Here is a 136,564-nt window from a genome sequence, read left to right as displayed (position 1 = left end):
AATCTATGCCCAGAGAATCCTTCTGCACCAAGAAAAAAGAAAGAAATTCTGCAACCCTCTTTAAATCATATAACAATTAAAAATTGTCTCTTGGAGGACCCAGTTATCTATTCTGTACAACTTTACTTCTGCTAGTCATGGCAGGGGTAATAATAATAATAATAATTTATTATTTATACCCCGCCCATCTGGCTGGGTTTCCCCAGCCACTCTGGGCAGCTTCCAACCGAATATTAAAAACAATACAGCGTCAGACATTAAAAACTTCCCTAAACAGGGCTGCCTTCAGTTGTCTTTTAAAAGTAAAATAGTTGTTTATTGCCTTGACATCTGCTGGGAGGGCGTTCCACAGGGCGGGCGCCACTACCAAGAAGGCCCTCTGCCTCACTTCCTGTAACCTCACTTCTTGCCGTGAAGGAACCGCCAGAAGGCCCCCAGAGCTGGACCTCAGTGTCCGGGCTGAACGATGGGGGTGGAGATGCTTCTTCAGGTATACAGGGCCAAGGCCATTTAGGGCTTTAAAGGTCAGCACCAACACTTTGAATTGTGCTCAGAAACGTACTGGGAGCCAATGAAGATCTTTCAGGACTGGTGTTATATGGTCCCTCCCCAGCTTGACCCTTCCAGGGAGGAGGAAGAGCAGGACAGTTAAGATTTACAACAGGGGTTTGAGGGAGGTCACAGCTCAGGGGCAGATGAGGGGAAAAGTTGGGAAATAATGGGAGAAGAGGAAGCACAACAACTGAGGGACACAGTGTCTTTAGAAAGCATTCCAGAAACTCCACCCTGAACCCGGCGAGCCTTGAAAGTAGGAGAGCAAAGAGATCAAAGACAGAGGGCAGATAGCAGCACCTGTAGAGAGGAGGCGATAAGGATGACAAATGAGGAAATGGGAGAGACGGAGGGGTGGAGATGCCATCATCCAAGAGGCTGGGTTCTATAGCCTCTCTCTGTAAATAACTGAATAAAAAGTGGATGGTAAGAAACTGTTCCTTGTCTTTTACGTTCCTGGGCAACCAGCCGGGAGTCGCTGGCAGCAGCCCGACACCCTGCATGCGAAGACAGGCTGTGGCAAATTGAGTAGACGAGACCCAATAGTGGGTCCAACAGTCAAGGTGGCAGTTTCTGCATGTACTGTAGAGGGAAGAGAGGAGCAGGTAGGGATCATCCACCTGGGAAGGTAGCCCATCTAGGAGAAGGAGTACTCTGAACCTAAACCTCTGCTGAATTGTGGGATACCTTCAGGAGAAGAAAAAGCTAAGGAGTAAACCCTACACAAATCCAGAGTAGAGCACGGTTTGATGGCGCAATGTACACTTCCTTCCCGCAACTCCTGCAGCTAAGATGGTGCAAAGCGTATTGTTCTGCTTTCCTTTGGACCACATAAGCTAGGCTGAAAGAGAGGCCTCGCCGTCTGGGCAGCCCAGGACCTCCAAACACACTGCCCAGGCCTGCACCCCAGGGAGGTCACTTTGGTGCTGCTAACACAGCGGTTTGACCACCCTCAGAAGTGCACTCCATTGTCTATCTACACACGCAAGATGCCAACAACAACAAGGATAAACTCTGGCCCTCGGTGAGCTCCCATCTTTCTGTTGGGATACTGCCAGGGAGATAAAGTCCATCTTGACTCCACGTCGTCTCCGGACGTTCATTGATCTCCCGTAGATACGCAGTATCAGCAATTAGCGACAGGAGCTCTAGAAATAGCTTCCCAAAGATCCAGAGCTCTTGCACACTCTATCAGCAGATATGCACAACGAAAGATGCACACAGGAGAGCATTACTTAGAGGTTTATTCAGTGTTGATCAGAACAAAGAAAAACCATGACTGCCTGCTAGAGAGAGTTCCGGCAGTGAGAGAGAATCGAAAGCAAAAGACACAACAGAAACATCCTGTGAAAACAGGAAATACGCAGGCTGTGACACAAACATCCTGCTCCCTTTTAAGGTGGAACGGAAATATTCTAACACTTTCCTGGCCATCAACCATGCTGGTTAGGGCTTATGGAAGATGGAATCCAGTAGCCTCTAGCTGGTGTGAAACTAGGCTTTATTTCACCCAGGTCAAAGACCCATTTTGACACACATAACACATGCCCTTGTGCACTTGAGTACACACACAGAGAGACCGAGAGCCTCAATGGCATGCCTTTGGAGGCTTCACTGGGGGGAAACACCAGGCTAGACCCCCTCGTGGCTATGGCTCTGGCCTCTAGAGGACTGCAGCTTCCCCAGCCCTGATTTACTGTCTGGCATTGTGCTGGAATGCCTCTACTTTCACGTACTGAAATTCTATAGGTACCAAAAAAGTATTACCATAACTAGGACAGTGCTCTGGCACGGCATCCCTGTAATGATGGCTGTTGATGAAGAGATGGGGAGGGAAACTCCTCTTCTGACCTGCCTCTGCAAAGTTTCCAGCCTACAAAGGTACAGCTTCCTCTACCTTACAATATGAATTTGGTTGCAAGAAAGAGGTCTTGGATGCAGCGCAGCAAGGGGTGAAGTGCTGCTTGAGGCGGCCACCAGGGGGTAGCATAGTCTAAAACGCGGAGCTTTCTGAAAAGTCAGCACAACACATGGGGAAATGGAGAAATCACTGACAGCTCTGGAATGGTGCATAATCGCTCAGGTTTGGGCATCGTTTCACACATTACACAGCAACAAGCATGGGATTGCCACTGAGCATACACTTGACGGGCAGCTGCAATACAAAATATTATATAAAGAAAATAAACCAAACTTGGCGCACCGTATAAGAGGCATATTTCAAAGCACTGCTTGACACGTTCCATTTTGGGGTGTACACTTGGACAGTGTGTTGTCTGAAGCAGCCCCTAAGCACCCAAGTCAAGTCATCAGCCCCTAAAGGCACCCTGATCTGTGCCTCTAGGTTTGCTGCATCCCCACATTTTGAGTAAGACCAATGCTGACATTTAGATATTAATACAGAAGACATTTTTAGAACCAGAGAAGTCAAACAGGGACACCTAGGGCAGGCATGCCCAAGAGGTAGATCAGGGTGTTCCTGGTTGATCTCTGGCCCCGCAGCGACCTCCTTACAAAGAAGCAAAAACAAAACAAAAAACCAACTTCGGCTCACTAAAAAAAAAGCTCAAGCTCCACAACTCTGGCTTCCTAAAAAAAAGCTCCACAGCTTTGGGTAGATCACTGTCAGTCTTATTATGACAATGAGTAGACCACTGCCACTTTTTTATACTGGGAGTAGATCGCAGTCTATTGGGAGTTGGACGCCCCTGATCTAGAGGAAAGGTGGTTTGTGTCTTGGGTTCCCTCATGACGTTGTTGTCGTCGTCACATTCCCACTTGTTACTTGGGGGTTTTGCTATAATTAATTAAACATAACAATAGCTTTTCTAGATTAGGAACTTTCACAAAGCAGAGAGAGGAGGGGGCAGCAAAAGGGGAGAAATATTGTTCCTTTGGTTCTGTTGCCCCTCCCTTTAAAGCAAAAGCAAATAAACAAAAAAATACTTGATACAAACGCTGTTCCTTTCAGGACGGTATCAACTTAACAGCGAGTAAGTGAGCAGCCAATTCTGGCAAAGAAAAACCATTTGAAAGGGATACAGTTCAATGCAACATGGCATTTTTCAAATGATCCAGACCCAGGTTTGCTGGTGTCAGGTTTGGGACATCTCCCAAGGACTTTGTAACGATCTCAACAAGCAAGTCTCTCTGAACTGCTGGACACATCTGGGGATTGGGAAGGTGGGAGGAAAACTGGACCCTGGAATTATGCCCCACAGATTTCAGCACATGGTATTTAATTTGCAGTGAGTGCCCAGAACCGAAGTCTCTTCTCCAATTGCATTTCTAGTTACTGGGTTGTTATGTACTGAGTTGAATAGGATCCAAATTGCAGCAGTCTGATTGGTCCTAGAACAATAGGATTCAGAATGCAGCAGTCTGATTGGTTCTAGAACAATGCAGCAGTATGATTGGTTGGCAGGAACCACCCAATCATGCTCCAGATAGAAGTGAATCCACAACCTGATTGGCTTACAGTAGAATTCCGGAATTAGCCAATCATGTGCAGCCCATTGTGTAAATAATGTATATAAAGCAGATACCTTGAGGGGACTTTCATTCATTCCTCCTCACCACTATGAGCTGAATAAAGAGCATGAAATCACTTTGCGACTCTGAGTATATTTCAAGGATCTTTCTTCTTCTTCTGTCATACAGGTAGCTCAAGTGGTAAAGCATGAGACCCCTTAATCTCAGGGCCGTGGGTTCTTGCCCCACATCGGGAGAGGGGCAAGATGACCCTTGTGGCCTCCTCAGATAAATTATTCGAGGGACCCCCCAAGTTAATGGACATTGCCATTCAATGGGGGGGGGGATGTACCAGGCCATGTGATTGATTATGCAGGGCGGGGCTTACCTGTCCACTCCCACCAATATCTTATTCAAGTTGGACCCCTGGTCTGCAGTCTCATCTTCCAAGCCAGAGGCTTAATGGGCTTCGAAATGACACTTTCAACCCGCAGGACTGAGGATTGGGGGCCCTAGAGCTGGACCACAAAGAAGGCTGATCGCAGAAGAATTGATGCTTTTGAATTATGGTGCTGGAGGAGACTCTGGAGAGTCCCATGGACTGCAAGAAGATCAAACCTCTCCATTCTGAAGGAAATCAGCCCTGAGTGCTCACTGGAAGGACAGATCCTGAAGCTGAGGCTCCAATACTTTGGCCACCTCATGAGAAGAGAAGACCCCCTGGAAAAGACCCTGATGTTGGGAAAGATGGAGGGCACAAGGAGAAGGGGAGGACAGAGGACGAGATGGTTGGCTAGTGTTCTTGAAGCTACCAACATGAGTTTGATCCAACTGCGGGAGTCAGTGGAAGACAGGAGGGCCTGGCGTGCTCTGGTCCAGGGGGTCACGAAGGGTCGGACACGACTAAACGACTAAACAACAACACTACGCCCACTCGGCACGTCGAGCCCATTTCTTTGTTTTTATTATACTGTCAACAATCGATTGAGTGATTGATTGATTGATGTCCCCACCCGTCAGGGCGCAGAACTTGGGAACGGGAATAAAATAATAGAGGCGCTAGACGATGCCTCTCGAGGGCGCGCCACCTGGCCCGTCGCTCCCCGCCTTCTCGACGTCCTTGGCTCTCTGGACTTCACCACGGAAGCGACTCGGCTTCTGCCTCAAATCCTTGAATGCGGAGCAAGATCGAGGGAAAGCGCATTAGGAGCGACGGGGCGCGCAGGGAAGACGAAGGCAAGCGCAAGAACCCTCCGAGCTTGCTTGCCAGAAGTGAAATGAGGTGGGGAGGGGGGCAAGCTCCCTCCCCCCCCCCCAGCTGCTCTCAGTTCCCCGAGACTTTTCCTCCCCGCTGTTTTTAGCTTGCTCGGATGCAAAGCAGAAAGGAAACGAGCGCGCGCACAGAGGTTCTCCCCCCCCCCCCTTCTCTAAGGCAGGTTATTTCTTTGGAGGGCAGCCACCAAATCCATTGTCTGCAAAGGATGCTTGATGGGTTGGGGAGTGGGAGAGAGAGGCGGGGGGGGCATCACTTTGAAGTCCCCCCCCCCACAACTGTTGCAGCTCCAGTTCTTTCCCCACCCGGCTTGGGTCTCCAGATGCACGGAGAGAGATCGCTGCTTTGATCTCGGAAAGCAGCAATTCATTCATTCGTTTCATTTCATTGGGGGGGGGGGGGAGAAACGTGGTTGCGTAACTGAGAGCATAATAGCAACCATGCAGGGGGATGAGGTCATTGTGGGGGGGGGGCAGAGAGCTGGGAGCGGAGGGGAGCCCAGCATGGGCGTAGCCCCAAAATCAAGTAAATCAATAAAAATACTTAACTGAGATTTTGCCCCCCCCCCCAACATGAAGCCTGTCTCCCCCAACATAAATCCTGGCCACGACCATGGAGCCAGAGGGGGAGCTCTGTGGAGGGTGGGGTGGACTGGACAGGTCGGGGTGCAGCAGGAATTTTACCTAGTTCATTAGGGTTCTAGCCTGCTGTCACCCAGCCCCAGTGGCGTAGCGTGGGTTGTCAGCACCCGGGGCAAGGCAAGTAATTTGCGCCCCCTAACCCGCGGATTTGCGCCCGCCACTGCCCAGCCCACCCCGAGCAGGAGACCCAAAGCCTTGAAACTCAGATGCAAGTGATGGGCAGAAGCGTGGGGAGAAAAGAATCTAAGCGAGGAGTTTTGGATTGAGCAAATCTTCTCCTAAGGAAGAACCCCGAACGACGTTTCCTGCTCCTCGCTGCCTTTTCTGCCTGCTCTGACCTCTGGCTTCTGCTGGAGGCTGGAGCAGATTCTTCTGCCTGCCTGGAAAGGAAGAAAAACAGTACAATGGCCAGCTTCTCCGCGTCCACTCTTGCCCGAACTGTGAAAAAAATCATTTTTGCTGGAGTTAAAATCAATCAATCAATCAATCTGTGTATATCGTAATCGAGATTTTTTAAAATAGGAATAGAAACTTCATAAAAGAAAGCAGGAATTTCCCCTGCTCTAGTCTCCTGCCAATAGAGCTTGCCAAAGGTCGTTTTGTGATTTAACTGGTGAGAGTGGGTACTGTACAGTATTCCCAAGCGCAGCTAGGAGGCGCTCAAGAGCAACTTGTTCCGGCGGAAGTGGCGCCATTTCCGGATGGAGTCTTTCATTGATTTATTTGGTTTGTTTTAATTTGAATAGCTAATAGGGAGAGTTCCGAGTTATCTCGATTAAAACTTCTTTATTTCTTACAACGTTTAGGAAAGTTATTTGAGGACACCAAGCAAAATTCATTGGAGCACATTGGATATTATAAATCCTTAACCACAAGTGTGATAAGTTAAATAACAAGTTCAGTTTAAAATGCCAGCCACGAATGCCGGCTAAAAAATAAATTGCACATGCGAACTAATAAAGAAAAACGCTCAGCTGTCATGAGGATCTGCACGTCTGAATCGAATTATCGTATTTCATGGTTATATTTCAATGCCCATCTTTAACCCAGTGTCCTAAGTAACTAAACCTTGGATCACTTCCATGAGCTCGGCGTGCTTAGACTGCTATATGAGTATACAAACTTTCGCCTTAACAAATGGAAAACTCAGCTCTGCAGATACCGACGTCACAGTACCAACCTCTGTCTGTGGGGGAGAAAACCCCACGGAGTCCCTAAGCCATGCACAGGATGGGGCAAGCGAACTCATCTCAAGCGAGAGCCAGTGAAAGGGCCGGCCCACCCATGAGGCCAAGTGGGGAGACTGTCTCAGGCGGCAGAATCCACAGATCTCAGTGTAGATCTTCACTCACCTCTTCTCCCCTAGTGGAGAGGGGGAGGGGGTGCCGTTTTGTGGTTCCCTTCAGGAGCCAAAATGTCTTGGGCGGCCCTGATGAACAGACATTCCCAGCCAGGAAGGGCTTTCATATCGCATCCCTGAGGTACCCTCAAGGCAGATGCCCAAGCAGAACCCTGCACGTCAGAATGGGAAGCAGACGTGCACACCACCACCGCAGCCAAGTCGAACCCCCAATTTTGAATCTGAAGCACTATTTACCATCTCAAGGGCGGGGGCTCCATTAAGTCCTGAGTCTAAAATTATCTACTCCCATTGCAACTCTCTCCCCCCCCCCTCCCCAGGATTTTCACCATCAAAGGCGGAGGAACCGAACCTTTATACCGTGCTCGCCGTGCGGCAGAGCTTGGTTTGATCGCTTTAACCGCAGCGCGCCTTCGGGGCTGCAGCGAAGTTGTCCTGCGCGCCCCGGGCGCCTCCCGGTGGGATCTGCGGCGCTGGCGGGTTAAACGCGGCAGACAAAGCAAGTCGAGGCAATTGCCTGAGCTCTGGGCTTCGGAGAAAGCTGCAGCCCAGGCCTCGGTTTGCAGGGGAAAGGTTCCTTCAGTTTATCACACAAACGTATTATTCCGCCCTTTCTCCCAGGGGTTTAGGGCCACATACTCTTATTTTCTCTCTTCCACCACCCAGGTTTCTCCGCAGTCAGCCTCCTCGGCAATTCTAGCAGGGCTCTCCACAACCCAATTCTAGCCGCTGCTTCCATTTCCCATTTTTATTCTCTCTTCCTGCGCAATTGCATATTGACTGAACTTTTTTTATATATATACTTCGACACTAAGATGGGCTTTGCACTCCTTCCTGTAGGTCCGAAATGATCCGATCCTGGAATCACCAGCTCTTAAATTTGTGCCACTCCGGCTTTTTCTTAATGAAAATGGCTGGGGGGGGGGCACCTCGAGGGTGTTACCAGCTACGTGCGCCAGGGAAATGTAGGGGGCGATGCAAGATTCCACCAAACCAGAAAAGTAAGTTTTTCACTTACGCAGTGTCTCTGAGATATACAAGGGAAACAGACAGACACAGACCATCTAAAGGGGGGGGGGGGGGAGAGTCCCGTTTCAGGCATACACACAGGGATCCAGAAAACCCACTCTACAGAAGAAAAACCTTGTTTTGTTCTAGACAGCCTTTCCTAACACCACAATCCGTACGACTAGTCGCTGTTTCTCGCCACTAAAAGCGTGGATTTGTGTTGTTGGAGTGAATGAATCTCCCGTTCTTTCGCCTGCAATGCGCTCTGCGGGGCGCGGATTGGGTTTAAAGGATGGGGACTTTAGGTTTACTGGCAACACGGGCTGTCATAAACTCAGTTACCCCGCAACGATCCTGTTCACGCTCGAGACCAAACACGCAATCCTAGTCTCAGGGACACCGCGCATCTTAGAGTAAGGCGGCAACAAACAAACCTGCAGTTTGCGTCTCGTTGAACTTCGTGGCGCACTGAAGACTTCCTAAATTTAAGTGGCCTGGAAGTAAGAGGATTAAAGCGAGCGTGCTTAGTTCGTACTACACACGGTTCCAAATCTAAAAACTTCGAGTGAACTGGATGAGGCTCAAAACTAGCCGGAACCTCGCCTGATTCTTTCACTGGCCGTTTAAAGGACTGTTACTTTAAAGAGTGTGATAAATTGCTAGACTGTAGGCAAACCCAGGGATTAGGTTTCAAGCGCTTTTAAATCCCATTGTTTCATTGAAATCAACTTTAGATCGCGAGTAACGTAAGCATCGGTTTATTTATTTTTTAATCCAATTTTGGTTGCTCGGCACAGATTAAGGAATCTAGGCGCTGAGGTATATTTTGATCCCGCTGCCTTGAAGCAATGTGCCGAAGACAGGACAAAGACACGCGTCTTTCTGCCGCACGCGCTTTGGTCTCGGAAAGAACCAGCACTTACAGGTAGACACAGGCTCCTTAGGGAAGCCCTATGAAAATGGGTGGGAACGGAGCAAAAGAAGCAGCGACTCCCGGGCACTTCGGGGAGCCTGCGCAGGAGAACCTCCTACCGGATGGTCTCCCCAGTCTGTGCATTTACTTAGGCAAGGAAGGGGCAAAATTAGCTGCGCAATTCTACTCTAGAATTGTACCCTAGTCCATTGGGACTGATTTCAGAGTAATTGCGCGTAGCATTGCGCTTTGAGGGGACCATGGCTGTGCTCATAATACACCTCTAAAGCACATCCCGAAGCGCTTTCTTCCCCTCAAAGAATTCTGGGCATTGTCGTCCCCCCGTTACATTTCGCAGCAACCCTGAACAAACTACAGAACCCAGAATTCTTTGAGGGGAAGAATGTGCTTCAAAGATAGTGCATGGATGGAGAGATGGCTAAAAGAGGGTGAAAGGGAAGCACCGAAAGAAAAGACACAAGTGTGGCACAAGCGTCCTTAGAGGAGCGCATCAAAGGCCAGCGGCAGCCAAAGCCCCTGGAGAAACTCTTTCACTGCGATGCCTCGACAGGCGAAGGAGTGTTTCGGGGGAAGCAGCCCAGAAGCGAGACATTCCCTGGAAGTTGTTGCGCGCCCGCGGCCAAACAGGGCTGCGCGGACGCGGCCACCAGCTGCCGCTTTCTCTCGTCGGGGCGGCCTCCTTGCTGGGCGCCCGGCTCCATTTCTGCCCCCGCGCACGCAGGCATCCTTCTTCTGCAGTGGCGGAACAGGCGCGGACGCGGAGGGCAAGGCAGCGCCCTTTTGCGCGCCCTAGGACGCAAAGGGGGAAAGCAATTTCTCCAGCAGCTGGGAGGCGGCGGAGCTCTGCGCCTCTTGCTCCTCCAGCGCAGCGCGCGGAGAGCTCACAGGGAGATGGCGAGGCTGATCTCCCTGGCAAGGGTGCCAACTTGAATAAAATATGGGGGGGGGGAGGTAGGCCCCACCCCGACCTCGATCACAAGAGGAGGCACACACACACCACTTGAATGGCAATGCCCATCAACTGGGGAGGGGCTGGCCCCCTCAAATATTTTATTGGCCGGGGGGCGAAGGGACCTCTGCCCCTGGGAGTCCTGGCAAGCTAGCTGCTCCCGCAGCCAATCGGAGTAGGTGGCATTTATTAACTTACTGGGTAGGGGAGATCAAAGGGTCGGAGCTTAAGTCTATTAATTGAGCCTGTAGGGCTGGTCCAATGTTTTTTGCTGCCTGAGGCAGAACAAGTAGGGCGCGCGCACACACACTCACACTCGATCCTATCCTCTAGGAACGCAATACCTGCAGTAAAACGCACGCACACACCTTTTCACCTCTCTGGCTGCTATATAAAAATAAAATAAAAGCGCAACGATAACAAAATAACAGTTCCGCGATCATTTTATGACATCCCAAGCCAGCTGCCTAAGGCCCCTTCCTAATGGGAGGGCCGGCTCTGTGGTGCGGCGTGGCCATGCTTTAGAGAAGACGGCCCTCTGTTGTTGCGACAGGCTTTTCAGTAGTGCAACCCTCTCTTTTGAGGGTGCCTTATTTTGAGGGCTACCCAGCCCAAACCGTTCTTGGCATCCTTCTTTCTCCGGAGACAACGGAATGCGCCTCCAAGACTTCAAGAAGAACTGCTGGAGAATCACAGCGCCTGTTGTGGCTGCAGAGACCAAGATGCAACTGCTGCCTCCCCCGTTTGCTTGCACCGAAGTGACCTGGAGCAAGCCTGAGTGGTGTGTATAGTGTGTATCCTGGGCTGCCCAGAAGACAATTCAGCCTCTCCGATGGGGGTCCAAAGGAAAGCAGAGCAACTACCTTTGGCACCAGCTTGGCTGCAGGAGTTGCTGGAAGGCGGCGTCTCCAAGGGGCCTTTGGGACTCCAGCCCCAACACAAGGAACCAGTCAAGGGGAGCGCCAGAGCCTTGAAGCTGCCCGTGGGCACTTAGCCGCATTCAGACGTTTCCCATTGCATTTCTATATTATAGCCGCTATTTCTACACTTGCACCTTTGCCTAGACATCGCCAGGTGCGATTTTAATGGAGGATGCCAAGGGTGTTTGTCTAAGAACGTAGCACATTATGATGTAAATAATGGTATTTTTTGTCAGGAATCCATCTACAGTAGTGACTCCTAGCTCACCCCTCCAGTAGCGTTCCCTTGCTGAATGAAGAGATTTAAATAAACCTTCATAAATGCTGAAATTTGCTGGTCTCTGTGTGTTTTCTGGGTGGTGGGAAAGCCAATGCCAGAAACCACCAAGTGGATATCCAGGTTATGCTTTCCTTCCTTGCTCCTACCAGCCAGAAACAAAGGCTGTGCAAGGACCTCCACGCTCCCAGATGTCTGGGTCACTTGGCAAGATATTCTTCTCCCCCTCAGACGTCCATATCACCCCTTTCCCGTCAAGATTATTTCAGTCGGAAGCAGCACCTCCATAATGGAAGATGCGCCCACGGCCCTTTCTAAAAAATGATGCCAATCCAAGAGATGTAGGACATATTATAATGTTTGAGGACTGGGAAAGATTGTGGAAGAAAGGGGTCAAGTTCACCGCATGTACTTTGTTAAAGGAAAATATAATGAAAATGATGTATAGATGGTATTTGACTCCTGTAAAATTAGCAAAGATATATCATAATTGTGACAATATATGTTGGAAATGTAAAGAAAAGGAAGGAACCTTTCATCATATGTGGTGGACCTGTCCCAAGGTGAAAGACTTCTGGGAAAAGAAGTTAATAAGTGTCATTTTCAAAAAGGCTATGATTTATGTTTGTTTGTCTTGTGGGTTTGTTTGTTTATAATATTCTGAAAACTAATATAATTCTTTTGGGGGGGGGGGGATGATGCCAATCCTGGGCCGCCGGGTCCGTGAGCCAACCAGCCAGGCAGAAGAAAATGGCTCCGTGAGCGAGTCTAGAGGCCGGATACCTCGGCGACGCAGCCGAATAGGGCGCCTGACTCCGGCGGCCCCTCAGTCCCCACCATCCCCGGTGGCCTCGGCCGAGAGTCCGCCAAGAGCCGCCGGCCTAGCAAGGCGGGAAAGGCCGGGAGCAGAGGCCGCGCGGCCCCTTCTTCCTCGCCCGCGCCGCCATTTTGCCTGCTCCCCGCATTCTCCTCAGGCCTCCCCCATTTCCAGCGCGCCCTCCTCGGAGGCCTCTTCCTTGCCGCTTTGGCGCCTCAGGCCTCCTCCACCGCCTGGAGGTTTCCGGGCCTCTCCGAGGAGCAGACACAACAAGCCGCCTCTCGGGAACCCCAGGCCTCCCGGGGACCGGGCTGCTGCTGCCTGACGGGAGGCCGGGTCAGAGAGGGGCCGGGTCGGCCTTGGTTTGGCAAAGGGCCGCGGCGCCAATCTCGGGGCGGCCTGCGGGCGCTCGCTCGCTGCCGGGGAAAGGCGGCCTTCAGGGCCTTCCTGGGCGGCGGCGGCGACTGCAATTGAGCCCCGGGAGTGTCCGGCTCGGGAGGCCGGAAAAGTTTCCTCGGCGCGCTGCGGAGCTCGGAGGAAAGCGGTGCTGGAAATGATCCGTTTTTTGTGGACGGGACGTGGAAACGGCGAGAGGAGACGGATTCATATCCAGGGTGGCAATTTGAAAGCGCCATATTGGGGATGTTTTGCCATTTAAAGCGCTTAGTGGAAGGGAGACAAGGAAGAGGCCAATTGCTTTTTCCCCTTTTCTGCCCTGCATCTCTATGAAGTTTGTTATGGTGACACTCGGAATCCGCTTTTCCTTCCTTTTTTTTTTATCAGAACCGAAAACTTGCACCGATATGTATGCACATCTTTCCTTTCTTAAAAAATATATACCGTATTTTTTGCACCGTAACACTCACTTTTTTCCTCCTACAAAGTAAGGGGAAATGCCTGTGCGTGTTATAGAGGAAATGCCTACCGGTGGCATGCCTGCGGATTTTCCTCCTCTAAAAACTATGTGCGTGTTATGGTCAGGTGCGTGTTATAGAGCGAAAAATACGGTATATCCCCTTTTCTAGATTCACATTCACCCAAATGGTATCACAGACAGCATGTGCAAGTCTGAGATTTAAATTGGTTTCCCCGCCTAAAAACCAATTGATATTGCAAAGGTAAAAAGCAAACACTGGTCAGAAGACTGAATTTTGAGTTTCTCTTCCTTGGCTTTCCATCTCACATTTTCATAACTGGCGAAACTAGAGGGAGAGAAACGCTCTTCAAGGGTCTTGTGTGAAAATGAGTTACAGCATGATTCTTTGTGAACTTACTCAGAGGTAAGTCTTAAGTTCAACAGGGTCCCCCCCCCCCCTTTAAAAAAAATGTGTTGAAGTTTGCAGTTCTGAAGATGCCCAACTTTTGCAGGTGATGATGCATTCCAGGTGAAATATATACGGTACTTTATTGACATTACAGGGAAACAAGCATTTAAGGGAATGGCTAGAATCTCGTCACAGCTCTCCATAGGCTCAAAGGGGTCAACTCTCCTCTGCCATCCTATATTCTGCACAACTCTAGGAAATTTTAAGTGGGAGAGCTGCAAGGAGGGTAGACCGTGGAGGAAAACATGTCATTTAGGCCTTTTGATTTCAACATCGATAACTTTTGTTTATACACTTACTCTGAAGCTGTCAATTATAATTGCGTGCTCTCCTCTAGCTCCGCTGCATGGCAGTCCAACAGATCTGGACAGGATACCACCTGATTTGACTAATCATACACTAGAGAAATATAGGTCTTTTCCATCTTTTGGTCTATAGCAGGTATAGAGTGGTGAGAGTGGAAATGTAGTCTAACTTCAGGGAGGTCAGAAGAGCTAAAAAATTAAGTGAAGAAGAGGAGTGGAGCCGGAATTCCAACAGTGCAAACCTAAGTGTTTTAACTCAGACGTAAATCCCACTATACTCAGCGGGATTTGCTTGCTAGTAAAAATGCTTCGTGTTACAGCCCCAATCTTTTATTAAAGGAGTTTAATTACTAAAGTGAGCATCTGAATCTGATCTTTAAAATCACTTGCGGTGGAGAGAAAGAGTGTGCTTCCTCACAAATTTCTACAGCTTCTCACAAGGATAATAGCTTCATGATAACAAACTGGGCCCTACACTATTTGACCCACATCAGTTGATTTCATTTGCTATTCACAAAATTACTACTTTTATGCTGGCAGGCTTTTCAGAATAGGATTAATTTTCATGATTCCAATGAATGGTTACTCAGGATGGGAATGGTCTGAATCTTCAGAAGCTCTACAGCGTGGACCATTTTCAGAGCCTGGAAACTTGTGCAAAATGTGCAAAGGCTTGCAATGTGACACCATCATGCATGTTTTGCATAGGTCTCTGCCTATGCAGCAGGGCTTGTAGGTCATTGGACGGAGGTCAGTTATAACTGCCTTGGGAAGATCATTCATCCTGATAGGTGGCTTTAAAGAAATGCATTTAGAAATAGTTTTTCAATGGACTTAACAGTAACAACTGTACCTCACTGTTAGTCGCCTGGCCCTGTCAAAGCAAAAATGTTAAATATATTTTAGAAAATGGCCTGCTGTGTCACTCTGGTCTGTTGACATACAGTGCTGCTGTTTACGTGGAATGGTGAGGTTTCTTATTTCAGGACAAAAGTGCCCAAATCAGCTACAGCATTTGCTTAATCTGAACTATGGAATGAAATCTCAAACTCGGATTAAAAACAGAAATGAAATAGTACTTTCAGAATTTGAAATAATCTTTTGACAGCAACAAATTAAGGGCAGCAGTCTTATGCATGCCAACTCAAAAATAAGCCCCATTTTGTGCATGGGAGTGCAATTCCTATAAGCATGCATAGAATCCAGCTGATAGGCCCCTTTTGCTCTCATGATGTCACATAATGAAATGAATGTGGGAATGTCTGTATATTGAGTATTTCAAGAAACTGGATACCACTTAGAATTAGTTGACTGAATAGCATAGCAGGAGCCTTAGAATTTCTGGGGGCCAAATTGCAGGTGATACTCATTTGACTTTTGTGACTCCTGAATCCCACAACAGTAAAGGGGATTTTTGGGTGGCCCATAAACTTGGCCAAAGAACAAAAACAAAAAAACTTTTTCTCATGCCTACTTAACCAGGATCCTTCAAAGACAGATTACCCCAAAAAGCATGATGGCATTCAGCCTCAAGCTTTGACAGCAGGTGCTTTGGAAGCCAGTCTAACTAAAAATAAAAAGTGTGTTGAAAAAAATAGAAGAATAAACAAAACAAAACGGCAATGCGGTTGCGGATCGTCCACTGAAAAACGCAGTGAGCGCATCTTTGCTACACGCGTAAGGGTGCTGCTGCTATCCAGACGGTGTCAGAAGTTAATGGTTATTTTAATAAAACCGAAATGTGCAGAGCCCAAGCCGTTGAAGGTGGAGAGGGAGCCGGGGCAATGCGGGGTGCAGGGGAGAGAATGCACGGAAGAGGGATCTCTCTGCCAAGAGATTTTGTGCAAATTCTGCGCTGTGCTTCCCGCCATGGAGCAGCATTCGTCAGCTGCAACATTCTCAGAAACACTCGGTCATAACGGGCCCACTTGGGCGGTTCTTCCGCGCAAAAGCAAGGAAAGGCAGTGAATGTCTGGATCTAATGGTTTACCCAGAAGAAAATCCCACTGGTTTTAGCAGGGCTTCCTGGGATCGTAGCCTTTATCTGGACACACTAGGGAAAGAAGGACGTGGGAGAATTGAGAGATCCAGCATCTGCGTTTGTGAAATCAACGTGATCACCACCAGAAAGGCGAAGAAGACCGTCGCAACCTTTGAAACCAATGATGAAATTATGCATTGCTGTCCCCGCCCCTTACATGAGCTTTCTTCGCTCTCCAAAAAGCAAGGAGGACATCATCATTTGTTTTAAAACAACGGAAAAGAAACCAGTTCCACATCTGCCCTTTCCCTTTATTCTTAAGAATGCAGCGCTTTGTCTAAGAGAGAAATTATTTCCCGCAAAAATTCAGCCCCAGGGTCCTGGATGCCGCAAAGGCGTTGCAGGCGCCAGCCTCTGGGAAGTTCTCCTGCGCCAGCCCCATAGAAACGAACGTCGGTTACCCAAAGGCACCGAGGAGCAAGGGTGCTTCTGCCACTTTCTCTTGTACGCAACTTAATTTGTTCTTGAAGATCCCCTAAACAAGAGTTCAGCTCCCCGCTGGCCTTTCTCGCTCTGCGCGACGCTGGCCTGGTCTCTCCTCTCCCCAACACCCATTTCCATAAAAGACGCCAGGGAGACTCCACTTAGTGAGATTTCTCACTAAGGCAGCCTGAAGCAGAGGGAGCCCTCGTTGCATTTGATCTGGTCTATAACGGAACAGTTCCGAAAGCGCGCCGGCGAAGCCTCCGTTCGCACTCTGCGCGGCCCTTGCGCGCCACTTGTGGATCACGGAGCTTTAGCCTGTGCGCTAGGCCCTCCGAACTAAGCAGCCCTTTTGCACTCCACCCTGGCCTCTCGCCTTGCTCTGCCTCCTTCCAAATCCATCCTCACCCGCGTCTTGCCCAGCTCTCAGGCGGTGACAAGGAGGGGCCGCTTGCCTTTCGCCAGCTGCTTCCACCGGCCTTCGGTTTCGACCACGCCGGACACCCGCTTCTGCCTCCTCGGAAAGCAGGCGCACCTGCCCGCGCCCCCTGGGTGCCATCCGACGGGGTGGCATCTTCTCTCGCCACGGCGCAAAGCAGAGAGAGAGAGGTCGCCTTTGGGATGGCGCTGCAGATCGCGCGGATTTCCACCGGTGCCGATGGGGAGCTCGACACAGCTAGAGAGCAAAGTTCAACCTAGAAACAGCCCCCTCCCTCGGGAGGGGTGCGTGCAGGGGGGTTGAAAACTGCGCAAAAGGGCGGCAGTTCCCTGGCCTTTGTTTAAAGAACCCACCTCCCTCACCGCTTCGGAGTTAGGAGGTGGGGCTGCTGACAACAAAACGGCCTGCGGGCTGATCTCCCCTCTGCGCTTTTTACTCTTCTGCGCAACCCCCTTACCCAAAGGTTCCCTAAGCTTGAATAGGGGAGCTTGCCAAGAGGTCAGCTGCCTCTGGGTGAGGATTTAGAGCCCCTTCCCCACACGCCGGGTCCAAAAGGCCAAGCGCTCTAGTCTAAGAAAAGCAACCAAGGCCCTATGGCACCTTGGGTGCTTCGGGGGACCTTGATGAAATGGGTCCAGCCCACGAAACCCATTCAGGTCGGGTCGCAGCGCACTATTCTTTCAGGGTGTCTCGGCTGCTTTGACTGCAGGCGGAGAGACGCGAGAATCCGACGCACAAACTGCTCCAATTTGCAAGCAGTTTTAAGCGAAAGCAGCTGCATGTAAGGCGACTCGGTCCCAGCCAGGTCCATGTAACTAATTGGCCGGAGTCGACCCAGGCTTTGATTCTGGCTGTCCAGTTAAGGAGGAAGTGGGGGGGGGGAGCGGAACAAGAAAAGGCAGGCTGTCTGGTTGCCTCGAAATGAGATGAAGCTCATCGCTTGGTAGGCTCTTTAACCTTTGGGCTGACGGAGACGGAATTAATGCTGCAATCTATCTTTTGGGGAAAATATGGGGAGATTCTGTTTTGGGTCCCCAAACATCTCCCCCCCCCCCGTCTCCCATTTCAGACAATTATGTTTGTCCACAAAAGCGGAAAGACAAAACAAACCCCGGCCAAGTCCTCACCGACGCCTGCTGTTAAACCAGAGGCGGAGGGTGATAAAATCAAAAGGGAACCTGGTGGCTCGGTTTTTCTAAGCGCCCCCCACGCCAACCCCCGTTTCTAGTAACGCACTCAATCGAAGTTCCCCCTTTCCTGGAGAAAAACAGATAAATTTATGAAGGGATAGCTAAGAGAATAATTACAGGGAAGGCCGTTAAATTTTATTTCGAATCCCCAAAGGCAAAAGCTGACATTTTATTGCAAACATCTGGCGGGCTTAAGGAGGCTGGCATGGGGTTGGTTCCAAACTCTTAATGCCGGTGTGTGTTTTAATTCGGAGCAAAAAAGCAAGAGAAGCCTCGTCAAAACACGCTCCCACTATCCCCAAACCCTATTTGCTCAGTTAACAAAAAAAGGAGGGAGGATTAGCAAGAATCCTTTGTGAAGTTCTCTTGCGCACGCCTCGCGGAGCTGCCCAGAGTGCTCTTGAGCTGGTGTGGTGGAGCGGGGCGCGGGCTATTGACCAATATGGTCTACTTGGGAGTAAGCCACCCTGAAGAAGCTCAGGCTCCTGCAGCAGATGGAAATGCCAGTCAGCGCTTCCCACCCACAACCTCTTAAAATCTCACTCGCTAGCTGTCCTTAAGGGAAGCTATTCCTCTCTCCCCACTGGGCATAATGGAACTGATCTACTTTTACGGGGCTCTTATAACGAGGACTGCCACAAAATAATATCTGCGACGCCCTTTGAACAACCCGAAGGCGCGACGCAAATAAATGCAGCATTCTTCTTCTTCCCTGCAAGTTGGGAGGGAAGGAAGAGGGCGAGAGAACCTCCATCATAACTAGCTAATAAGAAGGAGGCACTGGGCTTGGGGGTGTCCCATAAAACTGCAGTCGGAGGCCTGCTCTTTACAGTCCTCATAAATGCGCCCCTTTGCCAGCCGGCGCGGGGATATCAACGTGCTTGACATTCCGAGGGCAACCAGAGCAATTGGGCTGAAATTAATCTCGCCTCTTAAACTAGCGCCGGGCCCGGCTCCTCCACCCCCTTTTAAAGACCATCTAATAAGGTAGTAAAGGACCATAAATCACAAGAATGCCAGCCCACCCCGCCGGCCGGCCCGGCTGAGCGCTCTGCAGCTATTGCGCAAGGTCCCCTTATTTAGCCGAGCCTGGTACAAAGCGGGGGGGGGGGGGGCAACAAGTCCCCCCCCCCCATCTCCGGGATGGGAGAACTAACCCTCCCCTTTGTGGGGATGGGGTAGTTGACGGTGCTACTACTTATAAGCGTTTTAACCGGCTTTAGCGCAAAAGCACCTTCTCCCATCCGTGGTTTTTGAAGTACATTTATTGAACGGTGCGCTTCGCTGCTTCAGCTTGGTTAGGTGGAGGACGCAGCTTTCCCGGGGGCAGCCCCTGCAGGGTCTACTCTGAAGTAAACCCTGCTGGGCACAAGGTTGAGATGGGAAAGCTGGATCTGCGCTGCGGCACCTCAGATCGCAGGTGTAGGCCAGTCTGCTGGAATTATCCTTCGCACCAAATAAAATAAAAATGCTATGTGCCCACAGCATGCCAAGTGAAGCTCATTATGCGCGCAGCGTTTTCTTCCTGCTTTGTTTTTTTGTGGGGCTCGGGAAAAGCACACAGGCAAATGAATCCATTCTTGGGGTCTCTGAGCTGGTACACAGTCCAGACACAGGCTTACTATCTCAGGGCGAAACGGGCCTAAGGGTGCGTAAGACTGCAACTCTGGACTAGGGCTTCCAGGTTTCAAAATCTAAAGGCATTATCACTCCAGAGAACGTGAAGAGGGAGATAAAGGCTCTCATCAGATATAATCGCTCATCTAATGGGTCCGGGGTGTGTGTGGAGCGATTGAGGGGCGCTGTGATAGATGTTTCTCCTTTTGCAAGCAAGAAGAAATAGAAAATTCCAGACAGCAAAGGATTCAGGTGGGGAGATGGGAGCGATTGTCAGTAAACAGCTAATTAATCCGAAATTAATCCGAAATGACCGACGGCAGTGTTTACACATAGGCCACCGCCTAAAACTTGTGGGGCAGGGGGACTACCTCTGGGGTCCTCCCAATGTCCTGGAACTGACCTCCGTCCTCGCAAAGACTTTCAGGAGGCAGCCCCGCTCGTAGGATGCCGCGCAACCTCGTGGCGGTCTCAAGGCTAGTTTATGCCATAATAAACGTGTTAGGTGCCACGGAGCTCTTACTCTCACTCCCGGGTAAATGTGTTTCGGAGTGGAGGCGGATCTCTCGGAAGTTAAACAAAAGACGGGAAAAACCCGAAGGAAGGACAGAGATGGGCTCGGAATCGTGACCTTCAGACAGGTCTTGTAGGTGAGCGAAGTCTAGGCGAGCGATAGGGGAGGGGGCTGTGAGTTGTCTGCCTGGGTGGGCGCTGTCTCACGCACATTAACTTGCCATCAAATCCCATTTAATTCTATGGGATTTACTTCCGAGTAGAAGAGCTGTTCGCCCCCCGGATTGTCCTATTCGCTCCAGATTTGCCAGCAACCACTGCCGCCCGCCTCCCCCCCCCCCCCGGTGGCTGGTGGATTTTGACTGCATCGTCGGACCACTTAATTTCGGATTAATTTCTGAATCGCGCGCGGAAGTAATGCGGGCAGTGGAGGCAGAGTAAATATTTGTCACCTCTGGAGCCCTAAGGAAAAATCGACTTAAATATGTTTTCCAAACTGCGAAGAAACACCAAACGAATTTAGCGCGCTTTTGGCGTCGCCAAATCATTCTGAAAGAGGCGCAGAGTAGCCATAGTCGCTTATCTTCCTATCTTTTCGAAACACTGCGTGCAGATTATTATTATTATTATTATTATTATTATTATTATTAAAACAAAATACGCCCAGACTATTTGCACTTAGCTGGACGTCCGTAGCACAGATTCCAGAGAGCCAGGTACATTGCAGGCCACTTGTTCTGGGACCGTGATGTGGGCGAATGAAGCGCACAGGCCATAAGGCAACATGCAAGAGTAAATGAGATTTGTTTAAACTCATTTTCATTTCTGTGCTGGGTTTATCACCAGTCATTAAATGGATAGGAACTCAATCCCGTCGGTTTCCACTTAACTTGCGTACACATCCGTGTGCTTAGGATGGGGGGGGGCAATTAAGGAGTCTCACTCAGCGCCCCCCTTCTACTCGATCCCTGTTTATTTACTAGCAAATCAGTCCAGGTGACTACCATTGAATTGACTGGACCCATGTGCGTGCAGAGCATGCTCACGCAAATATAATTGGCTCCAGTGAGCCTTTACTCTCGAGTAAATGTTCTTAGGGTTGCAGCATTGAAGTGTCATGGAAATCTTGCACCCAAGATTTTTTTTTTTTAAAAAAAATAATTGGCAAAGTGTCACTGCCTCTTCTGAGAGCGCTTAAATTTTCCTCACAAAGCATTCTGTTACATAAACACTACCAAAATCCGCCGGCTTTACAAGGATTAAAGGTGAGTAGATAATTCTGTCTATTTTAAAGCCAGGATTTTGGTTTTAGAAAGGGTCTCCTAGGATACGAAGGAGCGGCTTTAAAAAAAAAAAAAAGCTAGTCAAAACATTAAAAAAATCTTCATCTCCTGTCCCCAGGTAGCTCCTATTTTCCTTCGTTTTTGTTTTAATACAAAAATGAGCCCCTTACCTATTTGCCTACCCGCTCTGCCCAAGCATCTATTCCTCTCCAAAAGAGCCTTTGAATTGCAGAGTCCGCCCAAATACTGGGAGAATCGCGCGCTCTGACTCCCGCCATTCCTTCTCAGACGCACCACGGTTGCTTTTGCGTGGAGGACCCGGCTGCTTTGCCGGAATTTAGCCTCCTGCAAATTTCGTGCGATTCCCAGGCTGGCGAAAGAGAGGATATGAGCGCAAAAGCTGACGAAGAAGCCCCGCTTTCTTGGCATGATGGGTCACCATAGGCGGGGGAAGTCTAATCGAAAGAAAAAGACGGCGAGAGGGAGAGTTTGGTGCGCGCCCGCGCATTATTTGTCGTTGTCAACTCTGAGCGGAGCCACCGCAAGGCACCGCGCCCGCCCGCGGGATACCTTACCTGATCTTCGCCAGGCTTTCCCAGCCCCCTCCCCGTCGGTTCTTCGGTCTCAGAGGACCTGAAATCCATGCGAAGAAGGAGGTTTGTGCTTTAGGCTGCCTTTGGCCCCAGCAAAAGTCTGGTTCAGCCGTGCCCAGGGACCGCAATGAGACGCTGCCTCTCTAGGTAGCTGGCTGCCTGGATGTCCCCGCGTCCTTTCTGCCGTCCAGAGCAGCAGCCTGCGAGCGTCGGTTATGACAACTTCGCCTTTGTCTGCTATGGATGCAGGAGAGGGTTGGTGCACGATTCGTGCGCGCGGCTGCTTGCCCTGCCTGCGCTCCCTGCGTCTCTTTCTCTCTCTCAACGCTGTGGGATTATTGGGCAGTTTGTTTCTCTGTTTCTGTGTCTTCACATAGAAGGGCGTGTAGGGGGGATGAAATGTAGCAATAAAACAGAGTTGGACATTTTATTAAAAAATGACGTCTCCGCTTCGCTTTTGCCCGGATTTATGAACTGGGAAATTTGGTTAAAATAAAATAAAATAAAATATCCTCTCCATAAAGAGGCCGTTGCCAGCCCAAACCCAAAAACCAGGCAGCCCAAGCCTCTACATGCTTTACTGGCAAGTAAATTCTGCGGGAATAATTAGGGTTTAATTCGAGGGGGAATGCACAGGATCGCAGCCTGCCTTCATTTCACCGGGACAGATTTTTACTGCCAGCTCCTGTGCGCTGATTTCGTCGGGAGGCATTCCCAAGCTAGAGAGTTTAGAATCGCAACCTTCACGACGGCCTTCACTCTGAGGTCAACTTAAAAGTGGCTGTTACCTTGGGCTAGATCCTGCCCACGTCTTTTATCGCATCCACCTTTTTGTTGCTGTTTACAGTGCTCTTTTCCCCCCATCCACAGTAAACCTCTTTGAGTCCGTGGGAATGTGGCCTGTAAGTCTTGCAGAGCGATAATCAGAATTATGCGGATGGGTTATTAGTATGGTCAATACATGCCATACATTATTAGATGTAAAGATGCGTAGGAAATATGTTTAGGATAGGATATAGGATAGGAAACATCGAATAGTCGTGGCCGTCATACCGTGATATAGAAATATATTGTGCCTCTGTTGATTTTCGATTCGGTCGTTGTGATTATGCATTTTGGACGCACACCTGAAAGAGTTTTCCAAGGCCGGAGATTTTTACGGACAGTCCTTCCTCCCGTCCACCCATCAACCTACCAACATCGAAGTTTGCCTGGATTGAAACCAGTTTAAATCTCATCCAATAACGCCCAAAGAAAGCTATTCGCGCGCGCACAAAACTTTGCACTCGGGCGGAATGCCGGCTCAGCCTGCTTAAACAGGACTTCGCCGTGGAACTGCCAAACCCTCATAACGGACTTCATTTTCAAGGAGATATGTATATATATTGGTTAGTACATTTTAGAAACCTCGCTGCTGCTCCCCCAACCCTCGCGGCCGTAATTCGCTTGAAGGAAAAGGTAGCGTTTGCAGAAGTGGGAAACGACCCCTCCTGCATGCGGTCGTCGGCGTTGTCGATTTTTCTCCGAGCAGCTTCGCATATTTGGGGGGGAGCGGGTGGGGGAGAATCTTATGCAAGATGCCAGGGATGAGGGTGGGTAGGTGGGGGCTAGCATCTGGGGCAGGGTGGGGGGCTGGGCGCCCTCTCGGCTTGTTTTTGGAGGGGGAGAAGGGAGAGTGGCTGCGTGCTGGCGGAGGGGAGGGAGTGCTGCTCGGCTCCCGTCCAGCAAAGGGTTAATTCCGCGCGCAGCTGCCCAGGAGGAGCCAAGCTGGGAGAAGCAGCCCGGGCGCTTGGCCCGCCCCCTCCTCATTGGCTCCGGGGCGCCGAGGTCCCTGGCCTGCGCGCCTTTCCATTGGGCAGGGGCTTTGCGGCTTTCTCCTGACAGGCGCGCACAGCCTGGCGGTGTCGTCGGGGGTGTTGGGGAGGGGGGGGAGAAGAAAGTTCCCCAGAAGTTTGGATCAATCAGAGGGAGGGAAAGGAGGGGGGGAGAGAAAGGAAAGAATGAAGCGCAGCCTGCAAGCGCCGCGACTCTGAGCGGCGCCGGCGATCCGGGCGGTCGGTGGGTCGTCTGCGCTGCTCCGCGGATCCATGTAGCGTCCAGGCGGCCGCTGGGCGCTCTCACGTCGAGGCGGCCTCTCCGCTCGCCTCTTGCTGGGGCCCAGCCTCGTGAACCAGCCAGCTAGCCAGCGTCGCCCTCCCTCCGGCCAGCGCTTGGGCAGCTGGCGGCGTGCCTGCCCCTCGGGCCGCGGGACTCGCCGGGCACGCACTCACCCCGTCGGGCGGCTAAAATGAGCGAGAGGAGGCGCTCGGCAGTGGCCCTCAGCTCGCGAGCGCACGCCTTCTCGGTGGAGGCCCTCATCGGCTCGCACAAGAAGAGGAAGCTCCGCGACTGGGACGACAAAGGCCTGGATTTGTCCATGGACAGCCTCAGCCCCGACGGGCAGCTGCCGGACGCCGACGACCCCGCCCAGTGCCTGGACCTCAACGCCAACGGTGAGTGGCCTGGACGGGGTTGGATTTGGGGAGGGGGGAGAAAGAAGGAAGGAAAGGGTCCGCGGACGCGCCTTGGGGCGGCTGGAGAGTCCTCTTGGCACGCGGAAGCCGAGGCCAAATGCGAGGCCAGAGCCCGTCCAACGAGACAGGCGTTCGTTGTGGCCTGCGGAGGCTTGACCTTCCGCCGACAGGTGTTGCTGGAGGGGGCCCGGAATAATGGCCGGATTTTTGGAGGTCCCGACGGAGACATCTTCCGGAAAGGTTAATTTAGCACAGCCTCCCCGCAGAATGGTAGCGTTGGAAGCGACCCACAGGGCCGTCTCGTCCGACCCCCTGAAATGCAGGAATCGCCTCAATGTTGCTTGTGGTTTTTAATAGCCGTCGGGGAAACTGTATCTCTTGAACCCTGGCCCGGGCGTCCCCAGGGACTCGGCCTCCCCACCTTGCCTTCCTCTTGCTGCCAGGCAGCCCCTTCGCCCCGCCAGGACAGGAATAGACCGGCTGATGGCTATTAATAGCCAAAGGCATCAAGGCAAGCGTCGCCTGGCATCGAAAGAGCGCCCCCCCGAAGGGCCAAGCGGCGCTGGGTGGGCGACGCACGCTCCTTGCCAGCTCGCCACTGCCGGGCCTGGGAGAGATCTGGGAAAGGGGCGCCTCCTCGCGCGCTCCTACCGCGAACATATCCTGGGATGGAGACTCGGGACTCCGAGCGCGGAGAAGTCCGGGGAAGTTCACTCAGGGACGCAACAGGATCAGGCCTTGGGCCCACGGGCGGGAGCTGGGCTGCGGGTCGTGCGGGAAAGAGGCGCCGCGATTGGCAACCCAGCTTGGAGACTATTTTCGTTCAAGCGGCTCCTCTCCAGAGTCCTTGGCCCGGCAGCGAGGATGGAGGGACCGGGCTCTTGCGAGGACCGGATCCCCGCTCCTTCCCCACGGCTCCAGCGGGCTCGGTGTAGTGTTAGCAAAGACTTATCTACTTCTTCACGTCGGTTCCTCTTCCTCATCCTGGTCTTTCAGGACGCGTGCCATATATCTACTATATTTATTTATAGCTGTATCTGTAGCTGTATTTGTGATCCGTATATATATGAGCCTAAGCAGCCTTACTCAGAAGTAAGTCCCATGTAGTTCATGGGGCCTTACGTGTATGCGTGGGATCGCAGGCTCCACAAATAATTACATGACATCCCAGGTGATCGTTTTGAATTTTCAGCTTTTTAACCGTTTCCCGTTTTGAGCAGTTCTTCCTGTAAATTATATTGTGTCTTCCAATGACACTATTGCGAGAAAGGGTTTTAAAACGCCATTTGATGGAAATCCGTTCCCCCCCCCTGTTTGGCTGTATGTGTCAAATCACTTCAGTTATAATTCGAACGACGGTTGTTTAATTACTGTAAATATTATTTTTTTAAAAAATAAGGACTTCAAAAGTAGGAAAGAGCTGAAAATCTGTAATTTTCCAAAACGTTTTTTTCCCCTTTTGCAATAAAAGCGAAATCCCTTTTCTTTGGGTTAAAACCTTAAGTCAATTCGTGTGCCTAGGAGTATAAATACAGGCCAGAATTACCGGTGGGTTGTTTCATGAAACTGCCTGCTCGAAGTCAGTCCCTTTCTGGGAGTCTCGAGCGAGCGCCCGCTTCAAAGTGCCGTCGAGCCTCCAGCGGGGCTTAGATTTCCACGTAGCCAAGGATCGAAGTCCTTTTGCAAGTCCTTTTCCCGCTTCCTACACTTCCCCTCAATGCGATGATGATGATTAAAAAGCAAAACAAAATCCCTATTCTGACCTCTCCGCTGTAGCCGAAGCCCCGTCGGGGGACAGCGAGTCGCAACTCGCTCGGATTCGGCATGATTTTTGGATTTTGCCGTCCAGTCTCGGAAAAAGCGCAATTCCTTGGGACGTTTTCCAGCCGCTTCCTCGATCAGTCAGTGGAGCTTTGCGCAGGAGAACTGCCCGGTCTATCAGTCTCTGAAACATAGTGGCTTTCAGTCCGATTTGCAGTCCGCGGGCCTTTCCCACTTTGCTTCACGGGTGAATTATTTTAACTCAGTAGGACAAGGCCCGTCTCCCAGCGCTGTTTTCCGAGGGCCCCCTCCGCTGTGAATCGAACTCCTTCCCTCTCTTATTACTTCTACTTCAAGTGGGATGATTTTGTAAAAAATAAATAAATTGGAGGGCTCGTCTTAATTACAAATGTCTTAGTTATGCTCTGCCTCGGAAATAATTAGAGAATAACGGGTACCGGCGGGACAGCAATTTCCTTGCCCCTCGTTATCGCCTTCCAAGTCTCCTGGAACCGCATTTAATAGCCCTTCGATAAGCGCTTCTAGGAACCGTCGGAAAGAGACCTTGCGAAGAAAGGCGTTTGGGATTCCGGAGGCGAAAATTGATTTTCTGGAGGGGCCGCGAATCCGGGAATCCAGACTTGGGTTTCGAAAGTTCTTACACAAAGTAAAGAATAGAGAGAGATCTATCTGGGGGATTCCTTCCCCACACCTCCAAAAACCCCCACACCGCTTTACTCCCCCCACACCTCTCGGAGGAGGGCGCACATTGTTCAGCTGTTTGCAGTCCCGTAGAAGCGAGATGTTTTTCAACTTAGCAGGACCGACGGCGATCCCTGCTCCACCCCCGCTCCCAGCGGATTCGTTTCGAAGGAATCCCCCGGGCTGAGGGTCGGAAAAGGAGAATTGCGAAGGGAAACGCGAGGTCGAGGCGAGGGGCTTTCGCGCAAAGCACCAAACCAGAACAGAAACAGGGACTAGCTGCGGCAAGAAGATAATAGTTACCCAAAAAAATCACAAAAGGCAAATCGTTAGGGGAAAGAGCCCATTGCAACAGCCGCCTAGATCCCGAGATTATCGCGATCATTATGGACATTTATTTCTGACGCCAACAATGTGGGCGGCGGGCTTACTTAAACCAAGAATGGGGTGTGTGGCGGGGATCTCGCTGCAACGATAAAAAGCACAAGGCTGGCTGTTGCTTTTTAACGAAACCCGCTCTATACACAAGAAGCGTGGCTGGTTTCCTCTTGTCTCTACGCAGCGGGCCACGATCTGCGCTCTGCGCCAGGCCTCAGATTCAGCGTTCATTATATTTGCAGCCGTGCTCTAAAACACCGGATCATAGTTAAAAGTTCTTAAAGAGCTTTGGTGCTCTTGCCGAGCCGCCCAACCGAAACGCATCCTTGAAGAAAATTAAAACACGGCTCCAACTTCGCACCCCGTCTTTTCTCCCGCTACTCCCCGTCATAATATGTATTTCTCCTCCCGCGTGGGCTTTTCCCTCCACCCGTAAACCTGACAAGTCCTCTGTTTCCCGGCTCTTGCAGCTGCAAAACGCGCGGGGCGTTTGCGCCAAACTTGCTCCGGCCGAGAACTACACTCTGTGTGTGTGGGGGGGGGGGGGGCACTGGGACGGCGGATGATCCTCTTTACCTAAAAGGGCGAGTCCAGTTTGGAAGAAGTTTGGCTGGGTCCTCGGTTTGTCTGGATTTCTGCCTAACCAAGTCTGCCAATTTCGCCCCGGTGAAAGCGACTAGTTTAGCTGAAGCAGAAACCCTTTCGGGTAGGATGCGCCATTCGGTTAATCCGAGGCACAGCCTTGGAAAAAGAGAAAAGTGTTCTTGCTTCTCGGGGTCTTTTTCCTTAAAAATAAAATAACACTGGAGAGTCTGGAGGGATATTTTTTAAAAAAATATCGAGACATTTTTAAAGATTCTGACGCGCTAAGCATCTCCCTAGTCGTTCTGTACACAGTCGACAGTGCAAGAAGAGATGCCGGCAGAAACTAAGAATTCAGAAGTCTCTTCAGAAGACAAACCTGAAAGCAAAACTATATATGATCTTGCGTGTCCTTCCTTGCATTTTTCGGGGTAGTGAAGGTGGGAGGGTGGGTACCGTTTTTCACAGCGATTCCACTTTCTATTAATCTCTCAGCCACATGCCACCTATGTGATGGTGTGTTTTCCCCCCGATGGGCTTACGACCTTCTCCTCATCCTCCTCCCGCCCTCAGCGCCGCACATGTGTCCTAGGTGCAGAGATTTTTTCACACGTAGTTTATGCCCTCGACTGGTGTATGCAACGATCTGGGTGGTTTTGGGGACACCGATCTGACAGTGGCAGTAGAAAATTGAGTAGAACAGGGCGTCGTCGGCCGCTTCTAAAAGTGGGCGCGCAGGGAAAAAGTTTGTGAAAAGGAAGGAGACGTTCTTTCCAAGTCAGACTGGGATGGTGGGGCAAGTGGAGCAACAGCCCCCTTCCAGGGTCAGCCAGTGGGGGTCCTCTTCGAGAGAGAATTTAGCCCTTTTGAATTGTGGCAGCAGGAGGTCTCCACACACACCTCAGGATCCTACCCTGTTCCCAGATTTTCTTCCTCCCAGAGGAACCTGCCCCTTAGTTTGGGATCAGCTCCGATGAATCTGTGGCCCAAACTACAACCCCCTTCAGGTGAGCAGTTTAGATGCTTTATAGTTGTGCAATCATCCCCATAATTATCCCGAAAGTTTCATTGAAATCAAGGAGATTTTCTTCCAGACGCGTGCAAATTATCAGGCTGCTGGAATGGAAATTGGTGGGATTTCAAACAAATCCCCAAACGCTGTGTTTATTTTCATTAAGCTCAATGAAGGTATGGCTTCGTGCTTGGCCCGCTGACTTGGAAGTATCCCTCTCTGGACTTTGTGCCCCTAAACACATTTAGGCCAGAGGCACAAAACTTGAATCTAAGCATGTTTCCTTAACTGGGTGGATAGTTACTGCTTTCTGTGCCAAGTATCTGTTTGCTAACCTGTTTCTGAGCCCGGCAAAAGTGCCAAAATTTGAGCAGAATTATACCCCCACAACCTTCACCACGCCGTTTTGGAATAAACTCAGTTGGAGTTAGCTGGCTGTGCTCGCCAGTTATATGTTGGGAGTTAAAGTTGCCAGCTAGGACCTATAGTTAATCCTATCCATATTTATGGTTATCGGGTCCCCGCGTTTTTAGTGGGTCTTGCTTCCTAGTGCCTTTGCCTAGGATCACATCTTAATCAGCCGCAGCCCAAGAAGCTTCAGTTTATCTGGGTTGCGGAGCAGGCTGTGAGTTTGTTATGCACAGCTGTCCATCATAAAATGTGGACTGTGTAAATGGTGCTGGCCGTCACAGTGTGCATTAAAATAACCCCCCTAGAGGTCAGGGCAAGGCAAACGGGAAGATTTTCTCCCAATATGGTTTCCTTTTATCCCTTTTATCTTGATGATAACTCAGAGAGGGGGTTTACACAAACCAGAGAACTACCAACTAGTCCCTCTGTTTTTGTTAATATGGTTTTAGTAGTTGTACTTTTAGGTCCAATAATCAGAAAGAACAGAAGAAAATTAAACTTCCTCCTCTTCTCCTTCGCTCAACAAAGGTTTTATTTACGGCATTTATTCATTGTGAGTTCATCTTATTTTTTTGGTTTCTTTAATGCTCTATTTGCATTTCTCAACTTCATTGTGAAGTTGTTCGATGAAGAGGGCTTTTCTGTCTGTCTTATTGCTGGGCAGCATCTCTCTGTGGCACAATGATTCTCCTGAGAGAGCTGTAGGTCAAGTTTAATTTTATAGTTTAACCAAAAGGTCACAATGATAAAATGTCAAACAAAGGAAGTATGGTTCAAATGAATGTGTCTGCAGTCTAGCAAGAATATGGAGGCTTTTTTTTTTTGCCTCAGTTTCTGAGCAGCCATTGAAAATTTTGAGATTCGCTTTGTGGCACATTTCTCCTGATTTTATTTTATTTTTTATTTTTTAAAAAACTAATCTTTGTAAAATAAAAAAAAATAGCTAAGGTCTTCAGGTTCAATAGAGATGGTGCAATGGAATACATAATGAAACACTGTTTAAATTTCATTGGCCCCACAGATGCATAATAATAATAATAATAATAATAATTAATAATAATAATTAATAATAATAAATTTATACCCCACCCATCTGGCTGGGTTTCCCCAGCCACTCTGGGCAGCTCCCAACAGAATATTGAAACACTATAAAACATAAAACATAAAAAATTTCCCTAAATAGGGCTGCCTTCAGATGTCTTCTAAAAGTCAGATAGATGTTTATTTACTTAACATCTGATGGGAGGGTGTTCTGCAGGGCAGGCGCCACTACCGAGAAGGCCTTCTGCCTGCTTCCCTGTAACCTCACTTCTCGCGGTGAGGGAACCGTCAGAAGGCCCTCAGAGCTGGATCTCAGTGATGGGGGTGAATGATGGGGGTGGAGATGCTCCTTCAGGTATATGTTGTTCAACTGGAATTTTCCAAGAACAGTGATCAGGACACTGTTAAGCCATTACTTGGAGCCTGAATTGGTACCTGAAGCCAGTGGATGCTGGTCAACTATGGTGAATGGGGCCACCAACCTTAATCTGCCTTCAGCCAGCCCTCACCTAACTGCCTTCTTACTTACAAGTGGCCAAGAGCCTGGCCTTCCCACCAGCTTCCTCCTACTTAGTCTCAGTGTTGCCCTCAGCAGGAAAGGGACAGGAGTCAAACTAGAACTAGGTGGCTCTGCCTCTCATTGGCTGAGCTTGCTCTTGTCATTGGCTCTTGCACCACCTACTGCTAACATCCCTGCCTTCTGCCCTATCAGTCCCAATGGACACCAGCCCCCACAGCTGGAAGCAGAGCAACAATGAGGTGCAAGGCTAACCAAGGTATTCTGATCCTGAGGCAGGAAAGTTCCACAGATACCTCTCTGCCATTCTAGCAGTAAAAATACAAGAATAAAAAATAAGTAATGAACAACTTGCTGCCTTTTTGCTTTGAATTTCTTGGGAAAAGTGAAACAACAACGTCTCCACCCCCATGGTCACCAGCTGTGTATGAGGCTGTCTAATGGTAGGGTCAATCTAAGATGGCAAATTAATAAAGGGACTCAGTAGGTAATGAATGAGACTCTTAATCTCTGGGTTGTTGGTTTGAGCCCTACGCTGGGCAAATGAATGAATGAATCGGTTTATTTCAGTCACTGACCCGATTGTACGCTGGGCAAAAGATTCCTGCAATGCAGAGCGTTTGACTAAATGACCCTCGTGGTCTCTTCCAACTCTGCAATTCTATGATTTTATGAAAATAACTTTCTAAAGCATGACTAGGTTTTGCAGGGTGAGGGTATAGTGAAAATGCTGTGGTTTGACTCGACTCCATATCTACACTAGGGAGAAAATGCTTTAATCTCTTATGTAACCAATGTTTTGATTGATCTAGGCTTCAGTATCTTAAATTCCGGGGGGTTAATGCCCAGTGCCCCTAATTTTGACGCCCCCTTTCCCTATTTGACTTTCCAGTAACTGCTGCTAATATCACTGCCTTGTTCCAGAAAAGTTTAAAATAACATATACAGAAGGAACTAAAAGCGCACCATTTTATCGGCGCAAGTCTCACTTCTACTCCAATACATGCTGTGGGTGTTCCAGGCAAAGTTGTTAGGAATTTATTTAGTGAGAGTTCCAGCCGTTTGGTCTCAATCAAACCCCAAGCCACAGCATCGTAATTGGGGGGAAGAAACCTCTGGTTTGAGCACTCTCAGGGATGGGGGGGGGTCAGACCACTCCTCTGCCAAACCCAGGAATAGCTTGTGAAGACTGAGTAGCTGTTAGCTTAGCTCACATCCTTGCTCCTGTTTCTGCAGATGTCACCCTCGAATCGTCGAAACAACGAACCTGCCCAATGATTTCGTTATCTAGGGTCCCTGTTTGACATGCAGTCCAATCCCGAAAAGCAGCCAGTTTTATTTCAGTGTAATTAATATATAACTGCTCTCTCTGTCAGATTGCCTCCCTTCAACCTTTCGAAAGCCTTCTCGGCCCTGTGTGGGAGTTATAATATAAAAGTGTGTGCGCGCTTGTGTGTAACCCTAGACGACTGTCTAAGCAATCCTCATAATACTACAAGATGTGCCCAAATTAATCTCTCTTGCTCTTCAGCCTGACACCTCAGCTTCAGCAGCTGTGGGAGGGATATTTATAAAGTTGACTGCCATTCTGCTTGGCCTCCGACTCTTCCCCCTGATCCCAAGCTGGAGGCTGTTTGAGGCGTAGCAGGTGGTTAGGGTGGCTGCCTAACAGTGCTCAGAGCCTATTTGTCTGTTTGTTTATTGCTCCCATGGGGAAGGAAAACAAGGAAGAATCTCCAGCACATTCGATCTGGGAAGTCAAGTTGCCCTCAGCACAGTTCTCTCCCCCCTCTCTCTCCATTGCACACCAATACCCATTTTGGGAGGCTGTAGAGGAATCGGAGCTGAAAGCACTAATTCAATTAATCAGCAGATTAGCCAATTAACTCATGAACTGCAGATCAAGGATGACATGTTTTCACTGGACTGTCTCCCATGATGATTAGTTAGTGCTGATGACATTATAAGGAATCTATTTGACTTCCTTGGTCTCAAGTACGTTTGGCTGATTTTTTCAAAGGTTTTTTTTTATAGGTAAACATCAAACTTATGAGGAGATTGTAATAATCATTTATTAGGTTTTAAATGAAGTTGTGTTAGACGCTTAATATGAATTAAATATCCCTCATGTGCATTGAGATGCATATCTAGTTAAATGATTCACTCAAAGTAGGGCTGATTCACATAATTTTGGCGGCTTCTTATTTTGAACAGGTTTGCTTTTTAAAAAAATTTTGGGTGACCCATTCTGGAAATAAACCCAAGGAAGGCTGAGCGAGTTAGCTTTTTATTTTCTAAAGAAACATTTAATAGTCTGGGACATATAAGGAGCTTTGTTCGGGGTTTGTACAACCGCCACACAGCGGAACATGTATGTGTAGTATCAAAATAAGAATCTGGAAAAATAAGAATCTGACCATAACGACATATAGGAGTTTAAAATATTGCTGCGGTCAGACCTCTCTTTGTCAGAACTGAATGAAATTTGAAGGCAAAGTAGCCCTTTCTGTGGGTAAGAAGCTTATTGAGTCTCAGACAGGTCCAGGGATTTATAGACTAGGTAGGACTTGCCGCTCAGAAGGTCGGCGGTTCGAATCCCCGTGATGGGGTGAGCTCCCGTTGCTCGGTCCCTGCTCCTGCTAACCTAGCAGTTTGAAAGCACGCCAAATGCAAGTAGACAAATAGGTACCACTCCGGTGGGAAGGTAAACAGCGTTTCCGTGCGCTGCTCTGGTTCACCAGAAGCAGCTTAGTCATGCTGGCCACATGACTCGGAAGCTGTACGGCGGCTCTCTCGGCCAATAAAGCGAGATGAGAAAGGGGCCTAGCTTTGAATAATGCTGGGTGGGGACAGAGCCCAGGAGACCCCAGAGGGCAACCCATGTCATTTCCTCCCTAGGGTGAAAGAGACCAGCAGCGCCTGATATATGCTGAGAGGCCCCTGGAGAGGCAGCATGGACGGGTGATTGCCAAGGAGGCAGCAGCCCTTGTGGATCCTGCTGCCCGAGGCAATAACCTCACCTTGTCTCATGGCTGAACCGGTCCTCCACAACCTCCTTCTGCATCCCTCCCAAAAGCAGAATGATTAGAAGCAGAAAGTGGAGTCCTGATAAAATTATTCTCTGGTTGAAAACTCAAGCTCTTAGCCACAAAACTTCACCCCTTACTTTCTGTTTCCCCTCTCCTGTCATGCTACTAATATGTGGATCTTGGTGTGTGTATCAGTTTATACAGACTCACTTTCTGTGTTTCAGAGTCCCTCTAAATCTGTCCCAAAGGTCCAGGAACAACCCAATTAGCCCTGGAATCCTTTGAAAGACATTCATTTCAGTTCACATGAATCCTGTATCTTTTTTTGTGTGCCACGCTTTAGTCTGGGGTTTGCCTGAAGTGCAAGCACACCTCTAATTAATATGTGATCAACCTATGTCATTATGAAGCCCAACATTCAATAGTAGGTTTCATATGCTTATTTCTCATGCAAAACTGCCTAAGAAGCAACCAAGTGTCATTGAAAGGATCTGAACACATTAACACCAATGCTCTGGGCATGATCCCCAACTGAGTTCTCATGCACGATTCCCACTGAAATTAATAAAGCTCGTGGAAAAGAACAGTGATGTTCTTAGTGCAAGCCCTGCTCATTTTAATGTCAGATGTTTAGGAGAAAATGCCAGGGGAGTGTGCCTTTTGCCACTTCAGCTCCCTGTAATAGTTCCAATTCCTTTTTGCTACTTGCTACTTATATTTTCAAAGTTCTTTTGTTCAGTAACAGTAGCCAATGTATTTTCTTTTAAAATCAGCCAGGCCCTTCCAGACTTCTAAAATATATTTTAGATATATTTAGAAATACAAGCTCTCTAAAGGCTTGTCATTAATCTGATCTATTCTTGTTCATTAACCTAATGCATTTGATTATCTGAACCTGGTTAAACTATCAAATAGGGAAAAGTGGGCCCGTTGGAAATGAAAATGAAACCTCCGCTCTCTGCGGCTACATTATATATATGGAAGCAAACATTTTCTGTTGCAAATACTACCAGCCAACATCCCATGGTTATTGAAAGGACTGTCAACACCCAACTACAGGAAGTATTTCCCTAAATGTTAACTAACTAAGGACACAAGCAAATCATTTTCTGTCCTCTTGAAATAACTGGAAATGAAAAGTATTTAAATTTGGCCAATTACCCCCTAAGTATTAATTCATTTTTGGCTTGTGTGCCCTGTCCTTCCTCTAAGGAACTGAGAGTGACACACATAGCTTTTTCTTCTTGCTTGATTTCCCCAGCAACCCACAGAGGTAGATTGGGCAGAGACTGTGACTGTTACAAAATTACATGGCAGATAAACACATCTGGAGCTGCCCAGATGTGAATCAGTATTGCAGCCTAGGCATGCGCCCTGGATTTGGTCAGGTTCATTCAACTTTGACCTCTGAGTCTTGAGAATGGAGGGAGCGTGGGGGAGGGTGTGGGTTTTTGTTGTGTGTCTCCAAAAGAATCTGCATCTCATCGTCCTGGGGAATCCTCACTTCTAGGCCTCTGAAATTCCCTTTATATGGAGGAGAACTAGGCAGGGTCTGCTGCTTGTAGCAGAATGAGGTGTGAAGCAGGTGAGAATGTGGCTGTAGAATGCTTCCAGCAACACCACCCAGAGGGGGGGCACTTTCCCTGCTTAAAAAAACCTATAAATAGTGATAATACACTGGAGTAGCCCAGGATTTTGCCTGCTAAATACCAGATTTCTATTTGCAGCGGGGTTTTATTTCTTTATCGTAGTGAAGCGTTAAAAATTGTGATCTACCCCTCTCCACCTGCAGTCCATTCTTCTGTTACCTCATTCTCTTGCAGATTTTTGGATTGCCATAAGGATGCAAGTAATAAGTCTTTTTGTGCGTGTGGGAGAATCTCACAAATGCACTCAAGGCTGTAAGAGGTGTCAACTGATGTCTTCATTTAGAAAGATTACATGCATTTTAAATACCACCCCCCCCCCCCGCGCCGGTTTCCGCACAATATAATTTTATTACATCTGTAGGAGCAGGAAGAAGTGGGATTCAGAAGACATTCCTGTCTGGACTGTGATTTCTAAGCAAATCCAAAGAGGTTTGATTACAAGCAAAAGTCAAAGATTGACTTACAAATCATCTATCACGGCTCCCTTTCCCCACTTGGGCCGGAGTTATTATATCAAATATCAACACAACTTGGCCTCTTCGAGAAGCGGCACCCGGCCCTATTCATATCTGTCTTTGGCGAAACTGATGTTTTTTTCAGATGGAAAAGCTGGGAGGGAGAAAAAGGAGGGGACAGCCTCAAAAACGCCACAAAATGCTTTATTACTTTGCAGCCTGTTCCTAAGCACTGGTTTGAGTGAGTAAGAATTTATTGCATTAGGAGTTTGAAGAGTTCGGCTCTTTAGGATTTATATTTTAGTCTTTAGGATAGTAACATTTCTCTGTCCCCGTCTTATGTTTACAGGTTTCTGTTCTGCATTAGAAAGTTTACGCTGCTTGTTTGTATTCATATTTCTAAGGGTTTAAAACAGCTTACAATGTAAAACAATTACAACTACTTGTTTTCAGTTGAAAGTTTTCCAATATAGGCCTGCTTCCATCGCTTACTGTAGAATTTGTGCTGGGTTCTCTATTAATCTGCAAAAACTACAGATTAAATGAATTTAAGTCGATTCACATTTTTTTCATTTTGTCTGTGTATATGCATGCATAAGCGGTCTTGTGCTAGAATGCAGTATATCGAACTATACCAATGTTTTTCTAACTCTAGTAAATATTTTGGAAGTTGCCATGGTGCAAATGAAAGGACCGGTTCCATTAGTATCCAAAATGGATTTTTAATAATAATAATAGTAGTAGTAATAATAATAATAATAATAATAATAAGAAGAAGAAGAAGAAGAAGAAGAAGAATGACACATCTGTAATGCACACGTTGTATTTATAAGTGTTTTGTTTTTAGTGCAGATTGCATTCTGGAATTTATTTTTGAATATAAGCCAGATAAGTACACCGATTGTGAATTTGGATTTGTGATTTGAATTGGATCATGAATTCTTGTCGTTTCTTGACCCCACTCAAATGGCTGCAGAGAGAATATGGCTTTAGGACTGCTATCCATAATCAAAGAAGACATGCTTTTACAGAATAATAGAACATATGGTAGTCAACAAGCTGGCACATTAAATACGTAAATTATGTTGTATCTATATTCCTTGGGACCTAGCAATTAACTCAAAGTACATGAAATTATGTTAAGTCAATTCACATGATTAAAGAAAATAAAAATCAGTCCCAAGTGTCATCTCCAGCTTAGGCCCCATCCACACTTTACATTTAAACAATTATCAAGACTTTCTCAAAATATTCCTGGGAATTGTAGTTTGTCAAGGACACTGAGAGCTGTTAGGAGACCCCGATTTCCCTCACAGAGCTACAGATCCCAGATTTACCTGGGAACAAGGATTGACTGTAGTTCTTGGAATAAGGGTTTCCTAACAACTCAGCAGACTTAACAAACTCCATTTCCCAGGATTCTTCAGGGGAAGCCATGACTATTCAAACCGGTGTAATACCGCTTTAAATGTATAGTGCAGATTGTGCCCATCATATTCAGTACAGACCCATTGAAATCAATGGACAACTTACTTAAGTGTATTGATTTCAGTGGTTCTCTGCTCTGAGTAGGACTCAGGTAGATCCATCCCTAAGCACACAGTGAAATCCAAATTCTAGCCATGCAGTAAAGCGTCCAAACATTTTATTTTATTTTGTGCACCATCCTAATAGCTACTTGATGAAAGGTGGGGTTTTTTAAAAAAAATAATAATAATCACCTAATAATAAAATAAATGTCTCCATCTCACAACCAAATCAATGTTTAGCATATAAGTCATGATTTTATGAATTTGTGCAATTGCATGGAAATTAATCTGGCCACAAGATGGAGCAAACAGTTTCTTGAAGTGTGTGAGTCGAGTAGAAAAAAAATAAAGGACCCACCATCGCATGCACTTAATGTCTCTGTGGGGCAATGAGATATCCCTACTGCATGCAGCCGTGTTCTCATAAACCATTACTGGGTTGTGTGTGAATTAGCCCCAGCTCACTTCGCAGGTTGTCATCATCCTTTCTTTCAGTTGTTTAAATTTGTAGCATGCTACTTTCCACGGGTTTTGGCAGATAGCAGAACTTTAAGTATAGACATAAGGATAACTTATTGGTGGATTGATCACTTTGCAGTTGTAGGAAAGGGATCTCATAGTCAGCTTGCAATTTACGAATAAGAAATACCTGTGTGCTGCCTTTCAGTCAATGGTCCACAAATTGTGTCAAGCATCATTGTGGTCCATTTTACCCCAATCAGAAACCCTGGATGAATAGAGAGGTCCAGTGCCTGTTGCGGGAAAGGAACAGGGCTTTTAGGTCGGGCGAGGTGCAGCTTTACAGTGTGGCAAGAGCAAACTTGAAGAGGGGTATTCGACGGGCAAAATTGGATTATAGGCTGAGGATTGAGGATAATTTAAGGAGCAACAACACAAGACAGATGTGGCAGGGGATTCAGCATATTACCAACTACAAACCTAACCTTGGTGCTGTCGACGGTGACCCTTTGCTGGCGGAGGAGCTTAACCTCTTCTTTGCTCGCTTCGAGAGGGAGCCACCTGAGACGCCGGTATTACAGCCACCAGCCCATAGGGGCCCCTCATTCACGGTAGAGGAGCATGAGGTGAGACAGGTATTGAGGATGGCGAATCCGAGGAAGGCGGCTGGACCTGATGGCATCACTGGAAAGGTGTTGAAGGGCTGTGCGGATCAGCTGGCGAGGGTCCTTACTAAGATCTTCAATAAGTCCTTACACCAGTCTATTGTCCCACCCTGCCTGAAGTCGTCAACTATTGTCCCTCTGCCTAAAAAATCCACAATCAGTAGTTTGAATGACTACAGACCAGTTGCACTGACTCCAATCATCATGAAGTGTTTTGAGAAACTGGTGCGCCGTCACATTATTTCCTGTCTTCCATCAACTTTTGACAACCACCAGTTTGCATACAAGGCAAATAGATCCACAGAAGACGCTATCACCACCACTCTCCATGCTGCTCTGTCCCATCTGGAGCAGCCGGGGAGCTATGTGAGGCTGCTGTTTGTGGATTTTAGCTCTGCTTTTAACACTATCCTCCCCCATAGACTGGTGTCCAAGCTAGAGGCGATTGGACTCTCCAACTCCACCTGTCTCTGGGTTTTGGATTTTTTGTCAGAACGTTCTCAGAGGGTTAGAGTAGGGTCACATATGTCCACAGCCCTTAGCCTTAACACCGGCTCACCACAGGGTTGTGTGTTGAGTCCCCTGCTCTATGCTCTCTATACGTATGACTGTACAGCCATCTATTCCAGCAACAAAATCATCAAGTTTGCTGATGACACTACGGTGGTAGGGCTCATTTCAGGAGGGGATGAGTCCGCCTATCGGGACGAGGTGGAGCGGCTCTGTGTTTGGTGTGGAGAGAACAATCTGGCTCTTAATACGGCTAAGACCAAGGAATTGGTGGTGGATTACAGAAAAAAAAAAGGCGGACATTCAGCCCTTGTATATCAACGGGGAACGGGTGGAGAGGGTGGCGGAATTCAGGTTTTTGGGAGTAACTATCGATCAGGGCATGACTTGGAGCGCAAATACCACTGCTCTGGTGAAGAAGGCCCAGCAGAGAATTTATTTCCTCAGACTTTTGAAGAAGAACAATCTGAGTGAGAGACTGCTGGTGTCCTTCTACCGAGGCTCCATAGAGAGCATTCTTACATACTGTATTTGTGCTTGGTTCTCCAGTTGTACAGCTAGGGAGAGGAAGGTGCTCCAGAAGGTCATAACCACAGCCCAAAGGATTATTGGTCATCCTCTCCCATCTTTGGAAGAACTGTACGGTTCCCGTTGTCTTAGGAAAGCAAACAACATCCTGCAGGATTCATCTCACCCGGGACACAGTCTGTTTGCACTACTGCCTTCTGGCAGGAGATATAGAAACATCAAGTCAAGGACAAATAGACTGAAAAACAGTTTCTATCCAAGAGCTGTGGCCTTTTTGAATGCTGTAACTAGATAGTGTGACTTGGGAGTTTGATGGGTGTTGGTGTGGGTGTGGCTGGAATGTGGTTTGTTTGGTTGTTGTTGTTGTTTTGCTTTTGTTGTTTTTAAGGGATGGCATCCAATTTCGTTGCACTTGTGCAATGTTGCACTTGTGTAATGACAATAAAGAATCTATCTATCTATCTATCTATCATTTTGTCTTCCATCCTGTCAGCATTCTCCACCTGAGTTCGCTATTAGAAGCAACAATGCTATGCTTTTTATTGCCTTAAGATAATAATAGAAAACAATAGATAACCCGAAGGACATTAGAATAATTATTAGAAGACAATTCACTAAACATGAGGGGGCTGGGAAACCCGATCAAAAGAAAACGCATCACCTTGTATGTAAACACCATGAAACTACACAATGCCTTCCTAAGATAATAATAATTAAGCAACATTTATATTATTTTCTGGGAACGAAACCCAACATTCTGGGTTCTGGCCAATAAAATGCCTATTCAATTTCCTACCCAATTAATTTTTTACTGGAAGAATGATCTGTTTTTCTAGCAGCCCGACAGTACAGTGTTTTATGGCATACGTTTTCACGGGTCTCTGGAAGAGTCTCTGATTCATCATAGGCTCCTCCTGCTTGCGGGGGGAGGCATCGTTTTTGCAGTTTTCCTTTCCCTTTCCTGCAGCCTCCAGTGCTATCCCACCCCCAGGATGTTCCAGAAGCTCCCCAGAACTCTCTGAAGTTGCTTTTGCAGAGGGAAGGTGGATTCTGCAAGAATAATCTCCCCCTTCCTCCAGTATCCTGTTACTGGAACTTCACTCATAGGAAGCCTGAGTGCAGCCCACAGATGCAGTTTTTCCAGACTTGATCACTGAAACTCTCTGCCCATGGAGTCTGGAAAAGCTACATTTGGGTTTATTTCTTTTTAATCAGAACTTATAATGAATCCAGATTCTGGGCATGTAAGCATATTTAGCTGGCATAAGCTGTGTTGGAGTCAGTGGTTCTTTCTTCTGAGTGAACATGCTTCAATGCCCTTCTTCAGTCAACCAAAATGCACTTTTTTTTGCATTTTTAACAAAGCTCTTCCAAAGAACTTTTATCCTTTCAAAATAATTGCCCCTTTCTTCTAAATTGCTACAACTGCTTGCCTGCCTTTCATTACTATGTACTGTGTGTTTGTGTGGAGGGGAAGACTGCACTGCGGCGTAGAATGACAAAACCTAACCAACATCCCGACATCTCTGAAGAAGTGCAAAGTGTGTAGAGTTTCTGACCTTCCTCAACATCCTGCCTGTTATAACTATAAAATTATTTCTAGACTAGATTTCTATACAAAACTAGGAGTGGACCAATGCAAGCTCTTGTTATTTATATGCAAATGTTCACCTTTATTATGGAGACATTTCTTCCAGCTACCACAACTTGTAAACCAACTGGGTGCTTGCCTCATGAAGAAAAAATGGGGGACATAGATTCTTAATTCCCTCCCAATTTCTGCATTGCTCTGCTCCTTCAGCTCCTAAGCCTTCTCTTTATTTAATTATTAACAGGGTTATCTAGTAGACCAGGAGCCAGCAAGGTTTACCTCGCCTGGGCTGGTTCACTCCAGTGGAGATCCTTCCATGGGCTGGATAGTGCGTGTGTGAGCACACATGCTCACAATTTCTGGCATCTGCGCCTGCGCAGAAGCGATTTCTGCCAGTGTGGTGTAGTGGTTAAGAGCGGTGGACTCGTAATCTGGTGAACCGGGTTCGCTTCCCCGCTCCTCCACATGCAGCTGCTGGGTGACCTTGGGCCAGTCACACTTCTCTGGAGTCCCTCAGCCCCACTCACCTCACAGAGTGTTTGTTGTGGGGGAGGAAGGGAAAGGAGAATGTGAGCCGCTTTGAGACTCATTAAAGGGAGTGAAAGGTGGGATATCAAATCCAAACTCCTCCTCCTCCTCTTCTTCTTCTTCTTCTTCTTCTTCTTCTTCTTCTTCTTCTTCTTCTGGCGTCTGCGTATGCACAGACGCGATTTCTGGTGCCATGGAAGCGAGCCCCTGCGCTGCACTGCGTTGGTTTAGCTCAGCAGGCGGGGACTTGCTGAGTGGGCGGCTCAGTTTGGGGGCGGCTTGGGCGCCTGTTAAACGACCCCAATGGGCCGCTTGTGGCCCACGGGCCTTAGGTTGCTGACTCGTGGAGTAGACAATTGGTTTAAATGCATTTCTCTCTTGTCTGGATTGCTCATCCATACAAAATGTTCCCTGTACATAGAAAACTATCCCTTTATTTGTTTATAAATTAAATTATAAATTAAAATAAGGTAGCATACACTAATGTCATTAAAATACAATACAAAACACAATTGCATTTACAAAACCCAATACAGATAAACAAAGAAGCAGTCAGTGAATGTTCTAAGAATGTCTGCAATGCCTGTTGTCAGTAGCCAGCAAAGGCTGTTCTTGAAGTTGTTGCTGTTGTTATTGTTATTGTTTTGCATGCACTGCAATTGTATGCTGGCACATGACTTATCTCTAGGGGGAGACTATTCTACTGGCACAGAAAATACCTTTTCCTAGCTTAGAGAGAAGGCCAGGCCAGGCCTCTTTTCTCCTGCCATGCAAGTTTTTACTGTACAGAAAAGGATATTGATAAGCTGGAATGTGTGCAGAGGATGATAAAGGGTCTGAAAACCAAGCCTTAGGAGGAACAGTCGAGGGAGTTGGGCATGTTTAGTCTGGAGAAGAGTTGATATGAAAGCCATCTTCCAATATCTGAAGGGCTGTCACATGGAAGATGGAGCAAGCTTGTTTTCTCTTGCTCCAAAGGGAAGAACATTGTGACCGTAAGAGCTGTTCAGTAGTGGTATCAGCTTCTTTGGAAGGTGAGGGTTTTCATTGTAGGTTTTAAAACCGGTTGGGTGGCCATTTGTCAGGGATTCTTTAATTGTAGGGAGTTGAGCTACATGAGCTTTGGGGTCCCTTCCGACTCGACTGTTCTCTGCTTCTGTGTGAAGCTCCCCCAGGTGCAGGCTAGATGCAGGTAGGCTACCTCAGGGAGAACTAGGCATTAACAAGTCTGGAGAGAGAAGCGGGTAGTAAGTGTTTTATAGTTTTGAAGAGAACTGAGTGGAAGGGACTAACAGCCTTTCTCAACCTGTGGGTCCCCAGATGTTGTTGAACTACAACTCCCATCACCCCTAGCTAGCAAGGCCGGAGCTCAGGGATGATGGGAGTTGTAGTCCAACAACATCTGGGGACCCACAGGTTGAGACCCGCTGGGAGTGTCTGATCAATATACTCTGAGCCTGTTCATCCCTGGTCTTGCAGGTATTCTTGCTTGCTGATTGGTGAGGAGACTGTTCTTTGCTGCGGGAGAGGTAGAGTTGAGTATTCCATGCTGTTTTCGCATTCAGTTTTCGCACTGGAGTCCGCTTTCATTCAGCATAGCTAGGAATGTCATCAGCATGATAAACCATGCAAATAAGTCTGTTGGCTGTTTCTGAATGTTGGTTTCAACTCTACTGACTCGCTGAGTGGGGAGAAGGTTTCTTTGACCATTTCTAATCAGCAGTGTGGATCCTAAAAGGTGAAACTGAAATGGGTATGAGCGTTCAGGACTGTGTGTAATTAGCCACTGCCCATAATGTGATTGCTTTTGGCAATCTCTTGCTAAAAAAGGTAAAGGGACCCCGATCATTAGGTCCAGTCGTGACTGACTCTGGGGTCATGTGGCGAACCAGAGCAGCGCACGGAAACGCCGTTCACCTTCCCGCCGGAGCGGTACCTATTTATCTACTTGCACTTTGTGGTGCTTTCGAACTGCTAGGTTGGCAGGAGCAGGGACCGAGCAACGGGAGCTCACCCCGTCACGGGGATTCAAACCGCGACCTTCAGATCAGCAAGTCCTAGGCTCTGTGGTTTAACCCACAGCGCCACCCGCGTCCCTTAATCTCCTGCTAGCTAAGACTAATAAGGGGAACTTGGAAAGTGGCTGGTTTTTGGTTGCTGACAGAAAACAGACATGAAAATGATGTTGACTCTCATCTATTAGCTGTGTAAGCTAGACTTGCCATATCTTGAAGAGCAAAAAGAGGATAGCCGGAGCCACTGCTAGCCTGAGCTGGGGAAAGAACTGCATGGGCATGTGGGGCCGCTGTGCCCATGAGCCTCATTTCCCAGCTCGGGCTGGCAGCATCCGCGGCGTGCAGAGTAGCCCAAGCCTAAGTCGCCTGAGCCCCCCCAAACCCAGACATTTCCTTCAAAATGTAAAAATCCACCCAGATGAGAATTTTGGTCCCACAAAAGAGGACATGTCCAGGTATTCCCGAACTCTAAGCTGAACGTTAGATATTTTACTCTCTGACAGTTTTCATTTTCTGTTTACCTACTTTGTTTTTGTGGTGCTTTTCATGGCCAAGACAAATCAAATTTGAAACAGAAAATGGTACGGGATATCTGCGAATGGTTCACAACGATTGTAACATGTTTGGTTTGGGGATCTCACTTGTGATGAACACATTTCTCTTTCTTCTGGTTCTATTTTTTAATTAAAAAATTATTAAATTTTCCATTTCCCCCAGTATTGCTTCATAACATATAACATAATACATAATTCCAAAATTTCCCCATTCCCCTCGGACCTCCCTCAACCTCCTTCTCTGGTTTATTTCAAATAGTATCAATTCCTGCGTATTCCTTTTTCAGTCCTTTTTCATGTTTTAACTTTTCAATTATATAGTTTTTGTCAATTGTAAATGGTTATTCAAAACCTGCTAGTGAGCCCAGTTCTTTGCACTGATTTTTTTATATAAGCCGAAAATGGTATAAAACCAGACTTCTTCATCAAGGTCTTCCAGAGGTGCCAGAAACATGCTGTCCACACCAGCTAATCAATGTCAATAAATGTGTTCGTTTTGGGCATTTTTGTGATGAACACATTTCTTGGCATTGATTAGCTGGTGTGGACAGCATGTTTCTGGCACCTCTGGAAGACCTTGATGAAGAGGTCTGGTTTTATACCCTCCAGATCAGAATAGGGGCTTTCCTCTTTTGTAGCATCACTGTTACCACTGTCTGTATCATTCATAAGGTGCCAACAGCCTGGAGCCGTGGAACCTGGTAACATGGCAGCTCACAAGCCAGCTCCATCCTTTCATGTCCACAGCATCACCCTGATAACGGCTGGAAGGTGTACTACAGCTTGTGTACAAGCCAAATCAGGTGATCTAGGGAGCAGGTGGGTTCTCTGGCACTCTCCTCAGCTTTGGGTCCTCAAGTTGAGCAACCTATTAAGCAGAGTAGTTGTTCTGCAAACTCCTGAGCCCCGACCCCCACCTCCTGCAGCAGCTGCTACTATTGTCCACTCTTGGAATTTGATCGCTTGCCTGTCTAACTTGGATTGGATGCTGTTACTTGCAGTGGCATAGCGTGGGTTGCCAGTGCCCGGGGCCATGCGGAAAGGGGGAGGGAGGGAAACAGATGGAATATGCATATGCATTCAAGTGCCTTACGGTGTCCATGTCACCAGTGGCATAGCGTGGGGGGTGCAGGGGGGCCCAGCCGCACCGGGCGCAACATCGGGGGGGGGTGCACTCGCAGCTCTCTGCCCCTACCTGGCTCACTCTCTCTCTCTCACTGCAGTGCTGGCTGTGCGAATCCGATCCGAGCCGCCGGGTCGCCGCCCACTGTGGAGGGGAGGGTGCCAGGCGTGCGGTGCGGTGCGGAGAGAGAGTGAGGGACTATCTGGGGGAGGGACAGTGCAGCGGGGGGGGGGGGCGCAAATTACTTGCCTTGCCCCGGGTGCTGACAACCCACGCTACGCCACTGCATGTCACCCAGGAGTTTGCAGCTGCAGAGATAAGAAAAGAAGAGCCGTTCCATTGTATGGAGAGGTTACTTCCTGGTTCACACAGAGAAGCTGTTTTCAGCAGAGCTCAGTGACAGAAACACACAGCTGTATTGAGGCAGTACTGGGTGTTGAAATTTTGTGCCCCTAACAGTTTTGTGCCCGGGGCAACTGTCCTTGTGGCACTCCCATGTTACACCACTGGTTACTTGATCTGTGCCTGCACTTGACCTCACTTCTCCCCAGTGGCGTTGCGTGGGTTGTCAGCACCCGGGGCAAGGCAAGTAATTTGCGCCCCCCGCTGCACTGTCCCTCCCCCAGATAGTCCCTCGCTTTCTCTCCGCACCGCACCGCACCGCACCGCACCGCACGCCTGGCACCCTCCCCTCCACAGTGGGCGGCGACCCGGCGGCTCGGATCGGATTCGCACAGCCAGCACTGCAGTGAGAGAGAGTGAGCGAGCCAGGTAGGGGCAGAGAGCTGCGAGCGCGAGCGCCCCCCCCAGATGTTGCTCCCGGTGCAGCCGGCCCCCCCTGCACCCCCCATGCTACGCCACTGCTTCTGCCCTCTTTTGCCTCACACTGACACCCAGCACCCCACTGGACCTGATCCCTGTCTATTTGCAGGACTGACTCCAATGTGCCCTGGTTGAACTGCATACCATATTTTTCGTTCCATAAGACGCACCAGACCACAAGACGCACCTAGTTTTTGGAAGAGGAAAACAAGAAAAAAATATTCTGAATCTCAGAAGCCAGAACAGCAAGAGGGATCGCTGCGCAGTGAAAGCAGCAATCCCTCTTGCTGTTCTGGCTTCAGGGATAGCTGCACAGCCTGCATTCGCTCCATAAGACGCACACACATCTCCCCTTACTTTTTAGGAGGGAGAAAGTGAGTCTTATAGAGCAAAAAATACGGTAACTCATTTCTCATTCTCTATGTGTCTTTAGCATGGCAATTCAGGTGCATGTGCCGCATTGAGCTCTCCAGCACCACTTTTATTACAGCGAAGCTTCGCAATATTTTAAATAGGCACAATAACTAGAGTTTTACTCGCAAGTGCTATTAAAGTAAGAAATAAGAAATAGACCATGCCTATGTGTCTGAGAGATCTGGAAAACTATTAAAATAAGTCATTAAAACAACACATGGGTCTAAATTCTTAAAGCACTTTTATTTCATTCTGTAAGTAAAAATAGCAATCAAAAGGTTTCGGGGTAGGGATTTTCTGTGTGCTGGTCTTTCCAGGATATGCAAAAGAATTCTGTTCTGTTTGGCGTCAAACAGCTTGGCCAATGCTTCTTTCCTCCCAGTCGTACCTCTGTTGTTTCACTCTTCAGATTTCTTTTCTTCTCTGGGTTCAACAGGACTGGTCTTTATAATGCCTATAAAATTCTGAGTGGGTGGTAGGAAGCCTGGGTTCCTAACTCATCTCCATGTACAAATCTGTAATGAAACGTAGTAAAATAATAATAGTTAGAAGGTAACAGATTGCACAGGTTTCCAAATAAAGGCTTGAATAGCCCATTTTAGTTACAAACTCATAGTTCTGTTAGAGCAAACTCTTGACCCTTCTGACACCTTTAGGATTTTCCCCACTGGGCAAATAGCAGCTGTGGGATCCACTTAGATCAGGAAAGAGTTAATTCAATCTTTCTGCAGCCCCAGTCCAACCTGCCTCATAAGACTACAGTTAACTCAACCCACCTAACCAATAGGAGGCACATAATCTTGCCTAAGGGATGCGGGTGGCGCTGTGGGTTAAACCACAGAGCCTAGGACTTGCCGATCAGAAGGTCGGTGGTTTGAATCCCCGCGACGGGGTGAGCTCCCATTGCTCGGTCCCTGCTCCTGCCAACCTAGCAGTTCGAAAGCACGTCAAAGTGCAAGTAGATAAATAGGTACCGCTCCGGCGGGAAGGTAAATGGCATTTCCGTGCTCTGCTCTGGTTCGCCAGAAGCGGCTTAGTCATGCTGGCTACATGACCCAGAAGCTGTATGCCGGCTCCCTCGGCCAATAAAGCGAGATGAGTGCTGCAACCCCAGAGTCGGCCACGACTGGACCTAATGGTCAGGGGTCCCTTTACCTTTAATCTTGCCTAGTTTGATGCTTCCTGTCTCTGCTGCTTTTACAGTACTACAGTAGCCGTCACACTAAATTGTTCTTGGACAAAAAGTCTGCAGTAACATTTCGTTGCAGGCGGTTGGACCCTCAGAATCACTTCCCATTTCACAGTTCTATGAAAAGCTGCACATTTCAACAGTGTTTGGAATGTGTGGTGTCACTGAATCCACAAAGGTCTGCATTTGCATAAAACTTCTTCAGACTATGCTAGATCCCATGGACAGCAGGAAATCCAACAAAGCTTGTGGCCTTCTGAAGAACCCAGGAAATTTCCTTTTGGCCTTTCTCCCTGCTCCCCACCCCCACCTGCACCCCCATTTAATGCACGAACAACGGAGAACTGAAAGGAAGTTATGATGTGTTCTGCATCTCTCTCCAGGTTAGGAACAGGGAAAGGTTAAATGACAACGAGATTTGAGTGGCAGCAAGCCATCAATTTTGGCTCCTAGGGCTCCTTTCTGTCCTAGCAGTTGTAGCTATTTTATGTGGCGTGCCATTTCGGCAGCAGAGAGAGTGATGCTGGCACTGATCTTTAACACATGTGGAAAATACGGCTAGGGAGTGAAGCGTATGGAAAACATATTAATCTTTTTGCAACCAGAAGATCCATGTTTGCTTCTTTGCACTCCCCTCGCTGCTTTTGACTCCACTGCACATTTGGAAGCTCACCCCTCCCCTCCTCTATGAAATAAACAAGAGACAAGGGGCCCAATCCACCAAGAAGCTCTTGCCCAACTTCTGTTCATTTTCGTTGGATTTTGTTTGTTTGCACAGGAGAACTTCCTGGCTGATCGTACTCATTCATACTGTTGAAATGGATCAGAGCAGCATAAGAGGACGGTACAAACATAAACAGCATCGCCAACCCAGATTTACCCAAATTGCATGATTGGCTTGCATTAAAAGAAAAACAACAACCAGAATAACACTGTAAAATGTGCATGGTTAATATGAGTCTTCAGGAAATTGTATCCGGGAAGGTTAAAACATCTCTATGTAAGGTTTTGGTCTTAAAATGTTTAGATTTTTCACAAAATTATGAGCTGGAAATGTTGAGGAAGATGCGTCTTGCTGTGAATTTTTACTAAAAATATTTCCAGTGAGGTCTTTCTGTAATTTGGGAAACATTTCTTTCCTATTCTGGATTCTCTGATCTGATGGCCGGACACGTGAGCAGTTGGACAGCAAGCGAGAAGCTTCACATTATCCTAACACCCAGTGGGATTTGATAAGACTGATCGGGCAATCCTATAAATGTCTACTCAGAAGTATGTCCCATTGACTTCAGTAAGTCCTAGGGGTAATTGTTGTAACTTACTTAGGAGCAAGCCCCAAGTGAGTTTGAGCTTGCTGGTCCTTGATTCTGATAGGATCGCACTGTATCCCAATCTCAACACCAAATATATCAGATTGTACTGAATAAGAAGAAGAGTCCAGGACACATTTTGCAATGTCCATTTCATTTCTAAAGGAGAGTATGTGCAAAGGAAATTATCCCAAAATAAACCAGGGCTGTTCACATCAGAGCTAGAAATAGGCTGGAACTAAGGTGGTGGAACCTTGTCCATTACAGTTTGTAAAATCAGGTAGGACTGGACATTTGGACCTTGAAGGTGGCTAAGGCCTCTGGGAGTGAAGGTATGAACCCCGATAGCTTGAAGAAACTTAATTCCTATCTCATGGTTTCTGAGTATAGCATCTAGATCAAGGGAAGTAATAGTGTCACTGTATTCTGCTCTGGTCAGACCTCACCTGGAGTACTGTGTCCAGTTCTGGGCACCACAGTTCAAGAAGGACACTGACAATCTGGAACGTGTCCAGAGGAGGGCAACCAAAATGGTCAAAGGCCTGGAAACGATGCCTTATGAGGAACGGCTAAGGGAGCTGGGCATGTTTAGCCTGGAGAAGAGGAGGTTAAGGGGTGATATGATAGCCATGTTCAAATATATAAAAGGATGTCACATAGAGGAGGGAGAAAGGTTGTTTTCTGCTGCTCCAGACAAGCGGACACGGAGCAATGGATCCAAACTATAAGAAAGAAGATTCCACCTAAACATTAGGAAGAACTTCCTGACAGTAAGAGCTGTTCGACAGTGGAATTTGCTGCCAAGGAGTGTTGTGGAGTCTCCTTCTTTGGAGGTCTTTAAGCAGAGGCTTGACAACCATATGTCAGGAGTGCTCTGATGGTGTTTCCTGCTTGGCAGGGGGTTGGACTCGATGGCCCTTGTGGTCTCTTCCAACTCTATGATTCTATGATTCTATGATAACTACCCCAGTATTTGGGGGCAATATATTGGAGTGTGTGGTTCTTCTCAGCTCCAGGTAGTCTGTGATATTGCAGGTGGTTTTGATCCATTCCAGTTCAGCCTCATGCCTGGTTTTGGGATGGAAACAGCCTTGGCCACCCTGATGAATGACTAGCCCAGTGGAATGGATTTGGGACAGTGCCGCCCTGCTAATTCCCCTGGACTTCTCACTGGTTTTCAGTATCACCAAGCCTAGTATCTTTCCAGAGCAGTTGCCTGGATGATGCCTGGTTCCAGTTTTTGAGGATTTGAAGTCTCAGAATGTGGTGCAATTGTTCTCCAGGTTCCTTTCTGTCTCCCTTCTACATGAAGCGGCTTGGGAAACTCGACTGGAGGTTTGGGCTGATGTGAGGACGATGTCTGCTTGTCTGCTTGCTACTGAGCTGTGTTCTGATGTCTTTTTGTTGTACATATGCATTGAATTTTGGTATTTGGTGGATTGTTTTTTACCGGCTTCTTTGAAATAAAAAAACCTGTTGTAACTGTATTAATTGTACTCTGCCTTGGGACCTCGGCCATTGCTCCATTCAGTGAGAGGTGAGATAAAAACATTTTAAGCACATAAGTAAATGAAGGAATCAATGAATACATGTCTTTTTGAACTGGATTTGTTTCTCTTTCTGATCTTTGCTCGTTTCCGAGCACAGTTCAAAGTGTTGGTGCTGACCTTTAAAGCCCTAAATGGCCTCGGTCCAGTATACCTGAAGGAGCTTCTTCACCCCCATTGTTCTGCCCGGACACTGAGATCAAGCGCTGAGGGCCTTCTGGTGGGTCCCTCCCTGCGAGAAGTGAGGCTACACGGAACCCGGTAGAGGGCCTTCTCGGTAGTGGTTCCCACAGAGAGGGAAAGTTCTTGGATTCCTTGGGGTCAGCATTTTAACCAAGGCCTTATCCTTTTTTCTCACTGCTTCTCCTGCCTGGGGAAACTGCTCTTTAGTGCTCAGCCAGAGAAAACAGTGATTTGGGTTCCCCCCAGATTGCCATTTCTTCCGATCTATGGCTAGAGTGGGGTTTCCCTGGGAAAGGAGCAGGGCAAGGGGAAAACTGCTCGGACCCATGCTTTCTAAGCGCGGCGCAAGCGGAAGTGTAGACGAGCCCTAAAGTGGCAAAGGATTTGGGAATCCTTTTGCCCAAGGGACAGATGACAAAACATTCAACCAAATGTACTAGAAAGCCTAAGCAAGCAGGGAATGGCTTTGAATTCCCAAATCTACTATTTGACTGTGCAGTTCAACAGCAGGCAGTATCAGAATGACTAAAAGAGGAAGGTAAATTCTGCCAGCTATTAGGAAAGCAATAAGCTGTTCTAGCACTTTTAAAGCATTTTTCTTCTTCTGGGCAACAGTTAATTGAAGGATGGGTAAAAAAAAAATTTGCAATAATGGGGCGGTTCCATTAGTTCCAAAAGAAGAAGAAGAAGAAGAAGAAGAAGAAGAAGAAGAAGAAGAAGAAGAAGAAGAAGAAGAATTCAACCAGTTTTATAGAAAAGTAATAGCTGGCACGATTGGTCAGAGATTTATCCTCCTGATAGGCTGAGGGATATAGTGAATTCTATCCAATACTTCCCATTGATGCAACTGCAGAAGCATGCAATGTAAAGAGACCTGTAGGCCCAGAAAGAATTTGCATAGCTGGAGATTTCACCTTGTTAAGGACCTTTCCCGCCAGAGCTCAAAGCTGCTTCTAGAATTGTCTTGGCTCCTGCAGGTATTTTTGGCACACAGTCTTGCCTCATGTAGCTTTATGAGTTGGCTCTTCCCTTAGGCAGGAGAAAGTGGCTTGGCTCAGGCGATGGTGCAGCGGTCTAAACCACAGAGCCTAGGACTTGCCGATCAGAAGGTCGGCGGTTCAAATCCCCACGGCGGGGTGAGCTCCCGTTGCTCGGTCCCTGCTCCTGCCAACTTAGCAGTTTGAAATCATGTCAAAGTGCAAGTAGATAAATAGGTACCACTCCAGCAGGAAGGTAAACGGCATTTCCGTGTGCTGCTCTGGTTCGCCAGAAGCAGCTTAGTCCTGCTGGCCACATGACCCGGAAGCTGTATGCTGGCTCCCTCGGCCAGTAAAGTGAGATGAGCGCCGCAACCCCAAAGTCGGTCACGACTGGACCTAATGATCAGGGGTCCCTTTACCTTTAAGGAGTGATACATTACCAATTTGTTATATATACAGTATATATTTATCACTGCAGGGATTTCCTGTCATTTGGATTTTATGCCCAGGCACCAACATTCCTGCTTTTGGGCTGCAGCAAAGCTCATGGGACTCTGAGAATCCCAAAGATAATTTGTTGGCGAAGCAACAGCATGCGACCTAGGCGAGTGTTTCCTGTGCTCCTTGCGTGCTCCTGGCATGGGCTCACGTGTATGCAAAAGCCATCATGAGTCACAGATTCCCATATTAAAATGTTTGTTTTCAAGGTTAAATTTATACCGGGTGTACCACTATAAGCAGTTAAAATTACACTGTGGCCTTAAAATGTTTTTAATAGAATTAACCTCCATTTAGCTAACGTACCTGAAGCGTTTTAAGAAGAGAATGCTGAACTGTGTATTTAAACCCCGCGCTGAGGGGTCAGCTATGCATAAATGTGCAAAAATTTACCAAGCCAGTTGAGTTTGCCCATGCCTTCCTCTCTGATTGCCCTGTTATTATTTTGCTAGTTCTCCCTTATCTCTCCTCTCTTATACAGTGGTGCCTCGCAAAACGAAAAGAATCCGTTCCGCGAGTCTCTTCGTCTAGCGGTTTTTTCGTCTTGCGAAGCAACCCTATTAGCGGATTAGCGGATTAGCGCTATTAGCGGTTTAGCGGCTATTAGCGGCTATTAAAGGCTTAGCGGATTAGCAGATTAGCTGCTAAAAGGCTATTAGCAGCTTAGTGCCTTAGAAAAAGGGGGTGGGGAGCGAAAAAAATCGCAGGAACTCGCAAGACATTTTCGTCTTGCAAAGCAAGCTCATAGCAAATTCGTTTTGCGAAGCACCTCCAAAACGGAAAACCCTTTCGTCGAGCGGGTTTTCCGTCTTGCGAGGCATTCGTCTTGCGGGGCACCACTGTATCTCCACACATCCCTGTCTATGACCCTCCAGTGCCACCACCCTGAAGCAGAGGCACCAGGTTGCCCCCAAAATTGAGGGGTCTCAGCGTGTGGTTGATTCAGAGTGGGCCCCTCCCTCTCCCCTGTGATGACCTTTGATTTCCCCCCCCCCTTATTCCCAATGTGGATCTTTATCCAGTGCCGGATTTACATATAAGCCAAACAAGCTCTAGCTTAGGGCCCCACTCTCTTGGGGGCCCCCAAAAAATTTAAAGGAAAAAAACCTGGATGTACATTTCCAAAATATAAGATAAAAAACAAAATAATACCTACATACAGCAACAGTGTTTTGTGTTGTGTAGGCTCCTATAATGTAAGCAATGCACATTTCTACATACAGTGGTACCTCGGGTTACATACACTTCAGGTTACATACGCTTCAGGTTACAGACTCCACTAACCCAGAAATAGTGCTTCAGGTTAAGAACTTTGCTTCAGGATAAGAACAGAAATCGTGCTTCGGCAGCACGGCAGCAGCAGGAGGCCCCATTAGCTAAAGTGGTGCTTCAGGTTATGAGCAGTTTCAGGTTAAGAACAGACCTCCGGAACGAATTAAGTACTTAACCCAAGGTACCACTGTACAGTACCACTTATGTTCACCTCTGGTTACGTATCCTACGGGATATGTACTCGGCAAACCTGGAAGTATTTTTCTGGGTTTCGTCGTGTGTGCATGCGCAGAAGCGGTCTACCACCGTGCGCGCATGCGCAGAAACTGTCCCTCCAGGTGCAGAAACCTCGGGATCCGACCAGAGCTCCGGAACAGATCCCGTCTGCAAATGGAATCCATAGGGTGCCTACATTCTGCATGGCCTGGTTGCACGGCAACATGTGCAAATGGCTTTAGATACCTATGTGGTCCATAAATTACCATATAGCATATATTCAACACAAAAAACAGCGACACTTTGTTGTTGACAAAGGACAGCTGGACATATAAAGGGCCCCATTACCTTCGGTAGCTTAGGGTCTCATCAAACCTAAATCCAGCCCTGTCTGTGTCCCATTCCCTTGATCCTAATGTAGGTCTTCAGTTGCCCCTTCTTCCCTGGCAGGATGTGTGCGCTATTTTGTGGTTCGCCTCAGGTGCCCAAGTGTCATGGGTTGGCCCTGATTCAGGTTCCCCCAATGTATCCAGAGTTTCTACTCTCGAAAATATAACAGGGATGCGGGTGGCGCTGTGGGTTAAACCACAGAGCCTAGCCAATCAGAAGGTCGGCGGTTCAAATCCCTGCGATGGGGTGAGCTCCCATTGCTCGGTCCCAGCTCCTGCCAACCTAGCAGTTCAAAAGCACGTCAAAGTGCAAGTAGATAAATAGGTACCACTCCGGCGGGAAGGTAAATGGCGTTTCCGTGCACTGCTCTGGTTTGCCAGAAGTGGCTTAGTCATGCTGGCCACATGACCCGGAAGCTGTACGCCGGCTCCCTCGGCCAATAAAGCGAGATGAGCGCCGCAACCCCAGAGTTGGTCACTGGACCTAATGGTCAGGGGTCCCTTTAACTTTACCTTTAAAATATAACAAGCTGCAAAATGGAGGCTCTCTCCCAGCCACTGAGAGGTCAGGCCATTGGAAAGATATCTTGCCCTTCTAGGCAAATTCATCTTGTGCTTCTCAAATGAGGCAGTCAGATTAGGCTTTATTAAACCTCCTGGGCCTTTTAGGACAAGGATTCAAAATTCTCCTGTTTCCCTTTTGTCCATTCCGCATGTGATTCTCACTTATTCAAGTGACCCCAGGGTGTGTGTATTTTCTATTGGCTGGAGCAGAATCACAATTTCCTCTTTCAAGCATCCAGTGCAACTGATATTTATAGACTTTTTCCTTTCCTCTTCCTGCTGAGCAGCCTCCCAGCTCAGTACTTTGAAGTGTCATCTATGTTTACCCACTTTTTATTGCATGTTATGGCTAACCCCTGCTGCTGCTCCTTTTTTTAAACCTGAGCCAAAACCAGTTTCTGGAGGCTGCAGTTGGAATTGTTATGCGAATATACTGCCCGGCAGATTTCAGACAACAGACTTTGCACCTGTTCGCCCAGTCAGGCTGAAAGCACCTGAAATTTAATGTCACTGCCCTGTGTTAAATGTATATGGTGATTTTTTTAACTTGGGCTGTACCTCCAAGGAAAAATGACTCCTTTGTGTAAGTGATGAACTATTTTCTGTTTGGATCAGGAAGCACAAATTAGGAAGGCTTGCATTAATACATGAAGTAAATAAACTCCTCTTCATCTTGGCCTTTTCTTCTCCAAACCAAGATCCGCAAGCCTCTTGACACAGTTTCAGACCGCTGTGGAAATCCTTTAACCCTGAGAGTTAGAGAGGAAGGTACAAATGTTTGCCCCCCCCAATGATTTAGGAAGGTCTTGGGGACCCACCCACCCACTGCTAAATGAGTAGTAGCTGTGCCTGTCTGGATCTATGGATCTCTCTACAGTGCTGAGTGGAGGGGCCCCATAATAATAATAATAATAATTTTGAGAAGATTCATAAAAAAGCAACTGTAACAAAAGGAATTATTGTGAAAATCAGAGGGGTTTTTCTTGTAAGGGGGGCAATTTTGTCCTTGCTCAGGACACCGTATTATTGAAGTCCATACCTGCTCTCTGGATCCATGGGGTGTCCCCCCCCCCAAAACAGACCTCAATGCTGGGTCCAGCTGCCACTCCCATCTCACAGACAGTATGCAAGCCAAAATAGCCATCATGCCTAGCAGACACTGATGTTCTTTTCCTCCTTGAATTAAGGCCTTTGAGATTTAGGGACACTATAGCTGTTCTTTCAGTTTTGCACAAGCCTATTAATAATCACGTGGGTGATTATTAATAAGGGACGCGGGTGGCGCTGTGGGTTAAAGCCTCAGCACCTAGGGCTTGCCGATCGCAAGGTCGGCGGTTCGAATCCCCGCGGCGGGGTGCGCTCCCGTTGTTCGGTCCCAGCGCCTGCCAACCTAGCAGTTCGAAAGCACTCTCGGGTGCAAGTAGATAAATAGGGACCGCTTACTAGCGGGAAGGTAAACGGCGTTTCCGTGTGCAGCTCTGGCTCGCCAGAGCAGCGATGTCACGCTGGTCACGTGACCCGGAAGTGTCTTCGGACAGCGCTGGCCCCCGGCCTCTTTGAGTGAGATGGGCGCACAACCCTAGAGTCTGTCAAGACTGGCCCGTATGGGCAGGGGTACCTTTACCTTTACCTTATTAATAATCACTGTTCAGCTTTCTTTTCTTTCCTTTTTGGGGGGGGGGGCAGCAGTGGCATCTAAATCTTGTGGCTCCACTTCCGTATCCTTATGCAGCTGCTGTTCCTTCCAGTGGGGCTTGGGCAGGAGAAAATAAGTGGTCCCTGCTAGATGCTTTCTTCCTTGGTAAAATAATAAAAACAAGTCCTCACAATGCGCTCATGGGATTATGTAACTCTTGCAGTTCCATTTGTGTGTGTGTTCAGTCGTTTAGTCGTGTCCGACTCTTCGTGACCCCATGGACCAGAGCACGCCAGGCCCTCCTGTCTTCCACTGCCTCCCGCAGTTTGGTCAAACTCATGCTGGTAGCTTCAAGAACACTGTCCCACCATCTCGTCCTCCGTTGTCCCCTTCTCCTTGTGCCCTCTATCTTTCCCAGCATCAGGGTCTTTTCCAAGGAGTCTTCTCTTCTCATGAGGTGGCCAAAGTATTGGAGCCTCAGCTTCAGGATCTGTCCTTCCAGTGAGCACTTAGGGCTAATTTCCTTAAGAATGGATACGTTTGATCTTCTTGCAGTCCATGGGACTCTCAAGAGTCTCCTCCAGCACCATAATTCAAAAACATCAATTCTTTGGCAAACAGCCTTCTTTATGGTCCAGCTCTCACTTCCATACATCACTACTGGGAAAACCATGGCTTTAACTATACGGACCTTTGTTGGTAAAGTGATGTCTCTGCTTTTTAAGATGCTGTCTAGGTTTGCCATCACCTTTCTCCCAAGGAGCAGGCGTCTTTTAATTTCGTGACTGCTGTCACCATCTGCAGTGATCATGGAGCCCAAGAAAGTAAAATCTCTCACTGCCTCCATTTCTTCCCCTTCTATTTGCCAGGAGGTGATGGGCCCAGTGGCCACGATCTTCGTTTTTTTGATGTTGAGCTTCAGACCATATTTTGCGCTCTCCTCTTTCACCCTCATTAAAAGGTTCTTTAATTCCTCCTCGCTTTCTGCCATCAAGGTTGTGTCATCTGCATATCTGAGGTTGTTGATATTTCTTCCGGCGATCTTAATTCCGGCTTGGGTTTCATCCAAGTTCCATTTGGATCAACATCAAAGCCTAAAAACTGGGCCTGGCCAGGTGCTGTTGATCAGATAAAGGATCTGGGTTTCCACTGCAAAGGCTTTGGGTGGTCACCTTGCTCTACAGATGCCCCACATGGCTCTCTGGATAAAAGAGCAATGGAAGGTGTTTTTTCAGCACTGCTGTAGGACTTTCACCATCTCTTTTTCCTGTCAGGGCAAGGAAGGCACCATGCAGAGAGAGAGGGAGGGAGGAAGGGAGGGAGAGAAGCATAAGGCAGAGATCTGTTGCACAGGCAGGGAACTTGCTGCTTGCTGTTAAGACTCATATCCTCCAGGAACTCCACATTCCCAAGTGGCAGGAATAGGGGATACTTTGGGAGAAGCCCTTTGAGGTTCAGAGCCTGAGTCTTGGTGGAAGAAATGTGCTTGAAAGTGGCAGGAACTCCTCTGCTGTAGGCTTCAAAGAGGAAATCACTTCTGATCGCCAGAGTCTGAAGCTGGTAATTTAATAGGGAAACTCCGCATCTCCTATTGGGTTGGCGTTACTTCCCTGGGTATTGATTTTTTCCACCCCCCACCCCCGTGAGCCCGTTCAAAAAAAATGCACAAGGATATTGAAAGCAGAAACTTCTGGTGTACGGTTTGGATGAAAGGGAAAAGGGAGGTGGGCGAGTGGATGTGTGTGTGTGTGGGGGGGGAATGTGGTGTGTGTGCCCACGTCAACTTTTGCTGGAAAAGTCACGTCAAGCCTATAAACACTGCAAGATGCAGAGACGCCAAGTGCCCTGCTGCGTCTCCTCTGGTCTTTCCATCTGTGGCTGCCGGAGGAGGAGGAGGAGGAGGAAGAGAGGGCAGCGCGGGCAAGAGCAGGACCCACATCTCTCAGAAAAATAAAGCAAACTGGCAAACCAGCCCAACTCACAGCTGGGTGCAAAGACAAAAATCTCCTGCCTATAGAAAACAGAATGAAAATTTAAACACCGCTCCCTCCTCCATTAATAACATTATTTGTTTTGCAGTTGTTGTAAGAAAAAACTACTCCTTTCCCTTATGGGGTACCCAAGAACCTTAAGTGGGTTCCCTATCGGTAGGAGAAAATAACAGAGGCCAACCAGAGAATATTGAGAAGCAAAGCGGCTAGTAAGTCTGATCTTTATTAAACTGTTGCAACAGGGTCCCCACTCATCACATGCAGGGAATCCAGAACAATGGTGTGCAAGCTCTTATATAGACTTTTGAAATTGCCCACCTTGTAACTCAAGCCCCCCCCCCAACATCATACATACATCACAGAAGGAGGTGGTCTACAGCAGAAATCCTGTCTGCCAGGATACCTGATGATGGTCACTGATTTACCTGGGCAGCCTGTGTGATGATTAATATTTTAATTCCTGAATTCAGGCCACGGACTCACCCTATTCATGCACAAATATGCCCTTAAGACAGGATTTGCGAGTAAAGAGACAATGGGGGGTCTTTCCCACTTCCTTCCTCACTGAAGAGGAATATTTGAGGTCACTGGGAGAGTCAAAACGGCTTCAGGACCGTTCTCCTGTACTATTTCAGACACGTGGTTTATATACTTACAGTGTATATGTGTTTGCCTTGTATGTATTTTATATCTGAGACCTTAGAATTCTTATAACTCAATTTTATTGATTCCACTGACACTTTAAACAGTTTGGGGACCCCAATACCTGTAGGAGTCACAGGAGCCAACTCCTAGGGCCCAAGATTCCTTTAGCCCCCCCCATAAAATATTTTAGGGGACTGCCCCCCTCAAAGTTGATGGGCCTTGCCATTCCAATGGTGTGCATGTGGAATGTCCGATGCAGCGTGTCGCTTACCTGGGCCCCCCAATATTTTATTCAAGTTGGCACCCCTGGTAGGAGTGCTTCTTCCTAGTTTGGCTTGCCTGTGTCTTAAGTTCTTCAGAGGAGGCTTCTAGTTGGGTAAATTTCATTGGATGACAATGTGGGACAGAGTCTTCTCTGGGGTGGCACCGCCTCTGTAGGAGACCTTTCCATTCTGGGCATGTGGGACTGGAGCCAACACAACAATCATGTAAGCAGCAGGACAACACTCATTTATTTCCCCAGGCATTTTAAAATCCAAAATTGATCAGACTCTGTTCTAATCTAATCTCATTTCATCTAATAGCTCATCTAATCTAATATGCTTTAGTCTGTTCTGCTTTTGTGCTTTGTAATGGCCTCTGTAGTTTTCATGGATGGTGCTCCCCCCACTCCCAGTGGTCTTATATTGGATTTGTTTGTTTCATTTTTCTTCACCTTTGCATGCTCCAGGGGTATCTCTGTAGATGACGGGCAGTCTAGAAGCCTCCTTTTGCTTCTTTAAGGCTGCCACATTGCATAAACTTACCTTGATAAAAGACATACTCAGTCTAGCCGGCCATATATACTTTCATGTAAGCAAAAATAGGCTTGTGCCACAGATTTTTCACCAGGTCAAAAGCCCTTTAATTGAGAGAAATGTTTCCCAGTGGTCCCAATAGCTATACTTTAAACAAGTTGCCACTCAGAATAACGTAAATAAATTGCCACCCAACGCCTTTGTGTGAAAAAATATAAATAATATACTTCTCACTGCCTAAGTCACCATTGTTTCTGATGTTCAGGAGTGGAGGAACCTTCTGAAAAGCAAGCAGCTACTGTATACGTATATAGATCATCTATAAGCCATAGTCTTCCTCTTTCAAAACCGCAGATATGAAGTGCTAGGCTTTTAAAAACAGCCTCCACTTTGGGCATTGATGGATTGTGTGATTCCACCAGGGGGCAGTGGTGGCCGCCAAGTCAGATGGCTTTAAAAGAGGATTAGACAAGAGGATTGGGGACGCGGGTGGCGCTGTGGGTTAAACCACAGAGCCTAGGACTTGCTGATCAGAAGGTCGGCGGTTCGAATCCCTGCGACGGGGTGAGCTCCCGTTGCTCAGTCCCTGCTCCTGCCAACCTAGCAGTTTGAAAGCACGCAAGTGCAAGTAGATAAATAGGTACCGCGCTGTGGCGGGAAGGTAAACGGCATTTCCATGTGCTCTGGCTTCCGTCACAGCGTTCTGTTGTGCCAGAAGTGGTTTAGTCCTGCTGGCCACATGACCCAGAAATCTGTCTGTGGACAAACGGCAGCTCCCTCGGCCTGAAAGCAGAGATGAGTGCCGCACCCCATAGCCGCATTTGACTGGACTTAACAGTCCAGGGATCCTTTACCTTTAGTAAGGCACAAGGCTCCATCATAGTAAGATGACTCAGGCTTGAGTCCTGCCACCCAATGGACCTTTGCTGTTGGATAGCTGAGCTGTTTCCTTTGGTAATTCCAAGCAGAGACAAATAACTTGGTTCCACCTTGGTCCCAGTTTTTGCATTCATAGTTGTATTAAGTATCTGATAAAGTTGTGGCCAGTTTAATTCCCACACCCGCCTCTTGCTGCGATTCCGCAGTGCTAGCGCTTGCAGTCATGGCAGCGATACAAATCAAAACAGTGCAGCTAATGGCAAACTGAGAGATACCTTAAGGGATTTCCAGTCGTTTGTGTTGAAATTATGCCCACTATGTGTTTGATAGCTTGGAATTTTTAAGGGTAGCATATGAAGTTGTTCCAGCTGTAGAAATTTACTTGGTGTGTGTGTGTGTGTGTGTGTGTGTGTGTGTGTGTGTGTTTGAGTTTGATGGCAGTTTCCTTCACTCCACCCCCCTTTTAACTTGCTTGGTTTGAAGAAGGAAGAATCTCCCCTGGGAATTGATTGATATGGATTTGGCAGCTGTAAATTGCTCACAGCATGCTGCAAAGTCTGTCCTGCGAGGTATGTTCAGTTCCATTGAGATTTCATGGTTGGGGAAAGGAAGCTTTGTAAGAGAACAGAGCAGATGTGTCTTTCAGCTGGCTCATGCCTGTGCCTTTTGCAGCTAGCATTTTCCTGGACTGTGTTGATCTCCTGGCAAGCTTGTAGAAAAGATGGCTCTGAAGAATCATATTGAGGATGAACTTTTAACTTGGGGTGTGGGTGGGAATCCAGAGTGCTACAGAAGTGTTAATGCAAGCAGATTCAATGCTAGAAAACTTCCCAACAGTAGTTGCTCAGAACAGTTGTCCTGAGTCTCGATACTCCCCTAGTGGCATTTTTTTAATACATATCTTTACAAACACAACATTGCGTCGAACAGTTGAAAGGAAGCTGGTTGTGACTGCAATTTGAAACCCTTTCACGGCATTGCATTATTTTGCAGAGGGTCATGCAAGGGCATTGTTAATACATTGTTGTGTGTGACATGAGAGAAACAGCTAGATTTGTAAGCTGGTGATGTCCCCGTGATGTGAAATGCAACTGTAGGGGCTAATACCTGTGCTTGACCTGGGCTCACTTGACAGCTCCTTGACATCTGGCAGAGTTGGAGAACGAGAGGCTCCTGTGCTCTTCTGTATTACTCAAACCTGGCGCATCACTGAGGGACTTGCTTTAAGTACCGGAGTGGAAAAGACTGGCTGGCTAGCAGCTGGTGGAGAGACATGCAGCCACTCCCTCCCTGGGATGACTCCTCTTGCAGAAGCCAGATTGCCCTCAACCATAGAGCCATTTTCTGTTTTGGTCCTGCATTGATAGGATTCATTCCCACTCAAGATCTTCTAGATCTTCAGATTCTTGAATCATTTACTAAGATTTTTTCTTTTGAGCCAGGCTTTTAGCCTTCATAATTTTGAGAGTTCTGCTGGCTTTGCATCATTCTTCCTGCTGTTAAGATGGTGATGCTGCTTCCGTTTGCCTTTTGCTTTGGGCTGTTTTAATGGGGTTTGGTTTTTCTCCTTGTTGGCCATATTATTATCCACTTTGAATGCTCATTTGAGCTGAAAAGCAAAAGATAAATCCTAAAATCAATTAATAAAAAGCCCTTGCCCGAAGGCTGACTATCTAGGCAAAGATGAGATGCAGGAGAGCACAGGAAGGGGTAATGGGAAACAGGAAGTAATGGGAAATTAAAGTTGTGTGCAGTTGTAATGCTTTCAGTAGGCTTTCCTCCTTACCATTATGGAACCTTTATAATTGCTGCTGGAATTGTTGGCATCTGTCAAACCATCCTAAGAGTGGAAAATAATGACAAGTTGAGGGAAGTTCCCTCATTTCCTTTATGGAAACATTAAGTTGCCAAATGCCAGGCCACAGAATTAATCTTATCTCCATCCTTGTCTTTGGCAGATGATGGAGGTGGAAGCAGGAGAAGCGAACAACCTTCCACAACGTAGTGTCTTCCAAATGCTACAGCTTCCACCAGCCCCAACCAATATGACTGTGCTGGCTGAGGCTGATGGGAACTGTAGTCCAAAAGATCTGGAAGAAACCAGGTTGGTGGAAGGCTGACCTATTGGTAGAGCCAGGGGTTGGTTGATAGGACAGATACCAAAGTGCAGGAGCCAACTTTCAGTTCATCTGTAGGGTTTTTGCTTTTTTTTGAGCTTTCACTTATTGATTGAACTGGTTTTTGGCAGCTGTAAACTCTGCGAAGCCTCTCCAAAGAGATGCCTTCAGTTCCATTGAAGACCTTGAAACCAACCTTCCCCCAAGAGGGACTTTTGGCAAGGGAGAAACATGCTCTGTGCCACTGGACACCTGTTGTGAGGCATACTGCAGTGTGCTCAACATATGTGCCCAGCTGAGGACTGGCAAAGTGGGAGGGTGGGAAAGGCTCAGTTGACTTCCTATGGGGATTGACATCTGTGTGCATTTAATTCTGTGTGGAGGGCTTGTGCCCTTATTTTGGATGCAGGTTTGCATTGGGAATTCAGTGTAAATTTAACACATGAACTGCCATGGGCTTTGCCCTAATATTGCACGGGTTCATGCATCTATAGGAGCCTAAAAGTGTTAGAATGCATAATGTACACATTAGAACAGCGTATACAGAGACATAGAGAGAAATAACTGACAGAATAATTTGTTGAATTCCTTTTCTCACGAGAAACAATATAGGAGTCTATTCTTAGGCAGAGAGGTTGCTTAAAAATCCAGAATAATTAGGTGATGTTTCATCAGCAGAACATTTTCTGTCAAATGGCAAAAAAATCATTTTGCCTTCTCGAACCCCATGACTTGAAAACAGCTTTTGATAGCAGTTTTTAAGCAAACAACTGTGTAGTATATTTCAGTCACACCCATGTCTGCCTGTGTCTTGTTCAGTCTTCTCTGATCATAGGTTTACTACGGAAAGCTGCTGTTACAAATGAAAACTATTTGATGAATTAGATGTGGCTGAATCATGGCTGTCTTGAGCACATTATAGCTGCGCTGGCATAGTGCCTAAGAGATTAAGCTACAAATGAGGGAATCCCCAGCGGAAACGCCATACATTCTCCCATGAACTTGTAAGGCTGGCATTAGGCAGGCTATAACCTCTCCGTCTTAGTCTCCATTCACAATAATCCTGACCTACCAGCCTGAGCTATTGCAAAGGTTATGGCCTTATAAGCTATCTGAAGTGTTTTGACAATCCAAACAAGTCAGGTGGGTGGCACAGAAACCCAACGGAATGCAAAAAGAGAGCAACCAGTTCTCCAAAGTGCCAGCGATGGAGGTTTATTGTAGGTTTCTTTCTTCAAATGCAGAATTTGAGCTTCTGAACCAGGCTCCTTTTGGAGCCAGATGGGCAGCAAGCAGAGTTTGTGGGATCTGCTTCAGAAAGTCTAGGCTTATGGACTCTGCAGAATTAGACAAGACGACAGGAAGGATTCGAAACCTGTGGGATCAGAGATTCTCAGAGGACTGGAGTAAATATGTGAACTATATGAAAAGCAATTGTAATCAACAGATAACACTAGTAGGATTGCAAAAAGTTTTGTAAGGAGGACTATGTGAAATATTGCAGAGAAAAGTACGAAGAGAACTATTAGTGAAGGACTATTAAAAGTAATAGGGACGCGGGTGGCGCTGTGGGTAAAAGCCTCAGTGCCTAGGGCTTGCCAGTCAAGAGGTCGGCGGTTCGAATCTCCGCGGCGGGGTGCGCTCCCGTTGTTTGGTCCCAGCGCCTGCCAACCTAGCAGTTCGAAAGCACTCTGGGGTGCAAGTAGATAAATAGGGACCGCTTACTAGCGGGAAGGTAAACGGCGTTTCCGTGTGTGGCTCTGGCTCGCCAGATGCAGCTTGTCACGCTGGCCACATGACCTAGAAGTGTCTCCAGACAGCGCTGGCCCCCGGCCTCTTGAGTGAGATGGGCGCACAACCCTAGAGTCTGTCAAGACTGGCCCATATGGGCAGGGGTACCTTTACCTTTACCTATTAAAAGTAATAGTGAAATTAATGAAATGCAGATTAAGTGATAAAGAGGTACAATAAACATTAACGGGTGTCACTTTTGAGAACTAGCTTCTACCTTTTTGCATTCTTTGTGAAGTGTTTTGAATGCTCTATGTCAGCCATGACCAACTCCCAAGAGACTGTGATCTACTCCCAGTATAAAAAAACTGGCAGTGATCTACCCATTGTCTTTGGAGGGGGGGGGAGCGTGCGGGGGTGGGGTGGGTGGATTGCATTGTTGAGCTTTCTGGGGGGGAAGATTGCACAAAGGTTTTTTTTTAGCTTTCCCCCCATAACTTTTTGTACATGATAAGGATCTACCGGTAGATCGCGATCTACTGGTTGGACATCCCTGCTCTATATAAAAGACAAGTACTATTCTTTGGAAGTAAGGCCCACTCTAATCCTTGGGACATCTTCCTTTTTAAATAATAATAATTTTTTAAATTAAGGTTTATAGAGAAAAATACAAAACTTAATATCTTTCCCCTTTTAAAAAACCAAACCAAGGCTTTTATCTAGATACAATAAATACACAAAAAGGGAGGGAGGGAGAGAAAAAATAGAGAAAGGAAGAAAGAATGAAGAGTAGAAAAGAGGCTAAAAGAGAAACATAGAAAAATAAGATTGGGAAAATAAAGAACTTCCTATTCTTCATTTGTCCGCTATATAAAAACAATATTCACTTTCTATAAACAAACATTATCTTCAATCCTCAAATCCATATATCATTATTTCTTTTTCTTTTTCATGCAAAAAGTCTATGTGAGCTTTCCAGTCTTTAACAAATGTTAAAGAAAATTACTTTTCTCTGATTAAACATGTCAATTTCACTTTTGCAAACTAGCTTCTCATTTTTTGCATTCTTTGTGTAGTGTTTTGAACGCTCTGTGTAAAAGCCAAGTACTATTCTCTAATCTCTGGGACATCTTTCAATTGGTATGAACTGCTTACATTTCCTGTACTTTTAACTCCAATATATTCTGTATGAGAGTCATGCATTTTGGTTGCTTGCATATTTGTATTCTTGTTATAGTGACACAGATAATGCTTATTAGATGGTTTGTTCTCATGTTTTTCAACACGATCAATAGCTAAGTTAATGAAACATATTAAGCATGCAATATGGGATGTGTCATTTCATATTGGTGTCCTTGATAAATCAGATTTTTGTTTAATGTGTACAAATTCTCTAGGCTGGTGCAAAATCATTTCCTTGCATTAGCAGTACATTGCTGGAGTTTTCACTTCCTATCTGTGCAAACGACCAATAAAAGGAAAGAAAACTGAATACTGCTTGCCTGTTTCTATTTATAAGTAAAAGGACTGGAGGCTTAACATTTTATCAGAATGAAAATCCTAGGGAGGGGCCAGTGATATTGCTTAGAGTATATCCTATATATTTATTTATTACACTTGTATACCAGCCAAGAATACTTTCAGGGCGGTTTACAAGTATAAAAACACGTACTACAGCTTTCGGTTCACAAGACAACTCACAATAATAAAAAATGAAACTGCAAGACGAATGTGGAAACCATCACATCAATAATAATAATAATAATAACAACAACAACAACAACAACAACAACAATAATTTATTTGTACCCCGCCCATCCAGCTGGGTTTCCCCAGCCACTCTGGGCGGCTTCCACAAATACCAAACATACACTAATAACACATACATTAAAAATTTCCCTCAAGAAGTAGCAAATAGCACAATAGATAAAGCTAAAGGGACCCCTGACCATTAGGTCCAGTCGTGGCCGACTCTGGGGTTGCGGCGCTCATCTCACTTTATTGGCCGAGGGAGCCGGCGTACAGCTTCTGGGTCATGTGGCCAGCATGACTAAGCCGCTTTTGGCGAACCAGATCAGTGTATGGAAATGCCATTTACCTTCCCGCCGGAGTGGTACCTATTTATCTACTTGCACCTTGACGTGCTTTCGAACTGCTAGGTGGGCAGGAGCAGGGACCGAGCAACAGGAGCTCACCCCGTCGCGGGGATTTGAACCGCCGACCTTCTGATCGGCAAGTCCTAGGCTCTGTGGTTTAACCCACAGCGCCACCCGCGTCCCTTAATAGCACTATAATGGAATCCAATAACATCACATTGTGGAGAGAGCATCACATCATGCCAAATGCTTGGCGAAATATAACTAGTTCTTATGGCTCACTTGGAAGCCTTAGTAGACGGAAGCAGCTGGGCATCTCTAGAAAAGGGATTTACCAATCAGGGGGCCATGACCAAGAAGGCCCTGTGCTGCCTTCCAGCTCACCAAACCTCAGAAGGCCATGGAAATATTCACAACATGGCCATGGCCTCCACAAACATTTGGTGTTTGCGGAGCAGTTTTTGAAAATGGTTTGGTATAAGCCATTTCTTTTGTTCAGCCCCATTGTTCTGTTTCCCCCTCCTTTGTTAGCCAGACTTTTATATCCCAAGACCCCTGCAAAAACTTAGGTGTCCCTTGAAATAACAATTACTTTCCCAATAATTCTTCCCATATGTTCGCCATCCTTCCTTCTGCAGCTTTAGTGCAATGTGGTTATTTTCTCAGGGGGGAAAAATCATTGTTCCAGAAATTATAATAGAGGAACAAATAACATATATTTGCAAAGAAAGCTCTGCCAAAAAAAACCCCAAAACCAAAAGCAACACCCATTATTTCTGAGATACTAAAAAGAAGGAAAACAAGCGTTTTGTCTAAAAATACCTAACTGCAAGAGCAACTTTTGTGGCAGGACATATGAGTAACCAGAACATTATTTCTCTGGTGTTGAGTGAATTTTCTTTCTTTCTTTCTTTTCCTCCCATCTCCAGTTGGAGTGCTCCATTATTGTGCATCCTGAATACATTTCTTGCTATTTATATTTTATATTGTGGGCAATTTCAGACAGCTGCTTTAAAACTTAACGAAAATTCCAGATGTCATGTTAGGAACAGAAAACCAGAAACCAGATTGTAAATCACAACAATAGCATGCATATAATAAAAGAGATGCCGTTTCACTCGTCTTTCTTTCTTTTTTTTTTTTTTTTTTTTTTTTAAATAATCCTTATGCTGACTTTTCTTTATGCCTTCCTTCTGTGGGGAATTTTAGAAACTGATAGTTTGATCTGGTGTTCTCTCTCATTTGTTTAGATTCAGAGCAGAGTACGGGTTCAGACACTGAAGCATTGGCTGAGAGGACATCCTGCTCCTTTGACACGCACTCTGACCTCACATCCAGCGGCCCCATCTCTCAACCACCTCCTACCTCATCCATGGAGGAGATCCAGGTGGAATTGCAGTGTGCTGACCTCTGGAAAAGGTTCCATGATATTGGCACAGAAATGATCATCACTAAAGCAGGCAGGTAAGATGAAGGCATCCCCTCTGAAATATACTCAGAGTCACAAAGTGATTTCATGCTCTTTATTCAGCTCATAGTGGTGAGGAGGAATGAATGAAAGTCCCCTCAAGGTATCTGCTTTATATACATTATTTACACAATGGGCTGCACATGATTGGCTAATTCTGGAATTCTACTGTAAGCCAATCAGGTTGGGGATTCACTTATATCTGGAGCATGATTGGGTGGTTCCTGCCAACCAATCATACTGCTGCATTGTTCTAGGACCAATCAGACTGCTGCATTCTGAATCCTATTGTTCTAGGACCAATCAGACTGCTGCAATTTGGATCCTATTGTTCTAGGACCAATCAGACTGCTGCAGTTTGGATCCTATTCAACTCAGTACATAACACCCTCAGCACAAGACTCTGAGTTTCAATGTGAAATTGACTTGATGAAATAGAAAGGTTGTCACGGTAGCCTCCGTGCTTAGTCACAAACTCATTTCCCAAGACTGACAAGGGTTGAGGCTCGGAATGGGACTTTTCCTTTACCATAATATCCATGCCTTAGCTTTACATCCATGCTGCGCTGGAGGCAGCCCTGACTGGCAGTACGTTTCACAACAGAGATACAGTGGAACCTCGGTTTTCAAACGTAATCCAAACTGTTTGACTTCCGAAATGTTCGAAAAATGAAAGCGGAAGCCTCAATTCAACAGGGAAACTCTAAACCAGGCATAGGCAAACTCGGCCCTCCAGATGTTTTGGGACCACAACTCCCATCATCCCTGACCACTGGTCCTGTTAGCTAGGGATGGTGGGAGTTGTAGTCCCAAAACATCTGAAGGGCCAAGTTTGCCTATGCCTGCTCTAAACGGAAGCTGCATCGGACAATCGGGTTCCTAAAAACATTTGAAAACTGGAGCATTTACTTCCAGGTTTCAGAGTTTGGGAACCGAAATGGAGCCGTTTGAGAACTGAGGTTTGACAGTACGTAGGAACTATGAGCCATCATTGTACATAAAACCTTTCATATTTCATCTCTTAATCCTAGCTATGGCCATACCAAAGCAACTGTTGTCATATGGGTACATGTTTAGGTGTGTATGCATGTATACGTGTGTATTTTCATTCAAAGGGTGATCGTTAAAAAGAATAACACTAAATAATAATAATAATTAATAATAATTTTGTATACTGCCCGCCATCTGTAGATCTCAGGGCAATTCACAGCCTAAAAACACAAGATAAAAACAAAAAAGCATAATAAGAACAAGAGCAAAACAATAAGCTGCTCCGTCCAAAATATATATTGGTACTGGTGCCTCACCACTGGCCAACATCAAATCTTTAGTGCTGATTTTAAAGCATTTCCAATGGTAATCTATATATGCAAATACAAAAAAACCTCACGACATTTGGAAGCTTGTAGAACTTCAGCGTTAAAATAATATTATTAATGCATCCATTAAAAGCAATTGGGTGATGATACCTTCAGAGGCCCCCAGTGGTCTGTTATCTTTTAAACTGGCATTGCATATTTCAGCCAGTCCCCATTTTAATTCCAATTAATTTTCATTTTTGCAAATAATCAGCACCTTGGACAGAGAAAGGAACTCACCAGGCTGCAATAGTGTTCAGTCACTTAACATGAAGGAAAGTTGGGGGGAAGAGATTCAGCCTCTTTCCCCCCACTGTTTGATTTCCGTTATCTTTTTTCTTTGCTCTCCTTTAATTCCCTGAATTTCATAAGAGGAACCAAGCGTAAGATATGTTTGTGGCCTGTATTATGGTCCACGTGACACTGAGCTGTTGCTCCAGATGAACCCAATGGGTTTGGAGAAGTTTCAACAATCCACATCTTAGAAGCCAATTCTTACGTGTCTCAAGGCTCTTCTTTTCCCCATGAGTACAGGTAATAATCTAGCGTTTGTCATTTGTTTTAGACCGTACATGGTTCCTAATTACACAGATCACTGGAAACAAACAATGGATGTTTGGCAACCACTGTTCTCATGTTTACGGAATCATGTCACATTCAGTGAGGAAATACTCCTTCAACTGAGTTGTAGGTTTGCAAATAGGCTTTAAGAGGTGACTCTGTGCCTGTTTGCTGGCAGAGGGGTATATGCAGTATATATGGGATATGCAGATGCTTCAAGCTATCTGAACTATACATTTAAAGCAGCACCATACCACTCAGGGCAGTTTGTTAAGGGTGCTGTGAGCTGTTAGGACACTCCTTATTACACCCTAGAGCTACAATCACTAGAGTGGTTTAACAATCAATCCCTTTCCCCAGGGAACTTCTCAATTGTGCTTTTAAAAAAGATGTTGGCTTTTTTAAACAGCACGAAAAATAACACCTAAAAATACAAACACCTATATAAGCAATGGGAATGGAAAAGAACAAAACGTGATTCTATATATTCCTCTGGGAAGCCTATATGCAGGACATCAGGTTCTTAACTTGTTGTGTAAAGAAGTAACCGCTTTGAGGTTTGTTTGATTTTTTTTTACAATCAAGGGATATATAACTTTTATGAAATCGGTAAATACAGTATGTACTGGCCAGGGTCTCTTTTAAAATGAAATTGAGCATCAGTGGCTCAGTGAAGCAAAAAAAGTATCTTCTGGTTAAATATAAAGATGAATTAATATGATCTAGAGAGAGATAATTTCCCTCCTCCGTCTCTTACCGCAAATAAATTGACTGACGGTACATTCAGGACATTTCTCAGCCACACAGGTTTGTTGTGAAGATGGAACAAGAGAGGACAGAGGCTGACATTAGACCACCACTCTGAGCTCATGGCAGAAATGGCAGAACAGAAACGTCATGGTGTGACTTTAAGCTTAGGGAATTCGTTGCAGCATTTTGGTCTGTCTTTAAAACCTTCACCTGCTGGTCCAATGAGTGTGATCTACACATAAAAGCAAGCTGTTGCACAGGTGTGCAATGGATGTGGGCGTTGGGAGTGCACCTGAAGGCAGTTTCATGATGCTCATCCAGGTTCCGTTGAATTAGCTGGATGAAACTTTGAGTGTGTCTACACATCGCTCTATTGAGTTGCTAGTTGTTGCACAAGACCTATCCACCCAAGACTTGGGGACCTCCTGATGTTTCCATATAAGAAGCAGGCTGTGTTATTGTTGAATGGTGATTTGGGAGTGTGTTATAGTGGCTGCTGTTCTTTTGATTATGATTAAGAATTCCAATTTAGGGATTTTAATGTCCTTTCCTGTTTCTCGTTGGGATATTGTTGTACGTTGTTGTTTTGTTACTCTGGTTTTCTTTTTTTCTAATGAAGAGTAGTCTCTAAATGAGATGAGATATATAGAATACTTGAGTACAGGTAGGGTTGTATGAGGCCCTGCTATTTTAAACTCTTTTAACTGCATAGTTGTGCTGTGTTCCTTGCTGCTAGTCTGGAATGTAATGGCAGGAGCAAAGCCATTGTGCTTTTGCATGGAACTTGCACAGTTGTTTCTGCAGACTGCTCACACTGGCTGCATGGAGGTTACCCTGTCTTAGCCTGAAAATCTTAACCAATTGACATCTATGGCAAATCTCCCATGACTTCACTTAGGTCAGGTTTTTTTTTTACTGGTTTCCCATCCTTTGAACTATGATTGCAGCTGGCTCCGTTCTCCCCTCAGAAATCTGTACTGCAGTGCTTAAAAGTCTCTTGGGGTTCTGTAGAGTGGTGATCCCAGGCTCTAGGACCAGCTGGCTCCTAGCAGCCGCTTTTGCTGATGCTTTCTGCATCCACGAAACTCTTTGGCATCTCACCCACTTTCAGGCAAGGCGGGCCTGATGGATTGGTAGGACTTCGTATCTCTTGCTGCTTTGTAGATACTTTGCAGACACAGGTCTCTGAGCAGGGGAGCTGCTCCTGCACAGGGAGAGAGGAAATTGGTACCCAAGACTCCATTATGCTTACATGCCATTTCTGTTTCTTATTTCTCGGGTAAAACATTCATGTGAAATGAACTATTGGAGTCAGGGCCGGATTTAGGTTTGATGACACCCTAAGCAATTGAAGATAATGGGACCCTTTATATGTCCAGCTGTTCATTGTCAACAACAAATTGTCGCTATTTTTTGTGTTGGATATATGCTACATGGTAATTTATGGACCTAATAGGTATCTAAAGCCATTTGCACATAACAAATAGGAGCCTCTGCAACACAAAACACTGTTGCCGTATGTAGCTTTTATTTTATTTGTTTTTTTATCTTATATTTTGGAAATGTTCATCCAGGTTTTTTCCCTTTAATTTTTTTGGGGGCCCTATAGCTTGTTTACTCAGGACGCGGGTGGCGCTGTGGGTAAAACCTCAGTGCCTAGGGCTTGCTGATCTCATGGTCGGCGGTTCAAATCCCTGCGGCGGGGTGAGCTCCCGTCTTTCGGTCCCAGCTCCTGCCCACCTAGCAGTTCGAAAGCACCCTTAAGTGCAAGTAGATAAATAGGTACCGCTTTATAGCGGGAAGGTAAATGGCGTTTCCGTGTGCTGCGTTGGTGCTGGCTCGCCAGAGCAGCTTCATCACGCTGGCCACGTGACCCGGAAGTGTCTCCGGACAGCGCTGGCTCCCGGCCTCTAGAGTGAGATGAGCGCACAACCCTAGAGTCTGTCAAGACTGGCCCGTACGGGCAGGGGTACCTTTACCTTTACCTTTATAGCTTGTTTAGCTTATACGTAAATCCAGCGCTGATTGGAGTGCTCATTTTGGCAAAACAAATTTCATGAAAACCTCCCAGCCCCAGCAAAATGCATCCAAGGAGCCCCTCACACTGTTGGAGGCCAGTGGAGAAACACTTGTGCACCATCCTGGCACAGGTAATATCAGGGATGCAGGTGGCGCTGTGGTCTAAACCACTGAGCCTCTGGGCTTGCCGATTGGAAGGTCGGCAGTTCGAATCCCCGCGACGGGGTGAGCTCCGGTTGCTCGGGCCCAGCGCCTGCCAACCTAGCAATTCGAAAGCACGTCAAAGCGCAAGTAGATAAATAGGTACCACTCTGGCGGGAAGGTAAATGGCATTTCCATGCGCTCTGGTTTCCGTTACGGTGTCCCATTGCACCAGAAGCAGTTTAGTCATGCTGGCCACATGACCCGGAAAGCTGTCTGCGGATAAATGCTGGCTCCCTCGGCTTGAAAGTGAGATGAGCACCGCAACCCCATAGTCGTCTTTGACTGGACTTAACTTTCCAGGGGTCCTTTACCTTTTACCTTTTAAAATCAGGCAATGTTAGGGGCTAACACCACTGAGGACCTGCTGAAATGTCCACCCCAAGCCTGGGCAGCAGTGGCATCTTCCACCAGTTCCCTTGTGCCCCTCAAATTTGACTGGACTTAACCGTCCAGGGTTCCTTCACTTTTACCTTTTACCTAGGTAGTCTGAGTCTGAAGTCAGCAAACAATTCTTCTCCCATGAAGGGGCCTTTGAGCCATTCCTTGACACATCAAACTACCTGTAGGCAGTCGTCCAATGCAGTTACAGTTGCCCCACTGCAAGGATATTGGACAGCTGTAAAAGGTTCAGAAAAGGGCCACCAACATTATTAAGGGGGCTGGAACAACTCCTCTATGAGAAAAGGTTACAATGCCCTGGGCTTTTCAGTTTATATAAAGGGCAAGATTGTTCACATCACTGTGTATAGAGAAAATGGGTAGAGATAAAAACACCCTGGAGCTAAGGGTGGGAAGTTAACTTCTAAGGATATATTAAATTGGAAATTAATTTTAATTTTAGAATTGTTAATCTTATATTTGCTAAATTTGTTAATCTGTTTATTATTATTTGTTAAAGAAAACTTAATAAAAATTAATTGGCAAAGAGAGAGAGAGAAAGAAAAAGTGAATAGAGAGAATTTTTTCTCCCTCTTGCTTAATTCTTTTTTTTTTAAAATAAATTTTTATTAGATTTTCCACAGTGATAACACAAACCACAAAGCAAAATGATACACAAAAACAGAAAAAAGAAGAAAAAAAGAAAGGGGAAAAAAAAAGGGGGGAACAATAAACAGATAAACAATAACAACAAACTTAATTCTTCACAAATCCAACCTTTGAAACATCTTGGTTGACTTCCTCAGATCCCTCCCTTCTGAGTTTCCTTGTAATTAAAGGTAACAGCTTCCCAATATCATTATTAAACTAAAACAATTTCCAATTATAGTCCATCTTATTCACTTTTCTTAACATTCTAAATCCCATTTGTTTAATTATAACTTAATTTAATCCTAGGCCTATGTGTTTCTTTCATGTAATTTCTAATTTTTTATATTCTGATTTTATATTACAATATAGTCCTTGAATTTCCTCCAGTCCTCTTGAAACTCCTTTCTGGTCGCGGATTCTTCCAGTCAGGTCAGCCAGCTCTGAAAAGTCCATCACCTTCCCTCTTGCTTAATTCTAGCAGCTAGGTCATTCAATAAAGCTGAATGTTGACACACTGAGGAGAGACAAAATGAAGCACTTCTTCACAACAGGTCATGGTTAAGATATGGAAATCGTTGCCGCGAGATATAGTTATGTCTACCAAGTTGGCCAGCTTCAAAAGGCACATTAATGGAGAATAAAGCTATCAATGCCATGATGTCTATATATTACAATGCTGGGGGATTTTCAGCTGAGACCTGTCTGACTCTGCCACCTTCAGTCTTGCTTCACCTTGTCTATTAGGGCTACTTCTGGATCAGGCCCCGGAAACCTGATACATCCTTTAGCTGTTCCCCATCCTCCTCTCTCCAATTAGGGAGACCTTGGCTGTAAATTGCAACTTCCTCTACCCATTTGACTTGGCAGGTTTAACAAGCCGGTGTGGTGGAAATGAGGCAAGGCCCCCAAGCCACTCCATAGTAATTTATCTTGCCTAAAGACTGTGTCTGGCTATGAAGCTAACCTCATCAAATAGACAAATCCTCTCCCTCAATATGGGGTTTTGGAAAGGTTCCTCTTCTCCCCCCCCCCCGACAGTTTTATGCTCTTAGCTTTAACTACCCAGAGCCTTTCTGGCCACAGCAAGATTTCCATGTGCTCCTGCGAAGGTTGCTTAAAAAGCAAGTAAGCTGCAAATGCCGCCAGATACCTCATGCTTAAAAAATGCAGACTTTAAGGTGATGAAATGGAAGAAGCGACAGCTAGGTGGAGCAATAGATCGCAAATGTTCCACGGACAATTCCTTCTGTGCCATTCTGAACTGGTTTGGAAAGAACTTTTCCACAGTGCTTATTTCTAACCCACAACCAACCATTTTTAAAGAGCCCAATAGAAAAGACTATTGTGATCAATAGAATGGGAAGAAATTATGGTGCTGGAGGAGACTCTTGAGAGTCCCATGGACTGCAAGAAGATCAAACCTCTCCATTCTGAAGGAAATCAGCCCTGCGTGCTCACTGGAAGGACAGATCCTGAAGCTGAGGCTCCAAGACTTTGGCCACCTCATGAGACGAGAAGACTCACTGGAAAAGACCCCGATGTTGGGAAAGATGGAGGGCACAAGGAGAAGGGGAGGCCAGAGGACGAGATGGTGGGACAGTGTTCTCGAAGCTACTAACATGAGTTTGACCAAAGTGCGGGAGGCAGCGGAAGACAGGAGTTCCTGGCGTGCTCTGGTCCAGGGGGTCACGAAGAGGCGGACACGACTAAACGACTAAACAACAACAACAACAAATTGGGATCAATGACATCAGAACATATCATTATGTCCTTTAATCATGTCCTTTAAAACTAGTACTGCACAACATTGGGGGGGGGGGGGCAGGGGTCTATACCCCTGGTGCAAAAGAGATTTGGAGTGTGGCAAACTTTTCCTGAACCCCACTCGAATGGTTTGTTGATGATGGCATTTTGCATCTGTTCCCTGTTATTTGCTGTCCCAATCAGCTATGGCTTCAGTGCGTTGGAAACCACCAGCCATTTTCCCTCTTTAAAAACTGAGGTCAGGCGTGCCAACTTTAATAAAAAAATTTTTTGAGGGGCAGGTAAGCCGCACCCCCATAATTGATCACGTGATGTGGCTCACACACACTATTTGAATGGCAATGCCCATCAATTTTTGGGCTCCCCGGCCCCCTCAAATATTTTAGGGGGGGGCGCAAAGGGACTTGGGCCCCTATGACTGAGGTTATCATGTAGCCAGTTAGATTTACCTAGGTGCTGAGACCATAGAAGGCAAACAAAGCTTTTGAGGTTACTGCCCATAATCTTTGTTTGTCCACAGGCCCTAGTCAAAGACAACTGGCTATATAAAAATGTTGCTGTTTTGGGGATGAATGAGATATAAACCATTGGCACCAAAGAGCTGAATCAGGCTGTAAATGAACTAAGAAAGGGATGAGAGGAGGGTATGCATTGTCAAGAAGATGGGAGAAGCAGCTATTGGGGTAAAGGTGGCATTGGGAGGTGATTATAACCCGCCCCCCCCATAAATATAACTCCTGCACATATCTCCCAAGGTTTAGTTTAATACAAGTAAAAAAAAAAATTGATGTTGTTTGTGGGAACATTCACATTTTTTTAAAAAAATATATTTTTCATTAAATATTTCTTAGTTTGCAGAAATATGTGCATTGTCTCTTTTTTCAAGTTGTGTTTTCTACAGGTCAGTTACATAATGCTTCTATTTTTCTGCTTAGTTGTATGTGTGGGGTTTTGTGTCAGCGTCACTTGTGTGAGTTTCTCTTTCTATTCGCTTCTTATATTTCCTTGGTGGTGAGTGTTAAGTTGTGGGTGAACATATCAAATGACACAGCGATTCTTCAAACAGCTCTTGTTTATTCACAGGCCAGAACAGAACTGAACTGAAGGGTTCAGCCAGCCAGCTTATATAGAGCTCCACTAGAACGCAACAGTAACCATTTTCTGTAACTACCCAATCACTGAACTTCACTTGCAATCCCTTATTTGCATATGTGGACCTGAGTGAAAACTATCTACAGTATCCCCCTGCTGGCCCAGGGTGAGAACTTCAGTACATAACAGTGAGAGAGGTTGGGGGTGGCCTAGGGTGTGGTTGGTTGTCTTTGGTTGGCTGTAGTGAGATTTGTTTATGTGTCGGAGTGTGTGAGGGTGGGTTTTTGGGTCAGGTTAGCCATATTGATTTGTATGCTGGCGGATTCTTGTTGTTGTCTTGTTGGGCTATGCATGTGATAAAGGGGAACCATACTGGGGTGAAGGCATCTTCTTCTATTTGTCCCCATGTCAGCTTCAGTTTATTGGTTAGTTTTTCTAGTGAGACTGTTTCCCATACTATTTGATACCATTGGTCCATGTTTAGTCCTGACAGGTCTCTCCAGTGTCTGGCTATTATGCTTCTGGCTGCTGAGAGTAGGTTGGTTATGAACTCTTTATAATGTGAGTGGGCATTATTCCCTTGGAAGATGTTCAATAGGGCCAGTTCTGGGGTGACTTCTAAGACTTGTTTAGTTATTTTGCTTCTTTCTTGTATGACTGATGTCCAGAAGAGTTGGATTTTGGGACATTCCCACCACATGTGGAGGTATGTGCCTGTGGAAATGCATCCTCTCCAGCCTTTTGGTGAGGCTCCTGGGCTTATCAGCGCTAGTTTCTGTGGTGTTAGGTACCATCTGTAAGTGAGTTTCAGGGTGAGTTCTTTTCTTTTAGCTGAGATTTGAATGGATTTAAAGTAGGGTTTGGACCACATTCTAGTCCATTGGGTGGGGTTAATTTCATAGCCTATGTCATCCTCCCATTGTTTTTTGATTACGTCAATGGGGTTTGTGGGATTTTGGAGCAGTATTTTGTATATTGTGCATACCATCCCCTTGCCATGTCCCTTTGTTGTTAGGAGGAAGTTTTTATTTGCTGCTGGTTTTACTACTGGATTGTTTAAGAAGGCATGTAATTGGAGATGTGTTAGCCAGGGCATTTTGATGTCCCCTAGCTTATCTTGCAGGGACGTGGGTTGCGCTGTGGGTTAAACCACAGAACCTAGGACTTGCTGATCAGAAGGTCGGCGGTTTGAATCCCTGCGACGGGGTGAGCTCCCGTTGCTCGGTCCCTGCTCCTGCCCACCTAGCAGTTCGAAAGCACGTCAAAGTGCAAGTAGATAAATAGGTACCACTCCAGCGGGAAGGTAAACGGCGTTTCCGTGCGCTGCTCTGGTTCGCCAGAAGCGGCTTAGTCATGCTGGCCACATGACCCGGAAGCTGTATGCCGGCTCCCTTGGTCAATAAAGCAAGATGAGTGCCGCAACCCCAGAGTTGGTCACGACTGGACCTAACGGTCAGGGGTCCCTTTACCTTTACCTTAGCTTTTCTTTTTTTCTTTGCATTTTCAAAAACAGGAACAGAAAGCATACTCTACCCCCTGTCCCCAATCCCACTTACAACTTTGTACCAAATACAGCATGTATACATATACCATATGACCTTCCACTCTTGTCCTGGTTCCTTTGCTTTCCTACTACTCTGTGTAATCTACATCTTTTTAATCATCCAATTTGTTATCTATTAAAAACTTCTGCTGAATTTACTTGAGACCTGCTAAGCTATGTATTTGTTTATACTGGTTCTTAAAATATTCAACAAGCATTATCCATTCCTCCTTGTATTACTTATCTTTGTTTTCTCTTATCCTGTTTGTCAGACCAGCCAGTTCAGCATATTCAAACATTTTGCACTGCCATTCTTCCTTAGTGGGTACTATACTTGCTTTCCAGCTTTGTGCCAATAAGGTTCTAGCTGCGGTGGCGGTGTTTCGGGGTAAGTTTTTTAAAGTATCTTTTAAAATTCATTATATATAATTTCCCAATATTCCTTAATTACTTTACAGGACCACCACATGTGGAAAAAGGATCCCCCATTTTCATCGCACTTCCAACATATACCTTTCTCTTTTTCAGACATTTTTGCCAATCTGGTGGGTGTAAAATACCATCTGTGGGTCATTCTCATCATATTTTCTTTTATCGCATAACATGATGTGAAATTCATATTTCTTTCCCACAACTTTTCCCATAATTCATAATCAATATTGTGACCCACTTCTTGTGCCCACTTAATCATGTTTGATTTCACAAATTCCTCTTTAGTTTCCCTCTCCAACAGCAGTATGAACATTTTTTATACTACTTTTATATTTTTATCTAATAGGTCTTTGAGACTTTCGTCATGCAAAGCCGTTTTCCCTATCTATCTTAAACAATTCATTAATCTGACGTACCTGTAGCCAATCCGTAACCAGGTTTCTTAATTCCTCGAGATTTCTCAGTCCTGGTTCCTGTCCTATAAAATCTAAAATTTCACTGTATGTTAACTGCTGCTTATCCATATTTGTTCTTCTCCTGGTCATAGCTTCCACTGTCAGTTTGGTTTTTCCATCTAGTATCCTTTTAGCGAAAAAGAATCTGCCTCTCTTGTCTTTTAGCACTGTTGTGGCTTTGAAATTCAGGTCTCTACTGTGTATTATAGCTACTCCGCGAGCCGTTCCAAAATCAGGAGCCAACCATTGTTGACTGAAACTGGGTTTGCTCAGGAGTTTGCTTCCTTTAGGTGAATTCTGTATTTCTTGTAGGAAGGCAATGTGTGGTTTCATGGTGTTTATATACGAGGTGATGCATTTTCTTTTGATAGGGTTTCCCAACCCCCTCACGTTTAATGTTTTAAGCAAACCATTCTGCTTGTCTACTTTATAGGATGATTCCCTACCAACCCGTCAGGGTTATCCTGTGTCTCTCACCTTATATTGTCTATCCAACCTATTTTGTTGTGTTGGCACAAAGTGTGATGGGTGGGAGAAGAGGGGGATTAGAATTAGATTTGGGTTAAAGAGTGGGGGGTAGATTACAGAAAGTGGCCTATATGTTGTTATATAAGTGTTTGCTTGGGGTTATTTGGATCATCTGGCTTCCAACCCGTTGGTCCTGGGTCTCAGCTGGCATGGAGGGCCTTGTTTAAGAACAGGACATCCTGACTGTCATTTGTGATAGGGGAATGGTCAGTGAGATGGTGTTACGTGCCTTTGTGACACTTGTGTTGGATATAAGGTTTATAAGCAGTGTTGTCAGTGTTGTTAACAACATTATTGGTTTGTTGGGGTAGGGATATGGGTATTGGCACACTCTGGCACCACCATTGTGGTGGTTGTGTGTCAGATTTTAGCCTGTTTGTTGATTGTTTTATTGAGGTTAGGGGTATTGTTTTAGTTGGTATGGGTTTCTTTCTTTGCTTTTAATTTTCTTTTACCTACTGATTTTGTTTGTTGCCTTTGTGTGGTGAAGGAAGAGACGGAGAGGTTGGCAGGGGAATTCACATCATTTTAATTCTTTTTATTCAGTATTAGAAATAGCTATTGTGAACACACTGAGGTTACTGGTTTGTCTTCTATGAGTGTTCATTTCCCTTGTTGCTCTGATGTATTGCTGTGAGGTTCCTCATAGGACCCAAGATAGCCCAAGATAGAAGCATGTTGACCAAATGTTGGTAAGAACACAAGAGGTTTGCTGAATTTGGGCCCAATGTCCATTGCATCCAATATTAATGTTTCCAACTATAGTCACCAGGAGGCCTTGGGGATGCCTATAAGTAAATACATGGTTTTGTCCTGAGTAGCTGTTATTTGATGGTAGAAAGCTTCTGAATATGGAGGTTCCATCTAGCTAGCACAAGAATGCTGGCTAAGAGTCAAGGCCGCAGCTGAAATCTCACCTCAGCTATAAAGTCACCAGGTGGCCTCAGGTAAGCTGCCATTTTCCTCTTCAGCCCCTCTCCCAATTTACAGCACAGATATATAAATAGTGCAGTGAGGATTCCTGAGGTAATCTTTGTAAAGCACACTAAATGCTATATAAATAGGAAGTATTTTCCCCTCTTATTGCGTTTGAGCGGAAGGCATTGCGGCCACCACTGAAAATCATTTCTTGTTTCCATTATATAACAACACTGAATTGGCAGGATTCCAGTGCGGCCGGAGGAGGAGTTATAATCTCTTCGATGACCCCAGAAGCGAATATTCTTTGTTCGTAAAACAGGGCTGCTGTCTCCATTTGGTAAAATATCAGGGTGGCACTAGGAAAACAATGTCATTATAAATAGAAATTGGTGTCAGGTGGCCCTCAGTGGTATGGCACACACACTGAAGAAAATTTGATGCGTGAATTAGTCTGGGCGCACCAGTCTTTCAGAGAAAAAAGAAGGGTGCACAGAATGTGTCATTTGTTCTCCTAACCCGGGGTAGGCAACCTAAGGCCCAGGGGCCGGATCCGGCCCAATCGTCTTCTCAATCCGGCCAGCGGATGGGTCGGGAATCAGTGTGTTTTTACAGGAGTAGAATGTGTCCTTTTATTTAAAATGGATCTCTGGGTCATATGTGGGGCCTGCCTGGTGTTTTTACATGAGTAGGATGTGTGCTTTGATTTAAAATGCATCTCTGGGTTATTTGTGGGGCATAGGAATTTGTTCATTCTCCCCTCCCCCCAAAAAAATAGTCCGGCCCCCCACAAGGTCTGAGGAACAGTGGACCGGCCCACAGCTGGAAAAGATTGCTGACCCTTGTCCTAACCAAAGGAAAGAGGATGAGATCTGGAGGGCAGAGGAGAGACCAGGAGGCTGGGTTATATGTGAGGGGTGGCAGTTGTCCTCGTCAATGGTTGGGGGCGAGTTGTATTTGCAACACCTGGAGAACACTGCTTGGCAACACCTGCTTGGCAGGGGGTTGGACTCGATGGCCCTTGTGGTCTCTTCCAACTCTATGATTCTATGATTCTATGATTCTAACACCATGTTAGTTGTCCCTGGTATTATGACATTGTTGTTGTTTAGTCATGTCTGACTCTTTGTGACCCCCTGGACCAGAGCACGCCCGGCCCTTCTGTCTTCCGCTGCCTCCCGCACTTTGGTCAAACTCATGTTAGTAGCTTTGAGAACACTGTCCAACCATCTCGTCCTCTGTCGTCCCCTTCTCCTTGTGCCCTCCATCTTTCCCAACATCAGGGTCTTTTCCAGGGAGTCTTCTCTTCTCCTGAGGTGGCCAAAGTATTGGAGCCTCAGCTTCAGGATCTGTCCTTCCAGTGAGCACTCAGGGCTGATTTCCTTCAGAATGGATAGGTCTGATCTTCTTGCAGTCCATGGGACCCTCTAGAGTCTATTATGACAGTAGGGTGTGCCATTTTAGGGAGTGAAACTTAATTTTTGCAAGTTTCTTCGGTGAGGGGGTCTTGAGAATATGTCGTTAGGTGTGCGGGATTCAAATCTGCTATCGTTTTTGTATTTAACTTGGTAAGCCTACATATGAGGAAGAAGCACACAAACTGCTTTCGGAAAACCAAAGAATTTTAATTTTGCCTTCTGAAAAGGTCAGGCCAATTCTAAATAACATTAATAAATAAAAACAATATTAATCTATAATGTAATTGCAAGTACTTGACAACCATTTGAAATGATTTCTATGCATTTTTACACACATTTTCCTTATCAAACAAAACTAAGCAATATTAATTTAACCGAAATATTTTTGAATTCCCAAGTCTCTTACACAATTTTAGCTTAGCACCCCTCATTTTTTGATTTTGAAAATTCAGTGTGCCCTAATGCAGCATTCCTAGCCACAGGTGTGACCTGAGCCCCCACCTGCATTAACAGACCCCAAAGCGTCGCTTCTTTGCTTCCCCGTTTCATTCTGGAGATTCTGCAAAAACTTGGAATGAGTGAGTGAGTGGAGGCGAGAGTTTATTGGCATGTTTGCTTGAGGAGTTCTCTATGCCGAGAGTCCCTTTGTGTCCCTCAACGCTGGACGCAGAGCAGCGGTTTTCAACGTTTTAGCAGACTTCTTCCTCTGTCATCTTTACAATCCTGCCTTTCCCCTTCCTCTTTAAATGATGTGCAGATTGATTTTTCATAGAAATTAAACACTTTTTATTGGTGCTGGGTGGGTGGGGAAGGAAGGATTGCAGCCTCAATTTAATTTAATTTATGGGGAGGGAATGATGTGGTGACTGATGAACAGGGGTAATTATTGGGGGGTGGGGTGGAACTGATGTTACAGACACAGATGTTTTCATATTATATTTATTATAAAATATATATTAATCAGAGGGTCACCAACCACTGGAGTAGCTGCATGTATGTTTGGGCGAAGAACTGAGGAGAAACTCTCTCTCTCTCTCTCTCTCTCTCTCTGTGTGTGTGTGTGTGTGTGGCATGATCCTGGGGGAGAGAAAGAGATGGGGGGTGACTTATTTGCACAGGGGAAATGAGTGGACTGAGGGTTAATTTAGGATGAATTCATTTGGACAATGAATTAGGGGAAACGTGTTCTTCCCAATAGTCCTTCCCTCCCTGTGGAACGCCCTCCCATCAGATGTCAAGGAGATAAAGAACTACACAACTATTAGAAGACATCTGAAGGAAGCCCTGTATCGGGAAGCTTTTAATATTCAATGTTTTGTTATGCTTTTTATGTTTCCAATCACAATTCAAAGTGTTGGTGTTGACCTTTAAAGCCCTAAACGGCTTTGGCCCTGCATACCTGAAGGAGCATCTCCACTCCCATCATTCAGCCGGACACTGAGGTCCAGCTCCGAGGACCTTCTGGTGGTTACCTCACTGCGAGAAGTGAGGTTACAGAAGGTCTTCTCTGCCTGCCCTGTGGAACGCCCTCCCATCAGATGTCAAGGAAATAAACAAATATCTGATTTTTAGAAGACACCTGAAGGCAGCCCTGTTTAGGGAAGTTTTTAATGTTTGATGTTTTATCGTGTTTTTAATATTTTATTGGCAGCTGATTGGTGGGGTATAAATAATAAATTATTATTATTGTAGAACAATAAAATGTCTCCAAATGCCTCTGTAGCAGTGCCAGCCAAATGCCTTAGACATTCTTAAAAGTGGTTGGTGCACAAGGCATCCCGTTTGTCCCCAGCGTTTGATAGGAGAGTATATGAGTTTTATCGCTGGTTCTATGATGCCTGTCTGTGCATGATAGAGAAGGCTATATAAAACCATGTGAATTGTCATTTCAGGCTTGGGTGGTATGTACCCCTATCTCTAAAATGGGTACATGTTTTTTCCTAAGAGGTTAACGTGCAATTCCATCATCACGCAAGCGTATCATGTGTGATATGACCTGAAGCCTGTGGTTCACTTTCTTGATGTTTGTTGTGCTCTGTATGAAGGTAATTTCTTGCCTTTTGACTGAAGCATGACTAGTCTTGTCTGAGTTATATTGATACCATGTGGGGATGGATGGTTATTATTTAATATGTGGTGGATTTATAAACTCGTAGCTAAGAAAGGCTCTGTGCAGCAAACGGAATATGTTAGGCAGTGTTTCTACAAATTTATATCCACAGTGGAAGACCGTGTTCAGGCTCTGTGTCGCAGAACTTTTTTAAAAATGTGCAACTTGACATAAAACATTCCAGGAGGAAATTAGCCATTCCAAATTCAGGTTAGTTACATTTAGTTACTGAAGAGATAGGTAGCACATTGCCAAAATAGTGCAACACTTTGTCGTGTTGATAAAGAACATAGAAGCTTAGATAGTTACTTTATACCAATTCAGACAACTGGTTCATCTAGCTTTGTATAATTGTCACCGTCTGTTCCTCAAGATTTCTGCAGGAACTTGATTTTTTAAAAGAAATCCTCATGAAAATTCTTCAGCATTTTAGTGCAAATTTCTCCTAATAAACAAACTTTTGTTGCCAGTTTTGACAGATGTACACTTTTTTTTGCAAGCATTTTCTTCTAATATGATATAATTTTGTACACTATTTTCACCAATATACAGTGGTGCCTCCGGTTGCTGATGGGATCTGTTCCGGAGGTCTGGTTGGATCCTGAGGCTTCCACAACCTGAGGACCGCTTCTGCACATGTGCGCACGGTGGTAGACCACTTCTGCGCATGCGCGCGTGGCAAAACCCGGAAAATACTTCCAGGTTTGCTGCTTTCGCATCCCGAAGGTTATGTAACCAGAGGGTTACGTAAGCGGAGGCACTACTGTACTGATTTTTCTGCACACTTACCCCCTAGCAAATGCATTTCTGTGATGGGTGCCTTAGTTGAGATTACTGCCTTGCAAGGGATATGACTAGATGATCCTTTGGGTCCCTTTCAACTCTGCAATTCTATGATTAGTTGGGGAACTGCATCACAAAATTTGGATAAATGTGAATTTTTGGAGGGTGGCTGTGTTTTGGGTCTTATAGAATCATAAAAATCATAGCATCGGATGTCAAGGAGATAAAGAACTACACAACTATGAGAAGACATCTGAAGGAAGCCCTGTATCAGGAAGCTTTTAATGTTTGATGTTTTGTTATGCTTTTTACGTTTCCAAGCACAATTCAAAGTGTTGGTGCTGACCTTTAAAGCCCTAAACGGCTTTGGCCCTGCATACCTGAAAGAGCATCTCCAACCCCATCGTTCTGCCCGGACACTGAGATCCAGCTCTGAGGACCTTCTGGCGGTTCCCTCACTGCGAGAAGTGAGGTTATAGGGAACCAGGCAGAAGGCTTTCTTGGTAGTGGCAACCTCCCATCAGATGTCAAGGAAATGAACAACTGTCTGACTTTTAGAAGACATCTGAAGGCAGCCCTGTTTAGGGAAGTTTTTGATGTTTGATGTTGGAAGGAACCACAAGGCTCATCTAGTCAAAGCCCCTGCAATGCCAGAATCTTTTGCCCAATGTGGGACTTGAACCCACAAAGCTGAGATTAAGAGTCTCATGGTATTTTGGAACTTGATAGATTTTATCAATTTTTTAAAATGGATTCTTTCCATTTTCCCTGACATGTGCTCTATCACTGAGCTAAGGACCTCCTCCTTAAGTGTGATGCTTAAATAGAGTGCTCTTCTTACCTAACGCTGTCAAGAGTCTCAGTTCTGAGGATTTCCTGCCGCTTTCTGTAGGCAGAACTCTCAGCAACTAAGTATGGGCACACAAAAAGACAATGAACATGGGGCAAGTGTGTGAATTAAGAGGCACTTTATAGAGGGGAATGAACTTCACAGGTTGCTGGTAGAAACTAATACTTTGTCACCAAGCCCAGCCATAATCTGTAGGCCCCTGCACAGTTCTTTCTCAACAGAGCGGCTCTCTTTTAGGCTCATCAGGATGACTACGTTGACCACTTTCCTCCTTCCTTTTCAACCTTCATATTTCCAGGAGAATGTTTCCTGCAATGAGAGTGAAGATTACCGGACTGGACCCCCATCAGCAGTATTACATCGCCATGGACATTGTGCCTGTGGATAACAAGAGGTACAGGTAAGAGCTGCTAAAGAATGGGAACTATTAACTAAGTGCTCCATTGAGAACAAGCCTGAGTGAGCAAGAGAGAAAGCTCAGCGCCAGACCCAAAATGGTCAGAATTGCTTTTTAAAAGAGAAGAGAGACGCTTGTATGTGTATTGGGGTGTGCCATAACACACCTGGTTAAAAAATAGTGTGTGCACACGCTCCCTCTCTTTCACACACACGTTTATAAAATCATCATCAGTGCTTTTTTTCTTTAAAAATGCTTAGGGATACTCTCATTTTCCTACTCATATTGAAATACTGCCCCTCAATGAGGCCAAACTTAGATTCACAAAATGTTTAGGGGTATGTGTACCCCTGCGTCCCCCAGAAAAAAGTAATAATAATAATAATAATAATAATAATAATAATAATAATAATAGAAAAGATTTACAGCCATATAAATTTGGGCCCATGGGAGCATTAGGTCCAGTAATGTAGACCTGACGCACACAATTCTAGCTATAGGGAACTGGCAGACCTTAGGTTGTCTTAACTTACTGTCAGGATGCTGTCAGCGGCTCCCGGCTGGTTGCCCAGGAAAGTATAAAGATAAGGAAAAGCTTCTTACAGTCCTTTTTTATTTAAATCTTTACAGAGAGAGGCTATGGAACCCAGCCTCTTGGATAATGGAGTTGTCCTGAGTGAATCTCCACACCCCATCTCTCCCACTTCCTCACCACCTCCTCTGTGGGTCCCACTAATTGTCCTCTGTCTTGGAGCTCTTTGATCTCCTACTTTTAAGACTCACCAGATTCTGGGAGATGGAGGGTCTGGGATGCTATCTAATGACAATGTGTCACCCAGGTGTTCCTCTGCCTCTCCCATGATTTCCCAACTTTCCCCCTCATCTGCCTCTGAGCTGCAACCTTCTTCAAACCCCTGTTATAAATCTATACTGTCTTCCTCTTCCTCCTCCACCATTCCTCCTCTGCCCAGTCCCTGACACTTCAGTGCTTTTTTTATGGGAGGACACAGGGGTACACATAAACATTCTGTGAATCATTGAGGGGCAGTATTTCAATATGAGTAGGAAAATGAGAGTACCTTTAAACATTTTTTTTTTAATAGAAAAAAGCACTGATTACCTTGCTGTAAGTAACTCCTATTTCATTCTCCTCCCGTGTGGCTCTGAGCAAACAGAAACAATTGAATATGACCCCCCCACCCGCCAGTATTATACAAACATACATGCCAGCTTCATTTTGCCAATAATACACAAATTCCCAGGATACACAGAGCAGTTCTCTGTCTCTTTACTGCTCCAATATGTAAACCCTGATATAATGTACCCTGTCGCCAGATATTGTGCTGCTCTGATTGACATATATCGGAGGAAGGTGTGTGCCAGACAACTGAAGGTCCACCCCTACAAAGTTTATATTTTGTTTATGTACCTTACATGCTTTGATTTTATTCTGGACTCTAATAATTGAGAGAACGGGTATGTGTACCCCCTACCTCTATAGTTGCCCTGTTGTTTATTTAGCATGCCCTCAGGTGGTGCTGTGGGTTAAACCACAGATCCTAGGACTTGCTGATCAGAAGGTCGGTGGTTTGAATCCCCGCGATGGGGTGAGCTCCCGTTGTTCAGTCCCAGCTCCTGCCAACCTAGCAGTTCGAAAGCACGTCAAAGTGCAAGTAGATAAATAGATACCGCTCTGGAGGGAAGGTAAACGGCGTTTCCGTGCGCTGCTCTGGTTTGCCAGAAGCGGCTTAGTCATGTTGGTCACATGACCCAGAAGCTGTACGCTGGCTCCCTCGGCCAATAAAGCGAGATGAGTGCTGCAACCCCAGAGCTGGTCACAACTGGACCTAATGGTCAGGGGTCCCTTTACCTTTACTTATGTATGTAGGTGCTTTTACATTATGCTGGCAAAGATTTTGATTTGATTTGATTTCATACTCTGATCAGGAGTATGGGTTTGGAATAGGGGTAACTTTCTCCTGGTCCCATCCCAGCCACACACCCTATTTGGGGAGTTACAGCAGAATAAGTTATGCTGACTTAAGTTCCATTGGCTGAGTCGTCATTGAGCCAAGTTGTATATTTATACCAGTGTATCTCCGGCACAGCTGGGGTGAGGGTCTCACTCTGGTGAAAGCTTGGCTGAGCTCTGGCTCACCTGGGAAATCCCAAGACCTGCCGATTCCAAACTCTCTCATCCCAGAAGATTTTGGGTGCGGATTCTGATGTTAGTAACTTTCACTGCATAGAAAACTTTCAGCTTGCTATCCTCTTCATCAGTTATATATATATTTACTCGCCCTTCACCGTGAGATCTCAGGGCGGGTTAGAACAATTTAAAAATACTATATTAAAAACAGTTGAAGCAGATTACGATCAAGATAACAGGGTGGACACTAAAATGTTCATGGACAGTGTTGCAGCACACAGAAATGGAGTCTGAACTAAGGATTTTTAGAGATGAAATCATGGGACCTCCGCCGTGTAAACTGAGAAGCAAATGGCATTTGCAGGTGCAGAGTGTGTTAGAAGAGTCATCTGCAAGTAATGAAATATTCCTATTATATCTCTAAAGGCTTTCATCTGTGGATTAGTAGGGTTAACCAATTAGTCTGTCCCATGTGCAAAGTTTTCTAGGGACAGTAATTGGAAAAGAGGATTAATAGAGATGCAAAAGGGAGGAACTGGTTCCAGGTATCATCTGGTTTCCATTAAGCACATGGTTTCCTTCCTGTGCGTATAATCTGAGCCTGATCGCTGTTGGGTGAGTGCAGAAGGAAAGCTCTTCAGGGGAGGGGGACTACAGGTGTTGTTTGTGTCTGCACTTTGAATCACGAAGCCTCCTTTCTCGCATCCTTGTCTCTCGCAGGTATGTGTATCACAGCTCCAAGTGGATGGTAGCAGGCAACGCGGACTCCCCTGTGCCTCCAAGGGTTTATATTCACCCCGACTCGCTGGCATCTGGGGACACCTGGATGCGGCAGGTTGTCAGTTTTGATAAACTCAAACTGACCAACAACGAGCTAGACGACCAAGGCCATGTAAGTTATTAAGAAGCACATTCCCTTTTCACCATCCTTTTGCTTCAGACCTGCCCCTTTCAGCTCTGGGCACCACACACGACAGTGATGCATTCCTTAACTCAAAGCCCTTCCTCCAAGCAGGGGCAGAGGAAGGGGGGTGCAGTGGGGGCGGGCAGCCCTGGGTGTCACCACTGAGGGGGGTGACAAAATGCCAGGCGGCACTCATCATGGGGCCTGCAACGTGCCTGAGCCATGTGTCTCTCCTGGGAGTGACGCCGTGACTTGGGCGCCTGCAGGCTCCGTGCTGCCCCAACAGTCCCCCCCCCGCCTCCCCCTCAGCTGTAGGGTGGCTGAGTGGGAGGAGGCAGGCAGAATCCTCAGAAGCCCTCTGGAGCATCCTGCCCCTCGCCGCGGGCAGTTGGCCCCACCCCTTGGCGCAGGGTATATGCGCCGTCCCAGGTGCCCGATCAGTTTGCTCCGCCACTGCCTTCCAGGTGCAGTTTCTGCTCTTTCTGCAGGGCCATAGGAAGGCGGGGGCACAGTGTGTGTGTGTGGGGGGGGTGCCCCCATGCAGGCCTAGCCCAGTGCTCCTTTCCAGCCACCAAGGGTCATGCCATCTGGTTGGACTCCCCCCTGCATGGGTGAGAAGGCGGCTCAGGGAAGCCCTGTTTTGCTCCAGTGGGGGTGGGGTCATTCTGGCAGTGAGGACTGGGCTGGTGTTCCCCTGCCCAGTGTGTGCATGCTGTCGCACCCTGGACACTGGCAACCAACGGTAAGAAGGTTTAGGGACTACAGTAATACCTCGGGAGGAATACGCTTCAGGTTAAGCATTTTCGGGTTGCGCTCCGCGGCAACCTGGAAGAAACGGAATGCGTTACTCCCGGGTTTTGCTGCTCGCGCATGCGCAGACTCTCAAAATGATGTCACACGCATGCGCAGAAGCGGCGAAACACGACCCGTGCATGCGCAGATGTGCAGTCGCATGTTACGTTCACTTCAGGATGCAAACGGGGCTCTGGAACGGATCCTGTTCGCATCCAGAGGTACCACTGTAGCTCCACTGGGAGTGACTGCAGGGAACATAAAACGGCGGTTCTAAAAGATCTACGCAGCCTCTCAGTATGTTTCTGAGCACAATTCCAAGCGTTGGTGCTGACCTTTAAAGCGTATCCACCCCCATCATTCAGCCCGAACGCTGAGGTCCACCTCTGAGGGCCTTCTGGAGGTTCTCTCACTGCAAGAAGGCAGAGGGCCTTCTCGGTAGTGGTGCCCACCCTGTGGAATGCCCTCCCATCAGATGTCAAGGAAATAAACAACTATCTGACTTTTAGAAGACATCTGAAGGTGGCCGTCCTGTATCAGGAAGTTTTTAATGTTTGATATTTTACTATGTTTTTATATGTGTTGGAAGCTGCCTAGAGTGGTTGGGGCAACCCAGCCAGATGGGTGAGGGTATTATTATTATTATTATTATTATTATTATTATTATTATATAATTCTATCCTCATCAGGCTACTAGTTTGGGAGTCATTTGTTCAGTACCCATCCCCAAATATCAGCTCTGAAATTTTTAGAAATCCGCTCCACTTTCCAGTGGGGAGGAGTTGCGGTGGACCGCGTGGCCACCCACTCCCCACCGGGGGTGGGGGACTTTGTCTCCCGTTGCCTGGGGGTCCCGGCCACGTCAGAGCCCAGCCAGCTGACCCGCTGGCCGGGGGGTGGGGTGGCCGGGGCCGTTTAAACGGAGGAGCGATCCAGAGGACTTCCTCTTTGGCTCGCTTCCCCAATCACCTGCTCTTCCTCCCTATTTTGCAGGTTAGGCAATGGCCTTGCTATGGACTTTGGTTGGTCGCCTTGGTTGTCCGAGGGGCCTGGTAGGAATTTTTCCACTTGGCAAATTGGCACTGGCCACTTGGCTTTCGCCCACCTCATAGCAATCATCACAACTTTGTTAGGGTTGCAGTTAGGCATTGTTTGACCTTGTGTGGGGGAGGGGAGGTGTGGCCATCCCCTGCCCCTCCATGCTTAAGGGTATTCCGTTAAAGGAACCCAGGGGTGTTGATCTGGTCTGAAGCCCGGTTGGGGGCTAGGGCCTTGACCCGACCCCGACGGGAACACCAGGGGGAGCTTGAGTTGGTTCGCATCGACAGGGCTCCCCCTACCGGTGGCTTACCCTTACTGGACTTCCTGCACAATGGGCAGGAGTCAGATACAGTCAGGTCCAATCAATGCCTAAGCCAGTACTGCTCACATTCTGTAATTTCAAGAAAGTTGTGGCCAAAATTTGCCCTAATATCTGTGTCCTGGTGTGAGTTATTTCCAACGAGGGGGTGGCTGCGGGGTCTTGACATGCAATGGTGCATTTCAAGTCAATCTCCCTTGCCTTTCCTCTGTTTCCCCAAAGATAATCCTGCACTCAATGCACAAGTATCAACCCCGCGTCCATGTTATCCGCAAAGACTTCAGCAGTGACCTGTCTCCCACGAAGCCAGTCCCCACAGGTGATGGGGTGAAAACCTTCAACTTCCCAGAGACTGTCTTTACCACTGTCACTGCTTATCAAAACCAGCAGGTAATGAAAAAGATGCTCTAGCAGGCCATCTGTTAACCGCCGCTAGGTTTCGATCTGCCCTTAAATGAAAGTTAACTATGGCCCACTAATTAATACATTTATAAACAAATCTATCAGCAAAAATGTCACAACAAGCCAAGTACTGTTACAATGCGTGAGCAGAGTGGTGGTCTCAGCAATAAGTCAGCAGAGGAAGCGAAAACGACAGCACAAGTTAGCTTTGAAAGAAAAAGACAGGTGGTGTAACCCAACTTGTGGAGAAAAAAAACCCCCACACACAAATTCCACAGAGGAACAGAATTTGTCATAAATCAGGAACAGAAGGAGATTTGCAACATGGACAGTTGAGTTTACAGGCTGTTGATATGGAAATATTAAGTCTTTGGAAGAATTCCAGCAAGAACCGACCTAACACTAATGTCAAGAGAGCCCAACAGCGTTTCGACTACATATGTATATTTCAAATCTCAAAATTGTAAATACACGCTGAATTTTGCAGAAGACAAAGAAACCCTTTCTGCGACTTTATGACTTTAAGCTACTTACACAGCTATTAAAAAATTGTCCGCGTTAGGAACTCAGGAAAACACGGAGAAGTGTTCAAGGGTTGAGAGCGGGCTTTCCTCATAATGGGTATCTGTTTTCTTTTCCCAAATCCTTCATGAAATCTCTCTCTTGTGAGGTCAACCAGCTGCAATGTAAGATGCACAGTGTCATTACATAGTGTGTAGCTTAAAGCATATGAAAGCACAATCTGTTTTCTTTACTCGGTCCCCTGACAAGATCAAAACTCTTTGCCCTGTACTACAGATCCTACAAAGTAATGTATGCTGGTTCCAGTTTTAACGCCATCGGGCATTGTTCAGCAAATTCCTGAACAGGACAGGCTAAAGTAGGAATTGCCGCCTGTGAACTTTGCCATTCTCCCAGAAACAGCTGACATGCGAAGGACTGAGTGTACTTTGCTGCTTTCTTGAGCTCACTGTAGTTGGAAAAACAAATACCAAGATATGAGAGAGATGGAAATCTAGAAACACCAATGGCAGCTTTGAAGATAGAATGCTTTTCTGAGATTTGCTATTTTTATAGCAACATTTATACCTCCTAAAAGCCGACACAGCATTTCAAGGAGAAATGATAAAAGGAGCGGAGGGAAGGGTAAATATGGTTAGGTGTGAGCAAATGCAGTCTTCATTTTAGCTATAGATCAGTGTTTCCCAAACTTGCGTTTCCAGCTGTTTTTGGACTACAGTTCCCATCATCACTGACCACTGGTCCTGCTAGCTAGGGATGATGGGAGTTGTAGGCCCAAAAACAGCTGGAGACCCAAGTTTGGGAAACAGTGCTGTAGAGGAAGGTGGCAGGGATGCCTAAAGGTCTCATAGAATTAGCGACATGGGATTTTAGGAAGAGCAAGGGGTATCGATCAGGGATAGCTGATTTACAAGTTGAAGAAACAAATACACGCACACACCACACACAAATATACAATACATGGTGTGTGTGTGTAATTTAATTCTGAATAAAATGCAATCGAATGCAACCCAGAATTTACAGTGACATAGAACTGTTAATTTACCAATTATGGAAGCAATAAATTCATTGTGCATGCCCCTAACTCAACTGCAAACTGTTTAACTGGGGGGCGGGGGGGGCATGTGAAATGGCATGAAGCACCAATGAAAAGAAGAGTAATTGTGGAATGATCAAAGTTATGCAAAGCGTTAAGGAATGAAATATTCTCCATAGAATCTAAGTTAATTTACATTCTGTTACAGATTACACGATTAAAAATTGACCGGAATCCATTTGCAAAAGGGTTCAGGGATTCTGGAAGAAACAGGTAAGAGAGTCCCTGATTTCCTTTATTGTATCATCCTTCTCTGGCCACGGTCCTGGAGCTGGTCCCCCAGGCACAATGTGGTGCCTTATGTAGTTAAAAGACCCTGGAATCAGCATCAGAATCAGATTTACTTGCATCTTCAAACATGGCTGTGGTCAGTTTTATTTGTACCAGTCACATTCGCCCCTCCCCAAGACGTGACCGATATCAAATCTAATTTCACTTACCATCTGCTTTGCTCTGCTCTTTTTCAATCAAGCAATGTTATGAAATAAACAAATCTGCTGCATGATTCCCCTCTCAGATCCTTGTTCATAGCCATTGCTATGTGCAGGAATCGCTGGACCAGGTTATATGCTTTTGGGAGGGCAGTGATCAGAACAGATATAGGCTGCTGTGCTACTTTAATTGCCCTGGTTTCAGTGGGTGATTCTGATCCGGTTGCCCAAGCTTGATAGTTCCAGTTCTTCACAGGGCTTTTTGAAACGGGCACTGATTTCCTAGCCCAGTGATTGCTTTCCTCTTCACCATGCTATGGCATCCACCCCACTAGTGGGAGGAGAATGACTGCAGCCTCGCTGCTTGGAATCTTGTAGGCTCATAAGTGTGTGTGGTCTTTCTGCTATCAAGACCAGAGGATGCCCTTCCCTAACTTCAGACGTTTTGGACTACAACTCCCATAGGCCCTGCCGACTGGGACTGATGTGAAGTTCAGACCCAAACATCTGGGGGGTGCCAGGGTTCCTCTCTTATTTGGGCCAGTCTGGGTGGTTTGGTAGTTCTTTTGGATTTCTGATCCAGTGAACATTGCAGATGGTGGGAAAGCTTGAAGCGTGTGTGTGTTGTGGGGGGAGGTCTAACTCTGAGATTTTAGGCATCATCTCCCAGGGATCAATTCTGGACCAGACCCTCCAGGCTCATAAGAAGCCTCCAGGACTTGGTACACAGCGAAACCCACATTGCCATGGATGCAGCTCTCCTTGTTGCCTTCTAGCAAGTAGCGCAACACAATATGAGAGGTGGCGTCAAGGAAAGTCATAGTCTGAAGGCCAAGGAAGGCTTCATCAGTTGGTTCTTGTGGGAATGTTCAGGGTGGCAGGAGAGGATATATTGTTTATCAATATCCTTCCTAACTTGCACTAGCAAGTTCCTTTACTTCCTTTCTCCTTGAGAGCCAGTGTGGTGTAGTGGTTGAGAGCGGTAGTCTCGTAATCTGGGGAACCGGGTTCGTGTCTCCGCTCCTCCACCTGCAGCTGCTGGGTGACCTTGGGCCAGTCACACTTCTCTGAAGTCCCACTCACCTCACAGAGTGTTTGTTGTGGGGGAGGAAGGGAAAGGAGAATGTTAGCCGCTTTGAGACTCCTTTGGGTAGTGATAAAGCGGGATATCAAATCCAAACTCTTTACTCAGCAGTGTGCTGAGTAAACGGCAGAAAACTAGTTGCAAACTCATGTGAGTTCCTTAGGACAATATGCAGTTCCATCTGGCTTGTCCAGACTGAAATGTGTTCTAATATTTTCCTGGTAAGACCCCTTGAATCCCTCCTAAAATAATAAAGACACCACAGTCTTATTCATAAGCAATAAAAAGTAAGTTTACTCACGATCAGGCAGAGCACAGCGCGAACCCCGAAGGCAGCCTTTAGGCTTAAATTTACAAACCTGTACAAACAGGTTTACCCCATATGGGAGATAACCTGGGGGACTGCTTGGCTGGCAGCCAGCAGTTCATTTCAGGAAGTTGACAGGATGAAAGGAAGATGGAAAAAGAAAGTGTGGCAGCCTGCCTTGTCCTTTTACCAGGTCTGGCAAGGTCACACCCACCCACTAGTCACATGCAAGGAAGGATGCTCCAGGCCAGTAGGAACAGGAAGTTTCGACTGGCTGGACCAAACATTCCCTTGCATGTCCACTCTAGCAAAACAGGGAATGTTGTACTTGACTGCTCCCAGTGGATTACATCCCACAGTTCTGGTGTACGATGATGATATAATCACTATTAGGCCTAGGAGTCCAATCTGAACTCAGTCTGGAGTTTGGATGAACTTCCCATGCATCTGGGAAATTAGTCATTTCTGAAAATAATTTCTAGGATGGGCTGGAGGGATGTGTCCCTTCCCTGATGAAGCATGGGTCTCAGGGGGACTGATAGAGTCAAGAGCCTTGTTTGGGGAAAATTGGGAAGGGCCAGGGAAGTTTGTGTAAATAAATTAACTGCATTCAGCAGGTCTGAAGGTGCTTGTGAGTGATGAGAGTGGTCCATGAACATGTGGCTGGGGGGCCGAAGTCCAGCATCTGAATGAGACATCCACAAAGGCTTTGGCCTGGTGTGGTTGGACTCCCTCCCCCCCAAAAAAACCTCTGGGAATCACAGAAACTTGTGGCTCATTAACATTAGGTATAGGGCAGGAAATTGCTACACGGCTGTGGCTGCGGAGAGCTCAGCGCAGCTTTCTGCTGACGTCAAACGGAACTGAAATCTTTAAGGTATTGCACATTTAAGAAAGCTGCCCTGGGGGGCTTATTGCAGAGAAGCCACACAAATAGTTGTGAGCCTTAACGAAGATCCTGCCAAGATTTTGTTGCAGGGTTCAGCCAACGAGATGCTGTAATTCTCGGAGGCCTTCTGCGGAGAAGTTGGGTGGAGGGGCTAAAGGGAAAGGCAGAATAAAGCTGTCCTGAAGAGGTTTTCTATTGCATTACATACACATTAATTTTGCTCAACAGCCATTCCCTCACCTGTAGAATCGGGGGACTATAGCGGGGGAGCATTATTATTATTATGATTTATTGAATACAAATACCGCCCTATACCCAGAGGTCTCAGGGCCGTTCACAGAACAAAATCAAAATATAATACCACAAAATATATAATTAAACTAAAAACAACAACCCATTACTCCCCTTCCACCACCACCCCATTTTAAAAGAGCATAGGATGTCAATCAAATCAGCCAAGAGCATGGCAAGGCTCTCAAATGGAGGACAGACTACACTTCCCAGGATTTTGGGATGCAGTGGGAGAGCCGTGGCAGCTTAATTGCTATAAAATTGATATACATTTCAAGCGTAGATAACCCCGCTGTGTACTTTGAATTACTCTTGTCTTCTTTCTTTCGCCACAATTTTCAGCGTCATAGTTAGCTTTGCACAGAACCAGCAGGGGGCTCTGTGATTATTCTCAATTCACCCAGATTTTTTTTTACTACTATTATATGTTTCTCACCATCGCCATACAGTGTGTGTTACAGGGTATGTAAAATGAGAGTCATCATAGTGATCCATAGTCAAAAGCAGAAGTTGGCAAATGTGTCCTCCTTTTTGCTCTTCAAAATATGGCAACCCTAGTATGTATGTGTGTACATACATGTACACACACACACACACTTATTGTAATTAGGTATATATGTCTTTCCTTTCTGGATACAAATATTCACAAGGCAGTTTACAAGTAACATGAAAGATACATAAATAGAACGCCAAGTAAAGGTAAAGGGACCCTTGACCATTAGGTCCAGTCGTGACCTACTCTGGGGTTGTGCACTCATCTCGCTTTATTGGCCGAGGGAGCCGGCGTACAGCTTCTGGGTCATGTGGCCAGCATGACTAAGCCGCTTCTGGTGAACCAGAGCAGCGCACGGAGACGCCGTTTACCTTCCCGCCGGAGTGGTACCTATTTATCTACTTGCACTTTGACGTGCTTCCAAACTGCTAGGTTGGCAGGAGCAGGGACCGAACAACAGGAGCTCACCCCATCGCAGGGATTCGAATCACTGACCTTCTGATCGGCAAGTCCTAGGCTCTCTGGTTTAACCCACAGTGCCACCCACGTCCATAGAACGTCAGTAAAATTATCAAAAAAGTGATCAGAAATATTGTTGTGTGGACAGCAGAAAGGGATGTGCAGTCACCCTCTCTACCTTCTCACTGCTTGTGGTTCCCAGTTTTCAACCCATGATTTGCAAAAGCCTAGCAAAGCTTTGAATTAATTAAAAATAAATAAATCACAATAACATAAAGGCAGGATGTTAACACCAGTCCTGAAAGACCTACATTGGCTCCCAGTACGTTTCCAAGCACAATTCAAAGTGTTGGTACTGACCTTTAAAGCCCTAAACGTCCTCCGCCCAGTAGACCTGAAGGAGCATCTCCACCCCCATCATTCTGCCCAGACACTGAGGTCCAGCACCGAGAGCCTTCTGGCGGTTCCCTCACTGCGAGAAGTGAGGTTACAGGGAACCAGACAGAGGGCCTTCTCGGTGGTGGCGCCCGCCTTGTGGAACGCCCTCCCATCAGATGTCAAGGAAATAAACAACTATCTGACTTTTAGAAGACATCTGAAGGCAGCCCTGTTTAGGGAAGTTTTTAATGTTTGATGTTTTTTAATATTCTGTTGGAAGCCGCCCAGAGTGGCTGGGGAAACCCAGCCAGATGGGTGGGGTATAAATAATAAATTTTTATTATTATTACTAAAGTTTCAACTGATCAAACACTAAAGCAATTTTTCAACAACCAAAATGCTGGCTATTAAAATCTCTAGTGTTTGATCAGCTAAGTTACCTCACGGGGGTTATTGTTGTGAGGGTAAAATGGGGTTGTGGAGAGCCGTGGGTGCCTCCTTAATCACCACAAAGGAAAAGTGGCAATAAATATCCATAATTACAAGGGCAAAAACTACTACTACTACTATTATTATTATTATTATTATTATTTGAACCAAGCAAGCTCGGAATCTGGGGATTGCGCCTCATCCGAGGGGGATCAACAGCTATACTTCCCCACTCTGGGGGAGCACCCATGACTTTTGCCTCCCGTCACAAACTTCCTTCTGTCCAAAACTCCTCCAGGGCTGAAAAACGAGTAGCAAACAATAAAAAAGGATTACAACATTGGTATCCTCTTTCATCAAGCCTTTCCTTTTAGAAACTGTGTCTCTCCCCCACACTTTATCCTGGGATAATTGAGGCCTTCTCTCCCCCGCAGTCTCCAGGTTTTGTTTCTTTTTATTAGCTACTGCAGCATTCACACGGTGTAACGTTGCCATTAAAAGCATAGTTTGCTGTCCACTTAGAAACCTATGGGGCAGTCTCCAGCACCGAGTTAGGCATGCCGGTTTCCCATTGGTGTCAACGGGCTTAAGCACGCTTAACTGCGCACTGGATTAAAGCCATGGTTTTTATTTGCTCATAAATTCTACCAACCCTCAACCCTCCCCCTTTTTTCTGGGTAGAACCCTGCACAACCCTATAAAACCTGGCTGAATTAATTGGTGGCTTGGGAACACCAACTGAAGTGTACTACTCCACAAAACAAACTTAACCTAGTGTGGTGTAGTGGTTTGCTGGGGTGCTGGACCTGGAGGGAGGGAGAGATGGAGGGAGAGAGAACAAGAGAGAAGCAGAGGTTCAGATTTCTCTTCTAGCATATTAAACCCAGCCAAGCTGTGGTATTATCTCTACTAGAGATAATGCCACAGCTTGGCTGGATTTAATATGCTAGGGGAGAAATTTGAACCCAGGTTCTCATTAAATGAGTAGTTACAAAATAAGGAGGCACTAGGTAGCCAGTGTGAACTACAGGATACAGCTGGTGAGTAATCAACATGGCACAAGCTAAGTAAGGCAATAATTCTACAAAATGCATTCAATGTGCCTTGAATATTTCATACCCTAATCATCATCATCACCATCAGGCCTTTTTTGGGGGGGACGCACGCATACCCCTAAACATTTTGTGAATCTAAGTTCGGCCTCATTGAGGGGTGGTGATGTTGGGAAAGATGGAGGGCACAAGGAGAAGGGGACGACAGAGCACGAGATGGTTGGATAGTGTCTTCGAAGCTACAAACATGAGTCTGACCAAACTGCGGGAGGCAGGGGAAGACAGGAGTGCCTGGCGTGCTCTGGTCCAGGGGGTCACGAAGAGTCGGACACGACTAAACGACTAAACAACAACAACAATTTCAATATGAGTAGGGAAATGAGAGTACCCCTAGAAAAAAAGCACTGATAATAACTATAACAAAAATACTTCCCTTTTTTGCCTGTGTCTTGAGAAACAGAAATGGAGTTTGCTTTTTTTGGGGGGTGGGATTTTTACACCCCTCATTTGCTCCGATGCATTTAATGTCTCTAGAGAGATGAATGTAAAGACCAGAAGAAATAAGGCTCTCAATCCTTACAGAGAGTTGTCATTCATCTATCTGGTTTTAAAATACAGTTATTAGGGTGCTCTTTTCTAGCCCCATCCCTAATGATGGCCATCTTCTACCCCCCAGTCCTGCTCAGCTCCCCTAATTTGCTCCACCTCACTGTTGCCTCTGCTGCATTCCCTCATTAGGGATACTTTGCAAATAAAAGCAGGAAAAAAAATTGCATATTTTTCGCTCTATATGACGCACCAGACCATAAGACGCATCTGGCTTTTGGAGGAGGAAAACAAGAAAAAAATATTCTGAATCCCAGAAGCCAGAACAGCGAGAGGGATCACTGCGCAGTGAAAGCAGCGATCCCTCTCGCTGTTCTGGCTTCTGGGATAGCTGCGCAGCCTGCATTCGCTCCATAAGACGCACACACATTTCCCCTTACTTTTTAGGAGGGGAAAAAGTGAGTCTTATAGAGCAAAAAATATGGTATACCAGCTTACTTTTCTGCATAAGTGCTTAAAAATATAGCAGTTCTCTATCCTTGCTTCTGTGAGAACCAACCCACAGCTTAAGCTGAACACTGGATATTGTGATTATTCAAATAGTATTGAAAGTGTTAAGCTGAAAGGGACAAAGTGTATGTGTGTTTTACCAAAGTGTATTCTTAATTTCATATAAAACCCCAAATTTATTTGGAAAACACTCCGCGACATATGCTAAAACAAAACAAATCCTCCCCAACTTTCACAACAAATCTTTGACAGATTGCTCTCATGGCCACTTTGTCTTGGGGAGATGCTACTTTCCACCAGAGAAGGTCTGGCGTTCCCAAATTAGAAGCGAAACTTTTAGATATGCAGTTGCTTTCTGACAACTGAGATTGGCGGTGTACGCTGGGGGTGGGGAAAGCTTTTCAGATCAGTCAGGTGGGGTGGAAAATGTAGCAAGATATTCCAGATGCCATGGAATGGGCTTCATGCAGGAACACTCAGAAGACGGCAAAAACACAGATGCGGTGGGGGAGGCGGGCCATATGGAAAGAGTTACTGAAACAAAGAGATACGTGGAACATCTTTTCCCATTTTGGGGGAACAATGGGGTCATTTAATATATTACCTATTAATAAAATGTAATGACACTAAAAAAAAAACTAAAACCCCAAAAGAAAATCAAACAAGAGACAGTAAATTCTGAAGACCTATTAAAGAGGCTAGGTTTTTAAAAATGAAATGGAGCCGATGCAGTTTCCCTCTTTCTCCTTCCAGTCCATCATTAATGACAGAAAGAAAAATGAGAGTTTGTGATTGAACAGACAACATTAGTCCGCAATAGGACCTGGGGGAGGGCAGAGAATAGGAAACCTGAGCTGACAGGCAGGCAGTCCGCTTGGACCAGGTCATGCATGAGAGCTTCAGTCTTGGTTAGGAATTCAAATCTGCAACCATTTCATCAAAGTCTGGTATCATCTTGTGAAACTCGTTCTCCATGCAGTAGCAGCCCATTTGGCAGGGTAGAGCCATGAAGCCATCTTCCTGAGACCGGTGCCCCTGGAGTTTGCCAAGGTGGGACAGCAGTGAGGTCTGGGATGAGTGGAAGCACCCAATTGGTTCTGGTGGTACAGCTACTCAGCCCCAAACGTGCCCTTGCCCTGCTCCATCCCACCACAAGGTCCACTACTGCTTGAGAGTAACTGAGGTCCATGAAAACATGGAGGATGTTGTTGTTGTTTAGTCGTTTAGTTGTGTCCGACTCTTCGTGACCCCATGGACCAGAGCACGCCAGGCACTCCTGTCTTCTACTGCCTCCCGCAGTTTGGTCAAACTCATGCTGGTAGCTTCAAGGACACTGTCCCACCATCTCGTCCTCTGTTGTCCCCTTCTCCTTGTGCCCTCCATCTTTCCCAGCATTAGGGTCTTTTCCAGGGAGTCTTCTCTTCTCATGAGGTGGCCAAAGGACTGGAGCCTCAGCTTCAGGATCTGTCCTTCCAGTGAGCACTCAGGGCTGATTTCCTTCAGAATGGAGAGGTGTGATCTTCTTGCAGTCCATGGGACTCTCCAGAGTCTCCTCCAGCACCAGAATTCAAAAGCATCAATTCTTCGGCGATCAGCCTTCTTGATGGTCCAGCTCTCACTTCCATACACTACTGGGAAAACCATAGCTTTAACTATATGGACCTTTGTTGGCAAGGTGATGTCTCTGCTTTTTAAGATGCTGTCTAGGTTTGTTATTGCTTTTCTCCCAGGAAGCAGGCATCTTTTAAACATGAATACCTGAGGTTAACTTTAAAGTACCCTTGGTGGTAGGGTCTGAAGTGAGTTGTCAAAAAGAGGAGCATTGCTGGATCAGGCCCATCTAGTCAAGCATCCTGTTTTCACAGTGGACATCCAATTGCTCACAAATAGGTTCTGAGCACAACTGAAAATCCCTTTCTGGAATTTCCAGAAACGTTACTGTCTCCAACAGAGGAGACATTTCAGTCCAACATTCCCCGACCTTGTGCTCTTGTCCAAATGTTTTCTTGGACTACATTATATCTGTATGCTTATTCCCTTGCTATAGTTAAAGTTTGGAAATCTGAAGTAAGCCCCTGCCCTGGATCTGGAGCAAAGTGGAGCTTGTTTTAAGTGATCCAAAGCGAAGAGGCCCCTTATCCGAAGGAGGTTCTTAAGCCATATTTTCCCCACACTGCTAATAAACATTATTTCTGGTTTTCCAATGTTTGAAGCAGCTCTTTTTAAAGTTTCTTTCTGGATTGTGTTAGCATTAACAATGCAAGTTCACATAGTTGTGTCACCTTGAGCCTTGTGCGATTCCTGTGGATTTCACATGAACCAGAAAGGTTTGGGTTTTTTTGTGGTTGTATAGCCTGTGCTGTTGTGAGACTGCAAGGTGGAAACATCTTCTGTTCTTACACTCAGCAGCTTAGCAGCTAATAAACACTGTACAGCAACTTCTCATCTCTCAAACTTGCTATTACAATACAGAGTTTTGCCAGGCGCTATATATTTTAAACATCCACACTTCCGGGGTGACTTTGGAAAGTCAACTGAGCAATGCCATGCATGTTCAGGAAGCCTTTTTAGCTGCAGCAACACAAGCTCCCTTAAGAGTCTCCAGGGACCTGAGGGCTGCAGAAATGGAACATGAGCAGGTTCTCAAATTTAATGAGCCATAAGAAAGCAGGCCAGTGATAGGGAAATAAAACAAAAGAGGGAAGAGCGGGTAATGGAGGAAGGTTAACTGGTCTCCCCTGATTCCTCCTCACTTCTTTTGCCGTTTCTTTCCCCAGTCCTCCTCTAGCTTTGCGGACAATAATGAAAGCTGTTAAGCCAACTCTGAGTTTGGACCACAGCTCTGCTACAGGCCTTGAATGTGGCCTCTGGCTCATCACCTTCTGCCTCACTTTCTGCATGGGCTGTTTAATTTTTATTTATTCATGTCCCTTCCAGAGGTTTTCCCAGTTCAGAGTCTGAGGCACAGCTTGGAAAGATCAGTTTTTCTGATCAAAGAGGCAGTGCCAAATTAATCACTAAAGCCGCTTCTCACAAAGGAGTGGATGATTTAGAAGCCAACAGGAAAATATGAAGGGGAAAACCTCTATCGTTAAGAACATGGGTGATATTAAAAATAAAATAAAAAAGCACAGGTGTGCACAACGTAGCAATTCAGAAAGTTCTTGTTGACAGAGAGAACAATAAAGCTGAAATAATCTCATTTATTAAAGTGGCTATACCTACTCACTGACATTTCTCTCTCTCTCTCTCTCTGTCTCTCTTGTCTCTCTCCCTCTGTTTTCATTTCACAGAACTGGCCTGGAGGCCATTATGGAAACATATGCATTCTGGAGGCCTCCCGTGCGCACGCTCACCTTTGAAGATTTCACCACCATGCAAAAACAGCAAGGTGAGCCATTTTATAATGGGCACCAGAATGGTGGCAATGAAGCAACTGCAGAGCCGCTCTAATGGGCATATGGTATCCAGCTGAATCCCTGATAGTCCTGGGACTCTTGACAGCCGTGCAGAGATATAAACCAGAAAAAGTTCAGCTACTAGTTTCAGAAACAGGGGAGGTTTCATAACAGGGGCACTTTATAGCCATTGCAAAGCCCTCTGTATGGGTAGTTCATATTTGGGCTAACACCCCTACTGTATGGGAGAGAGCAGCACATGTGCTTTGAATTTGGAAGATCTCGAGCTGAACCTCCCACTTAAGCAAGATTTCAAACGAAAGGCCTAGGAAAGGCCTCTTTGCCTGAAAACTTGGGAAAACTGCAGCCAGTTGGAGTAGGACAGGGCTGGGGGAACCTCGATCTCTCCAGATGTGTTGTTGGACGCCAACAACGCTTTGTCGTTGGCGTCCATCTGTCTTGAGAGATAATGGAGTGCTCCTCAAAGGGTGAAGACAAATTGAAGTGGCCTCTCCAGGGCGCAAGCTTGGGCAGTGTGTATGGGCTGCCCAGGTGATAAGACCTCCCTCTCAGCCTCACTGATGTCCAAAGGTAAGCAGAGCAATGAGTTTGGCACCAGCTTGGCTGCAGGAGTTGCTGGAAGGAGGTGTACAAGGTGCCTTCCAGCCATCCCAGGGACTCCACTCTGGATTTGTGTAGGGTTTACTCCTAAGCCTTTTCTTCTGAAGATATCCCACAAGGTAGCAGAGGTTCAGGGTCCTTTTTCTCGATGGGCTACTGTAATGGTTCTAGGGGTTGCTCGTGCGTAAATCGGTGCCAACACCTGGCTGGGTTGCCTGAGTGAACCTTTCCTGTCCGGACAGCCACTCACCCGTGACTGTCTCAATCGCTGGCAGAATCCGTCAGTGGGCGTTTCTTGAACTTCTTCCAGCATAAAAGTTATGTGACGCCTAGTCGCCGCCTACTCTCCCTGCGCGGAAGCCTTCTGCGCCGGGAGGGTGTGGGCATCGGAGGACCCGTGCTCTCCCCGCTGGTCCCCGGCGAGGAGTCTTGGAGCCACCTCGCCGATTCCCCCATCTGCCCCCCTCCTCCACTGGTGCTACGCTGATTTCCTTCCCCAGAAGATGTGCTGCTTCTCTCCCTCCCGGGACGCTCTCCGGAATCCCTCTGGAGCCCTCCCTCTCCTTCTGGCTCCGATGGCAGTTCCCTGACAGCTACCTTCCCAGGTTGACGAGCCCCATCTGCCCCCCATTTCCCTCTACAACACGTGCAGAAACTGCCTTCTTGACCATTGGGCCCACTATTGGTTTTGTCCGCACAATCCGTCAGAGCCCGTCTTCACATGCAGGGGGAAGTCCCTAACTCGCTGAGGGGTTGAGCTCCATTGGCTACCCTCACCTGGTTTATCCGGCCAGTCGAAGCTGTTTCCTGGGGTGTGGCCCCTTTCAAATGCCAACAGCTTTTAGGAACTACAGGTGAGAGCTGAGTGCAGGTAGGGACCAAAGGTGGGCTCCCAGAAGGAGCATGACGTGTCCCCCATCAGATACTACCACTCCCCTAGCACCCCATACATGGGAGTTCATAGAATCATAGAATCATAGAGTTGGAAGAGACCACAAGGGCCATCGAGTCCAACCCCCTGCCAAGCAGGAAACACCATCAGAGCACTCCTGACATATGGTTGTCAAGCCTCTGCTTAAAGACCTCCAAAGAAGGAGACTCCACCACACTCCTTGGCAGCAAATTCCACTGTCAAACAGCTCTTACTGTCAGGAAGTTCTTCCTAATGTTTAGGTGGAATCTTCTTTCTTGTAGTTTGGATCCATTGCTCCATGTCCGCTTCTCTGGAGCAGCAGAAAACAACCTTTCTCCCTCCTCTATGTGACATCCTTTTATATATTTGAACATGGCTATCATTTCACCCCTTCACCTCCTCTTCTCCAGGCTAAACATGCCCAGCTCCCTTAGCCGTTCCTCATAAGGCATCGTTTCCAGGCCTTTGACCATTTTGGTTGCCCTCCTCTGGACACGTTCCAGTTTGTCAGTGTCCTTCTTGAACTGTGGTGCCCAGAACTGGACAAAAGTTGTAGCTTGACAATATCTGGAGGGCCATAGGTTCCCTATCCCTGGAACAGACAATGCTAGGCTGCAGGAGCCCATGGTCTGAATCAATATACGGTTTCTTCCTGATAGAGAAAGAGGATGTTTACTTAAATGAACTTACAATGAAAGGTGTCTGGTCAACATAATGGTGGGAATGTCAATGCATTTTCAGTTCAGCATTGGGTTTTCTTGTACGTGGCTGACTTCTTGCTCTCTTCCGCCTCCCTTATTTCTTCCCTTGTTCATCTGCTAGTTGAGACGAAGCTCCTCGTTTACTGTTCCCGCACTGCTTCTCTGCTGCTTTTTCCATCTCCTTGTCCCTGCCAAGGAACATGGAGCCCTGATAGACAATCCCTGCCTTTAGCAAAGGCCAGGGCTGAAATAAACCTCCGCTGTTATTTTTTCCTGGGGAAAGTGGCAACATTTCCAGTGTGCTTGTCACAATATCCCCACTGTGGTTTGCATTCTCCCGGGCAGCTATGCCCAAGGGTGGTCTTTTGAGGGATCACCAGGAGGTTCTGCCCCAGAGCCAAGGATGGCCTCCTGGGCGGTGACCAAGAAAGCAGGGAGGAGCTGTACTGCTTTGCTGCCTTCCCTTGTCAATAAATATAAGGCATATTTATGCAATAAACTTCTGTCAGTTCCATACCAGCCTAATTATCATATTTTCCCTTGAAGAAATCCTAGAAATGGCAGTTTGTTGTAGGTGTTAAGAATTCTCTAGAAGAGAGCCATGGCTCCTTGTATGGAACTAGACCTCTCAGAGTTTGTTTAGAGAAAAGATTATGCCCTGCTGGGCAGCTCACAATCACACAAAAACCGTTAGCAAAAAAACAAAATGAAAGATAAAACCAATTGAAACAAATAAGCAGTATAAACATCAGCAACCAAAGTCGAACAGTGGCAGGAAAACTAATGGAAACCATGCTTTTAAAAAACACACAACCCGCTCTCTTGTGCTAAATTTCATTGGAAGAATTTACTGGGAGAGAAGGAATGGCTATTAAACCTGTTGGAACTCCCTGCCTATTGATAACAAGAAGGCACCTTCACTGAACGCGTTTTTGGCACCTGCTAAAAACATTATTCTTTAGGCGAGCCTACCCAGGTGCGGGTGGTGCTCGGGGTTAAACCACAGAGCCTAGGGCTTGCCGATCAGAAGGCTGGATCCCCACGATGGGGTGAGCTCCCATTGCTCGGTCCCTGCTCCTGCCAACCTAGCAGTTCGAAAGCACGTCAAAGTGCAAGTAGATAAATAGGTACCACTCTGGCGGGAAGGTAAACAGTGTTTCTGTGCGCTGCTCTGGTTCAACAGAGCATGACCCGGAAGCTGTACGCCGGCTCCCTCGGCCAAGAAAGCAAGATGAGCGCTGTAACCCCAGAGTCAGCCATGACTGGACCTAATGGTCAGGGGTCACTTTACCTTTACCTTACCTAGGTGCTTAAAAAGTTGAGGTAATTTTAATCTCTTTAAGTATTTTTTTTAACTTTTGTGTGTTTTAAATTTGTGTGTTGTAAATTGTTCTTGATTTTCTTGTTTTATCTTTTTGTAAACTGCTTTGAATTATTATTTTAAAAAATTAAAATAAAGCGGTGTATAAATTTTATGCAATAAATAAGTAGAATAGCTAGTCCCCCATTTCATCCATAGTGATTGAACTGTGAGGGTTGGGTGGGCCAAGGGGACCATTACATTTTGTGACCTCTTCTTAGCCTCTGTGTTTGAAGGCTATTGGGGGCTGAGGGTGATTCACGATTTGGATAAAATAGGGAGGAGTCAGCAAGTGCTTCTGAGATTCATTAAGTCCCACGGCCCCCACAGTTCTGATATAATTTAACTACTGCTTCCTCAGTCCACAGTTTATTTAAATGTATGAGAAGGAAACTTCTGTATCATTCTGTTTTGTCAGATGTGTGACCTATCCAGTGCTCCCCCCCCAAAAAAATGTTTAGGGGTACTCTCATTTTGACCCAAGAAAACCTCCATTTTATATTTCAAATCTGGAAAAATAAATACAGTAAATGGACAAAAGTGCAAAGATCCACAAAATGTTTAGGGGTAGGCATCCCCCTGCACCCCCCCAAAAAGCATTGCACCTATCCAATTTTCAGAGGTATTTCCTGGGTGCTGCTGAAAATTCTCTCTCACCCAGTCCAAAGCTCTTTCAAGAATTTAACGCCAAACCCAAAAACATACCATCTCTGTTGCTGATTATGTTCCATTAATGCTACTACATACAAAGACCTCAGGGACTGTAATGGTTCTAGGGGTTGCTCGTGCGTAAGTTGCCGCCACTCCTGGCTAGGTTGCCTGGTTGAACCCTTTCTGTCTGGACAGCCTCAAGTTCCGTGGCTGCCTCAGTCGCTGGTAGAATCCGTCAGTGGGCGTTTCTTGAACCTCTTCCAACATAGAAGCTGTTTGACGCCCAGTCTCCTCCTACTCTCCCTGCGCAGAAGTCTTCTGCGCAAAGTGGGTGTGGGCAGCAGAGTACTCGTGCCCTCTCCGCTGGTCTCCGGCGAAGAGTCCTGGAGCCACCTCTCTGATTCCCCCATCTGCCCCCCTTCTCCACTGGTGTTACGCTTATTTCCTTCCCCAGCGGATGGGCTACCTCTCTCCCTACTGGGACCCTCTCCGCCATCCCTCTGGAGCCTCCTCTCCGCCTCCAGCTCCGATGGCAGTTCCCTGACAGGGACCATGGATTTTAGTGATTTGCCCCTGTTATGTACTGAGCTGAATCCTAGAACAATAGGATCCAGAATGCAGCAGTCTGATTGGTCCGCAGGAGCCACCCAATCAGGCTGCTGGATGAAGTGAATCAGCAACCTGATTGGCCTGCAGGAGCAGCCCGTAATTAGCCAATCACATGGGGCCCATTGGGTAAATAATGTATATATAGCAGACATTTTGGGAAAAGTTTCATTCATTGCTACTACGAGCTGAATAAAGAGCATGAAATTCAAACTCAACTCTGAGTATATTTCAACCGCATAGGACTGGAATATCTGTTATGTTCTGTTTGATTGATACCCTTGGTCAAAACGTTGTAAGTAAATAGTAGTTTCTACAACTTACATGTGTGGCCAGGCTAATAGCAGTCTTTTCTCTCTCTCCTTTTTCTAGAGGGGTGGTGGTGTCAATATAGAACTTTATAATGGCATGGGAGTAAAAAGTTGACACCCCTCCTCAATATATTTGCTCTGATCCAATTCAGAATGCCCCATAGCTGTTTTTAAAATAAAATGTTGGGAGATCAGATCACACATCTCCCATGTAGCTACTATAAGACTGTGAAAGGTAGCCCTGTGCCTAAAGGCTTTGACTCAGAGCCTGGGGCATGTTTTAGCCGCACATTTGCTTGTGAGCATCCTTGGATTATCAGGCCAAGTGTGGCGTTTTCTGCTCCAGTGATTCGATGGACCACTAGGCCTTGAATCCATAGCTGCACTGATAACCTTCTGCCCCAGTGGCTATCAAATGACATGTTCATATCAGCCGCAGCAACTGCTGACACAGTCAAGTAATATAAGGAAAGGAAAATATTTCATGTATTTTTAGCTTCTTTAAATGCAACTTGGCAGCTGAAAAACCAGGAAGCAAGCCAAGACCATGTGACCGGTGAGCTCCCTGCAGACTTACTACCAACTGTTGCCTTGGCTGCTCATTCAGGATGGCATCAACTAAAATTTGTCCCTAGTTCAGGACCCATTTGCCAAAGTCATAAATGACTTTACACCTACAGCTTTTATGGTCTTCATTTTGTGTGCAGCTTTCTGAAGAGACCCTCAAGGATAGCTAAGCTCAAGCAAAACGGGAAGTTTTAAAGGCATAAGGATTTGACACCCTGGAAGAGACGGGCGGCTTTGCATTTTTCCAGCTATGTAAAACATTGAACCCAGTAGAACCAACAGCTAAGAGCAATTTAATAATGCTGCCTATGCTAGCCCAAGGGACGTGGGTGGTGCTGTGGGTTAAACCACTGAGCCTAGGGCTTGCCGATCGAAAGGTCGGCGGTTTGAATCCCCGCGACGGGGTGAGCTCCCGTTGCTCGGTCCCTGCTCCTGCCAACCTACCAGTTCGAAAGCACATCAAAGTGCAAGTAAATAAATAGGTACCGCTCCGCCTCTGTTCTGCCCCCATTCTGTCTTCTTCCCGGTCAAAAAGGACCTCCACATTGGCGATTGCTCATCAGTTGGACGTGTCTAAATATTGCCGCCTGTACTAAAATGGATTGTAAAATCAGCTCCTTGATGATATTCTCGTTATGGCATCTCTAAAAACCTTCCAAGGAACGCTGAGGTTCCCTGAGCAATGGTTTTAACTTGCGTACAACAGCACATCATGTTCTGTGTGTGACTGCTTGTTTGATTTTTAAAGGCTTGCTCATCAATAACATTACTGAGCAAGCAAGTGGCATTTTGCCAGACCAGGACATCGCGTCTTTCTTCTAAGAAAGCTGTCACCTCTCTGGCCGAAAGAGATCAGGAAAATGACAGGTGCAAAAAACCTTCTGTAGAATCCTGTTTATTCTACAGAAAAAGAAGCATCTAGCTGGTTTAATCAATAACCAGGCTCTACTCAGCTTTAAAAAAAAAAAAGCAGCCAAAATAATAGAGATACACTTCAAAACATAAGGGCTCTGGAAGAGCTGGACTCTACGAATGACGTCACCGACACTGAGTTTGGGACGAAGCAGGTTTGAGATTAATTAAATGCACATGGCAATGAGATGTTATGGACTGGGGAGAGCCAAAAAACTATTAAACACTTTAAATGTTTTGGGGGTATTTTTGAAACCAAGTTGAACCCGATCCAGATTCTCATTATTAAAAATATTTGGCTCTGCTTCTTGACTTTAATGAAGAACATTTAGGGAGGGAGAAGAATTCCAGTAACTCTGTACTATGTCATTTTCCAAGAGTGCAGAAGCTGTTGCTGGCTCCTAGACACAATTCCTTTTCTCAAACAACACAGATAGGAGATGCTAGCAATGGCTCCTTGGGCAGAGGGTTTGCCAAAACTCATTAACCCCAGCCCCAGCCTTACAAATGTGTAGCAACTAGTTTAGAATCCTTCACTTTGAAGCACAAACGATTGAGAATAATTACTTGTTGTTGTTTAGTCATTTAGTCGTGTCTGACTCTTTGTGACCCCCTGGACCAGAGCACACCAGGCACTCCTGTCTTCCACTGCCTCCCGCAGTTTGGTCAAACTCATGCTGGTAGCTTGGAGAACACTGTCCAACCATCTCGTCCTCTGTTGTCCCCTTCTCCTTCTGCTCTCCATCTTTCCCAACATCAGGGTCTTTTCCAGGGAGTCTTCTCTTCTCATGAGGTGGCCAAAGTATTGGAGCCTGTCCTTCCAGTGAGCACTCAGGGCTGATTTCCTCCAGAATGGAGAGGTTTGTTCTTTTTGTTGTCCATGGGACTCTCAAGAGTCTCCTCCAGCACCAGAATTCAAATAATTACTATCCTCAGGTAATTCTCAGCTTGTGCCAAGCAGGTTTAGTTCTCCAGCGCTGTGGCATCCATGAGTGCATTGAGCCCTTTTCACACTGCGATGGGAGTAGGACCAAGACATTGGGTAGTTTTGCCTCCAGCAGCGGATCTTCATATGTCACATTTGTATCCTGCTCTTCCTCCAAGGAGCCCAAATCAACGCACCTTAAGGCTTACCCAAATTTTATCCTCATAACAACCCTGGGAGGTAGTCCAGGCTGAGAAAACCATGGCTGGCTCAAGTTTACACTGTGGGCTTCATGGACTTAGCAATAATGACGATGATGATAATTTATTATTTATACCCCACCCATCTGGCTAGGTTTCCCCAGCCACTCTGGGCAGCTCCCAACAGAATAACAACAACACAACAACAACAACAACAACAATAATAATAAAGCGATAAAACATCTAAAAACTTCCCTAAACAGAGCTGCCTTCAGATTACTTCTAAAAGTCAGATAGTTATTTCCTTGACATCTGATGGGAGGGCATTCCACAGGGTGGGTACCACTACCGAGAAGGCCCTCTGCCTGGTTCCCTGTAACTTCGCTTCTTGCAGTGAGGGAACCGCCAGAAGGCCCTTGGAGCTGGACCTCAGTGTCTGGGCTGAATGATGGGGGTGGAGATGCTCCTTCAGGTATACTGGGTCAAGGTATACTGGGCCGAGCAAGGACTTGGAGCCAAGTATCTTTAGCCAAAGTCTAATTCTTTTGCCCTTCTGGCTCTCCAAAGCACATTGCTGGCCTTCCTTCTGCACATACATATGCCTGTCACAGTGACGGGTATTTCGCAAGTGTTTTATAATTCCCAGGTTATATGTGTAATAGCTCCAATTTGTGACCTTCTGTGATCATCTGGTGGAAAATTCCATGGACGGTGTGTACAGGAAATGTGGGGGCTGAATGCCAGCCACTTCCAAATCCAATACTCAGCATTCTGTGGATAATTGCTGGAGGAATGTCAGCCTGAAGGGAACTGATAAGCATCAGCGACTGCTTTTGTGAACCTTGCTGATTCCTCTGGTCACATGGGATTGCACCTGCTGGGTTTGATGAGGTTAAAGGAAAAGGCATGGATGGTTGCAGTGTAATTTCTTGCACTTCCACTGGTGTGCAGAAGGACAGGGGAAACTCTGTCTCTTGCTCTTCTTAGAGGTTCTCTAGCATTGTCCAGAATGGGACTCCCCATTGCGAAGTTCCCTTTCCTGGATCTCAGGCTTGACATAGACAATGATCAGACACAGCATCCTCCCTAGTGTATATGCTTCTTTCTTTTGTACTTCTACTTTCCTTCTGCCATATAGAATTTTCATGTTTTGAAATGCTAAAAAGCCAGCAGCCTAGCAGCCCTGAACCCCACAAACTCTTGTGAACACAGGCAACAGAGGTTTGAGTGTGTGCCCCATAAAGTAGACCATTCTGAAAATCTTGGTTTCTTTCAGTTCCTCATCTCACCCCCCCCCCCAATATTAAGCTCGGTTTGCTACATTTCCACATCAGTTTGTGATTTTTATTTTTTAAAACAAGTCCTTCTGAAAAAAACAGTCGGCATATTAGTACGTATTTCCCCAAATATACACATTTTTCTATGCAATTTTGCACAATACAAGCTATTTTCCATCATCTGTTCATTTTTGTATGCATTTTTTGGTTGGAGGACTGCATCGCAAAATTTGGAGAAATGTGGAAGGATGGCGGCAGGGCTATTTTTCTAGAAAAAGAGGTGCCAGAACTCACCATGAATGCCTTCCTCGTTTTCATACAATGGCACCTAGCTGAGAGGTGCCGGAACTGAGTTGTGGCAAGTCCAGCTGAAAAAAGTCTTGGATAGTTGTTTTTCAGTTCAAGTATTGTTTTAGGTACTGTGAATTACATTGGCTCACATTAAAATGTGAACAGATTCAAGTTTCTCCTCCTTCCTTCACCATGAGTAATTCTTAGTCTTTCCTATAACTTTCAGAATACCTTGCTCACTGAATAAATGATCTGTGGCCAACACTTCTCAGAGCACCTTAGTATGGAATCATTGTTTGATGCTCCTGAACAGACATGCCATTTCCTATTTTCAATTTGCTTCTTCAGGGCTTAATCGTGTGGTGTAGTGGTTAAGAGCGGTGGACTCGTAATCTGGTGAACTGGGTTCGCATCTCTGCTCCTCCATATGCAGCTGCTGGGTGACCTTGGGCTAGTCACACTTCTCTGAAGTCTCTCAGCCCCACTCACCTCACAGAGTGTTTGTTGTGGGGGAAGAAGGGAAAGGAGAATGTTAGCTGCTTTGAGACTCCTTCGGGTAGTGATAAAGCAGGATATCAAATCCAAACTCCCCCTCCTCCTCCTCCTCCTCCTCCTCCTCTTCTTCTTCTTCTTCTTTATTTTTGGCAGGTTAACAGGACAACAAGTCACAAGGTTCAGAAATTCAGAGGTACTAGAAATATCTTAGGTGCAAGTGTTTTGAATAGAAAGCTAGCTGGGTCTTGTATGCAAGATAATATACTGGAGACTTTATTAGAGGCAGCAAACATTTCACTTACCTCTGTGCAGTAATCTGGTTCTCATCCATGTCTTTGATCTGCCAGAGTCATCTGCAAAATATTTTTAACAAACATCATTATGAAGCCAATTTTCCCCTGCCATTATGTCAAAAGCCAGATACAACATCAATATGCTGGGGGGGAAATTGACATGTCACTAACAAAACATGTAGTAGAATCCTATCAGGGGCTTGTGGTGAATATTACAGTCAAAGACCAGCTCAAAAAGCACAACTGGGACAGCTTTCACAAGAATAAAATATACATGTAAAGCAGTGTACAACAACAGCTTAAAGATGAAAATCTAAGATAAGTGCATGTACACATAAAGACCTAAAAATTTGGGCTCCCATACAAATTGGCCCTGACACCCTGGAGACCGATTTCGACTGTTTTCCTAGCGAACTACTTTGTTTCGGGAGTGGTCTGAGCCTGCAAATCTGCGTTCAGTATCTGGCGACCAACCAGGTCGTCTTGTGGTCTTTGCCTAAGAGGAGAAAATTGAGTTTAGACTTTTCTGGAAGGTCAGCAAGCCTCACCAGCTGGGGGTCAATGGTATCTCTGCGTGCCTCGTCATAAAAGGGACATCTAAAAATGAAATGTTTGGGGTCTCCTATTTCCCCTAATGGGCAGGCGCAAAGTCTCTGAGCATACGGGACTTTTCCAAATGCTCCTTCCAAAACCGGCGAGGGTAAGGCTGAGCTTCTGGCTAGAGTAAAGGCCCTTCTTATGTTTCTTGATATGAGAAAATAGAGGTATGCTGCCAGGGCCGCAACATACCCCTCATTTTCTACGATTACATAATCGGGGGGTCTCAAGCAGTCCTGTTGTCTCTCTGAGTCCATGATTCTTTGCCTGACCGCAGAACTTGCTTGGCCCAGGCCCAAATTTAGAAGGGCTTGTGGAGCATAGCCCACTTTCTGGAGAGTATTCAGAACTTCTGTCTGCCAGCCAGACTTGAACCAGTTGCATAGAATCAGTGGGGCTATTCCTCGGGGGAGCAGTTTCAGTGTCAGCTATATATAGATTGATGTTAAACTAATATAAGTTTATGCCTGTCAGGGGTTCAGGAGCAGAGGCGCAGGGAAGGAAGGAAATGGAGAGCGAGGGGGAGGAGTCCGAAGGAAATGTCAGCGATGACAGCGGTCCGAGGTCTCGGAGTCTTTCCAGTGAATCGGATGATTCACAGAAAGGGGCGCCCATGGTCAGGGCAAGGGGGGTGCCCAGGGGGACACCCCAGGAAGAAGGGGCCAGAGGGGACTCAGAGAGCAGCAGTTGGAAATCCGGACCAGCGTCCACACCAGAGTGCAGTAGGGGGGAGGAGTCCCAGGCATCGGGATCAGGCGGCGCGCTGCCAGCGGGAGAACATGAGGGAGGATTGACCACGCCTCCGTCGGGGAGCGAGGAAACGGTCAAGAGGAAGTTTGAAGGCTGCGCGCGCGCGCGCGCCAAGTTCAAATGTACAGGAGGGCGGCACAGTTGGCAGCCCGGATAGGGAACCAGGTCCTAAAGCCCGCCGAAGAGAGAGGGAGGAGTCAGGGGGGTCAACGTCTGCGTCGGAAGAGTCCAGGAAGGAAGGAACCCCGGGGGGTAGCAGGACCCAGAGGAGAAAGGAGAGACGGAAGAGGTGGAGTAAGGCTAGAGTCTTAAACTGGTGTACAGGGGGCGGAGATTCAGATGGAGCTTCGCCGGTCTAAACCCTAGACGTAGAGCTGGGGCGCTGCGGCTTGGAAATGGAAACTGTACTTCAATAAAGACTTTTGTACATTACCACCGGCTAGCGTTGGTCCTCTGTGAGCTGGGACCAGGAGCCAGCTCTGACAATGCCTAATGAATTTGCATTATCTTCCCTTGTCATCTCCCCTGTCCCTTTTCTTATCTGCTGTAAAATTATTGTTTTACAAAATTAGAAATAATGAACATACAGGTACGAATGCTATACAGGTCCACTGCAAAGTGGTCAGAATCTGGGCTCCCTTCTGACGGATTTACTCCCCCCCTTGCAGAGGGCAGCTTCAATAGAAACTCAACTTGGAAATGCGAGAACGCATCGCAAAGCCTCCTTATTGCAACAAGCCAATGGGGAACTGGTCAAATGACAAGTTATATCAATGTTCTTTTTGAGGAAGTCATATGGGATAACTAGAAGGAACGTGAAGACAGATGTCACTTTCTAAGTGTGGTGGAAGTAGTTCAGAACACATTAATTGTCTTCATGGCATTTGTTTTCACGGCAGCAAAGATGTGTCCAAAATTCCCATCATGCTTAAAATGCTACATCTGTTTCCACCCATCTGCTTCATTTTACATCGAGGTCAGAAGTAGCGGGTTGAAGAATTTGTCCATTTGGTTTTCTCATTCTCCCATTTTTCTAACCTTAAATCCAGTTCTTCACATTTCTGGAGCAATTCATGAATTTTCCTTTTTACATCCTTATGAAAATTCTCCAGCATTTTAGTGTGAATTTCTTCTAATAAGCACATTTTTGTATGCAGTTTTGACTAATGTACACATTTTTACAAGCAATTTCTCCTAATATAATGCATTTTTGTGAGTGTTATTTTAACTAATATATGCAGGTATATGCACATCTTAATATGTGCATTACTGTAAACATACTTTGGTTGGCGAACAGCATATCAAATGTCAGATAAGGGCGAATTTCATAGGATGGCTGTTTTCTAGTTCTTGTACTGTTTCATAAAGTGTAAATTCAACTTTCGGTGACAGCTAAATTGATTTCTTGCTCATCCGTAGCCAGAACTGAGTGACAAGGAAGCAAGCATGGGTTCCATTGTTAATCAAAGGTGTTATTCACTTGCAGATAGCACATAATTGGCAAAGACCCCAGAAACTGTAAACAAAAGTAGGATAGAAACAGTGCCGGATTTATGTATAAGCTAAACAAGCTATAGCTTAGGGCACCACTCTCTTGGGCCCCCCCAAAAAAATTACAGGAAAAAAACTGGATTACATTTCCAAAATATATAAAACCTACATACAGCAACAGTGTTTTGTGTTGTGTAGGCTCCTATGATGTAAGTAATGGGCCCGCCTGCTAGCCTGCTCCATAAAATATCACTGGTTTGCTCAAATCTATATATAGGGTGCCTACATTCTGCATGGACTGGTTGCATAGCCACAAGTGCAAATGGCTTTAGATACCCATGAGGTCCATAAATTACCATATAGCATATATTCAACACAAAAAACAGCTACAATTTGTTGTTGACAAAGGAAAGCTGGACATATAAAGGGCCCCATTGTCTTCAGTAGCTTAGGGCCTCATCAAACCTGTCAGGTGCTGGCGTGGTTGCTCGAGAGCAAGACTCCAACCTGTCTTTCCCAGGGGAGGGGGAGGGAAGGAAGGGGAATAAAATATCAGGCTAAGTGCAAATTGAAAGCCAGGCGGAATAGCTCTGTCTTACAGGCCCTGCGGAAGGAGGTTAAACCCTGCAGGGCCCTGGTCTCATGGTACAGAGCATTCCACCAGGTTGGAGCCACCACTGAGAAGGCCCTGGCCCTGGTGGAGGATAATCTGACTTCCTTAGGGCCCGGGACCTCTAAACTATGATTATTCATGGACCTTATTCATGATGATGAGGCTTGGTGGTTGTTCTGCATTATGCCTCAGAAATGTTTGTTGTCGCTTTTGTTTTCCAGGGGGCAGCACAGGAACTTCTCCCACCACATCCAGCACAGGGACACCTTCCCCTTCTGCATCCTCTCACCTTCTCTCTCCATCATGCTCGCCGCCGGCCTTCCACTTGGCCCCCAACTCTTTCAATGTCGGCTGCCGGGAGAGCCAGCTGTGCAACCTTAACCTCTCTGATTATCCTCCATGCGCAAGAAGCAACATGGCCGCCCTGCAGAGCTACCCAGGGTTGGGCGACAGTGGATACAACCGGCTGCAGAGTGGTGGCGCGCCTGCCACTCAGCCCTCTGAAAACTTCATGCCTCAGCGGACTCCATCTTTGATCTCAGGGATGCCGGCTCCTCCTTCGCTGCCCAGCAATGGCAAGATGGAAGCTTACGGTGGCCAGCTGGGGTCATTCCCGACTTCGCAGTTCCAGTACGTCATGCAAGCTGGCAACCCTGCCTCCACCTCATCTTCCTCACATATGTTTAGCGGCGGCCACATGCAACAGAGCTCCTACAATGCCTTTTCCCTTCACAACCCTTACAACTTGTATGGATACAATTTCCCAGCTTCTCCGAGGTTGGCAGGAAGCCCCGAGAAATTGGCCAACACCCAAAGCACTTTACTCTGCTCTTCGCCTTCCAACGGGGCTTTTGGAGAGAGGCCATATCTGTCGACGGGAATGGATCATGGGATGCATGTGATCAGCCCTCCCGGCAACAGCCAACCCCCAGCCAACGCTTGCGATAATAGACAATACGGGGCTGTGCCAGGGTCCTCTTCACAAATGTCAGTGCACATGGTTTAACTGGTGCTTGGAGTCACCATCCTGGTCGACAGTGAGCAAGGATCTCGTCATTTCTACGGGAGATCTCATCCCTGTTGCCTTTCAGCTTTCGAAAAAGGACTTGTTTGTGAACAATGAATGGAAACACAAGCCATCCTCAGCTAAATCCCAAAGAACCTGATAGCAGCAGACTGGAATCAAGACCGCCATGCAACTGAGTGGCTTCTGTTTCTAATGGATTTAAAAAATAAATAAACAAAGAAAATGGCATTGTTTGCGGAAAACCTGGGGTGGGGTGGGGAGACCTATATAGTGTATGCATTAACTATCTGAACTTGGTGCGAACTGCTCACAACAGAGGAAGTCCGGTGTGGGTGTGCTGTTCCTTCTGTTTCCCAGCTGCAAGCAACAAGACTTCGTTCCCTAGATCTGCACTGCCAGTAAGAGGCCCTTGTTGTAACATCATCATATTTCCTTATCTTGTCATCTACAGTCATTAAGTTGAATCTACGGCTTTCTCTCACCCACTGTAGGAAAAGAACATTGTGTTTGAAGTGGGCATTCTCTTCCTTGAGTAATTATTTTTTGGTGTTCTTGCTGTTGAGGGCCTTTCAATCTCCCTAGACGACGACAATTTTCCTAACGAAAGCATGCCATCGAAAAGAGGGCGAGGGAGGATTTAAACCATTAAAAATGTTTTCTTTAACTTTGCAGGGAAAGGCTTCTGTTAAACATGGTTGGTAGCAAAAAAAGAGGAGGATGTCTGCTGCACAGGATTCCGTGTTGAAAATGCTGTGTAAGGGGAATCGGTCTTTACCGTATTTTTCAGTGTATAAGACAACCCCATGTATAAGACGGCCCCTATTTTTTTTAACCCAAAATTAAGAAATTAAGTTGTTTAGCTTTTTTGGGGGGGGGTCACTTCTGCCAATCACTCGCCTGCCTGCCCGCCACTGCCGATCGCTTGCCACAGCCACTGCCGATTGCACCCTCGCCGCAACCGCCAATTTTCTGCCCTCTCGCCACCACCAACAGCCCACCCACCCACTTGCCACAGCCGCCAATCACCTGCCCAATTGCCACAGCCACAGCCAATTGCCAGCAGGCCTTGCCGCAGCCATCAATCACCCGCCCCCTCGCTGCTGCCAATCTCCTACTTGCTGCTGCCATTAATCACACATCCCCCCCCCCCCCGCATTCACTATTTGTGTATAAGACGACACCCAATTTTTGCCTGTTTTTTAAGGCAAAAGCACCATTTTATACACAGAAAAATACAGTAATTGTACGTACGTTCAGTGCCTTTGAGCTATTGATAGCCTAAGTAACATTAGCAAAGCCATAGCAAGGCATGCTTAAAATATATATCACTCAGAGGAGTCAACTGGAAGGGAAGGAAGTCTCCAGACTGTGATAATGTCGAATGACAAGTTCTGTAAGAGGCAAGGCCTGTTCTGTGAAAGTATGCAGCCTAACCCCAGCCATCTTGCATGTACCAGGGAAGTGGTGAAAGCTAGTTATTAACACCAGGGGAAAGTCTTCTTATCCCCTGTCCAGCTTGCCAATTGGACCATCAAGTCATGGCCAATTTTCTTTCTTTCTAAAGTACTGTTCTCTTCTGGTTTTACTTTTCCTTCAGCTCTTTTAAAAGTAAGCAAACAAGTGATGCTGAGCACGTGCTAAGAAGTTTTAAAGTTGTGTGGAAGTCCAAACGCCGAGCAACAGAATACAGAAATTGCAGTATAGAGATTTGTTTTGATGTGTTGTAGATAAATGTATTTATGTCTCTAGCGTGTGGGGGAGGGGGGGAATCAATATTATGAATATTAAAGAGGGTAATAAATGGGTATGTAAAATATATATTAAGAAAGAAAATGTATAAAGATTTGCCCTCTGCAGGGGACTCTGTTTGTAGGTGCCAAGCACATAACTAATGCAAAATAAACCTTTGTTCCTTTTGAGTTTTGTCTGTCTGGAAATAATGCAGGCGTCCGGTTCCAGAGTGCTGGGGTGGTTTTACCTAATTCAGCCTCCCTTCCTCTTTTTATTTTTTTAAAAAGACAGCTTTTAAATACAGCTGTCAAACACCTCTGTGGTTGGGTGGGTTTCATACCATTCAAATGGACCTTCTCTGGGCACAAAAGGTAAAGGTAAAGGGACCCCTGACCGTTAGGTCCAGTCGTGGACGACTCTGGGGTTGCGGCGCTCATCTCGCTTTATTGGCCGAGGGAGCCGGCGTACAGCTTCCAGGTCATGTGGCCAGCATGACTAAGCCGCTTCTGGCGAACCAGAGCAGTGCACGGAAACACCGTTTACCTTCCCGCTGGAGTGGTACCTATTTATCTACTTGCACTTTGACGTGCTTTCGAACTGCTAGGTTGGCAGGAGCAGGGACCGAGCAACAGGAGCTCACCCTGTCACAGGGATTCGAACCGCTGACCCTCTGATCGACAAGTCCTAGGCTCTGTGGTTTAACCCACAGTGCCACCATTCCAGCCATAAAGCAGAATTATCTTCATAACAGAACATCAGATCAGAGCAATTTAAAGGGTTGAAAAAGGCCATTAAAATGATATTTTCTCTTCCAGGACAATCTTCTGCATGAAGAATGGGAGCTGTGCGTTAGCAGATGTGTGGTTGCACAGCTCCTATTAATTTCACAGTACAGGACAACTGACAGTGCCCCTATTCTTCCTATGACTGGGTGGATGGACAAGCATATAGGCCAAATTCATAGTCATTTGTCTGGAAAAGTACAGGAAAGCTGGCGTTGGGGTCGGCAATCAGGAAACCAGTTAAGGCAACTGCTTTCAAAGAAATAAGAGCAGCATCTAAATTGAAATAATTTGTACGAGAGAAGATTGCTGAATATTTGGATTTGAATATCTATACAGTGGAAGCTTGGTTCTTGAACGGCTTAGTTGATGAACAAATCGGCTCCCAAACGCTGAAAACCCAGAAGTAAGTGTTCTGATTTTTGAACATTTTTCAGAAGCCAAACGTCCAACGCGGCTTCCGCTAGAGTGCAGGAAGCTCCTGCAGCCAATCGGAAGCCGCGGCTTGGTTTCTGAAAGTTTTGGAAGTCGAACGGACTTCCGGAATGCATTACGTTCAAGAACCAAGGCACCACTGTATTATAATTGACCGAGCACTTGGTAATAAGGTCTAAGTTTATAACATGCACTTTATATATTTTAAAGCACTTATCCGTACTGTTTAGAAAATTGCAAAGTGGTGTACAGAAATCATAAAGCAACAGATGACATTTAAAACAGCATAAAGCCAAAATACAAACGTGCATAACAAGACAATATCCACTCCAGCAGAGCATCCTCTACAGCTGGCGATTTGTGCCAATTCAATGTAAATGGCCCAGAGATGCTTGAGCAAACAGATATGCTGAAAGCACAGAACAGTCAGTTCACTCCATATTTCCAAGGGAAGGTTGTTCCACATGGTGGGTGCCACCACCTTAAAGGCCCTCTTCCAAATAGTTGCAAAATGGGTTTCTGATTGCTGTGGCACTTCCAAGAGATTCTGAGAATATGACTGGCTAACATGAAAAAGAGAGCACACACAAATCCAGCCATCAGGAATTAAGGAGAGGAATGGAAGGTTTTGGTGCTATGACAACATGTCTCCAGCCCCATAGGAACCTCTCTTTGGGAATCTATTCCATGTCCGGGAAGCTGTGTCTGTGAAGGATGCAACAGAAGGGTAAAAATGTTAGGAAAAAAGGGTGAAAATAAATAAATAATCGACACACATACTGTCTTGTTGTTGTGCTGATTCTGGAATGGAAATCTAGACTGGTGACCCTTGCTATGTGTTTGCACCAGCTAAATGCAGCCCGTACCTACACAAGATAAGTAATAATAATAATAATAATAATAATAATAATAATAATAATAATATAAAATATTTTTATTATTGATACGTCACCCATCTGTCGCAGCCACTCTGGATGGCTTCTAACACATACAAAAACATCAAACATTCAAAACTTCCCGATACAGGGCCTGCCTTCAGATATCGTCTAAAAGTTGTGTGGTTCTATATCTCCTTGACATCTGATGGGACAGTGTTCCACAGGGCGGGTGCCACTGCCAAGAAGGCCCTCTGCCTGGTTCCCCATAACCTCACTTCTCACAGCGAGGGAACTGCCAGAAGGCCCTTGGAGCTGGACCTCAGTGGATGTCAAGTCAGAGCACCACATAGAAGCATTTAGTGAAGTGTCACCTAGGACGGTGGGTGGGTGGGTGGAGGAGAAGAAATTAGATCATTCTCCATTTGGGAGGGGAACTTGTACTGGTGGGATTCTTGCAAAGAAGGCTGGAGTAGTTGAACCTTAATTGAACTAGTTGATCCAATCAGTATCACTCAGTACTTACTAGCTCATGCTTTGACTGTTTGGAGATATTGAGACTGCATTCTGCTTCATCTATTTAAAATGTGCCATTGGATCACAGGGATTCCAACAAAAAAGAAAGTAGACCAAGTGAAGGCTGAATCAACGCAGCCGAAACTAGGAGATAAAATGGCAAGCGCCCAAAGAGACCCTTCAAGCCCAACCTTTGGTACAGAGCTACGCACCGTAGCTTCACACAGTAGTTGGAAACGAAAGTAGCTGCTAGAGATTAATTCAAGGGGCTACTTGGTGCATCATTGCTCATAAGAAGGGCTGTGAACAAACTCATCGTGACAAAGGGATGGATATAAAGATAACTTCTCTGTGCTAATATTCAGTTCTGCCTTCTCATGCTGCTTATTCATTCAATCAACCGATCTATGCAACAGCCGCCATGTTTAAGTTACCCAAAGTCTTCACAGTTGCATATGCCCTGGCCATCCCAGTCACTGCCAGTCAGCCCCTGCTTGGATCCCAGTTTGACATTTCTCATCTCACAGGTCCTTGACACTGGATCCCAAAGGACAGCTGCTAATGTTCTCACTCAAACACACATCGTCCTTTCGCCCTCTGCAATGCTAACCACGTCTTGCGGCTACTGCCACGGGAATACTGCCACCCCAACAATAGACTTACTGGATTTTGAATGACACACATCAACCTGCTCTCTCTGTGTGATTTTAGCAGCAAAAAACAAGTCCACAAGGAAAGGGTTAATCGTTCCTTCCCCTGCTACTGCTGCTTGCAACTTCTCTGCCAGCTCCTGGATGGTAACACTGACTAGACTTCATTGCAGGGTGGTGTACACCATCCTTTTTTATTTTAAGACGTTTTTATACTTCTTAATCATTGTGCATTTTCAAAAAGAGAAAATGAAACAATAAATGATCACAGGGCTGTTTGCACCATAAAAATACAAAACGAGAACACAAAATGCATAATAAAATAAAAAACAAAACAGTACCCTCCCTCTCACAAACACATTTAAAAGGACATAGAATGCCCATCAGCCAAAGACTTGGCTATAGAGAAACATTTTCGCCTGACGCCTAAAGATATGCAATGAAGGGGCCAGGTGAGCCTTCATGGGGAGAGCATTCCACAAGCAGGGGGCCACCACAGAAAAGACCCATTCTCATGATCCTACCCTCCAGGCCTCTTGCAGAGGAGGCACACAAAGAACGGACTCAAATGATGATGATGTTGGTCATAGGTTCCGGGTTGGTTCATATGGGGGGAGGCGGCCCTTGAGATATTGCGGTCTATGAGTCCTGAACCAGGTCTTCTATTTTTCACTGAGACCCAATATTCTCTAAGAATGCAGAATGCCAGACAGCAGGGTAGTGCAGCCATAGTCCTTAAACTAGTTCCAGGAACAAACGGGCTTTTCAAATGGTGTGGCTGGCATCGCTGAAACTTCTTGACTGCAGTGGCTGAGTGTCAATATCAGCTTGTGATTCGATGACCCGATCCCCACTTGGGGAATAAAGACACGTGAACACAGTATATTAGGTTAATGGGCAAGAAAAGGCCACAACTTTATTGATTACAGCAAGTGAAAAGGTATTGGCTTAGGCATTGGATCACGACAATTGACTCCACCCACTCGAAGAGGGGTGAGCCTAAAAAGGGGGTTTATTCATAGAATCATAGAATCATAGAATCATAGAGTTGGAAGAGACCACAAGGGCCATCGAGTCCAACCCCCTGCCAAGCAGGAAACACCATCAGAGCACTCCTGACATATGGTTGTCAAGCCTCTGCTTAAAGACCTCCAAAGAAGGAGACTCCACCACACTCCTTGGCAGCAAATTCCACTGTCAAACAGCTCTTACTGTCAGGAAGTTCTTCCTAATGTTTAGGTGGAATCTTCTTTCTTGTAGTTTGGATCCATTGCTCCGTGTCCGCTTCTCTGGAGCAGCAGAAAACAACCTTTCTCCCTCCTCTATGTGACATCCTTTTATATATTTGAACATGGCTATCATATCACCCCTTAACCTCCTCTTCTCCAGGCTAAACATGCCCAGCTCCCTTAGCCGTTCCTCATAAGGCATCGTTTCCAGGCCTTTGACCATTTTGGGTGCCCTCCTCTGGACAGTAGGTATTCACCAGTAGGTGGAGCCTGTTGATGCTAATAAGCTCTCCCCTGATGTCACCGAGGGTCGTGCCATGGCCCCCCACCACACAGGCATCAGACAGGATCCACGACCGCCGGATTCCTTTAACAGAATATCCAAAATTTAAGGGTAGGCGATGGCCACACCTAGCCCTCCCAAGCACCAACGACATAGTCCAATGCCTAACCGCCACCCAAGCCCAAATGGCTTGCCGCCAATACCCTCACAGCTGCAACCAAACCCTAAGACTATTGGTTATGTTAGCAAGCCAAATGTCGTTTCCCCGATCTGAGAGATGAACGCCGTCATCCTGGAATAGGCTCTGGTTGCCAATCCGGATATCGTCAGGCGGATATCGTCAGGGCTTTTCACATTGTGTGGCTGGCATCGCTGAAACTTGTTGACTGCAGTCGCTGAGGGTCAATGTCAGCTTCCAATGTGTGAGCCCATCAGCAGAACAACTATAAGCTCAATTCCAGGGGGAAGCGCCATAGCAACAAAGTTTATTAGTCTGTTGGATAGTTAATTTCCTAATTTCACCGGGGAGTTCGAACTGTGTTGTTCTAAATCCTGGAAAGTGTTCTCAAGGGACCAATTCTGTATGTGCAGGGAAATGGCCGGGGGGTCTCTCTTCAATTGTTTCGTGACAAGGCAACATGACTAAAGACTCCATTGAGCCTCGCTGTATATGTCAGTGTATATCTTCAGTTGCAGTTCAATTGAAGTTGAGTGTAATGCCCAGAAATACTCTCTATTCGCCCAGCTGTAATATCTATATTTCCCCTTCATCAGTTGCTGCTACAATTGCACCGCTGGGAGATTCTTAAATTCAGTTTTCTGCTACTATTATTCATTTCCCCCCGCATTTTAACAGCTAAAATAGAACATGATTATTTATGATGTCTAAATATCTCGCTCTAATGCTTCTCCCAGGCTAGGAAAGGAAACGGGAGCCATGAAGATTTCAGTGAACCACAGCTGCCTATGGCGCTCCCACCAAGCCCCATACATCTAGGTGAACTCTGCCTTCACAAGCAGCTCCGCCATTTTCTCTAAACATAGGCAGAGATTTTAGGATAAAGGGGAGGGGGGAAAAGCATCAGCGGCAGCATTGACTGTCTCCATTATATCTTAATATATAAACGTTTATAGTACTGCAATACCCTTTGATAAATTGCCCATCACTTCACAACTACCCAGTTTTACTTCCCCTTTAACATTCAGTGTTTCGTCACATCAACTGATGACAAAGCAACTCTACAAGATAAGGGACTCAGGTGGCGCTGTGGTCTAAACCACTGAACCTCTTGGACTTACCGAATGGAAAGTCGGAGGTTCAAATCCCCACGACGGAGCGAGCTCCCGTCGCTCTGTCCCAGCTCCTGCCAACCTAGCAGTTTGAAAGCACACCAGTGCAAGTAGATAAATAGGTACCACTGTGGCGGGAAGGTAGACGGCGTTTCCGTGCGCTCTGGTTTCCATCATGGTGTTCCATTGTGGCAGAAGTGGTTTAGTTCTGCTGGCCACATGACCCAGAAACCTGTTTGTGGACAAACGCCAACTCCCTCGGCCTGAAAGCGAGATGAGTGCCGCAACCCCATAGTCACCTTTGACTGGACTTAACCGTCCAGGGGTCCTTTGCCTTTTTTTTTTTTACAATACAGTGGTACCTCGAGTTACATACACTTCAGGTTACATATGCTTCAGGTTACAGACTCCGCTAACCCAGAAATAGTGCTTCAGGTTAAGAACTTTGCTTCAGGATGAGAACAGAAATTGTGCTCTGGTGGCGCGGCAGCAGCAGGAGGCCCCATTAGCTAAAGTGGTGCTTCAGGTTAAGAACAGTTTCGGGTTAAGTATGGAACGAATTAAGTACTTAACCCGAGGTACCACTGTACAAGAACAGAAGGAAAAAGGAAGAAATGCAACTGTATGTCAAACAGAGCGGAGCTGAACCTAGTTACCAAATTCTGTGTTAATTCTCATGTGTCCGTGTGTGTGTGGTATTTTCAGCCATTTTTGACACTTGCAGACACAGTGTTCTGTTGGTTATGAGCATGAAGAAAAGTAGAAGAGTTTGGATTTGATATCCCGCTTTGTCACTACCCGAAGGAGTCTCAAAGCGGCTAACATTCTCCTTTCCCTTCCTCCCCCACAACAAACACTCTGTGAGGTGAGTGGGGCTGAGAGACTTCAGAGAAGTGTGACTAGCCCAAGGTCACCCAGCAGCTGCAGGTGGAGGAGCGGAGACTCAAACCCGGTTCCCCAGATTATGAGTCCACCGCTCTTAACCACTACACCACACTGGCGTATGGTTCTGATAATGCCAAGGTTGCAGGTACAATCCCTGCAGGGGACAGCTGCATAGAGTTGGACTAGATGACCCTCAGGGTCATTTCCAACTCTACAGTTCTACGATACTCATTCAAATGGGTTCTGGTTACGTTCTTTTGGCTTCTGCTGCTCACCCGCACTATACCTTTGAACCAAACAGTCATGGCTTTCCGCATATTGGGAATATTGGGAAGTGTAGCTTGCCAAGGGTTCTCAGAGTTGTTCGAAGACTCCTTTTCCTCTCACAGGGCTGCTGTTCTCAGAGTGGTTCAATAATTCATTTGTATGAGAAGCTGCTATCCTGAAATATATCAGGGTAACTCAGTTGGATTAAACTGGGTTGTTGTTGTTTCGTTGTCTGGGATGAGCAGTGAGGTCTGGGATGAGTGGAAGCACCCAACTGGTTCTGCTGGTGCATCTACTAAGCCCCAAAGGTGCCCTTGCCCTGCTCTATCCCACCACAAGGTCCACTACTGCTTGAGAGTAACTGAGGTCCATGAAAACATGGATGTTGTTATTGTTGTTTAGTCGTTTAGTCGTGTCCGACTCTTCATGACCCCATGGACCAGAGCACACCAGGCACTCCTGTCTTCCACTGCCTCCCGTAGTTTGGTCAAACGCATGCTGGTAGCTTCGAGGACACTGTCCAACCATCTCGTCCTCTGTCGTCCCCTTCTCCTTGTGCCTTCCATCTTTCCCAACATCAGGGTCTTTTCCAGGGAGTCTTCTCTTCTCATGAGGTGGCCAAAGTCTTGGAGCCTCAGCTTCAGGATCTGTCCTTCCAGTGAGCACTCAGGGCTGATTTCCTTCAGAATGGAGAGCTTTGATCTTCTTGCAGTCCATGGGACTCTCAAGAGTCTCCTCCAGCACCATAATTCAAAAGCATCAATTCTTCGGCAATCAGCCTTCTTTATGGTCCAGCTCTCACTTCCATACATCACTACTCGGAAAACCAGAGCCTGAACTATACAGACCTTTGTTGGCAAGGTGATGTCTCTGCTTTTTAAGATGCTGTCTAGGTTTGTCATTGCTTTTCTCCCAAGAAGCAGGCGTCTTTTAATTTCGTGACTGCTGTCACCATCTGCAGTGATCATGGAGCCCAAGAAAGTAAAATCTCTCACTGGGTTACATTGATATATTTCAGGATGGCAGCTTCACATACAGTGGTACCTCTGGTTAAGAACTTAATTTGTTCTGGAGGTCCATTCTTAACCTGAAACTGTTCTTAACCTGAGGTACCATTTTAGCTAATGGGGCCTCCCACTGCCGCCGCACGATTTCTGTTCTCATCCTGAAGCAAAGTTCTTAACCCGAGGTACTATTTCTGTGTTAGCTGAGTCTGTAACCTGAAGCGTCTGTAACCTGAGGTACCACTGTACAAGGAGGCATCTGCTACCGGTCGAGGTACCACAGGAATTCTCAATTCTTCCTTATTTACAAGTATTTACATGTAACTTCCTTGGTTACAAGTTGTTGTTTAATAGAATCTTTGTGAAGACAAGCGAAAGAGTCGCAGTTGACTCTGTCCAGGCAGAGCAGTATTCTTTTCATACAGCTGTTGCTTTGCTAGCTTGCTATGCAGTGTCAAAGCCACAGCAGCACAGCCTACCACATTATTGGCACCATGGCAACATTTCTGAACCACCTGCTGCTCAGTTGCTCCCCCATTCAGACTGCCAATGGACACCCAGTGGGGAATAATCTGCTGATTGGTTCTGCTCTGGAAATACAGTAATTATGAAGTTGCTCGTTATTAAGAGAGCATGAGAAATGACTGCCAATTCTACATTAAAACATCACCATTAAAAATATACATATCCCAACTAACATGCTTGTTTATTCTTAAATGATTTAAGCTACAACCCTAGAAATACATACCTGGGAGTAAGACCAAAGTGAGAACTGGGCTCTTAAATTTATGCTACGTATGTATTGTTGTATTTATTATGTATTAATACATATGTTGTATGTATTAAAAAGTAGAGGGGTGGTAGAGTGTTGAGCTGTCCTCAGCCCCATAGAGTTGGCATCTATGCTCAGGAGTCTTGCTGAGGATCTTTCTCAAATGCTTTTTGAAAGTTCAAGTACAGTGGTACCTCGGGTTAAGTACTTAATTTGTTCCGGAGGTCCGTTCATAACCTGAAACTGTTCTTAACCCGAAGCACCACTTTAGCTAATGGGGCCTCCTGCTGCTGCTGCACCGCTGGAGCACAATTTCTGTTCTCATCCTGAAGTCTGTAACCTGAAGCATATGTAACCTGAGGTACCACTGTACTAACAAGTTTCTACTGGATCACCGTTATCCACATCCTTAATGATATTCTCAAAGAACTTTAAAAGGTTAATGAGAACCTTTCGAGAATGCAAAAAAATATATATAATTGTGCTAATAAATTTTGGATAGATTTTGGGCAAGCTGCAATTAACAAAAAGGAAAAATGCTTTGGGGACCTTGTAGGGCAGTAACCTAGGCAAATGAAACCACTTATGGACGGTCACATTCCAATGATGAAATGTGTTTCACATTTTGAAAATATGTGCTGTTGTGATACATGAAGTAGTAAATAGGGCATTTGAGATGTTTCCAGATTGGCCACTTGATAACGAAGCAGAAGTAAAATGCCTTCCTAAGAGACTTATCTCACAAAACCCCAGGGACAACCAGTGTGGTGTACTGGCCAGAAAGCTAGGCTAGAACCTAGGAGACTAGGGTTCAAATCTCCACTTAACCATGAAACTCAGCTGGTGACCTTGGGCCAGTCACCGTTCTCAGACCGAGGGCTTTTCCAGGCATGGTCTGCACTTTAAAGCTCCATGTCCCTACAAAAAAACCGCTCTTTAAAGCTGAATTGGAGCAAATGGCCATTTGAGTTTTCTACAGGAATTTGACTTTTCTCCTTTAAAGGGGCAATTTGAGTATTCCCCTTTAAAGAGTGGGTTTTCATGGAGAAAGCTCCAGAGTGCAAAAAAAGAAAAAAGAACCCAGACATTGAGCTTTTTTAGGGGGAATAAATTTTATTAGGGTTGATAGAGAAAAATACAAAACTTAATATCAATTTATTTATTTTTTGCCATTTTCTATAAACAAAGATTATCTTCACTCCTGAAATCCAAATGTCACTATTTCTTTTTCCTGCAAAAAGTCCATGAAAGACGTCCAATGACTTTTCTCTGATTAAACATGTCGGCTTCGCCATCTCAGCTAAGTCCGTTAGTTGTAACAGCCATTCTTCCATTGTTGGCAATAATGGGTCCTTCCACCTTTGTGCAAATAAAAGTCTTGCTGCTACAATCCTATATCGCAACAAAGTTCCATAGACCCAAGACACTGAGCTTTAAAGTGGAGACTATGCCAGAACAGAGAGGAGGAAAGGTCAGTGTGGATGAGCCCTTTGTTAGAGTTCCTAGCTCCACAGGTACCCTATAATCAGAAAACATGTTAAATCAGTTTCTTAAGAAGAGCAAATTCACTGGAGTCAGGAGTATCAGTAGCTCTGTTGTCAGAGATGCATCAAAAACAACCACAGCTCAGCGACAAGAGTGCTTGCTTTGAGAGAATAAAAATCTAGATCTAAACCTTGGTGACTCCTTTGATATCTAGTAGCAGGGATTCTGAATGACATCTACCCAAAGCCTTGGAGAGATGTTGCTACTTAGTAAAGGTAAAGGTAAAGGTACCCCTGCCCGTACGGGCCAGTCTTGACAGACTCTAGGGTTGTGCGCCCATCTCACTCAAGAGGCCGGGGGCCAGTGCTGTCCGGAGACACTTCCGGGTCACGTGGCCAGCGTGACATCGCTGCTCTGGCGAGCCAGAGCTACACACGGAAACGCCGTTTACCTTCCCGCTAGTAAGCGGTCCCTATTTATCTACTTGCACCCGGGAGTGCTTTCAAACTGCTAGGTTGGCAGGCGCTGGGACCGAACAACGGGAGCGCACCCCGCCGCGGGGATTCGAACCGCTGACCTTTCGATCGGCAAGTCCTAGGCGCTGAGGCTTTTACCCACAGCGCCACCTGCGTCCCATATTGCTACTTAGTAGACTGTGTTTAATGAGATTAGCCAATATTCTGAAGTATTCCAATATTCTGAAGTATTGCAATATTCTGAAGTATTGCATATTCTTTCTTTCTTTCTTTCTTTCTTTCTTTCTTTCTTTCTTTCTTTCTTTCTTTCTTTCGCGATCACTCATAGCTGAGTAAGGTTGTCTTCCATAAACATGGTTTTAACAGTGAGTCCGCCATTGATTGTGGAGGCCAATTCTGGATCCTTCCACAGTGGGGACATAGGTTTTTGGCCAGGAGTTGATCACAGTGAGAGTTTGCCAAAAGTGCCTTCCACTTAGCATGTTTCTCCCTTTCGTTCTGACTTCGAGCGTCCATGACACCTTTGGTAAAGGCTGTTCTCCAGTTGGAGCACCTGCAGGCCAGTGTTTCCCAGTTGTCAGTGTTTATACTACATTTTTGAAGATGTGAGAGTCTTTGAACCTCTTCTGTTGACCACCAGCATTACACTTACCATTTTCAAGTTCGGAGTGGAGTAGCTGCTTTGGAAGACGATAATCAGGCATCCTCATAACATGACCAGCAGCATATTAATAACCCCAGAGCTATAGAAAATAGAATGATTTGATCACTAGCGGTTTCAGAGCTGAAACAAAACCGCAAGAACATTAAAATTCAAAATCAGCAAAGTTAATATAAAACAAACTTCTTTGCAAGGTAGCCTGTAAAACAGTGATTGCTTTTATTCAAATATTATCAAATATTATCAAATGCTGATGGCTACATGTCAGATGCTGCGCTGACAGCATGCATGTCTAAATGCTGATGGCTTTGAGCAACTTATAGCCAGATGTGGACTGAACATTTGGAGAAGACTACAGGAATGACTACATCCCAGTAGTGATGTATGGAAGTGAGAGCTGGACCATAAAGAAGGCTGATTGCTGAAGAATGGATGCTTTTGAATTCTGGTGCTGGAAGAGACTTTTGAGAGTCCCATGGACTACAAGAAGAGCAAACCTCTCCATTCCGAAGGAAATCAGCCCTGAGTGCTCACTGGAAGGACAGATCCTGAAGCTGAGGTTCCAAGACTTTGGCCACCTCATGAGAAGAGAGGACTCCCTGGAAAAGACCCTGATGTTGGGAAAGATGGAGGAGAAGGGGACGACAGAGGATGAGATGGTTGGATAGTGTTCTCGAAGCTACCAGCATGAGTTTGACTGAACTGCGGGAGGCAGTGGAAGACAGGAGTGCCTGGCGTGCTCTGGTCCAGGGGGTCACGAAGAGTCGGACATGACTAAACGACTAAACAACAACAACAGGAATAATGCGGCTATCAAAATACACAAGTGAAAATCTGGAGGAGAAATTGAGGGGGATGTGAAACCAGCTTCCTCTCTATTTCAAAGCCAGCTGGTGGTAATATTTAGCTAAATATATACCATTTCCAAATATCCAAAGCAGTCCACATGCACTTATTGGATAACTAAGTGCCTCGCAGGGTTGTTGTCTACCAGCTCAGCATCAAGACCCTCATGTTGTAGGAGGAGGGACTGAAGCTGAGAGAGGGAGTTGCTTGCTTCAGAGAACCTAAGTGAGTTCAGAGCCAAGGCAAGATTCAAAGCTCCAGAAATGCGCTGATTTATAGCCTCCACTGCACCAGTCGAAGCTTCTTACAGTGGGCAGTTCAATAGGCCGTGTGTTGAGTTAGGTGGAAGAGTGAGCAGTCTGCCTGGGGATGGCTTTCTGCCATGAAATGGCTATCGGTATTTTACCTGAGGGTTCCCTCTGGCCATTATTAGGGATATATACAGAGAAGCTGAGCATCTGGTTCTGACACTGACAGATTCACACGCTGTTTCAAGCTAAAATGCCCAAATGTTACAAAGATAAACCATATGGAAATCTCCAACGTTCAGGGCCATTAATGGGTTTTTTTAAGGCAACTGTGATTGATGGAGCAGCTCTCACAAGTCCAACATCAATGAAAATGCAACTTGATCTTTTGAACTTAAGAGATTTTTCTTGTTTTTTTGCTTCTTTCTTTTTTTAAAAGTCACATAAAAACGATTTTTGCTCAGACAAAAGCTGTCTGGAATGCACGGCCTTGTCATACACATTTTAGTCAAAACCTTTCCTTCCCTTCTCTCTCCCTAGGCAGACAATCCTGCTTCTTTTAAGGTTTTTGTATCTTTAATTCTCACTGGAACCCCAGCACCTGTGGTTTCTTATGGTATAGCGACGGCCTACAGTCTGAATTGGGAATATTTGGACTGCAGCTTCTGTGCCGTGGTTTGCAAGAGATACAATTCCGGCTTTCTGTCTGAGGGAACTGGAGCACAGTTGCAGCTCAGTTCTACACCGGTTGTACCTCACAGAGGGAATCTTTGCCATGAGTATTCTGTTTAAGAAGAAGTTGCAGAAGAACCAGAAATGGTTGCATGCGAACGGGGTGCACTGGTAAAGTGCAGAGCATTTCAGACCCTCCAAGTACCTTATTTTCCAGTGAGAGTTCCAGATTTACAGAAGCCATTCTGTAAATGACACCTGTCCATTTATTCCTACATTTCCTGCAACAACCAATTCCTGATCCATGAGAGGACCTCTCCATACCCTCCAACATTCTCTGATGAAAATAGGGATTTCCTATTCTAATTATTCTGATTCTTCTTCTTATTATTATTTATACCCCACCCATCTAACTGGGTTGCCATTATATAAAAACATAGGTAAAGGTAAAGGTACCCCTGCCCGTACAGGCCAGTCGGGTCCGACTCTGGGGTTGCGTGCCCATCTCGCTCAAGAGGCCGGGAGCCAGCGCCGTCCGAAGACACTTCCGGGTCACGTGGCCAGCGTGACGAAGCTGCAACTGGCAAGCCAGCACCAGTGCCGCACACGGAAACACCGTTTACTTTCCCGCTATAAAGCGGTACCTATTTATCTACTTGCACTTAGGGGTGCTTTCGAACTGCTAGGTGGGCAGGAGCTGGGACCGAACGACGGGAACTCATCCCGCCGCGGGGATTCGAACCGCCGACCTTACGATCAGCAAGTCCCAGGCACTGAGGTTTTACCCACAGCGCCACCCGCGTCCCTATATAAAAACATACTAAAACATTAAACATTTTAAAAAACTTCTCTATACAGGGCTGCCTTCAGATGTCTTCTAAAGCTTGAAGTGTAACTTATCTCCTTGACTCGGGGGGGGGGGGTCACATAACTCTATACCCTCCAACATTTCTCTTATGAAAATAGGTTTGTCCTAAGGAAAAGCATGCTCTGGTCCATGGGGTCATCTGGCGTGCTCTGGTCAATGGGGTCACGAAGAGTCGGACACGACTAAACGACTAAACAACAACAAGGAAAAGCAGGACATTCTTGGATCAAATCAGAAACCTGTAAATCCAGGACTGTCCCTGGAAAATAGGGACGCTTGGAGGCAGTGGCGTAGCGTGGGTTGTCAGCACCCGGGGCAAGGCAAGTAATTTGCGCCCCCCCCCCACTGCACTGTCCCTCCCCCAGATAGTCCCTTGCTCTCTCTCCGCACCGCACCGCACGCCTGGCACCCTCCCCTCCACAGTGGGCGGCGACCCGGCGGCTCGGATCGGATTCGCACAGCCAGCACTGCAGTGAGAGAGAGTGAGTGAGCCAGGTAGGGGCAGAGAGCTGCGAGTGCGAGCGCCCCCCCCCAGATGTTGCGCCCAGTGCGGCCGGCCCCCCCTGCACCCCCCACGCTACGCCACTGCTTGGAGAGTCTGCCTCTCCTCTTATTCCTTGGCTGGTAAACTTTCTGGGGAGCCTTTGGTACTTTGAAAGCCTTTTGAAAGTTCGAGTGCAGCGTGTCAAACAGGTCACCTCTATCTATATGCTTGCTGACACTCTCAAAGAACTCGAATATGTTTGTGACACAGGACTTGGCCTTGCAGGAATGACTATGGCAAGGCGGTGGGGGGTGGAGGGCAGGGAATATGACAGAGAACTTTGACTGCCTTGAGATGGATGCCGGCAGTTTCCTCTCTGGGAGCTGCTGTTCTGCTGCCCGCTTCAAGGCCTGCTCCTGCAAACGCACACAGTGGGTGAGTTGGCGAGGCCACCAGCCCTCTCTCGCCAGCTGCTTTCCCTAGCTGAGAAGTATGCATTCAATTAGAGGACTTTAATTAAAATTCTTTTTCTGGAGCATCCTGTTTCCAGTCCCTGCTGTAAATTCAAGATGACATTCTCGGGTCTAACAGGTGGATGAGATTATTCTGAAAGCCACCAGATGAGGGGAAATGGAAGCAGATCCGGAGGTACAGCTACAGGAACGTAGAGACAGGGTAATGGGCAGAAGGGCTGGGTATGTGTGTGTGAGGAAGGGATGTTGTGTGTGCTTTCGAAATAGTCCCCAATAGCTATATAGCCTGCATTTCCCACAATTCTCCTTTCTGAGCAAAGAGAGTTTTGAGAATATCCCCCCTCCCCACCAACACATGATTTTCTAGAACATAAGAAGATCTCTGCTGGATTGGGCTGGGGATCCATCAGTTCAGGAGGAGCTTCCTGCAGCCAATCAGAAGCCGCGCTTCGGTTTTGGAAACGTTTTGGTAGTCGACTGTTATTTTGGGGGAATGGGAATTTGTTCATCCCCCCCCTTCAAAATATAGTCCGACCCCCACATGGTCTGAGAGATGGTGGACCGGCCCATGGCTGAAAAAGGTTGCTGACCCCTGGGTTGGAGGGAGGGGGGGAGGAAAAAAGGGGGGAGTAATGACCTTTCATTCTTTGGCATAGTGTAGGATAGGTTCTTTATTTTAGGGGTCAGCAAACTTTTTCAGCAGTCCACTGTCCCTCAGACGTTGTGGGGGGCCGGACTATATTTTGGAAAGAAAAAGAAAGAAGAAAGAACAAATTTCTATGCCCCACATATAACCCAGAGATGCATTTTAAATAAAAGCACACATTCTACTCATGTAAAAACATGCTGATTCCTGGACCGTCTGTGGGCTGGATTTGGAAGGCGATTGGGCCGGATCCGGCCCCCGGGCCTTAGTTTGCCTACCCGTGGACTCTATATGCTCATTTTTGTTGGCGGTGTGGGAGGTTGGAGAGCCCAGATCATGGCTGGTTGCATTCAGTTCTTTGCAGCGAGTTTTGTGTGAGAGGGTGGGGTGAGGGTTGTCGAATTAGCTATGCCGATTTGTATGCTGTTGGGGGTTATGTTGTTGTCATATGATTT

The 136,564-nt window shown here is 46.3% G+C and overlaps 1 protein-coding gene across 1 annotated transcript; it reads left to right on the top strand.

The window, feature by feature from the left end:
• Positions 1–23,776: 23,776 nt before the first annotated feature.
• On the top strand, positions 23,777–120,447 carry TBX15 (T-box transcription factor 15). Its single transcript, XM_083420056.1, has 8 exons — positions 23,777–24,423; positions 68,010–68,223; positions 86,340–86,441; positions 89,308–89,479; positions 91,866–92,033; positions 93,812–93,876; positions 103,826–103,923; positions 117,726–120,447. Exons 1-8 carry the CDS (start codon positions 24,219–24,221, stop codon positions 118,508–118,510), a joined length of 1,809 nt encoding a protein of 602 aa, XP_083276182.1. The 5' UTR covers positions 23,777–24,218; the 3' UTR covers positions 118,511–120,447.
• Positions 120,448–136,564: the final 16,117 nt, after the last annotated feature.

The sequence above is a fragment of the Podarcis tiliguerta genome (assembly GCF_965153285.1).
Source record: "Podarcis tiliguerta genome assembly, chromosome: 17".
NCBI lineage: Eukaryota > Metazoa > Chordata > Lepidosauria > Squamata > Lacertidae > Podarcis > Podarcis tiliguerta.
The sequence above is the reverse complement of the archived record's forward strand: the minus strand, read 5'-3'. Positions and strand labels throughout refer to the sequence as shown.

Excerpts from the sequence above, each read along its gene's own strand:
- TBX15 (XM_083420056.1), top strand. The coding sequence starts at position 24,219 with ATGAGCGAGAGGAGGCGCTCGGCAGTGGCCCTCAGCTCGCGAGCGCAC. Across the intron at positions 24,424-68,009 it reads CCTGGACCTCAACGCCAACG|ATTCAGAGCAGAGTACGGGT; the intron begins GTGAGTGGCCTG and ends TCATTTGTTTAG. Across the intron at positions 93,877-103,825 it reads AGGGATTCTGGAAGAAACAG|AACTGGCCTGGAGGCCATTA; the intron begins GTAAGAGAGTCC and ends TTCATTTCACAG.